Source organism: Danaus plexippus, chromosome 12 (assembly GCF_018135715.1).
Source record: "Danaus plexippus chromosome 12, MEX_DaPlex, whole genome shotgun sequence".
In the NCBI taxonomy this organism is placed as follows: Eukaryota; Metazoa; Arthropoda; class Insecta; order Lepidoptera; family Nymphalidae; genus Danaus; species Danaus plexippus.
In genome coordinates, this window is record NC_083545.1 from 2,364,431 (window position 1) to 2,508,609 (window position 144,179).

At 30.7% G+C, this 144,179-nt stretch overlaps 1 protein-coding gene and 2 long non-coding RNA genes across 9 annotated transcripts in view; 1 reads left to right on the top strand and 2 right to left on the bottom strand.

Annotated features, from left to right (window-relative positions):
• Positions 1–3,136: 3,136 nt before the first annotated feature.
• LOC116772535 (collagen alpha-1(XV) chain-like) lies at positions 3,137–37,765 on the bottom strand. 6 transcript variants are annotated; one of them, XM_061522215.1, is made up of 27 exons: positions 37,625–37,765; positions 18,965–19,005; positions 17,269–17,798; positions 11,095–11,163; positions 10,985–11,002; positions 10,605–10,634; positions 10,395–10,430; positions 10,179–10,227; positions 9,661–9,740; positions 9,499–9,588; positions 8,961–9,056; positions 8,759–8,872; positions 8,244–8,337; positions 7,767–7,856; positions 7,494–7,555; positions 6,079–6,267; positions 5,872–6,003; positions 5,716–5,793; positions 5,378–5,621; positions 5,235–5,299; positions 5,011–5,103; positions 4,767–4,892; positions 4,508–4,656; positions 4,243–4,422; positions 4,027–4,170; positions 3,771–3,857; positions 3,137–3,664 (listed from the first exon to the last, which is right to left on the bottom strand). In XM_061522215.1, the coding sequence occupies exons 1-27, from the start codon at positions 37,663–37,665 to the stop codon at positions 3,610–3,612; spliced, it is 2,982 nt and encodes a 993-aa protein (XP_061378199.1). In that variant the 5' UTR covers positions 37,666–37,765; the 3' UTR covers positions 3,137–3,609. The 6 variants fall into 6 exon arrangements, with proteins under 6 accessions (XP_061378199.1, XP_061378201.1, XP_061378202.1 ...); XM_061522217.1 differs by lacking the exon at positions 10,985–11,002; XM_061522218.1 differs by lacking the exon at positions 10,605–10,634.
• On the top strand, positions 26,813–95,223 carry LOC133319090 (uncharacterized). 2 transcript variants are annotated; one of them, XR_009752796.1, is made up of 3 exons: positions 26,822–26,838; positions 58,350–58,444; positions 95,179–95,223. It is a non-coding gene; the product is annotated as an uncharacterized LOC133319090 (long non-coding RNA). The 2 variants fall into 2 exon arrangements; XR_009752795.1 differs by lacking the exons at positions 58,350–58,444; positions 95,179–95,223 and adding an exon at positions 34,402–35,603 and having other exon boundaries at positions 26,813–26,838.
• A 47,677-nt stretch (positions 95,224–142,900) lies between these two features.
• LOC116772517 (uncharacterized) overlaps positions 142,901–144,179 on the bottom strand; it is a 2,175-nt gene continuing 896 nt past the window's right edge. Inside the window, exons 2-3 of the long non-coding RNA XR_009752810.1 lie at positions 143,782–143,897; positions 142,901–143,341 (exon numbers count right to left, since the gene is read on the bottom strand). This is a non-coding gene — a long non-coding RNA (uncharacterized LOC116772517). The remainder of the gene's footprint in view (positions 143,342–143,781; positions 143,898–144,179) is intronic.

Below are 144,179 nucleotides of genomic sequence, written 5' to 3' on the forward strand. Positions count from 1 at the left end.
AATATAAATTAATGCAACATTTCTTAAGGAACATGAAATTTAATACTAACTTTCCTCTCTTTGTTTTAGAAATTCAATCTTTATAATTATTTAAAATTATTGTCATTATATTGCTTTCTCTTAAAACTGAATTTCTTTCTTTTTTAAGCCACCATTATTCTTTGTGCTACTACATCTTTAAATTTAACTGTTATAAAATATATCTTACCATTAAGCTCACCTGTTGTGCAACATTCGTAAATAAACGTATGCAAGGAGCTAAATAAATAAATAATTCAAAAAGTTGCATCTATTTTTTTTTTATATTTGTAGCGGAATTATCTGTCACACTACACACACTAGCGAATTGGACATTTCCAATTAGTTAAATCTTAAAAAAATCTATGGGCTAAATTGAAAATAAGGAATTTTAAATTTAAAACTTTTTTTAGATAATTATAACGTCATTAAATAATTTAAGTATTCTTGTAGACGTTTACTTAGATTGAAAATGTTCATAATTATAATCAATCATATCAACTTATTTAATTATCGTGTTTTTCTCCACAGTTCGTCTCTCAACAAGCTTTTTATTTCAAATAAATCATGTAATCCCGTTAACAGTATATAGTATTTTTTTTTATTCTGAGTATTCACGCAAAACTTTTTTTAAAGTTTTTTTTCTTTTATTTTTTTTATATTCATACTTTTTAATAAAACATTAGTTGTAAAACATACATCAGCGAAAAATTTATTCCTTGCTTATCTTTTATTTCATATTTTACTTCAAATGATTATTTTGCTAATCTGTTCCTGACTCTGTTACTCGAGTCAAAATCTTTCAAATATTTTTTTATAACTTTTTTCTATGTAAATATATTAAAGACTTCATCACTTCTTTGGAATAATCAAACACATTCTGTATACCGATCGGGATAAGGTTTATTGTCATAAACTTTAATGCATATTACGTTTCTTTAATTATTAAACAATCATTAACTCTTATATTCACAGTAACTTGGAATTTATGTTCTTATATAGACTAAGGCTAACAATCTAAAAAAAAAAACGTTATTTTATTCAAAATTACAATTAATTAAAAGCGTATTTCAAATATTGAACTTTGATAATGACTTAGGTTTGAAAACGGTACGTCTGTTAAATACAAAATGTAGAACTTTTCGGTTCGGCCACAACCGTTGGTCGGTTTTAATGACGCTTTGTAAATTAAATTCAAAGACTCAAAGCGATTTTTCACTTGGTTTTCGAATGATAAAATATTAGCCATAATAAAGTTTAAGACACTTTGCGATAAATATAAAACTTTTTTAGGTTACTCCATTTGTTTTTCCTTGGGTCAAATTTTGTAATTAAAATTTCATTTCTTCCTGACTAGCAATTGATCTGAATCTTGGTATATGCCTTTGCTTCTAGTGTATAAAATACAGGGCAGCACTGTGGATCACGCAGTCGTATACTCAGGCTCGAAACTATTTGAGGAAGGTCAAGTCTACGTTGCTCTTAATAGAGGAGATCTTTGGTGGGATTACGTATCGAGAAGTTAGAATGTAATAAATTAACGATTGAGAAGCTGAAAAGAATTAAATAGAATAAGAAATAAAAACTTGACCATACAACACCGATAAATCTTGTTTTAAGTTTTAATCGCGGCGTGGCACATTATAAAACGAATATTTAATCAACTATCGTTCATATTTCACGTTCCCCCACAATTTTATTTTAGTCTAATCAATTTATATGTCTAAAATTTGTATATTTCAAAAATATAATCTTTTCATATAGTTGTTGCATTTTCAGGCATTCCTGTGAACATAGTTTTCACAAATTGAGTGAGTTATGAGTTAGTTTATTACAAAATTGTAACAATGTATTAACATTTGTAACCACGACTATATTTATTTCATACTTTGTAGCTTTCAAAACATTTATCATAGCCGTTAACAATAAAACCGCTTAATAAAAACAAATACTTTACTCTATTGTAAACATGTAAATGGATAAATTAAATAAATTAATATATTATTATTATTAAAGACTTTTACATTTTTTTGATGATGAAATTAAAAAGTTATGAAAAACTAAGAAGTGACGGTGTTTTAAATATTTTTTAAGGCAAAATGTTAAAAAGATTATATGTTTATACAACATTTTATATAATATACGTTGAAGCTGACTTTTATATTTGGTACAGTCTTACTTACCACCTGAATTTCTGAAAGGATTTTTCAAAACCAGCCATATTAAGATTCAGAACAAATTTTAAAAATCAATGCATAACTGTAACGAGAACTGGGAAAGCGGAAATCCACCCTTGCTAGAACTTCAACTGCACTCTACTTCACGTGATTTTTCAGAGCGATATTTACTTGAAAGCTATACGACAAGTTAAAAAGTACACTTGCTTTCTATTCAACACAAACTTTATTTAAATAAAATATTAATTATTATTTCTGAATTATACCTTATTACATGATTGGATTGCACTTCGACCTTTCATCTCAAAGTTATAAATTAAATGCAATAATTATTCAAAATATGATATACTTTCTAAGTTGATTGGGCCCGTGTAAGTAAATGTAAATATACTTATTATATGTAATTTAAATCAATGGCTATAAAAATAAAAAAATAAAATCAAATTAAAACCAACGGTTAATTTTATGCAATTTTAGTGTTGAAATAATTTATTATGAAATTAAAAATTATAGTGTATTTAATAAACAACAAATAGTCTTTGGCTTCTGGAGATTATATTAATTATTTTAAGTAGTAAATTACGTGCGAAAGGATTATTTGTTAAGCGATACACTCAATAAAAATAAATGTGGTCGAGTCCGTGGTTGGCTTGTACCCAAGTTTGTTAACTGTTCAGAATTTTATATTTTTTTGTTTTTTAAACATAATTAGTAGAATGGCAGATTGAAGTAATTCAGATATATCAAAGATTTGCAAAGCAATTAAATAAGGAATAAATCGATTGAAATTGATATTAAATAAACACACTTTTATATTATATTGTCAGAAATGTAATTTGTCACTGTCTTTTAAAATTATGTTTTTTAAGCAGAAATATCTTTTTGTTTTTAAAGTTTTATTTTGGTTGACATTAATTATTAGGTTATGAATGATACAAAAATTTTATTTCATTTATTTAAATTTAATAAAACTAAAAAGTCATGGCACCTAACATTTCTCTTTTACATTACAACAAAATCTTTACCTTAGTGAACACATCTTACATAAAAAAAAACAAATTACTTATGCGAAAGATTATTTTGCATAAATTTTACCAAATACTGTCTGTTAACTTTTTCGTTGAATTTATTTTTCTATGAAAACTTCATGTTCAACACAAAACACATAATTGTGCTCCACCACAATTCACGGTCCACGAAGACTAGTGAGACACCCACAAAACAATACGTTGCACAGTATTTACAAAATATGAATAAACTTAAGACGAAATCGTTATTTGTTACAAAAATAGGAATAAGTTAACTATACATTAATTAATTAAAAAAAAAAACATAAGTGTAACAATTGCATTTCTGGTTTAATGTAATACTCATTGACTCGTAAAAATAATGACTAATTTTTTTTAATATGACGTTACGACGTTGATATCCGATTATCGTAAGGTTTTTGGTGAATTCTGCCATGGGACCTGTCAATGACATGTATAATATAGCAAATTTTGTTTTTAAATAAATTTAACCTCAATAAAAAATATATTCTACAAAATAAATCCATTTGCGTAAAATTTTGCATACCTTGTACTGTGTGAATGTCTTCTAAGCTTGTATGAATTTGATGTAACTTCGACACAGAGTACAATTAGTTTTTTATCACAGGTATGTCTGAAATAAAATATATTGTGGGGCTTATTACAACAAGAAGCATTGAGAACTATTGATATTTATAAATGGATAACTTAAGTGACAACTCGAGGTTTTTTAATGCTATATAAATATTTTAAACTTCATTTATATTCATAAAGTTAAGACCGTAAATATTCCTTCCACTTACTGTTCTTCCTCTAATAGTCTATGGGTATATAGTAGGGAGGCCGCGCCAACGTTCAGCGGACTGTCACTCGTCCATTCATTGCAATTTGCTCTTGATAAAACTGTGCCAAAAGAGTTGCTGCCATGCCATACAGCTTTTAAAGGCCTGTGTGTTTGAAAGACAATGTTGAATAATTATTCCTTACTACTTCATATTTATATTGGCATCTTTACTTACCAAGTAGTATCAATCTGAACATTTTTTCCATTAAAGCTGTAAATACTTGATTTTGCAAACAGTGCTCCCGAACCATTAAACATGCTCGCCCAGGAATCGAAAAGAACTTGTCCGTACAAGTTGACTACCGGAACATATCTGTCTCGTTTTCTTTTTACAATAAATCTTAGATCTTCAACCCTGAATGCAAATAATAGTTTTATAAATAAAATATTATACTGACATTGTAGATTAATTAGTAAGATCTACAAATCATGAAATTTACCTAGTAGCTAGGAAGGCTGCAAAAGTGCTTTTAAAATTATGTATATAAGCTTGTCGGTAACATTCCTGGTCAGCAGCATTACGCCCAGTTCTATTGTTTGCCATAAGTATATTTCCTGCATATGCTTGGTTTAAGGCGACCAAACGTATCTGAAATTACGAAAAGTTTTACTGACAATTTGACGGTGAAAGAATTTATTTTAATAACTTTAAATATAAGCAAATATAATATTAAAATTGTTAGTTATTAGAATAGTTACGTAATTGTCTTCATTATTCTCTGTCGTTTCGTCTGAAGAGGGTGGACTTGATGGAGTTGATGAATAGTACGTTGGTCTGAATGTTGTGCTGGTATGTGATTCCCTTGTTTGCAAAAAAGAACCCATCTATGTAGAAAGTAAAAATAATAGTCTTGTCAGATAAATTATATCAATATCGTTTAAAAGTACCTTTATCTAAATTATGACTACTGCGAAATTATTTTTTAGTTAGATACAAACTCACCACAACGTATTGCCATCCATTTTCAACCCGCATTAATAATATTTTCTCTTGTAATATATATGCCAGCGTCCCCAGAGGGGTGTCAGTAGTTCTCTGAAATAAAATGTATCAATTAAATTTAGTAAATTACTTAAATTATTTTAAAAACATCTTAAATTTTGTATTTTACGAGAAAAACAATAAATTGATCAATAATAAAATGATATTTTAAGTTATTTCTTTACCTTAAGAAGACCGGTAGTTGTTTTGAAAATAACAGTCGCTGCTGTATAAAAATCATCGTCTTCATCTGTATTAAAATTTGAGTTATATTAGAAAATAATATTAAAATGACGTGGAATATTAAATTTTTATAACTTTTAGTTACCTGTGCTCTCATGATGAATGTCATTGAATGCAAAAAATGATTTCTTAGTTACTAATCCACCAGGTTCTCCTTTAGGACCGATGATAGAGACTCCAGGAGGACCTGATGGACCCGGAGGTCCCGGTGGTCCAGATGGGCCCGGGATTGATACGCGAACACATTCGCCACAAGTCCCCGGCAACCCAGGCTTTCCAGCTTCACCAGGTAAACCAATTTCACCTCTGTCACCTTTATGTCCTTTTAACTGCAAAAAATAATAAATAAAACAAATTATACCTCTAGTTGTGAAAATGTGATATAGTCAGATAATTAATACTATCAATTTTCTACTTCGTTACCCTCTCGATATCACTGGGCGACAACCCTTCACCTTTTTCTCCTCTAGGTCCAGTAGCACCCTTTTCCCCTTTGGGTCCCTATGAATATAAGCATAATGTATGGTATATTGAAGTAAATTTTACTGTGAATGTCCGTATATATCATACAAATATTACCATAGGACCTGGTTTTCCAGGCTGTCCCTTGTGGCTTTTACCCGGTGGTCCTATGGGGCCCACTTTTCCATGATGTCCCGTTGGTCCTCGAGGACCGGTCTGACCTGGTGGACCACGGTCACCTTTCGGTCCCTTTCAACAAAAAATTATAAAGCGAATGATAACTTATTATTATTATTATTATTAATATTAATTGTTGTTTCTTACTTTCATGAGACTTATTTGAGATGATGGCACAGTACCAGGAGGACCGGGTATTCCTGGTTCTCCTTTGTCACCCTTTGATCCATCTTTGCCAGTTTCTCCTTTATGTCCATGTTTTCCTGGGGGACCCTGAATACCATCTCTGCCAGTTTCACCTTGAGGACCAATTGCTCCTGTATCCCCTTTTTCACCCTAATGAAAGAGATATTTTCGTGAAAATTTGTTATGTTACTTATTTTTTTTTTAATCCTTGAAACCGGTTTTTTTTAATCCTTGAAACGAAACCTCTTAGCATTCAAAGGATTCACCGTGTGGGTGCCGGGTCCATCGCGTTGCAGGGAGAGGAGCTTCAACAGTGACTGGGACTTGCGACCCAGGTGTAGATTTAAGGGGCCCCTAACTAACGCGCGTTAAACGCTCACCTCCACTGTCCAAGCTCCTCTCCCTACCTAACCATATTTGAAAAGAACCTACTAGGGCTGCCTTCGAAGTACGTTCCAAGAATGAATTGATGTGAGTTCTGGACAGGCTCAAGTCTTTTAGTATGTTGTAGAGAGATTTAGCCATTATACCTCTCGCTCCAACTTCTACCGCGTATAAATCCCCGGCGAACCTATTTCGAGTGAGTTCGATAGTGAGCTCGTAATATTTGTTGACCTTGATGGTATGGTCTTTGGGGATGTTGGTTTCCCAAGGAACGGTAAGCTTTATCATCATAAAGCGCTTTAGAATTCGCGAATACATAGATATGTCTGGTCTGGAGGCCGACACACAAATATCCTCGGGGATTTTGTATTGTTTTTCACACGTATCCATCATTATAGTCCAATCCGTAGCCGCTTTAAGGATGGAGTAAGGCTTGACATTTGATTTTATAGTCCTAGTGTGCTCTCTCACAAAACCTACTGATCTCTCGTTTGCGGTTACTTCCCTTTGCGCTCTGGCTATCGAAAGACTAATCGCTTCACGTATGATTTCCAGAACCCTATTGTGACGACGCGAGTATTGACCGCTATCCAGGAGTACCCTACATCCCACTTACAAATGCCTAGCAGTTCCAATTGCCTTCCTACAGATATAGCAAGTTTTTTCTGTACCTTTACCCCATCTTACTAAATTACTCTGGATTAAATTATGGAATAAAAATCAGAACAGTCTAAAATTAAACAAATTAATATAAAAATTACCTCAAAAATATTTGAACTATATATTATTTATAAGAAATAATGAGAGCTAATGCAAAAACTACCGAAACGGTTTAGAGTCTATTTTTGATAATATTTTTGAAATAATTTCCCTAATCGAAGTCTACTTATTGTTCCATAATTCATAAAACAGATTAACTCTATATTCAACTACAAATACAGAAGCAAAACTTAAAATCAAGTAATTTATAAAAGGAAATAATATGTTAGTACCTTCGGTCCTTCAGGACCACTTGCCCCTTTATATCCTCTGAATTTTTCGACGATAGCCTTTTCTGTAATATATAATGTTTAGTTGTAGTGCTATATTATACGTAATTATTAATTTTAGTTTTGATATGAATGGTTTTAATAAAATTATGTTTTTCATTTGAATAAAATTAAAGTACATGTTAATAATCATCATTTTTTTGTTGTAAAACAGTGAAACATAAAAACATAGTTCTGATTCACGAGTACTTAAAATGTAGTAATTTACTTATGTACCTTCATTAGGATCGATGTCCTCGTCTAATATCGATGATAGTTTTGCAGGTAGTCCCATGAGACCCGGTTCACCTTTGTCTCCTTTTTCTCCTACATAAAGAAAAACTACTTATTAATTAGACAAAGCACAGAGTCTTTGTTGTTTTTTTAAAATTACTTATCATTTTCTTTTAAGTGATTGCTCTTGTCCCGTTTCGATTCCAGCAAAAATAATCATGCCTATTTGTTTGTCTATTGCAAATAGTATTTCAATTTTTTAGTTTTTGTATAGATGTCTATCTATCTCCTCCATATTTATATACATTTTCATGGAGAACAAATCAATTTTACAATATGGAGTCTTTGTGTTCATTTAGGTAAGTATATATTTTTGATTGCCAGGGTAAATCATGGCTAATGAGTCTTCTATGAAATGCATCCACATAAATATATATCGCATAAAGTCAGTTAGTATTTTTATACTTCAATTTATTGTACCTCTTAAGCCGTGTCTACCAGGAGTACCAGGTGGTCCAACGGGCCCTCTTTCTCCTTTTTCTCCAACAACTGGCACTTTTGTCTCTACTATTTCCTGTCAACATACGATCTGATACTCTATGCTTTAGGATACACAAAAATATCAAAGAATACTAGGTTTAAATTCATATAATACCAATACTTTTATGTAAATAAAATTATGTTCTTAGATTGTATTTCGCATGAGTATAGTAAAATTATTATTCTATCTCATCTGTTCGTGATCACGATTACTACTATCAAAATGTAGTTTAAAAGTAGAGTAATAAACGACACAAAGTATATCTGTAGATCATGCTTTTATTTCAATGAGGACTAACGAAAATCTTTTGATATCACCATTTTTCACATCTTTTTAAATATTTGAAACAAAAATTAAAAAAAAACACTAATATTTATTAGCTTGAGTAATTGTGAAATACATTTATCAAAAAATAACCTATAAAAACAATTCTAGACAAGTTTATCATTGTCACCTTACGAACAAGACCTGGTGTTCCAGGAGGACCTTGTATACCGGGATCGCCTTTATTACCATCTCTACCATCTTTTCCTGGTAATCCGCTATCTCCTTTCACCCCCTTTTCACCCTGTTTAAAAGTAAAAATGCAAATTATTACATTTCAAATATTTTGAAAAGAAAATTTTTATTCTATTATTATAATTTATTATACTTACTCTATCGCCTTTCAGCCCGTAGTCACCTGGAGGTCCTCTCATTTCTGGCATTTTTAGTAGTAAGTCTGACACAATAGCTTCTGAACATTTGCAGGACTAGAAAGAAATAAATATTTATAGGTGACAAAATTTCCCCATCTCATTTACGCAGCTTTTTATAGTTTTTGCCACATACTTTCCATGAGACGTGTGTACATAGTAGGATTCATTACTAAAACTAAGTAATATGTTTGTAGTTAAGAATTATATTTTATATATCAATAAATAAAAAAAGGAATTAAACGTAAATTAGTAAGATTTGTTACGTGAAATCTTTACAGAACTTTATTTAAGAATAGTGATAACTTGTTAAGGGTTTTATATACTAATATAAATTTAGGATTTTAAAAACTAACAATAATCAACTAATGTGAACTATAGTAAATAAAGCACTTTTAGGGGATTTTTTCATTATTACTTATCCTGTCAGCTGCAGTTGTTATGGTTAAAAAACTGATCGTTAATGCATAATATGTACTGAAGGATACTCAATACTTACGCCTTCTTTTCCCATCACACCCGGTGTTCCAGGAGCTCCATCAGGACCAATTGGGCCACGTTCACCCATGACAGATTCACCTCGTTCACCCTAAAAAAATGGTAACATTTTTATTAACGTAGAAAAAGAGTGTGGAAGACTAAAAAAATGTTAGCAAACAACCTTGTCTCCTCGATCGCCTTTCTCGCCCTTGTCCCCCTTATCACCTTTTTCTCCTTTAACAACAGTTTCTTCAGTGCTATCTGAATTAAAATATATATTTTGTTATTATTTACCATGTTTAATTCTTTTTAAATTTCATAGTTTTTATGTGTATATATATTTATTGGGAATACTAGCTAACTATATTAAAAATATCGGCAATGTTTAAATATGTATTTATGAAATAAATCTAATTAATTTCACAAGTATTATTATGGTATGTATTTGTCAATTTTGTGCCATAGCTGATAAAACAAAGGTCGTGGTCAGGTACGATCCATCCCTTGGGAAACAACGGTTTTACCTGTGTTCGGCAATTTAAGCAAACGCAGTACGGTACTAAAATTATTCGAACACACTTTACATAATATTTATAACCTTTTTATTTTTATTTTGATACTACATTAGAATATGTGTTTGTATATATTATTTATTCGTCCTTGTTTAAATATTTGTAATCTAAAAATAATATAACTTACCAAACAGGGAGTTGGTTGATATTTTTTCGCTTGAATCAAAATCAATAAACTGAAAATGGAATGGAAACTTTAATATATGAAATTCAATGCAATTCAAAAAATATTAGTATATTTAATGTTTAACATAAATCAAGCCAGCATGAAGCAATGGAAAATTTGAAAAAAAACAAATATGTTATGCAATCTTTTTAGTTAATGTTAAATGATCAGACATACCGTATTCACTTCGAGGTTTTCTGCCTTTGTGAAATCCTAAAACCGGGTTAATTGGTTAAAATATTTTAATACCCCAGAACAAATTAAATTGGTGATATTTCAAGCAAGTTATAGAAATGTGTTTAATATAATCAAAGATACATAATATTATGCTAATTGTTAGATATTAAAATTTAAACATTATTAATGAAAAATTGAAATACAACTTACATTACTTTCGGTGCTCGGGTTAGCTTTAATCTAGAGAAGAAATTTTACTATTAAAAATATAAGCACCCGCCCAAACATAAAATAAAACAAACAATATTTTTTTACCAAAGACATATATAGTTTTCTCGTTCAAAATAATTTATGTAATACATATAATATTATGAATAATGTATTATCTATAAAAACTTGTGGGGATACAGTGAAAATACAATATCAACAAATAAAAGTACAAAATATATATATAGTTTTATAAAAGAAAATAATACACATCATTCAATATAAATATTGCAAACAAATAGACCCACACATATTGATAAAACATTCAAAGGCAAATAAAGCATACATTGACAGATAGACATCGATTGGAAACTATAACTTACGCTAGCCGGCAATTTATCCTGCAATATAAGATATACATGCATATAATGTACATAATGATACAAACACACGATGAGTAATATTGTTTAAAATATTAAATAAAATCACTCACATCGGAACATATATATCTTCGTCCATTAATATCAGGCTTTGGATAAATCACAAGTGTCTGTATCGCAGCCTGGAATGGTAAATATTATTTATGTGCGTAATTATAAATTAAAAGAAAAATATAGAAAAAGAAAAGGATAGGTGCAGCAAAGTGATTAATATTAAATGTCGCCGAATAATATAGTTGTACTGTAATTTTGAAATCGATTAATTTTGATATAAATATCGAACATTTCACGGGTTATGATATTTTTAGTGGAATTAATTTAATCCTTAAAGATAAAAACTATAATGTATATATTTGTTTAACAATGTACTCCTCAGTTACTTTATTGTAATTCCTCACAGGGATCATGTAGTTTATTTAATTTATAAGTTACATATAACCATTAAAGTTTATAGAATTTAAACATAAACCCTTAACAGGTCGGAAAGGTAAACCCTTGAATAGGACAATAATTCCATCGCTTTCTAAACGTTATTTAATTCGTGAAATGAAGAAAATCATATAATTCTTAATTCAAATTATTTTAATGACTGCGCAAATAAAAAAGTAGAGTTTAGGTTGTACATTACTGATATATTACATTTTGATAAATTATTCCAAAAATATGTATCTTAATATTCTAAAATCCTTTAAGACACGTGACATTCTAAGATTAAGAAAGCTTAAGTTCTGCTATAGTCTGTCTTGTATAAAATATTTAAGCATTCACAATCACACCCAAGTTTTGAGACAAAGGACGTCCAACTTATAAAGTATATCCTTTCGAAAACTTTCTACTCCGAAATGAACGTAGAATGCAAGAAATTAAAATGGCAACACTTAAAGGTATTCAAACGTCACGCCCATGATGTATTTGCGGAAATTATGAGCGTACTTTTTGCGAAAGTTTCCAGAGCCGCGTGAAATTTACGAGTCTCATTCACAAATTAGGTCGTGCATTCGAAACACATATTTTTTTGACTGAGAACCTTCATGCTTGTATCCAGTGATTATTTGATATAATATTATTTATGTTTTGTTCAATCATCATCTTTTATTATAAAATAGATTACTAAGAGTATTGGACTTATACTATAAGATCAAACTAAGCTTCTATATGTCGACTAATACTAAGTGGTTACATCAACTCAGAAACATTTAATACAAACCGACAGCGTTGCAAAGAAATTGTTTCAGAAAGAATGTTATAATTATTTGTAGCTCGCTAAATATTTAAAAGCATGGGGTTCGCTTGAGATGAGTCAAAACTTTATTACAACCCTCATATTTTTTGCTCAATAAAAATACCTTGCAAATTTGAATAAGATCCCGTACATCCTCTTTGTGCTTTTTTCTCAGAATTCATCTGACAGTTGTTAAATTTTTTACATATTTATATGTTTTAGGCCCTTTTGTAGCCAGGTTTTGAATTTAGTGAGGCAAGCCATTTTCTTCTTTTGATTGATGATCGTTATTCTACACTCACGTGAGAATGTGTATATCGGGTTTTTCTTTTGAACGTTTTTTTATTAAAAAAATCTAAATTAAATAAAATAGTAAAGATTCCTAGTATTAAGTAGTAGTGAAAGAAAATTTGTTTACTTATTTTTATTAATATTCTTATTATTCTTATATATTCTTATTTCTTACGATATAGTTATCAAATAACTATATTTGTCTATATTATGAAAGGTTTAATCTCTCTATCACCCAATTAACACCCAAATTTAATCAAAGTTTTGGGATTCGGAGATGATAGATTTAGCAGTACGAACTATATGGTTACCTGCGAAACATCTTCAAATAGTTCCTCCAATAACAGATATAACTAGAAACAACCCCGTAAATTGAAAGTTCAGGTACAATTCAAACAAAATTCCGATAGACGATATTATTAACCATTGCAGTAGCTATAAACGAAGCAAAACCCATTTCTTTTTTTTGTTTATGTGGATGCATGACTCTTACTCAATATAATCTTGTAAATCACAAGCCACACCTGCTATGTGGCCGAGCCCTAAAGAGAAACTGGCACATCTTTTGATTTAATAAAAATTTCACCAAAATATATGTAACTAATTAACATTAATAATGAAAATTAACGTTCGCATTAGAAAGTTGGTCGTTATTATAAAGAATTTACTAGAGCTTTTTATGAAGAATCTAAAATAAGTGAACATTAAACAATCATATTAAAAATTTTCTAGATTTTTTATATAGATTACTCCTTTACTTTTATATTTCAATCTTCTTCCGTTGAAAATGTGTTAATCATGCGTTCATAATCTTACGTAACTTATAAAGAGTAATTGCTCCTGTCTGGGCTCACTTCTTATCGGCTTACTTATAAAAGAAAATTTCCTTATCTTGGTATGGATATTTTCTCATTTTACCTATACTATTTTTTGGAAACAAAATATCATTGAAAAAAATTATTAAAAAAGTTCAAGTCATAGAATTAAAGACCAGAAGTACAGTAGTTTTACCAAAAACATTTGAAGTAAATCGTATATATTTTGAAAAGGCATGCCAAGGCACGCTATCGTGTTATTTCGTGCGTAACGTTGGGCTTAAAAGCCGAAAGAGGTTCCATAAAGTCGGATGGAAGGTACATCCTGCTATATTCTTTAAAATCTTCACGTAATGCCAAGCATTTCAGAAATCTACTTAAGCAATGTGAGAGACTGCATATCACTGCGGTGTACGGCGTTATGATTTTCTTGAATTTCCAAATTATCTTATTTCCAGAAATTATACAAAGTATATTTTTTACTAAAAAGTTAATTTATAGGTATCGATCATAGTGTGATAAAGCTCTGTGATTTTATAGTAAGTAGTAAACATATCTAAATCCATGATTTTTAAACCAGACCTTAACGTTCACTATTTCATAGATATAATGCAAAAAATGCTTTTTCTTCGCTATAGCTGCCTTTATACAAAATATCTTTCAAAACAGTACCATCGATCAATACACGCATAACTAAAGCAAAACTTATTCGTATATATATGTTTAAATACGCCGGTCTTTCCATTAACAATATTAATAGGATATAAACAAGTTAATTTTAATAGTTTTGCTGTCACACACGATACATTATTTCCACTTTCAAGTATGAGTATATTGCATCACGTATAAGGTTCTTGAACGTTATATCCGTTATGTCATAACTCTGAAGTTTAGCATTTGCTTCCGTTTTCAACACGAATTTATCTGGTTTTGACACAGCCGTTGCCAACTGCTTCGAAAATGTATTCGAATATTTGACACTTTACAAATAATGCATTATTTATTATACAAGGAGTTTTATTTTTATTAAAAAAAAAACACGATTTGCAATTACTATATTTACAAATCAAAGAGAATTCTAACTTAAGTTAACCAAAACGCAATATAACCTAAATTAAAGTAAAAAAATAATCATAATATTTAAGTAGATCCTTTTATATACAAAAAAATATATTTTCCGTAATATAATATACGAATATACAATTTATAACTGTCGAAAGCACCTATGAATCTGTTTGATTCAGACTGCGGTGGAACTTTAGTAAGTTCGTCGCTAATGTATTTTGGTGTGTCGAGAGCAAATTCTGTTAATCACGCGAATGAACTGTAAAGCTTGTCGGTTTGCTTGAATATGCATTATTGTCAGTTGTGGCTTAAGTTATGTAACATTAAATTAGCAATTGCTTAATAAAATCAGTATATATATATATATATATATATATATATATATATATACTGTTTATGTATTTTTTTTGTTACACAGGATTTTTTCCTATTGAATACATAAACATTTTGAGGTTATAATACAAGTGAACATGGTATTTTTAAAAATGAATTATATTATATCAAATCTTATAATATAGTTTCTCTGTGATCTCCACGTTTTTTCTTCTTAATTTAATTTGATATTCAATAATTTTATGAAAGCATATAGTGGGTTGCAACTAACTCAGTGTGAAATATGAGGAACGTGGGAGATTATGATAAGGCCGTTAGCTCACTAAATCATCGGATTTTCCGGTTGAGAACTGAGGCGAATTTAAGGAGTATTCTAAGAGCGTCTGCATATTCGGACCCTTTTTTTACTATTATCATTTAAATGTGCCGAATTATACTATAATCATGGCAGTCTAAAACAGGTCTAACCGTAAACCGCATCTATTACTAAATATTTATGATACTAAAGGATATTTTTTTATGTGAGATATATTATTTTCGAGCGCTCGAAGGAAGGACGCCTAAATGAAGAATGTTTTGATTATCAAATTAGCAACGTAAATACAATATCTGATGCATTAATAAAAATCCTTAATACCTTAGAAGTATACAGTAATATATTGTAATTAAGATACGTATATTATAAATATAACTGAGATAGCCGTATTATTTATCTTTTTTTAATGTATTAGTTAGAAAAGTATAGAAACGAGATCAACAAACAACAATTTTGGTAACAAAACTTAACTCACTACATTTTCTTGTATTAAATTTTTTTATTAGAACTCATAATAATTTATGTAACAAGCTTTATTATTGGTGACTTATATATGTTTTGCTTTGTCCTTTATATAAGTGTTTAAAGCCAACACTTCTCTGGTAATTAATTAACGTTTGATTATCCCTATGATAACGTTCTGTCCCACTCAAAGTTTATCTTTTGACTAATCGTGTAAAGTTTTAAGTATACGCCACCATTCAAGAACTTTGATATTACGATCTCGGGGCGATGGTTTGTTTACTAAAAGGTTTGTGACGCACTGACGAAAGGATGGGACATTTATTCAAAATACATAATGGAAATAACTGTTAGTAATAAATAGCGAACGAATACAATAATATTATAATCGATTAATTAAATCGATTAATATAAAGAAAGTTAAAAATAAAAACAAAATTGTTTTATAATAAACATTTTGTCTCACTGTTTCTTGTTTAAATATATACATTTCTTTTTGTATATAATTTTTTAAGAGAAATGTCTATGAGATAAAATTCTATTGAATTTAAATAATATATTACTAGAATAATCGTTGCCGTACGTGTTCAATGAAAGAAAATAAAAAAAAAATGAATCTGAAATACAGAAAACTTAATATCAATATTAGTCACGTTATTTAATATTTACGTAAACAGATTCTAAATATTCCAATTCCAATACGTAAACAGATTCTAAAAATTCCAAAAAACAGATTCCAATGAAAGATTTAAACTCTAGAATTGAAACATTTTACCCTATTTCTTTCATAGCATTGATACAAAACGGCAGGTCTGGTTCGCAGGTGTATTTTTGCAAAGACTTAAGACTAGACTAGATTAATTAATCAACATGAGACCGTAACCTAAAATAGTTTCTAACCCAAATTTAGTGGATGAAGACTGGTAGTTGTGAGATGGGATTAACGATACAGTATCGTCACAGTTTATTTAAACGACTTATATTAACTTACAAATAAGAAATATATTCTATTTTTAATACGAGTATTTGGCGATCTATATATATTTCATATATATTTTACTCGTACTAAAACTACATACATGATTTAGGGTTCAATATATGATAGTAGAATATTAAGCAAATTTCGCAAAACATATATTTCGCATATATTTATCTAACATATATTTATTTCAACGAGTCACTAATAGCTGTTGGCTCATGTTTTAATGGTAATGACCTATAATAGACCAGTATTTAGTGAATATATAATAATACACTGCTATTTAACGTGTTTTAAGCCACGGCCCTATGTACCTATGTATTATATACTGTGTATTTTGTTGTTGGAATGTCATTTAACGGTTCAAATATTAATAAAATCTATTTAATTGCCATTAAAAGTCTTGTTATTCTTGCAATGTCCTTCATTTATCGAAATACATACGAATTGCATTTTCAATTATATGAAGAACTAATAAATATTAGGTTTGTTTAATTAAATTATTTTGTTCGAATAGAATAAAACATAGTGCTTCAGATAAGAAAATACGATAAAGCTATGACAAGAAAGTCTGAAATTGTATTCATGTGCTTAAATTTATGACAAAAAAAAAAATTCTAACAACATTTTATAATAAATACTAACAGCGAAAAATGTCTACATCTAATAGATATTAATTTCTTTCAGTTATATGAAACAAATAAAAATAGCTGACTTACTAAAGATAAGGACTTATGTACTTACCTCAAATAAATTACTTTCTTCGGTCAATTTGCCAAAATGTAGTATAGAATCTTTTTCGAGATTTATGCTTTCGATGGTGTAGTCGGAATCGAAATATTGGGTTTCAATTTTTTCACAGTTAGAGTAAAATTCCACATTTTTATCATTCACAGCTAAGATTATATTTACAAATGCATTATAATCTTCTATCAAGTAATGGAAAGATATTCCATTTTCTGGTAGATCGCTACCATTTAATGTAATTCTAATTAAATCTTCTCCTTCAGGTGTAAAACATAGACTGAGTTTGTTTTCTTTATTCGATATGATTTGAAACAAACATGACGTCACATCCACGTTCAACTTCACTAAGGCATATATTTCAAAAGGAGTTGCTAGATGGTTTATTGGATCTGGGAATTGATCCAGTTTAATAGTAATTAATTCGTTTTTTACAAGTTTAATGGCGCCATACACATCTGTGCCTTTGACTATATCTATAAAATCGGTCAAAACATTCGCACGGACTAGACTCAGGATATCGTAGTTGTCTGAAAAGAAAATTAATGAAACTTTTAAACTCAAGAAGAAATTTCCACAAAGACTTAAATTAAGGATCAAAATAAATAAGAAATAATTTGAATTTAATAATAAAAATTTCTTAGCTTTATTAAGATTGTGTTTATGAACTGACGGATATGAAGAATAATGCAATGGAATTTATGGATAAATATTCTGTAGCAGAAATAAGAGTGAATAATAGTGGACCAGAGATACTACTTAAATATACTATATAGTTAAAAAACCAGATATTTTGGAAGCCAGATTGTTATTTGTATTTGACTATCATTAATTTTAAATTATTTCGTTATTATACTGCTATATAAAAAATTATAATTTGATCACAATTTATAGGTATATATATACTGTGTATGTGTGTGTATGTGAGTGGGAAATACAAAGAAATATCTATTTCAGTAACATTTAGGAAAAAAATTACCCTTCTTATGAATTTCCGTATTTTAAGGTAAAGAGGTTTCATAAACAACTTAATGTGAACTATCTGTATTTGAAATACTAGTAAACGTTAACACGAACTTCTTATCTGAAGCTATTTGTCAAAGTGGTAGTAACTAAATTGCTGAATTAGTAACGTCCATCTGCTCCATAAATCTTTGTTATACTGGTTTATATATGGTTATATATTTAAGAAAAAAAAATGTGTTTCATTGCTGATTACGAATTTTTTTTAAGGAATCTTGAGATGTAATAAAATTCAAATACACACTACAAATTTAACAATTTTGTTTTGTCTATTATTTATTTATTTAAAGGGAAACAATCAGCTTATTTTCGTCATTGTGTTTGTACAGCAAAATTCAACCGTTTACTTTCAATCAAATATTTAAAATCATATAATTTTAAGGGAAGACAAAGTACGGAACGAGTATTATAAACGAATCTTTATTTTAAAGGAGCTATGTTAAATAATCTTGATCGAATAATAATGGCAACAGTCACGGTAGCTTAACACAAGTTCATTTTGTTGTTACAAATTATAGGAAAAACATAGGATGTTGGAAATGATTTAGTTTACTTGAACACTTGATGTTCTTAATACTATGGAAAGACTAATGATAACAATAAGAAAATATCACAAATGTATCAAGTAAGTAAAGTCATCAAGATATAAGAGATTATATTAAAATTAACAAACCTGGTTCAGCTATCACCATGGGGCTAAAGGCGCCAAGCCATCTGAAAAACAGGATCATTTATAAGTTAGTATGAAGCCTGTAATAAAAATTCAAGATAAAATTATATATTATATTATACTTTTCTATATTCTATAATAAATATCAGTGTTATAAATGACATAACAAAACGATGCAACATTAAATTTTTTGACTACAGGGAAAATAAGAAATAAATTGTTAAGGGTTTAATTTACACTTAGATATATATTTAATAAACAAATTAAGCTAACACAGCATATGAAAATATGTACGATCTTCATAGAGAAATATTTATAAAAATATTTAAATGAATACCTAAATGATAAAAAAAGTGCTAGGTGTCAAACGGATCAAGTGATAAAGTGAGTTTTAGCCTTTTGGTGGTTTTATTGATCTTTCTTTCTTTTTAATTGTCATAGAAAATAAATAAAATCAGGAATACTAAACAAGTTGCAAGTGTATTTTATTGTAAACACTTTTAGATGTGTTATTAAAATCTGTTAAATGTTCATGCATTAGATTATATAAAGCGTTTTGTTTGTAATAACTTATAATATCAGAGTTTATAAGGCAAATTATGAATAGTGACAAGTGAGTTTAACTTTTTTTCTCAGCCCATAACTCAATGCAACTTTACTATTACTGCTTTTCCGAGACATAGAGTCAGTTTAATATAGGTTAAAGAAAACTATGTGAAAATTAAAATAGAACAATAAAATATATAGGTTGTTCTAGTTAGTTACTTCGAAACTAAAAAAAAAAAACAAAAAAGGTCAATCAAAACTAAGGCAGAATTATTTTTTAGGAATATTTTAAGTAACGAAAAGGTTAAAATATGAATGCGCTAAGACAATTATTGATATAAAAAATGACATGTCTCATTTAAATATTTAAATAAAATGTCAGTTTAATTATGATGTTATTTACAAAGCTATAATCGTCGGTGTCGACAGGGCACGACTACGTCATTTACGAGCATTCTTGAAAGTCTTCTATTTTTTTTTTCATATAGTGCTGCTTAAAGAAACAACAAAGACGTATAATTAGTGTACCGACAACAAAACCCGGCTTGTACTATTGCAGATTCGGCAAATTTTGTTTTTTTTAATAGCAATTGCTTTAAACTTATGAATATTGTTAAAGTAATAAACTTCAGCATGTGTAATGCAACAGTTTATATATCTTATAAGGATCACAAATTATGACATTTAAATTAGATTACCAGTTTATGAAAGCCATTACATACTTGATCAGGTCTTGTACATAAACATTGCTTTGCATATAAATACTACTATTTTGCATGCATAACATTCTTAGTATTATTTGATACTATATTTTTTTGTTAAATTTGAATTGTCCTTGAGTAAAATTACATCTATTTTCAAATATTTCATTTTTGTACAAAAAATCTTTTATACATTGCTACATTTTCTGACGTATTGTAATCTTTTGTTAAGCTCCCCTCAAAGACATACCGTGTACAAAGTCACGTAGTGTTAAACGAGATTTGTTGAGTCAACCTTCGTTAATGCAAATATTGGAATGAATAACAAAATCAGTGCCATCTCAAATTACAGCTCCATTTAATTAAGACGTGTCTCGAATATTCGAGTTCTGTTTCAAACATCATTTATTAATCGGGCTTCATAAGCCAAGGTTTGCAGTTCACCAGTATCATCTTTACTATTTTTTTTACATAATATAAAGTTGTCAAATATTCATAATTCTTTTTTCGTAATTAAACTTCCATATTTTATGTTTTGAAAAAAAGGAATTTACATTTTTTTTACTTTGTTTGTGTTCTCGTAGATAACCAAAAAAATCCATTTTATGTTATGTGTATTTAGGCGTATGGGAACTTGGAAGTATAAGATGTATTTATGCTTGGAATTTCGGAAAAAGACCGAGCGAACTAAAGTAGTAATTTCTGCTTTACAATCTTTTGTAAGAGAGACACTAAACCGGTTGATCCAGCCTTAATTCCGAACTGTAGACCTTTGAATACAACTATCCCCTGCATAATCACACCATAGTATAAAATAAAATCGGTTCCCGATATCCACAGTAGGACGTATGTTTATTCTTGAAAACCTTACAACTAATTTGATGAAGTTTTTTTTCATAGCTGAAGTTGTTTGACACATAATTTTTAATACATTCATAATATAGTCGATAAGCACCTTTACCTTTAGTAATTTTAAATGCGATGTTATAAACCAAACCCTTCCTTGGCAATTGGCTGAATCATTAGAGATGTAACTAAATAATTTGATAATAATTGTGGAACTGTGTATCTTATATGGACTTTCAAAACATTTAAATTTACATATCTCTGGGTGTTATATCTCACTGTATCTTTTTAAATGTTATGTATCTTTGTAATGTTCGTTTGAGTACTTCATCAATATTTTTTCTCTTTACACTATGTAACTTAAATGAATACGCAATAAAATTAATTTTGTGACGACTTGATTTAAAAAGGCGACTCGCATTATCAACTAATATCAAATATGATAAAAATACATTTCGTCGGAGGGACACAGGCTATTTAATCATTACTAACCCAAGCGAAGAAGGGGCAAGTTCGTAGTGTAAAATATTATGAACATTTTATATTTTAAATTAAACAAACACATTGGCTTTCCTATACTCATAGCAAAAACATAAGCTTATCACAATTTTGTACCTTAAAATGTTTAACTGTTTCATTATGCAAAGTTTATAAATGCGGATTGTGTAACCATTTGCTCCAGAAGACATTTTAGTTGTACACGAAATTGCTTTCATGTAAAATTTAATTAGATATTTGTATGAGGTTCGATGAAGGCGTGTGTTTCATTAAAGTTTATATAAGTTCTTAGTGAGTGTGAGTGACATTGCGTACGTCATGATACTGCTGACTGGCAGCTAACCGTACTGGCGATTGTAATAACATGTCTAACACACACTTGGCAACGTGCTTTTCTAACTTGTAAATCATATTTTAACAGCTTAGTGGTTGGCCAGTGGACTAAATTAGGTCATAATTAAATTTTATTTTAACTTTAATTTATACTTTACCCGTATCATTAAGTCGACGGCAAAGTTTTGTAGCGTTATTTACTTTTATACAAAATAAAATCCGTTTTTCTGTTTAAATTTATTGTAATCGTAATAACTGTGCACAAACAATAACAGAAACATAAATGAAAATTAATACATGCTAATATTTTTGAGTTCCAGAGTTAAAACATAAAACGAGGTTTCTCTTTTACTTGAGAATGAGTAACAATAATCTTATTTGATATGATTAACGTTGATTCATAATTTGCATAGTTTTAGGGGATTAGAGCATAATGATCCGTCTATTTTTTCAAAGCTTATTTTCGTATGACTTACATAGAGTTCATACCATAACACTGAAGCAGCGTCATGCAGCTATGAGTAATAATATTAAGTATTTGCGACAATGATGAGTGATAAGAACAAATAATGTACTCATATATATAGAATGGAAATCCGTTGGTGGCCTGGTGCCAGTTTTGTATAGTGAAAAGTCTTTGCCAGCAGTTTCGCTACAATGTAATATTTTAAATTAATAAAATGTTATTAACAAACATTTTAATGTATTTATAATCACCACCTATTTTTTACCGTAACAGGAATTTTGACTTATTAATATATAAACGAATTAAATGTATGTGTGTTTTTTCATTTACTATATGAAAAACATTTAACCTAAATTCTTAGCCTAATCTAATAAATCAAAAATGTTGTATTAAAAACTTCTTAGTATCGTGTTATTTTTTTTATAATCTAATTCTTTGTTATAATGCTTTTAAAAGTGTAAGTGCAATCGTTGCTGTAATTGTAAAATGATATAGAAAATGTAGGGTACATTTCTTTTGCACTCATATTACACATTTCACTTTGCGAACATCACTTTGATGGTAGTAGGTAGGTCCTTCAGTTAAAAAGTTTTAGAGTACGCGAACTCGTAGAAAGATTGAAAAGAAAGCATAATGCTCTCTGGTACGACCGAAAGTGGTATGAATGAAAACGGAAATTGTACACCAATAAAAATCATTGCTATATTTATACAAAATTTAATTATACAAACATACAATATATGTATATATATATATATATATATTTGTGTTCAGAACCTCCCTTTTTTTTAATCGGTTAACAATTTTAATTGATTTGAGCTACTATTGCATGCAGACTAAAGTATCGTACAAGTTGTAAACAAAAGAAACATGCAATTATCATCCCACAAAGCGTGGGTATTGTTTTATTTAATATAGTCGTTTTAATTATCTCAAACATATATCATATCCCTATATATGCCCGGAGACTAGGCTAAGTCGTGCGCGTAGTCTCTGATTTACTGCAGCCATTAAAATTTGTTGTTCATAATATATTAAATTCGTTAGTCAAACTATTTGTACTTAAAATATTTCGAAGTTTTTCACAAGTAGTAAACATTTAAATAAAATTATATTTTCTATAGCTGTTTTGTTGTTTCGAGAGAATGAATGTCATCTTGTCGTTCCATTAACTCGGCTACTACGACATTATTAGCTCATAATAGAAATGATGACCAGTTTAATCTTACATTATATTTTTATCCTAAAATATTTGAATTCAATGACCTGCGTCCAAAGTTTCGTGCTATTGCGTCTCAAATAAAGAATTATAAGAGAAATGTTAAACAATGATTTGACCATCTCATCGTTAGAGGGACTAATTCTTATTCATTTCCCTTCGCCATTTTTCCTATTCTTTCTGGCTGATATACATTTTTTATCTATTAACTTTAAGAAACGGTTAGCAACAGTACTCAAAGCTCATAGAATCTGTCATATCGCTTTTTAACAGCATGTAAAGTTCTGGACATTTAAACAATTAATCGGAATATACAAAACTTAACAGTTCTCTTGTTTCCAGCACTTGCTGCGCCAAATAATTTGTTGCTAGGTCACTATTACTCACGGCAAGGAAACTTATAGCCAGCATTTTGCACTTTGTTAATAATAATAATGATGGCTGGTAACTGATAACATTATTTTTAAAATCAGCAGTATTGCATATTGCATCTATATTAAATGTTATTAACCTACAGCTTTTATTTTCTCACTGTAACTTTCTCGTGTCTCTCATATAAGTAATATATATTTTCCGTTAATTTCGTACCAAATAATATGGGAGCCGATCAGAAAATTGCGACGTAAATCAAGTTTCATCTTCCAATATAATGATTCTGTCACTACTGACATATAATTAAGTACAATAAGCGAATCTTGCTAGCACTTTTCATAAATATGAAGGCAATAACGGAATCCGGTTAATTTCATTACAAAATCCAGTACAAGCCATATTAGTACGTAACTTTGGAGGCATAAGTATTTAAATTCTTTGCAATATCACTTGAAATCGCTATTTGTTAAGGATGGCTTGCAAGCGAATATTTTATCAAGTTTACATTCATTGCACCGACTATCATTAGTTTTAAACCAGTACTGAGTTAACGAAAATGATTCTATACGAAGTATATAATTGACCATATAAAGATAATTTTTCACTTAAAAATTATTTTACTTTAAGAAATACTGTCCACGTGCAAATATTTATTTATAATTCATAATCCGTAGCCTTTATACGGGTTAAACATTAATTATAAATTTAAATAAATTATGATACGTCAATGTAGTTTGTTTGCAATGAGGAATAAATAGCATTGCGTGGGTGAATCATAGACCTAGTAGTGTCTCCACTTTATTTTATATCTTCCTCACCATAAAATTACCGCTTGCGTCGTTTATTACACTTTATCTTTAGCACAACTCGACGTATATATCAATATTTTATTTTGCAAAGAAATATAATTAAAAAGTACACCAATCTACGATGCACTATTCCTAAATGCTTGAATATTATTAAGTGGGTAAATATTTTACCTGATCTGCATATAAATAATTATAATATGATGACGTAAGACGCCGGAGCAGATGACAAATTTTATTTCTTACGTGTCTCCATTTCATACGTAATCTATATTTAATCTTGATTTCTTTTAAATAAATTGCGAGATCGACATAAACTTGTAAATTTTCGTTAATTAGTGAGTATTACTGTCACTAGGAACTATTATTGTGGATAAAAAACAGTCGATCAGAAAAAAGAGAGCGACACCGAGAAGCTAAATTTGCATTGCTTTATGATACAATAACAGGAACAGTATTTGTTTAGAAAAAGTTGGCTACTTTAAGCGGTTGTCATTTTACTTTATTTCAGTTTCAGTCCATATATTGAATTTCCTCATGTTATTTGCCAGAGTCTAACATTTTTTTGTTTTTGACCGCATTTTTGCAGTAAAAAGCCACTGATGTCTTATGATGAGTTAAGATTAATGGTCGTCTTTATTACTCGTATCATGAATTAAAACTGATGATTGTTTAATTAGTTTTAATGGGAGATTTACAAGGAATGTCAGTTACAGATTTGTTAAAAATGTTACGCCAATTATTATTACTCTCTTCACTGTCACAATAATTGCTATTTTAATTTAATGGTCACCTTTATTTCACCGAACAACATTTCCTATTTATATAAGAATAGTTTAGTTGCTATCTAAAATAAATCTTTTAATAGATTAACGTCGTCACGTCACATATTTACTCTTGATAGTTATTTATAAAAATAAAAGCTTCAACACAGAAACTAGAATTAGGGAAAAGAAAAACAATCAGCACAGAATTACCACATATAAATAATATATCTAAAGATTACATTTTCTTTTCTTTACTCTTACCCTTACCTGACCTTATCGTTAATACTCTGTGGTGATGGAATTCTGAAACGAAAACAGCTACTACTATTTAGCAACCGGCAAATAAAGTAAAGACTATTATATAATATATACAATTTAACACCGTTATCATATATGTACTTCCGGCAAGCTGATTTTATTTTTGGGTGATTTAATAGGTTACCCACAGTTTTTGCCATAATTAGTCTCGGCACATTGTTAAAGACTATTTTGTAGAGCGTTCCTACTTTGTATGCGATAAACCAACTTAATAGTTTATTCTATTGTGACACAAGTCATTACAGTTGTGTCATCTACACACTGGACTTACCATCTGATGACATTATCCAATTGAAACTCAACAATTTATATACAAACTTGTACATAACACTAAATTGTTATATAAAGAAAAACTGAATTAATAGCCAAGTATCTATTCAAGATTAAGTTATAACATATAGACTTAAATCATCACATAATTAAATTAACAAAATTGAAATAAGTGTTAAAGGTGAACTATAAATTAAATTGTTGTTTTTAAAATAGATCATTTCATGTATAAATTATCTGTATTCAATGATATAAATCTTTATATTATATTGCACAATATGTTTGTAGTAAACCACAGCATTATCTACTGAAATTAACTTCAATAGGCTTAGTAGTGAAGTGGTAAGCTTGGATTTACGGCCTGGGTGAGATATACGAGCTCCTTGCATTTCGGTTGAACAGCGCTGCATTTGAAAGCTTACCATACAAACGAATAACGGATTTTAAAAAATACATTATATATTAATAAATACACGTTAAAATACGGTCAAAAAAATGCATATAGTTAGTTTAATCCTTTTAGTTCATCGTATTTTATAATTTTCACATAATTATTGTTATCCAGATTATGATGTTGTTATTAAAATAATTCAATAAAACTTTATTTTATTTAATTAATAATTATTAATTAATTTTAACTTCGTACAAAGTAGTCACCCTACAATAATACAATGCCTATAATACGATAATTATCACATTCCACTTGAGGCTGTGGAGATGTTGATACGGTATACAGTGAGTAATTATTTTAATTGCATCATTATTAAAATTATATTGAATATTTTTTCATTTAACTAAGATTCAATTTAATTATATTTTTTTGAGGTTACATTCAGTTTAAATACAATTGTTTTGTAATAGTTAATTTAATTTGAATATACATAATTCATTAAAATAGATAAGTTTTCCTCTTTGTTACGTTTTGTTACGCATGACAATTTGCATGTCAATTTCTAGCATTATAGTTAAAATAAACTTAATATCTCATTTATAATATTTGTAAAGACGTCATGAAACCTGAATTCACAATCAATAATTGACAGTGTGATTGTTCTTATGAATTTGTAGTTGTTATTTTATTTAAAACTAATAGTTATTAAATATGCACAGGATGTATTTAGGTACGAGGAACCTTTTCTTTAAATGAAATTTTTATTTAAAAGTACTTAAAATTGTATCTATATGCTATATTTTCTTTAAAGATCCATATTTTTTTATTTGATTTAAATTTATTTAAATGGATGTAGCAGTGAATTTTATTGCAATTTGGAGGATGTGTGGAATTTTAAGTACAATTTTTTTTTATTGGTATACTGATGATCGGTTATGAAGAAACTTTTTATATTTTTCGAGGTAAAATGTTACTAGTGCTATAATTTACACTTGAACTTTATTTTTTTTAAACATGCTCTACTCATTTTATATAAGGAATTAAACCATTCTCAATATGAAATTTCAAATTCTGTCCTTATTTTCATAGTTACAGAATTCAAAACAGAAATTCCATTTTTTTTATTATTTTCAACTCAACAAAAATACGAAATCCAAAAATAAAATCGCATTATTTAGAACATTCATACCTGAGAGTAGGTTGTTCAGAGACGATTTTGGTTCTTATCTTGACAGTCGTAAAGTATAAAACTAAAGGTCATGTTTATTCCTTTTATTATCTCACAATAATTTAAGCGATCCATTTTATATAGGGTTTTCCATTAAGGGCGCTTGATCTTTGAAATGCAAAAAAAAATACATGTAGGAAAGATATTTGCGAAATTTTTTTTTTATTTGGAAGGTCTATCAACCCCATTATGTATGGAATATGACATCATTCAAATGACCGCCACGGCTTCGGTTGGTGGCGCGCACACGAAAGGTCCAATTTTCGATGACTCTGGCGCACAAATCGGGCTGTATTTGATCGATGGCGTGGCGTATGTTGACTTTGAGGGCATCGGTGGTTTGCGGCTTGTTGGCATAGACCTGCGACTTAAGAAAACCCCACAAGAAAAAGTCCAGCGGGGTCAAATCGCACGATCTCGGTGGCCAGTTCACGTCGCCTCCGCGCGAGATGACCATGTCCAGAAATTGCTCGTGCAGAACTTCCATCGTAGCGTAACTTCCATCACAGCACACTGTGTGGCACGTAGCTCCGTCCTGTTGAAACCACATGTTGTCCAGATCCATATTCTCGATTTCAGGCCAAAAGAAGTTGGTTATCATCGACCGGTATCGCTCACCATTGACGGTGACGGCCACACCATTATCGTTTTCGAAAAAATACGGACCAATCACGCCTCCGGCCCAAAATCCGCACCAAACAGTCACTTTCTGCGGGTGCATTGCCACTTGGTGAACCTCGTGTGGATTGGTCTCGTCCCAAATACGGCAATTTTGCTTGTTGACATAGCCATTCATCCAAAAATGCGCCTCGTCGCTGAAGATGATTTTTTTGCCAAAATCGGCGTCAACTTCCAACTGCTCTAATGCCCAGTCAGCGAACACACGGCGCTGTCTATGGTCATTAACCTTGAGCTCTTGGGTCAGCTGGATCTTGTACGGGTGCAGGCTCAAGTCACAACGCAAAATTCGCCAAGTTGTCGTCTGCGAAAGGCCGAGTTCCTGTGCGCGACGCGGAATTGACTGCCGCGGGTTTTCGAGGACACTGTCGCGCACAGCGGCGATATTCTCGGCAGATCTCGCGTTACGTTGACGCACGGGAACCGGCTGATTGTTAACTGACCCGGTTGACTCGAATTTGTCCACCAATCGACGGATAGTCGACTCGGCAGGACGATCATCGCGACCGTAAAACGGGCGAAGTGCGCGGAACGTTGCTCGAACTGAAGACCCATTTTCATAAAACAATTTTATGATTTGCACGTGCTGCTCGACACTGTAACCTGCCATGGTGGTTTGGAAGGACGGAATGAATATAACACACTGCATTTGACAGCTGTCACTCAAACAACATGGCCGCAATCAGCTGTCAAAGTTCAAGCGTCCCTATTGGAAAACCCTATACTTCTTTATTTTGACCAGGTATTATAGAAATTAATTTTTATATTATTTTTCTAACCCTTATTATTCTTAACGCACATATATATATGAGTAAAAAAAGTGGATCCTATTAAAATTGTTTGGAATGTATAAAATGTTGATGAGCTTTGCTATAGGATGCGGTGATTTAACTCTTGGAATATCAAAACTACTTTGATGTTGGAACATGCTAACTAAATATTACATTAATGAATCTTCCATTCATGTTGTTTCCTAGCAAACAGATTGAAATCAATATGCCGGCTCAGTTTCAACGAAACGGTAGCTTGGAATGTTACATAAATAAATATTTAAGACGTATGACATAATAGACCAGGGAATTCCGAATAAACCGTTTCTGATATCCGAGGCTTGAGTCAATGTTAATTTTGTATCAAAAACTATACCTCGTTTGACTTGTTATAATATTAAAACATATTATCTTTACTGACATAATAGATTTATTTTTTTATAATTAGTTAAATTGTTTGTAAAGTTTATCCATTTTGAATGTAAAATTTAATAATAACTTTAGTGATTCAATATTAGCAAGATTGACAGTATTATAATAAATATAATAGGTTTATGTACATGGCAGTAATAAAAAAAATGGATCTGTTTCAACTTGCAAATTTATAAACAACTTTACTAACTAAACTCAAACAAAATTATATTAAAATTTCTATGTTTGAATTCATTGTGATCTACATATCCGAAGCTATGGAGTTTCACTTTGATCTTGGCATCCTTAAGTCTAATGTATTAGATCTATAAGTGTCTACGGTAACAAAAATATCGGCGGCAAATCGGGGACATATCGAATAGATCTCTGGAATGTTGCCAGCAGTGGCGCTATCGGAAGCGTCTACAATCTGAGCCAACGAATGCGTGTAATGTTGAAGTCAAATAAGTATTCAATTGTGATTTAAATTTTTTTATGCATATTGTAAAATTCATAATAATAATGGTACAGGTTCTTACAACTTGTCAAAATTCAGTTTCATACTAAAGAACGATCTATCTGCGTACACTTAGTTAGACAAACCTTAGAAAGTATGACTGCAGTAGGTACATTAAAACACTAAAATAATAAATTGGGGATGCAAATTTTTTAAGACCTTTGAGTTTGATATCAATTATGAAATGAACATTTACATTAAAATAATTCGTAAAAAACGGGTTACTTTTATGATTAAAATTAAGTTTGAATGATAAAAAATAAAGTAATCCCATATAGAATTAGAATTTAAAATAAACCAGCAAATTTATTCTTCAGACTGCTAGTTCTATTAAATATCCATTATATGTTTTTATTTATCTTTGTGTTATTTATGAATGGATAATATTCGTTTATTTTATAATTAACTATTATCAATTTTGTGATCACGTATTCAATAATGTTAAATAAAGAATGGTACTAGCAGAGGTCCTTTTACAATTTTCTCGTATGGACGTCATTCAAAAGTGCTCAATATCGTAGGGATTGATGTAGAGCTTTTGATTGATGGAATAATAACTCAACTGGAAAGACTCGTTTCCCCAATTCTCTCACGGATTCCGGATATGACAGAAGTGACTTAACAAAACGCTCAATAGGGTTTTATTTTAATCAATACGATGGTATTCTGCTGGCTACTATCAGACTAACCAAACGTCATTTGTATATTTACCTAGTTTCGTATGTATCTAAGTGAAATGCAAAAAATTATATGTAGGACAGCATTGACCAAAATTTCGTTGAACCGAGAACTTTTTATGCATGCATTCACAGTACAGGTATAAACGTGACATTAATAACATATATTTACATATACTAACGTAAATATTGACCATCTGAGAACTTTTACGGATAAATAAAATAAAAAATACGAAAATTTTATCGAAAACAAATCAAAAGCTTAAAGTCGATAAACTCGTTATCGATTTTCAAACATTCTCAAATCTAGGTCAACTGTTTAGAAAGTGTCATTGGGATGGCGGCAAATTCCCTGAGAGTTCATGTCAATATTAGCTACATTCGGCTTCTGAAAAATGCAAAATTGAATTACACGTGGAGAAGCTCTTAATGCGTTATCATAAGGTTCAACAGATAAAAACTAAATACGAGAACCTGTTTGTAAGAATGAAGCAAGATTGATGGACTGTTCAGTCAATGAACTTTAAAAATGCAGGAAAATAAATCTTGTAAAGAACGCACGTCCATATTGTGGAATTTTTATATATATGTCTAAAATTAATGATTTCTTTAACTTAATATACACAGCCATGCGTATTTTTTTTTAAGGTTTTAATATTTTGAATAGGGAATATTAAAATATTTGCTATCTTTAATAACTAAATTGTCTATAACATTTTTTATGTCAATCATTTACAAACGTAATAACCTTTTAAAATAACCTAATCTACAACTGTATTATTTGTTCATACTTCATATACGATATTATCCTAAACACTACCATGTTATGTTTTACTTTAAACATTTGGAAAGGAATATTTAAATCTAAGTATTAGTAACTTGGATATCACGTTGGTAAGAATTGTCTTAGTGACATCATCAAACGGCATTATATTTGTACGCTAACACTGTTACGCGCAATTCTCAAGATTAGCAAGTTTGTATACCAGCATGACAACAAATTCAACAGAATAATTCAATACAACAACACCTCAAAACAAATCTTTGTTTTTCAGTGTAAATATTTATATGTTATTGAGATTAAATGCTTTATTCTGATAACAAAAAAAGTAATGGAAGTCTGAGTTTTAATTGGTAATAGAATCTTGTCTACTTAATTATACTATTATTTATTTTTCGTTCTACTAATATTATAAATGCGAAAGTTTGGTACAATGTATTGATGCATGGATTAAGCATATGTCAGAATAACATATAGGCTGTAACGTGCCCTAAATTCCGTTTAGTTTGCAGGTAAAATAAACATCACAAAACCGTTGTATGTATGTATTACGAAGTCACGTGACACAGACTATGGTTGTCGCTAATAGTTGGTTAAGATAAGTATCATAATATTAAGTAGACAGTATTAATTTCTCTCTGCAAACAATATCGAAGACAATATGAAGTCGGAGACGAACACTAGTATTGTATAAAAGATACTGGTTAGATTTAGTGACATAGTAATTTGTAGAAAATAAAACTGCTATAAATATTCCAAAAATATAATTACATAAATTTTAAATATGTATATTTATTGTGCCCGTATACGTGGAAAATACTCCGGAAGAGAAGCATATAAAATAATTATAGCATCATCTTTCAAATTGTTACACGTATGGCGGGGTAACCTAATTACAATCATGGATTAATAAAACACCTCGTCAGTTATTCTGCTTATTACCTTTGATTTTATATTTTAAATAAATAAAACGATTTCATAATGGTAAAGTTGAACGCGGTGAAATAAATACAAACTTAATATACTTAAAATTTTAATGATTATCAGATATAAGATTACAATGGAGCGAAAAATACTAAAGATTTTTTTCTTTTATAGATGTATGAAATATGTGAACTTCTAATTGGGTTTACCTTCTGTTACTAATCAGTAGCAGTCACGGCATGTAACGGTGAAGGTAATATTTTCTCTCTTATGACGTCGGAGCTCAATGACCTCGTCTGTTATCATGTTATAACTAATTATAAAATTTCGTAAGACCTACATCTGCTGATGGTATTTAAAACGGTTTAAGAAGTCTTTCTTATTTTCACAATACTTTTCCCTCGGTTTCGCTTACTTGAAATTCTTATAAAGTTTGCGTACATCGGTTCATAGTCAAATTAAATTGTTTAATTATTGTGTTAAATAACTTTCGAGAAAATTATTTTTTTTTTACAAAAATAGACCATATAAGTACAATGTTTTTTTTCACTATAATATAGTAATTGAAATAGGTTTTGTACTTGGGTGAACCAACAAAATATACCTTTTTTGAAACTCGGTGTGTGTAAATGTGAAGCTGTCTATTTGATGTAATTATACTTTTGGTATTATATTCATTTTATTTTTTTTATTTGTATTATTATAAAAAAAGTATCGTGTTTATGAAACTGGGTACAAAAAAAATTATAGGAAATATCGTATAATGACTAATTGCAGCATTTATATGTGACCGGAATAATAAGACTAATAGGATGTGGTAATCGTATTGCGTGGGAAGATTTTGATTTCACATTTTACTATTGTTTTCTTAAATACAATATAATGATACCCCTACAAAATGATTGATGGATTAATCCGAACATCTGCGGAACTTTGATCTTTTACAACATAGGTTTTCTGGCAGTATGAGACCTTAGATCTATTTATTTTATTAAATTTAACATATTATATGGATTTGAAATTGAATTGTGACTTTAAATATAATTCAGAAATTTACATATGTTTTACGATGAATGAATTACAATCGAGATCGTATGGAATAAAAAAACACGTACCAACATGTACTTTCCTCATAAATTTGGAAATTCAATTGTATACCCACCGCAGGCTTAATGATGAGGTTAAAATGCAAATTGTATCCGAGTGTTCTGTTAAGCTCTTAAGCTACTATTGATTGTGAGTTTTTAATTGTTCAGAATTGCGGGGATTTGTTTAAATTCAAAAATAATTCTATTAATTCGATTTTTTTTTTAAATTTTTTCGCGTACACATATATTATTTAAAATATACAAAAATATAAAAATAAATAGTTTTTTTGTTAGTAAATAATTTATTTTGTTGCTGGAAGATAAGCTATTTATAAAAATACACGAAGTATTAAGCGATAATAAGTTTAGGTACATAGCTACAGTTTGAATTTCTGGAACCAGATAATGACATATGTTTAGCGTTGTTTATAAACATATGTCTAAGAGTTTTCTATAAGATTTTATCGCTCTGAAGCTAAAGTATGTCACGGTTTCGTTTGGAGCTACGCTGTATGTCTCTGACATTTCCTCGTCTGTTATGGGACCATTGTTTTTGAACCATCGCATTTTGACAACTGTTTTAAAGACGTATAAAATAAACTGTTTCCAATATGATAATTTCACAGTGAATTTCTTCAGCTAGTACTTTAATTTAAACCTATAAACCATCCTTTCAAAACTTTTCAAAGCTCTAACTGTACATCTTTAGGTATAAAATATAATAAATAAATACATTTACTTCATAATATAAGAGTACTTTTGTGTAATATTTTTTAATTTTGTTTGCAAATTTTTAGAAGTTTTACATATTTATAAATCATATTCTATTTCAGATTGACGACGGTTGAATGGCCTTAGATAATGTAGTGATAGTGTTCAGAACTCTGGAAGTGCCCGTCAATAGTTATAAACGATTTTGTTTACGTTAAATCATTCAACATAAGCATTTGCATGTCAATTGCTGCTAGTCAAAAACCGAAGTAAATATCTGATGTGTATATATATGAGAAGATGTTTACATTTGGGACTTAGCTCTGCTGACGGAGAGGAATACATTAAGATTATCAAAATTATCATGAAATGGACTGATAACAAAATATTTTAAGTGCGCAACGTTACCGAGAAACAGATATTGAGATTTATTTTGTTTGATCTTCTAATTCGTTTTAAAATATTTAGCTTATTAAAATCATATCATTGAGATAGAGTTTTTGAACGCTTATGCTATTTATTTTATGTGCTCGAAATAATTCAATATCCAAATTAATTATTTAAATGCAACAAAAGTATATGGTTGTTATTTAAGATCTAATTGATGTAATATTGCTTCTCCTGTGACACTTATTTTTTTGTCTTTAAAGGCATAGAGTTCATACTAGTAAGAAAATTGCGTTATTAATTGCTTAATGACATAAAAAAAAGAAAATTGTAAAAAAAGTAACAAACGATTATTGGGAATGTATAAAAAATATATCAACTTCTTGGGAGACATTTTTATTATTGAATAATGTAACAAGAAGTATAATGTAATGATTTATTAGTAATGCTATTTACAATACAATAAAGGCGAATATGCATATACTGATTTAATTTTGATTACTGATGATGATTTATAAATTAACGGTTTTAATTTTGATACTTGACACGTGTAAACAAACAACGCAATAATAATAAAAAATAATTAAGAAACTTTAAGATGTTTCCGACACCAGTTCTGAGAAACGCTTTGTCCCTCCTACAAAATCAACAGCTGTGGACGAATAGTAAACATATAACTTACGCCTTTCTATTGCACTCTAGATTGTTGGCCTCTCTGATAAAAAAATTCAAACAAAGATCTTTCATTACACCACGTAAGTAATTAATATAACAAACGTTTTCAAAAGACTGATAAAACATTTTGTTTTTATATTTCTGTGAAACGATATTATAAGTGTAACTGTTTAAGCTCTCTCGTTTTATTATGTCTAGTAATTATTTAAAAGACTTATAAAAATACGTTTTCTCTAATTAATTAAAATAATATTATTTTGAAGTTTATTTTTTTTGTGTGTACACATTAAAATTAAAGTTTTTTGGATATTACGCGTTTCATTTAAATCTATACACACAAAAATCTTACATTTAATTATGTGAACTAGTACGGTCAGGACATCGCTAACGAAATACGCCGGTAAAGCATAGTATCCGAAAAAATCAGTTTCATTTAAAAGATTTCAGAAATTCATAAATATTTAGAAGAACATTTAATACGTATATGAAAAAAACTTCTAAGCTTGTCTTAGTTTGTAATATGGACTATGTGACTAGCATTTAAATTAATAGCATATAAGTATTACATACAATACTTTCTATTTTTATGACTTCACTTCATTTATCGATATTATATTTTAATACAATCAATATCTTAAGCAAATAATTAATATATTTTAAGGTGCCGTAACCGATAGTTTGTATATAAAATTTGTGCATACTCAAAAATAGCACGAGACAAGTTTGTTTACGATAATATATATCATAGTTTACTTTGGCCACCGATTGAAGCTTTAGTCACGTTCTTCCAGTAAAATAATATAATCAAAAAAATAAGCAATAGACGTATTTAAAATATTCTCATAATATTTACATTATTTTCTGCTATATCAATTGAAGAAAATACTATTTTGAAATCGATATTGAGAAATACCTCGCTCAAATTATGATTTCGAAGGTCGGTGGATGCAATGAAACCAAAATTTAAATGACTTAATTTAATTTTAAATCTAAATTACAATTAATTGATTCGACTATATTGTACGAAGGGTGAACAAATAGTGACACAATATTCTAAAATATTCGAAAAAGAAATATAAAACTAAAAATCTGTTCACATGGAACTGCGGAGTCAGACCCGTGTAGAATGAACAAGTAAACTTAGAAGCTTAGCGCGACCTGCGATTACACCGTAATTCTTTTAATGTCTAATTTAACTATCACTATGACACCGTCACGTAACACTCACGATAATATTTTTTTTAGAAATATTTTTTTTTTGTATTCACCAAGAAAGTTGTTTCAACTATCTATTTTCGACATCGATTTTCTAAGCACTTGATTCATATGTATTATTTTAGATCAGGAAAAGTTGTGAATAAATGTCATTTAAATTATAAAGTGTCAAAAGTAATCTTACTATTACGATGCGCAGTTTTATTGAATTCGTATAATTAAAAAAAAAATAAGGTCTTAGCTATTCCCAGTTCCATACAGGTTAGTAGGACATTCACTAATTTTATGATGAGAAAGCTCTCGCACGACTATTCTAACAACTAAAATCAATACATCTTTACCGAATAAAGCGTATCTACTTAATATTAAAGTTATTTTCTCAAAGGTTCTTTGATACAGAAAAAATTAAAAAGATTTTGCCGTCTGGACGTATGTCGGTTTTCTTTTTGCCTAAATAACTATGATCTCATTTCAGAAGCCATTAATATTTTAATCTCAGTTGACGGCTTATTTGTTTTAATTTACGTTTTTTATTAAATTTGTTGGATTCAAATTTTAAAAAGAGCAAAAAAATTTAATAACTTATATATGATGTATAAGAATTTGATAAGCAACTCTAAATTAGTTTGTCAATAATATTTTTTAAGCAAGAAGATAGACAAAAGAATAAGCTACCCAGCGGTAATATAATTTTGGGGGATATTAAATTTAAGTAAACATTCATATTATAAAAATATATTTATAGACATATTATGTTAGTCAACAAGAAATTATTAAATTTGCGGTTATATTAAATATTACTTACAAGACCATTTTTCTTTTTATTTTATTATAAAAAAAAAGGTACCGGCAAAATTTTTATACGTAAATCATTTGTAAGCATTTAGGGTTAGTATCAAAGTTAAAATTACTAAGTACGTGTTTATGTTTAGTTCATCAAATAACCTATTTCTACTATTGTTTTAACTTCGACTAATTACTGAAAAAATATTTAATATTATAAAAAATTGCTATTAAACGTACACTTGTATAAATGTAGTATATTTTAGAAATTAATTTTTTACTTACAATATAAATTGAAAAATTATGATGGTATTATAAATCTTCATTTTTATCACAACACTAATAACACACAGAAAACGAGTTTCGAATTTACATGTTTGTTCTGATCACCAGCGCGGGCGCATTGCGTGCTATCGCGCTCATGCCAATTCATTAACTGACAGTTGTGTATACAAGTTTTAAAAAGCTAAACTTTTGGATGACGCCATGTCCCTTGTATGTCACAGGTCAAAGAACAAAGCTCTGCGGCGTCGCAGCTTAACAAATTACATTTGCTAATAGAGTCTGTTGCCTTTTTTATTTTTATTATTATAATATTGTATAGCAATAGTGACTTGAAATGAAGATTATTTAAATAAATATTTGATGCACTTAGGAATAACGAAAGCTGTTCAATTTTATTATTTTATTTGAAAGTAATATATATTCTATTTATATACCTTCATTATAATTTTTTATTGGTATTATTATAAAGGTGGTTTGGTCCTTGGTTGTAGATTCGAGGTAAAATATTAGTAAAGATTTTTAAAAAAAGTTATATATCGGAAAACCTGCGAAATTTAATTTCTTGCGGAACCAAAATGTTATATGTGTTGATATCCAGGCGAAACCGAAACCAAGCAAGATGGACTAACCTATTTTGTCCTTTCCCCGAAATTGATCAGAAAAACCTAATTAACCGGAGGTATAACATTTATTCCCCAAAGAGAATTTAGCTCACAAAGAAACTAGTGGATTCCATCTTGAGTTTTCTGCTCTCTTTGGAACATAAAGCGCCTGTACTGATGATAGGTTGTCTGATTAACTATTGCTACTTATTTACGAGGCTCAAAATGGGTCAACGTTTTCCGGCGTGAAATGCGGTGATGTTTTATTTCAAGACGCAGACGTGATACGTCCAGTATACTGGATTTAAAAGATGCTGATAATGTAGAGTATGAATTCGTGTAATTCTATCCTTGGGTAATTTAATATTTCAGTATTGGACTTTAGAAAAAAATAATCGCATTAATGACGCGGAGACAGGTTATCGCACTGAGTAACAAAGAGCCTGTGTAATGCATATGTAGAGTCATAGAATTGTAAGTAGCACTTTAACTTAGAAACCTGCATCTTTAACCATTCACCTCAAGACGGACATATCGTAGATGTTAAATTTCAAATTTCATCAAGATTAAAATAGAATAAATTCAAATCACATAACCGATAGACATCACATTCGTGACCCAGTTAAAGTTCAATTTTTTTTTTTACTTTATTCTTATCACTAATTGATAACAGCTACTGCATAACCTGCTTAGCGAAGGTAATTGACCGATTGAATTATTAATAGACATAATATGAAGATAGTGATAATTTGAAAAAGACTTATAGGAATAAAAATATTATGTATTAAATCTCTTAATTTCTACTTTTGAACTTCCTTTCCTTATTTTTAATGAAAATTAGTTAAGAGACGGTTTCCGGTCCTAGGTTAAACGTCTTTAAATATACAAAATAACATTGAGATTTTTTTAAATTCATTACAATAAACAAGTACAAGTAATTTTTTTCATTATTATTTATAACGTGTTGTCAATTACTTTACTGTAAAGCCTTAAAGGTTTTTCTTTTTATTCTCATGATTAATTTATACCAAATAAGATATCCATAATTATTAATTTAATTAGTTCTATGAATTTTTTGGTATAACTAAATAAATTATATTATACTTATGTATTATTTTAAAGTTCCAGCCAAGAAATACATTAATTCATTTCTCTAACCTATTTGGTTTGATGCTGAAATAATTAAAATGTTACAATACTAAAAACCAGCTCAAGAAAATGCTGTTTAATGGATATTGTAAGTAAATTATAAATAAATAGAATATATAAATGAATTTCCGCTTCATTTAAGCTGAACTCTAGAAACTTTACAAGTTGGTTCGTTTTGAAGTTGTTTTGAGCAATTAGCTCAAGAATCTTGTCTTGTTTAACTTAGATGTTACGAGAAATGTGTTTATTCCAAAATTAAATGTAATGAGTTGAATTTACTTTCATTATAGTTTCATTGATCATATAAATAATAGATTTTTTTTAGTTTATATAATACACACATAGAAAATCACACCTCATTAATGAAATGAAAAAGAAAATTTTTATGTACTGTTTTATTTGCAACTCGCCATCTTTGGGTCGAATATTAAAATCTATTTTAAGAGACTGTTCTTAGAATTAATTTAACTCGAACATAAATGATACCGTTCTCGTAACGTAATCATAATTAAAATATTATAACAACACATCAAAGAATTGTAAAATCATACACGATTATTATTTCTCTTCTCGTAAGCTTGGAAAGTTTATGTTACTAACCAATATGATGTACATATTTGTTAAATTGTATGAAGGAATCACCACAAAAACGTGAAGATGAGAATCACAAATACAAATAGCATTTTGTCTACCATTATATATATATTTCAAAATGAACATGTTTTCGTATATTAAATTAATTAATTTAAGTAAGGCCATTGTTAACGTCGTATCAAAATTAAATGTAATTAATAACTCTGAAGTCCAGCGAACCGAAAGTTTAGGAACAATGGTGTAGGTATCTAGTTCTATACAACCCACATTTTATCTGGTGTAATGCCTGCTCATCTTATTGTAATCCAAATTTCAAAATCATTCACCCAGCTAGCTTTAAATCTAGCATGTGTTATATTCTATTGTGGAATTGGAAAAAATATAAATGTATAGATGAACGAATATATACTATTTTAAAAATCATCATATTTTTTAAAAAAGCGACAATATTTTTGACAAGCTTTGATTACGAAATATTATAGTGATAAAGTAAATAATTCGTTTTTTTATGAAAAAGTAAACGCAGTAGAGACCTCGTCTAACTAGGCGTAATGACGCGTATATCCGACGTTTGTCATTATGGAGTTTACCGCGTCATCGAATTGTACGTTGAGAGCGATAACGCTCTAGTAATTTGAATTCATGTCTATTGGGAAATGAAGCAATAATATCGAGACTAGTTTTAAGCTCTTTTTCAACACATTCTATCATAATATATTGTCTTAGTTAGCAACAATTTAAATCCAACAACAATATAGATTATGGCAATATAATTAGCGATAAGATCTCGGAGACATTTTCGAGAAAATAATATTTATCTTTATAATCAAACAGTTTTTTCAATACAATATTAATCTTTAAATTAATTATAATTTTTGATTTTTTTTATACAAATGATATTAACACTAAATTTATATTTTCTGTTTCTTAGGAAAATTTGTGGGAAGCAAAGTAAAATTAATTACTTCTAACAGTCGGTGGCATGGTTGTTCCAATTTCGTTTATTGAAATCTCCTTGACATAATTTTATTATTGACAGTGATAAGAAAATAGTTTCTACAAAAATTTATGAACTAATTTGATTTCCGCTCAGATGTAAAATTGGTTACATAATAAAATCTTACGTCCCGGGTGTATTTCGATCGTTTAGTTTTTTGTGTTTAAATAATATAGAAAAAAAATTAATTAAATATATATAGTTACTAACTTTATCTATATTTATACATAAATAGTGATAATAGTATTTTAACTATTTTCATCTACGACTGGAAATAAAAAATATATATATATGTTACGTAATACCATATTCAGTTCAGGAAAGGTTCAGTGTCAATCACGTCTCCATTCAATTTCAACAAACAATATATTGTCTTCAACAAGTTGAAGACTATACATAATTAGTGACTTATTTATAGGTTTTTACTATTCTGCTATCATCCATTACATCACAACAAATTCACTTAACTATTAGCAATGTATTGGATGATAAAGTTTTTATCAACACAGTAACAACTCGGTACAGTGAAACATTCATAAAATCAGATTAACGCTGTTGTTACCGTAGAAAAATACAAGTGAATATTGATTATTAGTCTGATATATATCATAAATAAACAAGTACGAGTCGGACTCGCAGATGAAGGGTTCCGTAGCAGCAAGTAGATGACATAATATAAAAGTTATTGTAGTGCGTTGTAACTTTGATCGATGTTTATAAAAAAAAACTTGGTTCCACATAGTGTTTCTATGAACGACAAAGTTGTATATGCGTTTTTTTGAAAATATATAATTTCTTGAAACTAATAGTGATATCTAGTTCAAACCAAGTTTCGTTGAAAGTGTCCATTGAAATCTACAGCATATATTTTTTTTGTTTTCTCACTCTTTTATTTTAAAAGTTAGAGGGTGAAGGACACTCCTTTTTCCACTTTAGAAGCGTCTCTCTTTCAAACAATTGCTTTTGACGAAAAATGGTTTGAGGAACATTAATATTTGTTTTAAAGCCCTATCCATAGACATCCATCACTTATAGGTTAGTTGAAAAAATTTTTTTTTAATCGGTTCAATGTATGGAGTGTCCCCTTTAATTTTTTAATTTATTAATTTTTATTCAAAATTCAAATAGCGATTACCAGAATACATCAACCTCCAAAGTTTCAACTGTGTAGGCCTAACAGTTTCGGAAATAAATGGCTGTTTCATACGGACGGAAAGACAGACATGACGAATTAATAAAGGTTCCAATTTTTTGTCATTTGGCTACGGAACCATAAAAAACTTGTCAGTCACGATTAAAAATTTCAGTCTGATCACACCAATTCAAAATTCTGGTAAAGATTTTAAAAGTATTTTTTATTAATTCTTGATTTTGTCACTTATAAAGTTAATCGACATTATATCATTAATTTTGAATTGAATTGGTTTATTACGGTTATAAAATATTACCAGCATAATAAATAACAAGATGTAATTCATTTACTGCTAACTTTTAATTACTTTAAGTTATTACTAAGTTTATTATCTATCCAAGGTTAGATGTGACTAATATTCAATGAATTCCCTTCTCATAAACAGTTCACGCGTCGCTTTAATACAACTAGTATTATTAATTTATTATCTGCTAAATTATTTAGCTATATTTGAACTTGTGACTATTTAATTTAAAAGTTTTGATAAGACATTGAATATTACCTGTTTTATACTAAACAATAATATGAGTCTTCTTCTTCCTGGCAATTATCCCAGCTTTAGCCAGGGTCTGCCTTCCTGCTCAAACTCCTCCACTTTTCACGGTCTTTGGCATCGTCGGTGGTAAGTCGATTGGCTCTCCTATTATGCTTCACGGTGTCCAGCCATCGCTTCCTTTGGCTTCCTTGGGGTCGTGCTCCAGGGACAGACATATCAAGGCAAATTTATCCGACGTAGTTCTCAGGCCGGCGTGCAACGTGGCCATACCATCTCAGGCGTCTCTTTTGACTCTCTTTAGTATTCTTGCCAAAGACTACGATTTAAAAATTCATAAAGTTAAAAACAATTAAGAAGAAAGAAGATTCTACAAGAAAAAATCGAAATATAAAAAAAACAGCAGTAAAACAAATCGAATAGTGTAACTTACTATAACTACTAAATAGTGTAACCAAAACAATAACGTAGTAATATTTATAAGTAATATTAATTTTACGGATCATTTCATTGGTCTTACGTAACATGTACTGCAGAACACAAATGTTTGTTTCATATGTATAGAATGAAAAAATTTTCACGGGTAAGTAATTCTATTATTAAATGCATGTTATTCTTGCAAATATCTAATTTTTAATTACTGTTGTTATACAAAATATAATTCAAATTGTAACAAAGACTAACTGTGAACATATGTGTCCACTGCCCATATGATGTAAGTTACAAAAATAGTCAACCGTTAAAATAATTCATATAATTAATTAAAACCGACAGTCCTTGGAAGCGATTCATGGTGGCATACTTTTAGTGGCGGTATGCTCTAATGACATTATTGTACCACGGAAAAATATTTATCATTCTAATGAACACGCATTTTATGTGATTAATAGTCGTGATACATTGTATTGGACACATGTTAATATAAATAAACGAGTCGTTAAGTTTCTTAACAATAGATCATCTAAAAAACGGCTGTGTGCTATGATTATAAAGTGATTGTCTAAATAACTTGGTACGTTCGCCAATTTACGTCTATCCTACCTTCAAGCCTGACATTTGCGTGACGGCGAAATGAAACGATAAGTAAACATAAAACAGTATGTTAATAGACTTTTTTCGAAAATTGAACGCGTAAAGTGGTTTTCTTTATTACCAACTCAATTGCTTCATTCTACTTCCATAATATGTTTACACATATTTATTTACTCGTTTTTAAATATCCATGAGTTTTTTTTATGACATTACTAATGACTCTGACAAGAAAAATACAATTATATCTTTTATAATAAACCAGGAGCTTAATAAAGTACTACCATATTATTATTAGAGTATATGGAATTAAGAGTAAAATTTTATACCATTTTATTTGCAAAATAAAGTAAAGATTGATAATTGATACTGAGGTATGATTGTAAAAGAAATATTAAAAGTAATATTAAGTTGCTTAAATCTCAGACAATTTTTATGAAAAAATATGTACCTATTAGTTAGAAAACCTAGCAACAAACACAAAGAAGTAGACATAAACAACAAAATCAACTAATAATATCGCCAGGTTTACGAATTCGTCATTGAAGAAGGACATCTGAAAAAGTTTGGATATTTTCTCTAATTTATGGAGGTTGCAAATACACAAAGAGACAATCTCAACAAGATCGACTTGAATCAGATTGTATATATATTCAAAATGATGTTTAGATCTTAGTTAATATCAATACCTACGTTACGTGCGGTTGTAGTCTTTTCATTATCATGATTATATTCGATAATATTTTCCCAGCAATTACCTGTATTTTTAACACTCAATGCACTCTTGTTGTTTTTCTACATTCAGGAAAGCACCTCAAGTTATACTACTGTCTAACAAACTGAATGCTTCTGATTTAAAAAATTAACGTCCGTTCTCCATACTTATACGTTCCTATACAAGGTACTCAAGTATCAATTCCGTGCTTAAGAACTGGTTTCAAAAGCTTGCTTACTTAGATTCTAAATCATTTTCTTCTTTAATTAACACTATCCCTTTAATTCGTTCTCTAACTATTTAAATTCCCAGCGTGGCCATAAAACTGATAAAACCTGTAAAGGTTTGGAAAGATCAATTAAAAAATAATAATTTAATAGCTTTGACAAATGTATAGATTTTCGAGTATATAAGTTTTAGTTTGCTAAATGTATAAGTGTTTTCTTCTCCATAATTGTCTAGAAGAGATCGTTATTAATTATAAGTCCGCTTATTGGACTTCTCGGTGATAATATCTTTTGGCTATAAATAAAAGTTGATAGTGTACAAGTGTAATGTGTAGTGTAGTGTAAGTATAGTGTATAAGTGTAATAAATAATAGTTTATAGTAAACAAAAATTTTAAATTGATAAACAATTTAATGAAATTTTTATAAGGATATTATATTGTTAAAACAGACAACAAAAAAAATTTACAATGCAATATATTAATACTAAATATTTTATTTATTATCAGTAGGTAGCAAGTTTTTTTTTTATTTATTAAAACCTAGTCGCTGATTATTTTCTTATACATTACTACACATATTAAGTATAGTAAGCACTAGCGTATAGATCTTTCAAACCCGTATTATTGAAATGTACAAATTTTTAATTTTATATATAACTGCTTCATCGTTAAAATTAAATACTGTCAATTCTGAGCTTTGCTTGCAACCGTCTGTGTTGGTAATTGAAACAAAAATAGTAATATAAATTTCCCCTTTCCTAGAATATTCCATTTGAATAATTTTATATTTCATATTGATTTGAATAATAATAATTCCCATTTGAATAATTTTAACAAATCAATTTTTCCTTTTAAAGTTTTCGATATTATTAATGATCATATATGAAAAACGAATATATTATAAGATTGATATTATTTATTTTTGCGTTATTTAAAAATGTTTTGCTGATCTTTTATGACAAGATCTTTTATGAGTTTTAATTTATACTTAAGTAATAAGCGTCCATATTTTAGTTGGGCCATGTTGTGACATTAAAATATAGGCGCCAGTGACTCATTGTAATGTTATGGTAAATTCCACTCGTGTTGTCATAGTATAAAGATATGTTGATATGCCATGTTCTAAATACAAATGACATATTATACTTTTTATGGTTTAAATCTTAAATTGGACACAAAAATGTTTTGGATTGTTTAATAGTAGTGAAGATTGGTCGTTAGTTAACTAATTATTTATTAATCACTTACGCCATACACAGTTTCTTGATTGCAAAGTTTTATAGTGTAGGTCAATACAAATAACCATCACGGCACATTGGATGGTAACGGGAAAATACTCTTCGAACACACAGAACTATGCAAGTATATCAAATTGGTATGATAAATGAAATGGATGTATGAATATTTGCATATCCAGTAACTTTACAGCTGTTCGTACTGAATGATTATTTATAAATAACTACCTTTTTGCGGTTGGAAATGTGACGCACTTTATAAATCTTATAAGAATTAAAAGACACAAAGTACAATAGTACAATTATAAGCGAAATTACTTGAAACGAATCCATGTTTTTTTTTTAATTTTAGTTCTTATAATTTTTACACACCGATTTGATATTTATTTTAAAGTTAAATGTTATGTGTTATTGCTCAGGATATCTATATTCTATGAGTTTGTTTTATTGAATGCCAATAAATATTATCATTGGCTCCGATTTCAGTTTTTGTATCCGGTTTGAAACTTTTATTTTGTATGAAATAATAAACTTGAATGTAATACATTTTTTTTTTATTAAATTAATAAAATAAACAACATCATTTCAAGAGCAAACAGTTTTCGGTCGTAGTTCGAGGTGGATATTACGTAAGTACTTAATATTGTGTCGGGACAAATTGAGGTCTTGGTAACACTTGCAGACGTCGGTGTTGCAATGTATCAATGTTGCGGAAATAAAGCTAAAACATAAAAATAAATTTATTTCTGATGTTATAAATACAAAAAAAAATATATAAATACCAAATTCTCTTTGTTATGGTGGTTATAGCATCTATTATATGAACTCTGAAATACAATATCAATCGCATAGCTGGCCGAGGTGTGAATTACAAAGACTTTATCACAAGATACATTAAAAATGTTGTCATTAAATACATCCGTACTTACCTATTAATTTATCTATAGTTGACTAATGTTGTAATTTATGCGAAAGTATTGAGTATTGTACCTTAATGTAAAAAAAAAACGAATGACAGTAATAAAAACTGTGAAATTTAAAAATAATGTACTAGATATCGGAAAAAAGCTGGTGTTCATTAAGAAAACGTATTAACGGAAAAGCTGTAGGATGTCATAAATAAGATCATAAAATTGGGAACTTATAAAATTATATTATTTATGACTTCCTAAATGTAAAAAAAAATATGAATAGTTTTTTATACTGAAAATTAAATAACCAACGCCCCGAAACATGTAGACTACGAATTCTTAATGCCCATGTATTGATCCTAGCATACCATTCTTTTCTTATACCGACATGATTGATCAAAACAAACGAGTGATTGTCACAATGTAACTTCAGATGATTTGCTCATGTCACATCTTCATTCCTCATTCCTCTCACTATTTACGTATTAAGGTCAAACATTAAAATCCTTACAAAAGATGTGATAGTAGAAAATTTTGAACTAGCAAAAACAACCGATACTTTGACTTAAAGGAATTCTTAGTGTCTACGAAATTCCTAAACAGTATGTTTCTGTTTAAAGTTATCAAATAAACAGCATTAATAATTTTAAACAATATTTTCCAAAAGTAAAGCATTAGCTGCAGAAGCACTTTGTTGGAAACTAAATACGTAAATTGAAGAAAATGTATTCGTAAATATCTGTGCATTACGAAAACATTGTTTAAATTGGTGATGAAATTAGGGATTATATCCGAACCTTTACACTTATGAGCCTTGGAACCATTGTTGATTTGGTCATGGTATAAAGGCTATCTAGACACTACGTAACTGTTATCTCGCAACTTAAATAGTTTTTATAAGATATTTACATGTTGAAGTGACTAGATTTATCTAGATAACATAGCTTACAATAATTATTCAAATAGTCATACTTTATGATCTCAAAAAGAATTACATTAAAATTAATATACTAAAAGATTTGTAAGGGAAAAGTTTTGGAATTTGACATCAAACAAATAGGAGTAGTGAGATATTTAAATAATCTAGCAGATTATGACACAGAGTATAAATTAGTTATAATTTGTAATTTTTATGGAATAATAATGTTTTTTTTTATCAATATAATTATGATTTTTTGCGCACGTATCAACACGCCTATATTTATTTAACATAACTGTCCTGTATTCGTTTAGCAGTTAATCTCGGATAAAAATATAATCTTATCTTGTTTTTTGTGGCACACTCTTTTACAATTATTAATTTTGCAAAAATGTAATTTCCACCAAAAAATGCTCTAGATGAATTTTTATTTTATTTTTATATTAATATCTTTATTTTATGTTTTAATAAATCTTTTGTCGTTTCTTTTGCTGATGCAATGACCGAAGCTAAACATTCGAGAATTGCTAGATGAACCCTGTACATTTCGTGTTAGTTGTAAAATGACCGATATTAAATTTTCAATTATAGTTTATGATTGATGACCGAGATATGACCTTGATTTTCAGTGATTTATTTAAGTAATTCCAAATGACAAAAAAAAACAATCAGAGTTTGACATTTGAATGGAAATAAACGTCAGTATAGGAAATAATTGTTTGTTCACTTTCGATAAAGATATGTTCTTTTTATGACGTATTTATCTTTTATAGCTTTTCTGAACAAAAAACGATCACATGTTTTTATAACTGATAAAACAAGATTGAAGTCGTCATTTTATGGAAATGGTTTTTATATACAAGAAAAGTTATACTGATTTCTAGTTTAATGTAAAAACTTTTCCTTTTTGCCATTACTAACATACTCTACGGTACTATTATAAAAAATCACTTAAGGATTACCATTTTATGCATTCCCGAAATGTTAAAAATGCTAAACCTTTTACGAACTTTATTTAGTAAATATTTGAGTAAAATTAAAGTAAAGAGCATTTCAAATTCAATTTCCTTTTATATTAACTTTATACTTCAAAGAAGAATAAAACCAAATATTTTTTAAATATGTTCTAGTTTTAAAATTAAAACGTACTATTTTTTTTAAATATATTTTCACTTTGAACGGAAATATTTAATAGTAGTTAAATTTTTCTTGGACAATTACGTGCAGTTTACAAATTGCTGTCTGTGTGTTAGAAAATTGTTATTTTGCAACATTTATTTTAAATGCAATTTATTAAAATAATTTATTACTTTAAAACCATAATAAAATATGAAATTCAAATAAGTGAATTTCTAAACACAAAACTTGCGTCGTTAATATCTCAAATACGTGTTTAGAATGCAATTTTATTAAAATCCGTTTTCAAATATGACTTGGTAAAACAATCGCCATGATTTTATGCATGAGATTTCTAAACACTGAAACTGAGACTCAAAAGTTTTGCATGTCCGCAAGTCTTATAGATCCCACGGAAGTGAAAAGTCTTGTTGCTAACTAGAGGTCATCCGTGCAACTCTCAGTCTCACTTGTTAGCAATTTGTTAACGTGCGAGAATGATGAGTGACATCGGTACGTTCCTAGGTTATGTCAAATAGCCGGCTTAAGTGACAACTCTCTTTTGTCTAAAGTCTAAACTACAACACATATTAAATCGACTTAGTTCGGTACATCGCACTTACACATCAGAAAGACACATATTTTTAATGCCAGAGTCCCTTTGATAACTCGAAATTTATTACGTAAAAATACACATACCCAATTTTGCGGAAGAGGGAGTGACTTAAGGACAACCGAAATATGATTATCAGAATGGCTGTATACTCTCTAAAACTTAACATATTATTATTCCAAAATTTTAGGGGAACTCTAAAGATGCGTTTTCAGTCGTCCTTTATTTTACTCCACTAATCATGCTAAGCTTTTACTATGGATATAACCTCCCGTGTGGACACAGAGTCAAAATTTACAGATATGAACATGAACAAAGATCCTGAAAACACTTCACTGGCCACACCAGGGTATTAGAGCAACGTTTCGAGGTTGTAGTCTGAGTTGTTTCGCTGCCTTCTGCATGTAGTATTCTCATCTATTTCGTTGCTGTTTGAAGGCCTCCTTCAGTCGTACGCATATACAAAAGGAAACGCCGCTGCTCTTTCTATCCAGGTGTCAACAGACTAGAGACCTATCATATGGGCAGAGACACAACTAATACTCATGGGAGTCAACATTGGCTGATAATGAGATCTAAGATTTTCGCGAGTTTTATTCATTTCAATAAAATTAGTATTTTTCGGATAAACTACGCGTATTTATTTTTGTAAAAAACTACATACTCCCGACGTTGCAGTTACTTTTCAGCAACCGTAATCACGGGCAGACGAGATGACATCTCGTAATACTAACTCAAAATACTAGTTTCATTTAAATGAAAATTGGCTGATCTTTGCAACCAGAACTATTCGTTCAGAAAGATTTTCCGCTAGAAATTCATCGTGTGTTGGGCAGACTTCTTCACTAAAGAATAGTGGTTGCTTTTTCCTTCTGAAACTTTTATGTCCGTTGATTATCTGTATTGATTTGCGAATGACAAAGACAAGGAGGATTGATTCTGACGGATTGTTTATAAACGAAACCTTGGGTTTCTTTTTGTGTCTGGTAAGCCCTCAATTTGCAACGGTTTAAATTAAACATAAGAATTCCACACACTTGCTTATCTTCTACTTGTGACCCGAAATAGAGTGTAAAAATTAATTATGGGTTAAAAAAAATGGGTCACAAAGTCCAACTTTTTGATGTGACCAAAACCGTTAGGAAATATAATTCTATATATATATATTAGAAATATAATTCGCTTCACATAATCCTTATGGTAATAAATCATTGTAAGAGCAGTGCCATGAGGAGGTGGAGTCAAGGGTTTAAGTACATTCACGTCAGACAAACCGAATCTGTGTTACCATTTTTTCAGATTTCAGTCATACAACAAAAAAGCCCTTATAAGTGTCCGTAGGAAGGAAGATACTTCGTAATATTTAAGGCTCCCGGTATTGTTTCCCTTACCGTCACGAAAACCAGTTATGGGAAAGCAGTGCACGTGGGAAAGCTCTCCGTACGATATATGGCTTTTGGACTTGAGCAGCTATACACAAAACTCGGCATCCTTTTATCTTCTAATTTAAAGAATATATAGTGACGTGCCCTAATTTCAGGCATTGTTCACACTAATGAGGTCATGGTCACAGTATGTCAACATGGACTATCAATACCAACATGGATCTGGACAGGTCGGCCGTTGTTATATTGTAACTTGCTCTTCGACTTATACTTCGGTTGGGAAACATTCACACTCTTTTATAAAGTCAGAAGCAACTCTGTGCGTTTGACGGATTTGTCTAGTTCTATATTATTATTATTTATTGGCTTTGCAACGGCCATTTAACATGAACGCACTTGACATTACTTGATGCGTTCTTAAAGTGTATGATGTTACTACAGATAAACATCTATTAGATTTTTCCCTTCACAACCCTCCTGCTCGATGGAGCTGGTGTATACTCAATTATAAAAGGCTCCAAATAATATAAGATTTAAAAAAGTGCTTCTTATTGCATTTTTTAATACGTATAAAAACGTAAACTTTAAAATACTATATAGTATCAGTTAACGGGAATATCCCATAATGTTAATGTTAACGGTTGGAGAGAACGCACATTAACATTTTTAACTACTTCACTAACAGAATAAATATAATATAAATAAAACAGTTAAAAACAATTCAGATTTTGCCTATGATAACAAAGACAGATTTACAGATATGGAACATAACAGTAACAAACGTTTCTTTGTGTCAGGATTTAAATAAAAAACAACTTTTTAAATACACTCAGTCAGGTATAATCTCATCTAGGTCACTGATTTTATTACGTGCGAGTACTGCGAGTAATTAATATATGTACATCCGTAAAGAACACAAAAATGTATTTTATTCGTATAGTTTTTATGAACCCTGAAATAAATATGATATGATAATAATATGAAGTTTTTGTATTACTGAATGACTTGTTTTTCATTGAAACTAATGATTGAGAGAGTTTTAATTACTTTTTACATAAACAAAAGTAATATTTGCTTTTTAGTTCCAGTTGTAAATGTTTTTATTTTAAAATAAATACGAGGATTATATGGATTAATGTTTATTTTTTTTTAATTTACACGTATGTACGTTAAAGATTAAAGCTTTATTTTACTCGTGAAGGACATATAATGAATTTTTTTTTAAATAAAAATGAAATGGAAAGCATAAGATAAGAGGAGCATTTTATTCAAGTTATTTGAGTATGTACTCATAAAATACATTATTTATTTCTTACTCACATTCGCAGATGACGTTATGATTTGTTTTGTTAAAATTGGTAAAAAATATTGTGCTTTTCCAGTAATTCATAATTTAATTTCTTTATATACGCCAAATACACCACTTTTTTGTTTTAATTTGAAATAAAACTACTGTGTGTTGCACAACTAATCTTGGTTAAGTAACTAAGGTCTTTCTTTGTTAAACCCTACCGAATCTCAGTTAAAGGATTTATTTATATGTAATTCTCACTGTTTATTTTTTGTTAAAACAGAATAAGTTAATAAGATCTAAGACTTTTGCGAGTATTCATTTAAATAAAATTAATATTTTACTGATTAAATTTCGCGTTTTTATTGTTTTAAAAAAGTGCACACTCTCGACGTTTCGGTTACTTTGCATCAACCGTGATCACGGGCAGACGAGATGAGATGACATATATGTAAAACAATGTAGTTTTTTGAAATAATAAAATACGCGTAGTATAATTAAGAAAATATTAGATTTATTTAAACAAAATAAGTTCTTGAATAGTTATCTGGTATATAATGTCCTTTATATTTAAAAAAAAAATTCAAATGTTTTTATGTCGTGGGAAAACGTTTTGCCCATTATAGAGTACATGTTGAACAAAACATTAAAAACGGGAGATAATAGCAGCTGTAGAACATAGTATCTGTTTTGTCACATGCGTTCAACAAGAGTTCATATTTTGTTATATTATATATAGAACCCTAACTAATTAATAGCTTATTATAGGAAATGTTAAAACATTCTGATATTTACAAATTTTCTTATATTAAAAGTGAAAACGTCGTAGAAGGGATAATTTGAAACTATCTCTTTTTGTGTAGCTACGTATGTAAAGTAATTACAACAAGAATAATTAATAATATGAATATTGTATTAGATCGGTTTAATTAGTACAATATTGAACCATTTTAGTCTATCCACACCCTACGTAAAAGAAAATAAAAATTAGAATTCAAAGATTATTTTGTTAACTAACATGGCATGACAAGTTTTATAAATTGATCAGCAATATCGCTGGCTGACGTAATTGGTATAGCAAACATAGTTTTAGCAAACGCAACTCAGTACAGCATTAATGGACCTTGCTATTAGCAACATAGTTTAGAAAGTCCACTATTCCATTTTAGTTTCAGTTCCAAGTTAATATTGTTCGTGAGCATAAACATTGAATGATCTGAAATATTTGTTATTTAAAAAAAGGAAACAAGTACGGCCACAGAACAAACTTCTTCTTTGCAGCCATTCAGGCCAAGTTGACCTTAATAATTAAATTGTCATCGATGAAAATGTTTTATTAATTAAAAATCATTCCTATAAATATTGATAATTTTAATGCATCTAAATAATAAAACGCAAATAAAAATTTTCGTTATGTTCGCTAATTAAAAAATATATATATATAAAAATATACTGAAGCAAAATATCTTAATTGAGTCCAAATACAGAAATGGAGATAGTGGATGGTGATTTATCATTGTGTCGCATAGATACATAAATCACGAATCTAATTCAACTGTATGTCAAATTAAATACAGAGATGTAAAGAACAATCGCGTATTTGTATATTATTAATGTTATTCTTGAGCATTCAATTGGAAACATAACTACGTGATATTTTGTGTATTTTTTTTTTGCTTTAAATATTTGATATGAATATGACCTTGAATTATAAGATTAATATTATTACAAAATTAAAGTGTTCAGATCTCTTGGAGTTCGTCTATAATATATATATATATAAGTTTATAACACATAATAATATATATATATATATATATATATATATATAAGTTTATAACAGATCGTTGAAAGTAACTTTTCTAGTCAAAATCTTGCTTCAATCACCTCTTTTTAAATACATAATAGATTTTTATCCTTATTAAAAACAGCTAACCGTAAACAGTGCCATAATTTTGAGTCAAAAATTAAGTTTAATAACAATTTGGGATTGAGTTTTCAATATACCTTTGGATTAAAACATAAAACAACAAGCCCTGTGATTTTTGTTATTTTACACCTTTCAATTTTATTAATATCAGCCTTTATGACGGTTTTATTTCCACGTGATTGATTAATTTGATTGATTTTTTATCATGGAAGCCTTGCTAGAAGTACAAGAGACTTGGTATATTTTCTTAAATTTTTATGTCAGTTCAAATTCACAATCAAAAAACAGATTAATTAAAAGGAGACGTTAATTTTTACGAAGAGAGTCGTTAATTTTCATAAACAAACATAATATTTTAAAAATTGTAATCAATCAGCGGCTAGTTTGTAACTTTATATTCAGTCCTATATATTGAGATATGTTGTTTGGTAATTTTTATATTGTGTTATATAAGTTACATTTATTGGGAATTCATCTCAAGACAATACAAACCGAGTAATCTGGAAAATGGTTACAAATAAGTTGGCAGAGAAAATATTGGAGAAGATAAGACATTACATCATGTTTGATTAAACCTTCTTGCTTTTTGTTGATTGAATTACGTCCGTTATATGTTCTTTCTAACTATTACTTTCTGTGTATAACGTATAAATATTTATCATTCATTTATTATTGTTTGCAGTAAGATGTAAGCTCATTAGTTTTTTCTTGAGATATTCTCATAAATTATACATTTTAGAATAATTTTCCGAGTGTCCATTAAATTTTTTTTCAGAATTAGGTCTGTCATTTACATAATATTTCGCACATTATTGTTTTTAACGAATACATTTAAATTTTTCTTTATCTTGACATCAGTATGTGTTTTTATGTTAATATATAAGAAGATATTTAAAAACAGTTTTAAAAATCTATTTTTTTTAATAACTCAATAAATTGTTTCGGGAGTAGGTTACGAAATTGATAAATAACAGAAAATTAAATAATGACACTCAAATTGCTGTAATTCTGTCCATAAAGTCATGATATCTAATAGAAGTAGGCAATTATTTTTTGTTTCTTAATTGAGTTCCGTATCAAAACTGTTATCCCCATATATATGTTGGTAAAGATCTTGTTTCCAACTCATGAGAACTAAGCTTTAATTATAATTTAATTTAAAAAGAAAATTTCAGTTTTCTCATTTAATTGTGAAATTATTTTTATTTATAATTAAAGACAGTAATTAAAGTTCCTCATAATTTTGATTACTTGTCTGATTTCTTCTCTTTAACAAAAATTTTAAATCCCTTACTTCTATATCGAACTGCCTAGTTTAATGTTTAAGATTCTTGAAATGATCTAATGAGATATTGTTATGGTAAATGAGTTTAGAAAAGTCAACCTGAATTTTTTTTTTAAAGATATAAATATGTAATTTTTGTATAAGAGAAATTGTTAGAACTTATAAGTACAGCCTACATGGATCATGATCAAAATATTTCGACTGATTTAACAATAGTGAGTTAACAAAACGCGATATTGTTTTTTAATAAAATAAAAAAAAAAAACACTTTGCGCACAGAAGGTTCATTACTTATATTTTACATATTAATAAACTGAAATGATTAACTACGTGCATTGATGGGTTTCATTGTCATGTATTTAAAACAAATGAAGAATAAAACCCAAAAAAAAAAAATCTTTAATTTTATAAATATTTAACATAAAAACATCGAAATAAAAGTATAAATGAAAATATAATTTCAATTTAAGTGCCGTATACATTTCCAAGTAGCTACCTATTAATATTCGTAGAATCCTCTTCAGAATAAAATTGAAAATATTTATATATTTGTAAAACATTAAACGTTTCCAACAATCTGTCCTATAAAGATTTGAGTGTAATTAAAAAATAAGGATTTTATATAATATCAACATAAAAACGTATAGTAATTATAATATTTGGTTTAGTACCTAACACATACTAGTTATAAGCACAGTGATTTTATTTCTCATATAATTTATACCATCTTTTTAAAGTAATTGATACCTTTTAATAAATAATTGTGCTTGAAAAAAGACTAACAGTCTTTTAAATATGGTTTACTTTTTTGATTTGGTATATATTGTTACCAAATTCGTTTTGTTATGAGTTGTCATAATAACTAGTGATAATGTTTTATTTTATTTTATAGATTTAAATTCTACACAATTATTCTTGGTCATAACATTAAAGCCCTTTTGTAATCGTTTCAGGTCATCTTAAGATTACTTTATAATTTTTGTGTTTTTTCCAGGATAGTTTAAATGATTTCATAATCCTCATAAAATATTCCCTGACTCGATTAAACTTATGTTTTTTAAAATTCTTCTGCCCATATGTACAGAATAGGGAAAAAATCAGAGTTATGGTATTTGGAGAGATAAGTAACAACAAAAAACTCCTCACTGAAGTTTTTAACATGTTGCAAGTTTAAAATAAAAAGATACTATTTGTTTCTCGGGGGAATATAAGATTTTTTTTAAAGTTTTCTGTTAGTATTTTACATTACATTATTCGGAGATGGTAAGAAGAGGTAGCAGAGAGTAGGGAGGTATAAAAATTTTACATCTGCTACTAAAAATTTCGGTGTGATAGGACTCTATAGCCCAGAGGACCTCTTTGTTTTATGAAGTTGCTAGAAGTAATTATATTTTATTGTATGTTTTTCTTGCAAGGCTTATGGAATTCAAAAAGAGGATACCGTCATCTCTGTAATCTCTTTTGTGATTTGAGAAAGAGTATGAGTTTTTTTTTTGTTCTGCCGATTCCTTTCCAGATAATATGCTTGTCTATGTCTTATTTTTACATAATATGCGGCAATACTTTACAACCTGATGTGACAGAATCGCTGCAAGTAGTTCTATATGGCGTTGTAACCTTTGGACATTTTCGGCACTTGCAAGGACAGATGACTTTATCACTTTTCATTTTTAGGGCCCTGAATGACTTCTTTATATTTTTAAGGGAATCAGTATTTTCTCCTTGTTTAAATAAAATTCCCAAAATATTTAATGATAAAGTGGATCTATGGTCCCCGTTTTGATCCTGCCACTAACCCAAAAGCCTTCTATCACTAGCGTAAAGATTCCTAGTCCTCCTTTTTAAGTGTTACTGATACCTACAAAAATATCACTTTCTATGAATTATCGAAAAACTAATGACTCACTTCTGGAAAGAGATGAACGCTGTATCCAACCATAGATTCTACCTTAGAGGCGTCTAGGATCCCGCAATAGATCCCTCCTCGCATTTATGTTGTAATACGATCAGCATAGATAGATTTGTACAAGAGATTCTGAGGATATATTAGCACAAGAAACTCTCATGCTATACTGAAAAATAATGTTACAATGTTTCGCAAATCCAATCATTTCAATGAACAGTAAAATCACTCAACATTTAAAATTTTGATCTTATCGTCGTATAATTAAGATTTATTGAATAGATAAGATTAATATCAGCTGTAAAACATTTTTAACAATTTTTTTATTGTTTTTACTATAGCTTTAAAAATGTATAAGATAGGTTTCTATTAAAATTCAATTAATAAAAATTGAATAATTTTGATTTTTCGCTTGTTTAGTCGAAAGTAATAATAATCTTGATGAAGATAAACAGTAAAAAACGATAGAACAGTTATATTGTTTCCAATATAACTGTTTTATATATCTCTCTAATAACTCATTTGAAGTTATTAGTAAATATTTGAGGTTATTCTTTCGGTTGAGATTAATATGCAAATAAAGTTAATTTGCAGTCATTAGTGTTTTAATTTCTTATTAATTGTGTACTGTTTCTTTTTTTTTAACACACATGTTGAGCACAGTATAAAATCAATAACATCCTTTTCCTGTTTAACGTAACACCTCGTTTGATAATTTAAGTAAGTCTTGAAAAAGTTTTAATAAGAATAAAGTAAAAAATATTTACCAGCTTCGATAGATAATTTAATGGGTACTATTCAAAAGAAATTGGTGCGTAACAAGAATAAATAAGAAATAGTGACTTTATGTATACATTAAACATTTTTTTTATTTATAAAATAAATATATAAAACGTAAATAACAAATTTAATAATACGTATAATTATTAAAAAGTTGAAAATTGCAAAAAAGGGTCTCACACTTAAATCTATTAACGTGTTGATAAAAAAAATTCATTTTCAATTTATTATAGTAATATTTACTAAAGATAATTTTAAACTATTCTAGAGAAAAATGTTTTTTTTATTAAATGTAGGTTGTGCTATTTTCGTTTTATTACCAGAAATCTCATGTCTATATTACTTCGTTTCCTAACAGCTCCATCTCGTACAAAGACATACTCAAAGCTATAAGACACTGCTATTCCTCGTGTCAAATGCTACGTTAAACCCAGTCATTACTATGGAATGCTGGTATGTGAATTATTCAAAATAGTTGTACTGTTACTGCGTATCATAGTTATATACACATAGAAAGATTTCTTAATAATAAATAGAGCTAAAGAAAAATATAATAAGTCATAATAAAACTTTGTATTCGTTTTTTAAAACACGCTGTATTTTAAAAGTCGCAAAATTTAAAATAGAAATAGTTAATTAAAAAAAGGTTATATGTCACATATAAAATAATAGTTTTGTGTGAAACCCAATTTTAATTAACGCATTTTTAAAAGTTCTATCACTAATCAGAAAGAGGAGGAAAAGTTTCAGTTTTCTTGCCATAATTTCAAAGGGAATAATGTAACGGCAAGTAAATGCAAGAATAAATTTAATATTGAAATAAAACCGTGAATGTGGTCTTAAATATGATACAGAAAAAGTAAAAAAATAAATAAAATTCAATTCAATTACTTGGTATTGAAATTTTATAAAAATTAACTCTTTTTAAAATTAAATCTTAATTTAGTCTGTGACATTATATACACACTTTAACTGTTTAACCAAGAAAAATAGACGTAAAAATCTTAGTGAATTAATTAAAGTTATGACATGACGTAACTAGTATTGCAAACCTATGACTAATTTAATTCTCAAACACAGTTTTAGCAAACGGAACTCAGTACGGAAGTGATATAGCATTAATGGCGCTCGCTATTAGCAACAGTTGAGAAACTCCACTATTCCATTCTCTGTTCCAGTTCTAGCTTAATATTGTACAACTTTATGGATAGGTGAATAGATGTATTCCAAAAATTATTATGTTATAAAATATTAATAAACACGATTTATTAAAATGTTAAGAGAAATAAGATATAAATTTTTTTTTGATGTTCCCTAATAAATAAATAAAATTAATATCAAATTAAGCGTACATAAAGAAATGTTGTCAAACTGTTATCCGTATCGTTATAAGCTATTTATTAAAACAAAAATTCGGAAGAATACTCTAACGAAAAAACATCGTAATTGGGATCACACGATGAAACGCCTTGATCAACTTTGTGAATGCTTATTTATCACCAAGTCACAAAGACACAAGTCTCAATCTAATTCAACTAGTTGAGTTTGTTTCTTTACATGAAACCAACATCCAAATTTGTAATTACACAAATGTTGTAAATGTAAATTAGGTTCTTATACATGTAATCATTCTTAATAATGTGAGAATAAATTATAAATATTGTAATTAACGGATATCAGAAATTTATTATTAGACAGAATATTTTAATTTATATTTTCTGTAATATAAAAAATGTTTTCAAAATGAATCTATGTTTTTCTGATATGAAAACGCGTTTTTTATTAATTTATTTTTTTACGTTTCGATTACTTTATAGCAACTTTTTCGATAACGGGTATCCGGACGCACGGTTCAATTTTAAATATACGCCTGTGAAAATATGAAATATCGTTAAAGGTCAATTATTAAAATTATTGACTCGAGATAAAGTATCTAGTAATATTTCTATCATAAAAAAAGTGAGATAAAAAACATTAGCTGCAAAACAATCAATTAAATATAAATTATTTAACATCAAATACACTAATATTTTTCAGTCTTTATAACATTAACACTACATCTTCGTAGCTGGTCATAATTAATTAATTATGACCAGCTTTATTTTTAAATTCTTCTCACAATAAAACTGGTCATTAGAACAAGAATCTTTGAAACCTTTGATTGTTCGTTCTGACAATGAAATAAATTGGCGTGTGCTGGCTGTGTAGCAGATGTTCTGGTAATTTATCATAGCCTTTGTGTTAATTTTTTCACTTTCTAAATTATTAATAATTTTACTATAGACAAAATAAGTTTGTGAAATTAGAATTACGGTATCCATACAAAATAGTAATATCAAAAACGTATTAACAAACTCAAAAAAAAAATTTTTGGACGTTTTTAAAATTCAGAATAATGAAATAATACGTATTGAATTGATTATATATGATTTAGTCCTAAGTAGTCTTAGGATTTTTTTTATTTTCTTTAAAAAAAATTTCACCTCTGTATAATTTAAATACTTACATTTAAATTTTAAATGTGTCACAATAAGTAAGTTGTAAGTAAAAAAAGTTCAAAACATTTTCATTCTCATGTCACCAGGAAAAATAAAATATGTGTAGATAATCACTGCCTTATTTAAACAAAAGTAGGACATTTTTAATATATAGCACAATTTTCCTTAAAACACGATCTTTTCTTATCTAATAATTTTTCATGAATTAACATTTAAGTTACTACTTAACAATTAACCATATGTAAATGCAAAGGTATGTACTATGTATACAAAATAAGACAAACGAAGAATAAAATACAAGAAAAATTGACATAACAATGGACAATACAAAACAATAAACAATAATTTATTTTACTTTTATTTTAGATAAGAAAATACCAGAATTGAGACCAGTGCGACTGCAGTCAGATACTGACAATTTACAGTTCAATTTATGTTGTCAGTTGAAAATAAGGACCCATTAGAGAAAGTAGCGTCGCGTATTTGAATTTAGCGGCCTGTGCTATCGTTTCGTTTTTATATCCATCTTTCGTGTTAAGTAATGCAAAGCAATTTAATTATTTACTATGTTTTGCTCCCAGTTCCGACTGTGCGACTGCATTTAATGCGGTTCTATCTTAACCAGGTATTTCTAAAATAGGTTTAGCAGTGCGGCTGTGAGAGTGTTATAAACAGATACCTACTTGACCTATGAGTTAACTATTTTATGTACTTGAGCTCGTAATTTGGATGAAATTCCAATATTTAATTTGAGTGTTGGCAAGTAACGAAATTAATAAAAAATTTGTAAGTTTAAAAGTTTGCAACAAGAGATTATTTATTTCTATTTTTGAGTTAGAAGATATTAACATTAATTTTATGGAAAACGTATGGACACCATTGCAAATACTAATTAACAAAAAAGATAAATCGGAATAAAGTAAAATTGTGATAAAATTAAAAATAACATGAATGAAAATATCCACAATTATATACACATTTTATTTAATCTGACTTAAACTTTTGTATTCGTTGTATTTATGTAATTAGAGTGAGGATTTAATTATTTTTATATCTTTTCGTTGCACCTTAAAATATACAGAATGCTCTATAATTACAAAAATAAAAAACTACTTACTAAGCGCTATATGTCCTTTAAAAGAATATTAGATTAATGCATAGAAAATATAAAATTTATTACAACTTCAAGACATTTATTAAAAAAAAACCGTCCAAACCTACGATATAACAAAAGCAATTGTAAGAATCAATCAATATTATAATATTTTTTTTAAAAAGCATTTTTAAATATTCATAAAGTTACTACCAAGAAAGAGACAGGAGCCATTTCAATATTGCAAAATGTTTACTTTCGAAGAGTGTGTCTCCATACATTAATCATAAAATTTTAAGATACTAAATAACAATCCCTACAACTCTGTTGCAGACAAAGGAAGCTCTTGCATTCAGAACTGCCAATAAAATAATATTATTTATTTGAAAGCGCTATCTATAAAAAATACTTATGAAATGTTAAATATTTTGTTTGGTAGTTGAAGCTTACGATTCGTTCAAGTCGAACTTGTATAATGAGGGCTTCATACTGAATAAGCAGTGTTTATTCTGTCGGCACACAGTTTGAACTCGATGCTTACTTCTTAATTGGATATCCATTATTTAACTCTTTCTATACAATTATTGATATAAAAACAATTATTATTCAAATTACAACGACGTTCCTCGATAAATGATGCTGTCACCCGTACTAAACATATATACATAAGATTCAAATTCAATTTATAGAGTAATTTTTTTAAAACAAGATCATTCTTTTTAAAATGACTTAACCATGATACACCTTTTTTCACGTAAAATATAAATAATAACTGATAAGTAATAAGGGAGTTTTTAGCTAGAATGGCTTCCCATAAACAATATCGCTAGAAGTGGGTAACCCCTTCGTTATCTATAGTTCGACTACGCATTTACTCCTTTGATAAAATATAACGTTTTTTATAAACTCATTATCAATATAAAGTTACATTGAAACGTACGGTAAATGGTAATGTTTATAAGTAAGTAGCTTAGCCTTCTATTTTTACTTTTCCATATGTAATACAGTAACTTAATTGATATATATGTCGGAGGGCCGAGCCCATTAGGGTCTTGTGACCCACTCATATTGCAATCCAATGATTAAAACTGCAATACACTTTGCAATAACTTTATTTCACTTGTCACTATTTGATTAACACCACGAAAGTAATTTACTATTATAGAATAGCAATTATGAATTTGAGCCACGTGGATTGGCGAGTGTGCGTCCAACACCGTGTCCAAGTGAACACTGCCCTTACAATGCGACTGCTCCCATTTATATACCTTGGTGACTGCTACGAAGTTGGCGCCACTAGCAACCCCACTCGACAATCTAACTGACGTTAGCGTCGGCTCTTAGCAAAATTAAAATAAATTGAGTGTCTTTTTAAAATTACATTTGTAATATTTATCAACTAAATATAATCACATAAATAAACGAACACATTTAAATATAAACAAAAGAAATATAATCAAATAATTTTCTTAAAATGAGGTAGTTATATGATATTTTCTTGATACGCCGTCATATATATATTTAAATATAGTCAAATAGAGCTGAGATGAGTTGTCTTGATATAAGAAGCATCACAACAACTTTATATTAAAAAATCTATTGATTCATTTATTTATAATTTATATATAAGATATTTAAAAATATTCAAAAGAATGTATACTAAAAATAATTCCATTACGCTGGGCTAATTTTTATCATTATCTCATTTCTTTTAGATACAACTTTTAAAATGGCTCTCGCTATTGTTACATAAATCAACATAATATATATTTAATAATATATATTTTTAGAATGTATTTATAGTACCCACCCCATGACAACTTAATCCACCCTTCGAGTGAGTTAGTTGTGAGCTGCGTGTTTAAGACGCTCAAAGATCAGTCAGAGTTCGTCAGGCTTCAATAGTTGATCGGATTAATGGTTCTGAGATGTAATATTGTAAAACTGCATTCGTTACTAAGTGATATTTAGCAAAATTAAAATATTTATATTGATGTGGAATAAAACGATTAATAAGGAGAAAGTATTTTATTTACACCCTTATACTATTAACACTTAAAATTTATAGAAATTGGGCATTTATTTATTATTTGGTCGCTAACGTACCAATAAATTGTTTACTGTCATCTTGAAACCGTTTAAATTTAATTAAATGTTTCCCACTACCTGTTATACAATATATATTATCTACTAAGCCAAACTAAGTATCGCACTTAAGACAAGTATCACAAAATTTATGGTTCAAATTAGCCCAGTGTAGGCTGCAATAAATTTACATATGAATCTTATAACTTAAGGCATGAACCTATATTTAATTACTAAGAATAACTTCAAAGGTATAATAAACATGGTGATAATAAAGAATTAACTGTTTTTAAATCATATATACATATATAACAAACGAATGGAATATTGAAGACGTGTTTAAATATTAATATTTTCAACAAAAATATTACGAAACAGAAAATTCGTTACGTAAGTAATTTTTTTTTTAAATGCAGTTCGATTAGAATGGTGGAGGTTCTAAATGAATAGAAGAAGGCATTAAAAAAAATCGGGTTTCTGGTAACACAATCAATTTGTAAGCTTGTTAAATTATTAATAGTATTTTTCTTTTTAAAGGTGTTTTTGATACTGTGTAGCTTGCTTGCACGTGCTGATGAATGTCCAAATATATCTCCAAAATGGCTCAACCCAGGCCTTAACTGCCTGCCGCGATACTCCGGGGCATTGCGGTGCTATCCCGAGGGTACATAGCGACCAAGAGGCAATTTAAAAAAGATTTAAACATTTTAGGCTTTACTTTTAAACCTTGCAGAATTCTTTGGATAAAGTTATTTGCACTTAGTACAAGAAATTTTGCAATTGTAAGTAGTATATAATTTGGATAAAATTATTTTAATAGAAGAAATTTGCAATTAATTTTTTTAAGTAGTATATAAAATACAAACCTATTATATAAATAGTAGAATAATGCATTGTACATAATATTGTGAAGGACATAAAGATATCGAACGCTCTGTTATATTCTAGGTCATTACAAACTGTAGACGACGTATAAAGTTGAAGAGAATAATTACTTCCAGTATGGTCGCGAATTATTGTTCGTTCAAATGGAAAGAACGATTTAAAAATACCCCCTCAACTTAATTTTGTTTTTCTGGTATTTCGAGTAGTTTCTTAATTTTTTTAAGCATTCATTATCTTTTAATATTAAATTTTGCTAGATATTTTTTTTTATAATTTAAATAAGCGCTGCATATAATTATATCATCTGCAAATAATATCAAAAGAATAAATGGGACTCAACCTTTAAAAAAATTTATTAAACTTACTTAAGAAAACAAAAATTCCGTTATTGCTGCAGAATCGAGGATTTTTTCTTATTATATTTTCAATGACATTGATTAAAATTTTAATAAAATATTTTTTTTGAGCCAGGACTTTGTGTGTTGTCTCTTATAAAATATTAAACATTGTTTATTCACTTATATTCTGCCACCATGGAACCATTGCAGTCTAGCTTCTTTGCAGACTTTATGTCCAATCTGTTTTTATCTTATGAAAAGAATTTCATAATACGAAACTTAACAGTTGAAATCGGAAAAAATATATTTATATTTTGTTTTTTGTATAGAGAAAGGCCCGAGAGTTATTTTTTAAAATGTAATTCTGAAAAGCTGAATACAGCAACGTTATAAGGCTGGTTCTAGTCTTTGAATTTTACGATAAAATTTAATCATTTAAATTCGACAATAGATTGCTGGTCTTTTTGAAAATAAAGTCTATTTAGGAGATCACGTAGTAATTGCTATGGCCATCTATGGATAAAAGTATGTTTCAATTTTTTATTTAATTAATTAAGATTTTTCCTTTAATTAAGGCGTGTAATGTTTAAGGTAACTCAAATCATCCTGCTCAACTTGACTTCAGGTCAAGTCAAAACTTATCTTTTCTGTATGACTTAGACAAACCAACTCCGTCTATCCAAGATATTACTATTACACTATCTCTACAATTAAACATTCATTCAAATGTTTAAACAGCATAACTGCTGCATGATTTCTGAAAGCTTAGTTTTAAGCTCGATATCTCAGCTCTTCCATTCACCCATAAAAGTATCGCCAGATTAACTTCAAATTGAACTTTTGTTTAATAAGCAATTCATGCAAATTCAAGAGAAAAATTTGTACTTGAAAGAAAGCAGGGAACATTTTGTTTAAATTCTTGAAAAGGTAACAAATGTTATTACCATATCTAATTAAGAAAGTTCTTTTTTATTATCTCTGGCCATTGTTCACTGTGAAGTAAATTTTAGTATTCCCCCATCACGACAATTATAAAAGTTTTAATTGTTCTTACTTTGATAATTAGACAAAAAAGGACTCATGAGTATAAAAGAAGTCGAGAAACTCGTCTACATGATTTTTATAAATATGTCATATAAATAGATAATAAAGTTGTTGCAGTTTCAATGATAGTAGTTTGTTCATAAAAAAGTATTCAAAACCAATTCATTTGACTTCATTTGAGGCTTGTTTTAAAGCAAGTATTTTTAAATATTTTCTTAAAACAGAATTTTAATTGATATTTCAAATTCTAAATTTTACTAATACTTCATAATTAATAAGAAATAAAGAAAATCTTGAACGGTTGATAAATATCGTCGAGAAAAGAATGGATACTTATTTTCAATAGATAAAAAAAAATTAGCTTTACTACTACACACAGAATTTTACATGAAACAAGAGGTAATATTTCATCTTTTCGTACACCTTCTTTTTCAATATTTCATCTTTTGAAATGATTTTCTAAACACTGCCATTTGTACCCATGTCTAATGGAAAATTTACTAATGAAAAACAACTACCCCCTCTCTGTCACAATTCATTATAATTTTTTATACTCTACCGATGGTTACTGTTCACAGAAAATAAAAATTTTTGATTTTAATAATTCTGATTTATGTCATAATTACGGTTTATAACTGTTAATACATAATTAAAGAAATAGTAAATTATTTTCTTAAAGCTTTACATCAGAGTGGAGTTTCATGTTCAAACCGGATTTTACATCCCTGAATCTAAGGGATGTAGTCATGTGTTCTAATAAACCATGTTTGAATAAAGCACTACATAAATAAAACGTATCAAGTTTTCCTATCCGTAAAAGCAGAAAAAAATTATCATTACACGAAAAAGCTCTGCAAAAGTGGAGATAGAGGAGATAGAATATTAAAAGGTAGGGATCATGAATGCTTCTGTAGCTTTTTTAGATGCATCATAACGAAGAGCCAAATCTTTCACCTAAAACCTTAAAATCGATACCTTCCTTCATTTACCGTCCTTAGCATTTTTAGAATTTAAGAGCAAAAAATAACATAACTGGATAGAAATCTCTTATAAACTTATATTTAATGGGCATTGTTTTTGATTTGTCACTTCTGATTCTTTTATAATTGTATTGCAAAGAAATTATTTGCAATTTAAAATAGGATTATTATTGAGACTCATAATCATCATCTATATTGTTTTCTAAATCCTAAATTTTTATCGTAGTTCATTAATATTCTAACAATTGTTCCAGAATATAATTACAATACATTTGATGCTAAACCACTGAATCAACTTTAATTGATTTGACAAAATAATCTGTATACGTTTAACGAATATAATGAAAAAAACCTACACCCCAATGTTTTCAACCTAACAACTGTATTTGATACAAAAATTGCCTGCGATACGAATAAACAAAAATTTTAACGTAAATTTATTTTATCGCTAGTAAATAAATACCTTAGAGGAAATGCCGTAGAGGAGTTAAATTTATTTAGTGGTCTGTGTCATCGTCCGCCGTTCTGTCGCTTTATTTGTTTTTAGTAATGGGCCGCTCGCCAACTTAATTGTCACTGTTGTTTTATCATTTACCACATTTTGTCCTTCGGTGCGAAATTACGATTTTGATTACTTTGAGACTATTAATCGAATCGCTTTATTGTGTTTGTGAAGATACCAAATACGTGTGAGCAAATTTATAATTTTAGAGAAGAAAACTTTTTATAGTTCAGTTCATAAACATATAATAATATGATAATACTATATTAAGTCTCAGCACGACTTATTTTTTGAACCTGTGGCAAGCATAAACCCAAAACACTATTAACTATGTTATACACAAATTACGGTAGTATTTTTTTCTTTTTCTGTCATTCGTTGTGGGTTTTGACTGACATAAGTTTTCCAAAAAACTCATTTATGTGGCACATAACATGAAAAATTAAGTCATTAATAAATAATGAGTGAAAATTATAAATGTTAATATAATATGTTAAAATATTTATATTAATTTACGGATAATATAAAACTTATAAAGTCCAAATTTGCACAATCCATAATATATTTTTTTTAACTTTAATAAGCATACAAGAGTATAGTAAACTGAAACAAGGGAATTTCCACATCGTGTTATATTTAATAAAATGGGTTTATTTAAAGCATAATGATATTTAAACAAATAAAAAAGTGTAAATTAACATGTTATTGGACTATTTTAATTCGTTTATTTTTTTTTAAATTATTTTCACTGTATCGGATATTTTATTTTGGGAACAAAAAGCTGAAATTGCTATTCTGTGAGGAAAATGGTCTAGCGTCTAGCTTCATCCTAGTGGACATGATTCAATAATGTCAGTTCATAATTTAAAATATATTGCAGAAATCTTGTTATAAGTTAAAATATTTAATATTTGTTTTATATTGAAAAGTAGAATTTGAAAAATCTATCGAACTAAATAACAATATAAACATTTTGGTTATTTTTGGGATCTATAGGATTGATATAAACTGGATTTATAGCAATCGTCGCCTAATCTTAATATTTTGACTAGTTTGCTTGCCCGTACAAGAAAGTTGCACTACCCCTTGTAGAGCCTCTTGAGCCAAGTAAGTTAAGTAAAGTAGGCGCACTGCCAAGAAAACATATATGAAAAGACAAAGTTTTCAAACTTTAATGTACTTTCGAATTATTAAAATCTTGCTTATTATTGCAAACACTATGTAAATGATTTATTTATCTAACATACAGTTTATCAAAATACAACATGGAACATAGACACGTATTATTTTTAATGCAAACAAATATTGTTTATAGTTCAAAAATATTTTAATAAATATAAACGGTATCGCTATCACATATATAATGTTATTTAAGGCAAACACACTACAACTAAACTAGTAGTAGAAGATGTGCGATCTCAAGCTTTATTTAATAGTGCCGCTGGAAGTTATTACTGCATTGCACCATTTTCTTTTCAAATTATTCAACTGAAAACAAATTCATGTGAAACATTTTCTTCTTTACATCACTGGATGGAAACGTAGCCATACTCGTAAACATAACTGTTTGTACAACGTCCTTTATGCGACACATAATTTTCATACATAATATGCAGATATTAAACATAATTCTTGGGATTCGATACTCTTTTACTCATTTTTGTATATTTATTGAGGCTCAGGTATATTTTAAATATAATTTTAAACATTTATGTATTTTGACAGATATTTTAAAATTCTTTTTAGACATTAAGTGAAAGCTTTACAGCACGATTTCTTTAGTTTTAAAACTTTACTTTGTTTTTCAATTATAATATACCTTTTCGCTTGCAAATATAAAGAATTTCTTTTGTCAAAGAACACGAAGAAGTCTTTTTAAGTGAACTTTTCCTTGTTATTTTATTTTATTAAATTTTTCTACCCAAGACATTTCTTTAATTTCTAAATATTTTTTATGAAATATAAATGTTAGTCGTCTTAATGAATTCCCACGTAATATTTGTGCATATATTCATCATAGGCACTTTTACCTTAATTAGGTGAAGACAATTATATAATCGCATGATAACTTTATGATATTTTGTATTACTGTCCAAGGTGAAAATAATTAAAGAAAAAATAGTTAAAAGTATTTCACTGAATCTCTAACAAAAATTCTACCAAAAGAAATTTTATTAATTTCCAATCTATTACATATATTTTTTTGATTTATAAATAAGATAGACTTGTTAAGAAAGCAAACTGTTATATTAGACTTAAATTATATGCTGGAAAAATAATGTGTTATTTTGTTACTGTGGTATTATAAGTATAAAATTAAATGGGTTCCTAATTTCCTAAGAACATGAAGGTTTGTTAATACAATGTCTATTTCTGAGTAAAGACGAACTAAGGGTAGTGATCGAACTTACCTAAAAATAATAAACAGCCCTCATGTTTTGTAATAATATTATTTTAACATCGTTATATATCTGTATTTCGTACAATAAAAAGAATTTCAATATGACCAACATAGTGACTAACAATCCAAGTTCCGTCTGTTCATGACTTGAAGCTACAATCAATTAAATTGTTAAAATTCCAAATGGAATGCCTTTTATGGAATGCTATAAATTAATCAGTCCTTGTTAAGGCAAACATTCAAGGAGTGATTGAAAAATTGAAATTTATAAAAGACGATAGAAAATGTTTTTACAGGTTTAGGTGTCTATAAAAATATCTGTAATAATTTAAATAGCATATTCCACTAAAAGTAAGTATTGTTTTTATTTTCATCATGTTTTTACTTATAATTTTGTGTGTGTGTGTGTGTGTGTGTGTGTTTGTGGGTCTATGGCATTGTATTTCTAACAGGAATCAAACGATTTCCATGTGATTGTCAATTGAAAACCAGTTAACTTGCGACGGTTCTTCGATATTTAAGATTAATACGAGTATATGCGGTGTAAGAATATCGGCTCCGGCTCCAAAATGATATAAGGAAATTTTTGGGCTTTAATGATATTTTAGGTACCTTAAGCGTGTCAATATATTGTTTGTATGCAAAATTGATAAATGGGGTGTTTTCTTAAATATAATAATATTTTCAGTTATTCGTATTATAAACAGTAAGCTTATATTTGAAAAACTATGTGAGAATAATCTAAATACAAAATTCATAACTATCTCAGCATTTCCTCCATCACTGATTAGTCAACCGAAATAGTTTAAATTTAACTGTGGTACAATTTTCTCAATGCATTTTCCTAGTTTTCACCAGGTATACTTTTTAATTTAACATATTGTTAAATTTACTCGAGATTATTATTGGAAAACTTTTATACAATAAATATTTTATCATATAAGTATTTGTTCTACATAATTTATTAGTTTATAAAACAGACAGAATGATTGACTATTTCTCTTTCGTTTTTACACGAGAATTTCAAATAAAATATTATAATAATACATTTAAAAAGTAAATAATAGAGTTTGAATATTATACATTTAATGATTTTGTTTTAATTTTAATGATTGTTATGTGTTAAAATTTACTAATAAATAAATTATATTTTACTTTTATTATTATTCATTGGAAAACATAAATACCTAACAGTGACAAAAATTTTCAAATTGTTTCAGTAGTTTTAGAGGTTATTTAATGCAAAGAAACATTCACATCTTCCTCTTCAAAATATTACATTAGAAAATTCAGGTCTTAATTTAATAAGCTTTTCTATATTGTTAAAAGCGGTTTTTTCAACAGATTATATTTTAAATAAGTAATAGTTAATGTCATTTTCGATATCCATGTAATTTTAGCTAAGTAACGTAAGTGCTCCAGAGGTTTCTAAAGATGGTTTAGTAATTTTTCGTGATTTGCAGGTTTAGATATCAAATTAAGAATTTTTTTAGAAGAGTAACATGTGATTTTATTGTCACTTTACTTATTAATAAATAATATTCAGGATTTTTTTCTGAAACGTATTCCGAGTAACTTTCTTCTTGCAATACAATGTGGTTATTGAAAGAAACTTTGTATCTGAAAGATACTATTATATATCCATACCGATTTGCAGTTACATTTTTCTGTAACAAACTGACACTGAAAATCCCTATTAAATATAACATAAAACTCTTTTTTCCGTTTTGGTAGGAACTTATTAGGAATATGCACCTTTTTTGTAATAAAATAGAACTCACCAGTTATATTAATAATTGTATAATATTTTTAAGATACCATAATTTGTTTTAGATAGATTCAGAAGATTACATATTTTACTTTACGTATTTTTAAAAATGAAAGGTAAAACAAGAGAAGAAACGGTTGCAACTCATTTAACGAAATGCCTCTACTATAGACAAATAACTCGGTGGCGATGGGAACTCACATAAATTGTTTAATAAATTTAGCTGGACTACTACACTATTTCTTTCAGATAGTTCTCGTGATAAAAACATTGATGTATGTGTATGAACTGGCGTCTTTTAACTATAAATACAAAAGATGTTTTTTTTTTCAAAGCAAGATTGTTGCTTTTTTCTATTCATGTTTGCATTTACTAAATAAGTAGACGTGTGTATAAGTATATAAATAATATAAATGCATATAAATAGTAAATACATAAATAATAAAAAACAAAAAGAAGCCTAAAATAGGTGGTGAATTTAAGATATAACATGTAATTATAAAACCTCCTGCACAGATATATAATAAATTGATAATGATCACTTATGATTTTAAAAATTTCAATATTTTCTCTTGGATTCGAAGCCAGAAGTATTGGATACATTTAGAAAAATTACAATATTATTAAAATATTGAGTTGGACTCCCCGGTTGATAGTCATTGTAATTAATATTATCTTTGTAATAATATTAAATATAGATGTATCTGTGATTGGGTCAATGAATTTCTTTTAAACATTTTATATTAGTTGTTTATATTTTATATCTACACAATCTCATTAAGAAAAAAGGAACCAAAAATCTATGTTTACTGAAAATCCCGAGTTCATATTTCTTTATTGTATTTATGCATATCTTGGCTACTATGAAACAAATGAAAATATTTGTATGTAAGCACGTGCTTGCGTGTATGCTTTGTCTTTACTTCTGCATGTATGTGTATTTAGTAGGAGTAAAGTCAAATATATTGAGATAAATGTAAAAAGCACAATCCCAAAAAATACTGAAGCAATTTCGATAACATTTTGAAAATAGTTATACCGTTGTAATGCTTTTCTTTATTCCAGAAATAAAGTGACTCTGCTAGTGAAAGCTAATGCTCTATAAGAAAAAAATTGAGTAAAAATACTTGATCTTTGATGATGATCTTTACAATAATCTTTCACATAAAAGACAATTTAATTAGCAAAGAAATTAAGGTATAAACAAGTTAAACTTTTTATTATCGCTTGATTAAGATTTGAGAGATGTGACGTGAAAATTTAATAATCAATGGACATAAAATTCAAAAGAAGGCAATGATATTCACCTGTTAAAAACATTTAGATGCAAACCGCTTGGTATTATGAGTTTTGTTTGGATATTTTTTCTACAAGGAACTGTGAAGATAATAGTGCGGGTCCTAGAGTTAGTACAGGTAATAACACTATAATTACAAGCCATTTACAATAATACTCAATGTACAGGCAAGAAAGAAAATGATCCATCTTGCAAAACAGGAAATTTAAACAATGATTTAATATATATATTTGGAAAACTAAAAAAATCATGTAGTCTTCTATAGCAAAATAATATATTTATTTACGGTAATGTGTGACATGGCGGAATGGAATTGAATAGCACAGTAACGTGTTAATTAGTATTACAGGAACCTTTCTTTGATTTTAAGTGTTGTAAGAAATTGCACATATGTAAAACAGAATACATCTTTGTATTATCTGTTTTTGATTTAAGAAAAAAAATCTAGGTTGTAATGAATTTTGTTGTCATTAAAAAAGAATTACTTTAAAGTTAATGTACGTTATATTATATTATGTTATACGTTCGTGAGGACATATAAAGTATTTTTAGACCTGAGGATAAATTACATAAAATGGATTAATTCGAGGCTTATTTGCTAATGGGGTATTATATTTTTTTTATATTAAAGCCCTACATTCTCTGGTATCCATATATGAAAATGAAATACGTAAAGGACTGTGTTAGAAACAACATTAAAAATTACTTTATTTTCTGGAAAAATTACATAACTTCAATATATGTATTGTTGAATTAAACATACATTATTTCTTAAGTACATTCAAACCTACAAAACTTTTGACAGCGACTCGATAGCCCAGATGGATGAGATTTTAATGGTATTACTTGTAATCCACTAACGCGTTTAGTTTCTGGTCCTACTGCTAATGGATTAGCGACGTGTATCACCATCAGATATTGGATTAGAATATTTGGGCTTAGATTGATATGTTTTGTAACAATATGTTGATTTGAATTAATTGTTGTTTCCACGTGTAACTAACTTTATATCAAAGAGTAATATATAGTTCTAAATATTAATTCCACCTAAAATGCCATCAATTTTGTTACGGAATTGTGATAAATTGAAATAAAATATATATGTGTTGTGCAAATTTTCAATTAATAAAGAGGATAGCATACGGGTATGTTTTCAAAAGTTCAAATAGTGATGTTTTAGAAGTAAACATTTCAATAAAACTATGATTTTCGCAGTTATTTTGTATTTTTAACAATTGTAAATTTTAATTCACATTTCAATTCTTTCGCAGTAACCAATTATTTGTTGGTAACCAATTACACGTGTGCAAAATTATTTGAATTGTATGGGTAAGAAACGTAAACCAGATATTTCTTTCCGTTTTATAGTGAAACAGATTGATTCATATCCATATAAACTAGTCAAACTTATTATCAGGATATTATCACCAGGGACGTACAAAATCAGTATGTACTATGGAATATACTGTTTATTGGAAACCCACTTATGTATATAGAATGGTATTTCAATGAAACATCACTACCAACCTAGCCATTTAGCTACCCTTCTCCAATCTTTGTTTCAGAAAACTTTTGCAAACTTGAACATCTAGATTCTAGAAGTTCAGCTATAGTATACAGACATTCCGTCTCTTTCGTAAATCAACCCGTGCTTCGTAAGCTCCGCAAAAACCATCTAAAGCCACACATACTGAGCGATAACCTTCCATGTTACGACATGGGAAGGTAGTTTTTAACAGAATAAATCATATCTTATACATGTCAATTGAAACAATATATAAACCATCTAAAGAATAGTAATCCTTTACAAGAAGTGGGTGCATTAAAACATGAATGTGAATAGTCACAATTCATAGAAATTGTCATATATTTAACAACGAAGAAAAGCGTCGGCGAAAGGCTACAATAATATATGTCTGACATTAAATCAGACGGGCGTGGAGGTCAGCAGTGTGTAAACTTACAGCCAAGCCATTTCAGTTGGTTTCGAAAAATTAGATGATGAAGACAGATTAATCTGTGAGGCTATTATAATTTAAAAATGTCCTGATTTAAAAGGAGATGATTTCTGGCAATTATACAAAATTTTGGCTCCACTAATGAAAAATATAAATAGCGTGTCTGTGACCACACAACCACATCTCAAACCCTAGTAAGCGGATTCTGCGTACATCATAGGTAGTACCAGTTAGAAATCTTTGGCTGTTAATTGTTAAAGAACAAGGATACTTGACAGATACTTTTGTCACATTTTCTCGTGATCATGGTTATTGCCGATTACACGAGAATTTTTTTAATATGAAAAACGCGAATTGATCCCTAAAAAGAAAATAATATTTAGATGTTACTAAAAGGTACCCTAAATGGCAACGTTATGATAGAGCAATTAATGATTTGTTGTGGAATATTTCTTATTATCCGGGAGAGCATTTCGCACATCTGCGACGCTGGTATACTCCGAGTTCGGCCGTTACCATCCAGCCGTTAAGTGTACTGGTAGTCGCAGTCGTAAGACGTCGGTACGCGAGGTTCCAAAGAAGAAGATGCCGTTGTCCCTTTACAGCGACGGCAGAACAGGAAGATGCGGAACTATACAACCGCTATAGAGAGGCGAAGAAAGCCCTCCAGCTAACCATTGTCTAGGCAAAGACCCAGGCCAATGAAGTGCGGCTGGAGACTCTGGATCGAGAGCCTTGGGGACGACCCTACCTTATGGTACTGAGCAAGTTACGTCGATGGGCTCCCCCATTGTCCCGGAGTCTCCAAACACAGTTTCTGGAGGAGGGTATTTGTGTGTTGTTTCCGTCGAGACCGGAACACACACCACCGGTTGTGGTTCCACCTCACAATTTGCCCTAGGCGGAAGATGCCATTGAACATGACATGCCCGAAGTGACCCGGGTAGATTTGAGAGTGGCGGTAACTCGGAGCAAGAACGCCGCCCCAGGACCCGATGGCATTTCCGGCCGGGCTTGGGTCCTAGCCATGAAGGCTCTCGGGCCCCGACTAGCGAGGCTCTTAAGCGCATGTTTGGAGCGGGGCCAGTTTCCAAGCCGGTGGAAGACAGGAAAGCTAGTCCTACTTAAAAAGAGGGGCGCCCCGCAGACTCACCATCTGCGTATACGCCAATCGTGTTGCTGGATGAAGTCCAGCGTCACTGCGCTGCGAAGGCCGCAGCGCGTGATGGTTATTAGGGTCGTAAGAGGGTACCGTACAACCTCCTTTGAGGCAGTGAGCCTCCTAGCCGGATCCCCCCCCCTGGGACCTCGAAGCTTCTCACGTCGCTCTATTGGTGGCCTGTGGAGGCGGTCGAGCGAGGTGAATGCCTGATGCTCAACAGATTGAAGCAGGGACGGCGGAGCTCCGCCAGGTCCTAGTGGCAGAGTGGTAGACGTGCTTAGCGCAACCTACGGCGGGCACGCGGCTGTAGCGGCGGTAAGGCCCGTTTTAGAGGAGTGGCCATTACCGGACATGGGTGTTTCGGGATGATAGATTTCTGGAAGCAGACGTCCCAGTGCCAACATTGTGGTGACGGCCGCAACGATACGGCGCTGCATACGTTGGCCGAGTGCCCAGCTTGGGCCGAGCAGCACCGTGACTTGGTCGCGGCCGTAGGTGATGCGGGAAAACTCTCGCTTCCGGCTGTAGTGTGAGCTATGGTAGGGTCGCCACCCTTTGCGAGGCTGTGATGCTCGCAAAGAAGGTGGCGGAAAGGGAAAGAGAGGCTGCCTTATATTTTCCCTCCCGCAGCATACGCATTGGGTGCCGAAGGGTGGCCGAATTACGGCCACCGAAGAGCTCGGCCTCTGGACGGCAGATTCGGGGCATCATGTCGTCCGAAAACAGCTGCAGGGTTCGAGGCGGCGGTGTGTGTTTCGCGCGCGCCTCATTGTTGAGTCCTGTGGCCGGATGACGGCCGCAGAGTGGGTGACAGGGCCCACCTGACCATCTGGTGGGTCAATACCTGTCGGGGGTTGGCGACGAATGCTTCGGCGATACCGGCCCCACTGACACATGGCTACATGAAGAACACAGGTTGGTTTTTAGTCAGTAAGAGTCTGACAGTCCCCTTCGCCCTTCTCCGAGGGCGGCGGAGCTCCATGAGAATTTTCCAACCGGACAACAAACAAAAAATTCTTATTAACCTTCTATATGTTTACGAAAGTTGTAAAATATAATATATGTTTTTAAGCTATTCTATACTTCATAAGTGTTAATAAATTTTACAAATTCTTTACATAAATGTCCTGATTTTTAGATGCTTTCAATAATTTATCTGCTCATGAGCCTTTTAGATATAATTATGAAAGTACGAGTGATTAAAACTTTTCTAAGCGTCGACATCTCGAGCAGAATGTTAAATAAGTTATATCCTTTATATGTTTTGCGGTTGGGTATGGTATGATAATACTTTATACAAAATATCTATAGCAATTGACTTATAACTTTTTAATTTCAGTTATATTTTATTACAAAGAAGACGAAGTTAGTTATTTTTAATAAATCTGTCAAATTGTGTTATTGTCAAGACAAAGGAGATGAAATATTGTTACATCTAACATTGAATAAGCTATATGAAGAGTGAGTAAAACGAAATAAATCTTTTATAAAAATCTTTTCGTTTTATAAAGGAAAAGATTTTTATAAAAAGCTCTTTTTAAATGACATTGTTATATGAAATATATTAATAATAGATTCAAAATGAACAAAATGATCGGATTATGGAACTATTGTGTGCATGACGAGTTTTTTGGTGGGTTAGTCCGTGGTCTTTAGCTAACGGACAGATTAAAAGTCTTAGACTCTCGCTTTCATTTTGTATATTGAAAATTATGAGATCCATTATTTAGATTGAAGTATGGCAACAATTTGAGTTTGTTATAAAAGTTTAATAATTTGATTTTATAAATCATAGCAGATGCACATGGTCAACGACTATTAATAGATACTATTTACGAATAAAATTGTTCAATGTTGATATTGAAGTCGGATGTTATAGACAAATAAAAGAAAGAAATACAAGCAAATGGCGAAATATTTTAAAATATTTTTGTAAAGAGATATACGACCCATCTCTATCTGTTCCATTTGTTCTCACCGTATAACGTAATAGCACCCGTATCATACAACCGCTGATATACTTGCGTCCTTTGAAGGTGATGAAGTAATTAATTAAACTTGTTTTTCTAGATTTTGAGTGTTTTTTTGATGCAGAAATTACCTAACTAGAATTATAAAATTATTAGAACAATTTTATTTGCACACTGAACAGTTTCAAGCTACTCTACGACGTCTTATTTAAAGTCAGCTATAGCAGTTGAATCTGTGAAGAAGCCAGCAATACAGAATCAGACTCTCATTAACCATGAGTTGTGATATAAAGTTCCATCCACATAAAAATTTTATAGTATAAGAGACTTCCTGGACGATCTCAAGAAGTCATAATAAAAAAATTTCTACTAAAATCGAATATTTTTATTTTCTGGAAAAAGAATGTATAAATTTGATTAATTATGATCCGGCGTCATTTTTGTAATAATTAATTTCATCGAAATCACCATAATTTCCTCGGTTTTGTTAAGTATTTATAATTAAAAAAGATTAAATGCTTTTTTTTATTGATGATTTTAATTTGGTAATTGCAATTATAAATAAAATATATATGATATTGTAAACATATTTTAATCCTCATTATACAGCTTATGGAACAGATTTGAGCACCGAAAATATAAATATTGTTTTTACTTATTTTCTACTAGATATAAATATATTACTTATGTACTCGCGAAAATTTTTAATACATGTTAATGTATTTTTTATACCTTTTATCTCTTTTATGATATATATAGCTTATTTCTCATGAATATATTGAAAATGTCAAACTCAACTCAACTTCCATTGTCTTTATGTTTGATGAGCAAAACAAAAACAGTTTCTAAAAGTTTGAACATCTAATTAATATGACGAGGAGTAACTTAATAGGTACTAGCACGGTAAAACTTTCTTTGTCTAAAACATCCTTTATATAATATGATATACAACTCCTGAAGTTTCTTAATTTAAATATAGCAATAATAAGGGATTTATTATTAAAATGACAGTAACAAATTTTTTAGGCTCGCACTCAGCACCTTATTATGTAAGATTTAACGACGAAGCCTCTCCTAATTGGCTATATGGTAGACATCCACCTCTTTTTTGCTAGATTTGAGACAATTGACGAAAAACAAAACCCCTTTTACTTTATTTTCATTTACTTTTACTGCATATTACAAAATTTACATTAAAAAGTTATTTTATGGCGCAAATCGTTAAGTAATTTTTTCTGTTTGTATGTTTGTGTTTGTGCATATTTAAACTAAATATAATATTTAGTTGCTTTTTTACTTTCTTTTTACAAAAAAAATCGTGCTGATTGCAGTATAGAGGATTCTTTATAATTATTTTATAAATTGTTTCATATGTTTTGAATACATAAAAAACAACCTGTATTGGAAGTATTTATTTTGAATCATACAACTTCATTTTGCATGACATATCTTAAATTGATTATCTGTTATTTATGATATTTATACACCTTTAAAATTAGTATTAACAAAAAAACATTACTTATTTTAAACGAAACTTTTAATGGATATATTTTCTAACAATATAACATAATAATTATGTACAGTTTATATCTGTAAGGATGGGAATTCTTGAAATGCTTCACGCAAGAAAGGCACTAACCAAGAGTGAGAAAATTTAAATAAGTTTATTTGTGCTTTAAAACGCTTAACGAGGTTTGATTCATAATACGCGGATTTAATTCTCGACTTAACTGTTTTCACTAATTCAAAAGTTTGAACGTTTCCGAACGTGACGGATTCGAATTTTGTAACTTCCCTTTAGTAATTCTGATGCTCATGAGTTCTTTCTCGTCTAATTACCAAAGTACAAACAATTAAAACTTTTATAATTGTCGGGATGGGGGAATACTAAAATATACTTCACAATGAACAATGACCAAAGACAATATTAAAGAACTTTCTCAATTAGGTGTGGTAATAACATTTGTTACTTTTGTAAAAGTTAAAGCGGATCTTTTTTGTTTCATTGCATTTTTAAATAGATATTTTATATAAGATAAATTAAACTTACTGTATGCTTTACAATATTGTAGTCTTATTTAGTACATATTACCCTAATGGACTTCTTTAAAAGAGGATTTTATTGTCTCTTTTTTTTAAAGGGGATGTTAGGGAAAATGTATACTTTAATACTAGACTGCAATAATGCTAATGCAATTTATAAAGCAATCATAAATAGAGGCAAATTTATAACACTGTAAAATAGAATGAATTTAATAAATCTCGTCGCATTGATCTTCCAAAAGACTGCTCTAATGGTTATTTTTCCGTTCCATTCTCATTTACCTTCTTGATTTATGTGAGATATCTCACAATTTTATTTTACTGAGTGAATTTAATGCTTTAATAAATCGAGAGATGAGGCACTTAGAATATTTGTAAATGTATATTAATTGTTTTGTTCATCTCGTTCCGCGATATAAGCTTAAAAACTGAAATAATTAGATTTGATTCTTTTCAAATTTCGTTTAAACAATTTTAATTTACCAAGAGACTCGTTTCTCTCAGTTTGTTAAAATTCAACTATGAAATACTGTACAGTATTCAAAAATATTTAATTAGAAGTATATTAATATTCACTAGAATGTAAATAAAATAAATATGAATATTATAGAAAATCTTGTTAGAAACTTTTAATTTGAAAAAGTACATTTTGCTTAACTTGTCCCAGTTTTAAAAATTTCCATTCACTTTGACAAGTCTGACCTAGATTGTTTTATTAATTAGACATCTATTTTTCCATTGTTTGAACAAAATCTTTTCAAAGCTTAAATTGTAATAGCTTTAGTATATTTTGAAGTATTAAAATTTAAAGATTATGCAATATGCACTGAGTTTTCCATTATAGTATGGAAGAACCAACTCGTCTGTGCGGCTAAGTTACTGGAACTAACTTTGTAAGTCGTCTTTTAAAAGCGTAGGCCAGCGTCGAAATACGGATAATTACTTGCCAAGAAGCCGCCACCAGCTGCTGCGACTTTAAAGCTTTCATACTCCAGGGAATTGTTCAGTTATAATAAACTTATTTGTTATATTTGTGGTTATTTATTAATTTAGTTTCGTATTACCTCATATTGTTTATATACTTAAATTCAAGTATTCGGACGTATATGTAAATGTCTAATTATAAGATTTAGCCTAATGACATAATTACATTTAGAACAATCCTTCTATCATGAATTAGTTGTAAACTACTCAGAGATATAACAAGCACTCAAACATTAGTAATTAGTAAAGTCAAATTACGCATTCAAACTCATCTCAATATTGTTTTTAGTTTGTAAAAAGTAATCCTCATTTTATTTTCTAAGATGAATACGCAGTGTAACCCTAAACCTTGTAATTTAATAATGGTTTGGTATGTTTTTTGATTATTACAATATTATCTATTAAGTCACACGTTCTATTAAGTTTTTATTCTTTTAAGTCACACGTTAATGGACAGTCAAAGCATCTTTAAATACTTGCTGGGATGTCATAAGTTACTTGGCTGAAAAGTAATAGTCATCTTGGATTTGTCTTTTCTAGCAGTATCAAGATATTCATTATTTTTAAATATCAATCGTAATTTAAATCTTGAAAGTTAGGAAAGATTTTTTGGGTTAACGCCCTTGTTATGGAGAGAACTCTTTAACTGTTTAATTTTAAGTTTTTCTATTGTTTTCTTTTAAAGAAAACCATGTTTTATCTAGTAGGTATTTATATAAGATAAATCAGATGTAGATCACAGTAAAATACAATATTTAGATTATAGGTATTTATTAAGTTTCGATTAACATAAGTCGTAGTCTAGTATGAGAACTAGACCGAAACAAGTACACAGTGAAAATAGTATAAAATATCTTTTTAAGAACCAGTTTTTGGTTATTCTACATATCAAACATTAATCTTTATAATTAAGACTTTATATATTTTTGATTGAGACGAAACCTCTTAGCATTCAATGGATTTCGTGCGGGTGCCGGGTCCATCGCGTTGCAGGAGAGGAGCTTCAACAGTGCCTGAGACTTGCGACCCAGTTGTAGGTTTAAGGAGCCTTTACCTAAGGCGTGTTAAACGCTCACCACTACTGTCCAAGCTCCTCTCCCTACCTAACCAAATTAGAAAAGAACCTACTAGGGCTGATTTCGAAGTACGTTCCAAGAATGAATTGATGTGAGTTCTGGACAGGCCCAAGTCTTTTAATAGGTTGTAGAGAAATTTAGCCGTTATACCTCTCGCTCCCACTTCTACCGCGTATAAATGCACGATGAACCTATGTCAAGTGAGTTCGTTAGTGAGCTCGTAATATTTGTTGACCTTGATGGCGTGGTCTTTGGCGATGTTGGTTTCCCAAAGAACCGTAAGCTCTATCATCACAGCGCGCTTTAAAATTCGCGAATATATAAAGATGTCTGGTCTGGAGGCCGAGGCCGTTTTTCATACGTATCCATCATTATAGCCCTAGTGCCCTCTCTCACAAAACCTACTGATCGCTTGTTTGTGGTTATTCCGTTCTGCACTCTGGCTACCGAAAGACTAACCGTTTCACGTATGATTTCCAGAACCCTATGGTGACGACGCGAGTATTGACCGCTATCCAGGAGTACCTTACATGCCACTAACAAATGCCTAGCAGTTCCAACTGCCTTCCCATAGATATAGCAAGTCTTTTCGTTACTATTTTATTTTTTTATTAGAATTAAATAACCCCACGTACATCACGTACATATGTGTAGCCTTCTAAATTTAAAAAAATACTAACCGAATCGTTATTGTTTTATTTTTTAAATCCATGACGTTAAAAAAAAGTTTGACTAGAACGTGACATGCTATATATATATTTAGTATATTCCTTTTAACAATTTACAGTTTCTCTTGTGGAAGCAAAATTATTGCGGTATTATCCGTTTCGATTCTTCAAAAATGGGTAGCCGTGGCGTGTAAAATCCTGTTGTTTAATTAGGTTCAATATTCAAGTAATATTCAAATAAACAATGAACACATGATCAATACTAAAGAAACCATCAAGGAAATACATCAGTAAAATAAATGGAAAGTGGAAAGAACACCATTTAAGCATGAAATTAGTTCCAAGTGAATACTTTACGATCAAACATATAAATTGTTGAAGATGTTTATTTTGGAATTTTGAAACTGAAGTTTAATTAAGATTAAAGCAACAATTTTTATAATGAGGTCTAAGACTTTCGCTAGTATTCATTTAAATGATACTAATATTTTTCGGATCACTACGCGTATTTTATTATTTTAATAACTACATACTGCCGAAGTTTCAGTTACTTTGCAGCAACCGTGTTCACAGGCAGACGAGATGTGATTTTCACATTACCCGAAAATATTAATAAACTAATCAGAAAAAAGAGCTTTTAACTTAAAATCCGCAAATGAGGACGTAGAAATATAAGAAATACAGCTGGTATTTATAGGTACTTGGTTAAATACTGCGATGGTCAAAATTGCATACGATAATGTAAACGACCCTTTAAACATTGCATATACTTTCGGAAGTATAAATTTTATTATTAAACATTTTTTTATATTATGCTCAAACACCAGACCAATCATAACCAAGCACTTTACTAATTTAATCCTTGAATTTTTATGGAGTAAATTGGTTCAGTAACGAAACAATTGTGACGCACAGCCAGACAAATGGAATAAAAACGTTAAACTGAGAAATAGCGCGAACAAAAAATTACTGTTCGAAAAAATCCTTTACATTCGCAACTTCATTTTTGTTTAAAAATATCTCTGGAAATAAAATCTAAATATTTTATCTGAACATTTAATTAATAAATATTATTACCAGGTTTGTTTATCGGAAATTATAATTTAGGTTATTTAAATAATACAGAACAGATTTATGACATTTAACTAATCTAAATATCTATTAAGAAAAAAATATATAATATATATTTTAAATATATTAAGTAAAATGAAAACAGATTGTTGACAAAGAATCGCCGACTCGTTTTATTAAATATAACTAATTTTTACTCATGGTTTTACGAATGTGACTGGAGTTCAATGTCCCTATAAAGTAACTGGAGGCATAATCTATTTCTACTAATAGAGACATTAAAAAATTAAAAAATATCGCATATAGTAATTATGTGTACATTGAAATTCACGAAACTTGTGGTTGAAAACATTCTTGGCCCACCAAGAGTCTCAGAACATATTTTTAAGCTATTTTAGTATCTTGTTGCTTCATTACTTAAATTATATTATTATAATTTTTTATGTGAAAGGTGGCAAACGAGCATACGGCCTACTTGATGGGCAGTATTGATCGTCGCCCATGGATATCCGCATCATAGATGTTGCGGATGCGTTGCCAACCATGATTGTTGAGGAAAAGGGAGGGAATAAGGAAATGGCAGGAAAGGGTGGGAACACGGAAAGGACAACCGGCTCTCCCACTCATCGGACGAAACGCAGCCACTAAAAGCCACTTCACACCAATCTTCTGTGAGGGGTGGTACTTCTCCGGTCGAGCCAGCCCTTGTTCGAGCTGTCGCAACTTGACCACAGATAGGCTCTACCACCTAAAATTATATAGAAAAATTAATGTAAGTTGTCTTTTGATATTCTTATAATGTATAAAAACTGAAAAATTAAATATTCATAAATATAAAAAAAGTTTGGATTTCTCTTTAGCAACTTAAATTATACACTTTTAATTTTAAATCTTATAAATACTTTGTACTAATAAACAATGTTAGGTAGAATGATGACAAGAACGTAGGAAAATTTAAAAGCAAGTCAACTCAACTAAAATGAAGATTGGATGTACGACAATATAAAAAGAACAATAATAATTTTAATCAAAAACAATGAGATTGCTCGCGACATAAATTGGTCTTTTTTGCCATTAACATAACGATGAAGGGCAGTGACGCCTGAGAGGATAATGTTTTAGAGAACGTCATGTCTTATTGCAGGATATCATTCTGTAGAGCTCTTTATAGATGTAAATTATAAGAGTCCTTAATAGACTTTCTAATTTTGATCGGCATTCTAATAATTATAGTATATCATTACTTTAAAAATTACATACGTGAAGTTAAGAATGTATAAACGACACTATGCAAATATGGTAGAGGAAGCAAATAATAAGTTAATGAAATATTATCGATTAAATTTCATAGCCATAATTATCAACTAAATATAGGAGGTGCATAATAACGCTGCCAACGTCAATATTAAAAAAAAATCTTTTAATGAATAATAAAATTCAAAGACCATATCCACTGCTAGGAGCATATGCAAACCTAGTCTACCATAATCTCTGAAATTTAAACATATCATGAGAAAATTTTAGTAAACACTGCAGATCTATAATCAGATTCATGTTTTTATTAAGGTAAGGAGTGCTTGATAAGTGAAAGAGTTAAAGAAGTTTCTTTCGTCTGTCTTTCCTTCTAACAACATCATTAAGTTCTTAGAAAAACAATACAGCATGACCGACATTTCAGTGGATAATCTTTTATAATTAGTTAAACTTATTTATCACGAAAGAGCATAAATACTCAGAGTTTCTATTTCAGACATACACAGTTATAATGCAGGTTTCTTCATATTTTAATAAAAATTATGTTAAATACACCAGCGTTGTTTTAATATATGAATAAAACAAATCTTCTATTACATGTAGGTATACATAAGGTTACAATATCCTGTTAAATGTTAAATTTCTGTACTAGCCAATATCTTCCAAGTTTCACTTAACCCTACTTCAGCGATTTCGATACAAAATTACTTCCAACGCCTTCCGAATCTAAAAGGGTCAATAAGTTTCTTATAAAGCGTAAACGAAAAAAACTCAGAAAGAGGAACGGGTCGTGTTGGAATCCTTTTGTAAGTTTATTTCGCCCTTGCACGTTTCGATAAAACAAAAATGGTATATTATAATAAAATAATTTTGAAATTATTTACTAAATGTATTATAAATAAATTCGTAAAATAAAAACAAACATACAAAAAACCAAGACTTTATTTTAATGTAATTTATCAGATGTACCCATTAAAATAGATTTGAGAATTCCAAATATTTGAATGTAACAGTTTTTCGCTTTTTCCATTAACATTCCAAGTGTAACGGTCCATTCAGTTTGTCCGTTTATGCGTTATTGTTTCGTTATTTTCACTTCCATTTCACTATTTGCGAAGAATTCAATTAAAATTGTTAATAAAATAAACAGGAAATTTTCAAAGTCATTGTCTAACTTGGTATTATATAACTAGCTAGTTAGTGTGGTGTGCCAGTTACTGTATTAGTTCATTGTGGATACTAGTTTCATTATTTCATATCATAACATTTGAACTTAACTATATTTAAAAAGAGTAGGCCGAAAATTATACGTGGAAACTAAAAAGATTGTTGATATTATAATTTAATTTTTGTTCTTTGTCTTAGAATGAAAAAAATAAATACATTTGGCATGTACTTAATATAATTATATAGTTGGTCATAGATATTTTTAGGTAATTAGCCTAAAACGATGGGATTAAATAAGGTGAACAAGGTAGTAGAAGGATTTTTCCTTTATCCTTTAAGCTTTTGCTTATTCAGGTTATTCGACGACTTATCTTCATCAATTGAAAATATTATCAATTTTTTGATTTTCTATGAAAGGAGGAACGTTGTTAGATCTAATTTGTAGGAACAACGAGTCAAAGTATCAGTCGCACTTGATTTTAAAGCTATGGACTTTGAAATTCTGCATGCTATTTAAAATTCTCTTACTATATTTCATGCGGTTACAAATTGATTTCATTGTCATATATAGACGCTGGCAGAGGGTTACTACAAAAAACTACTCATCTCATTGTTCAACGATTACTGCTAGATTTCCAGCGGCGTTGTTTTAATATGTCTTACCGTCTTATCGTCTTTACTATTTTCATTGTTCATAAATGTGATGAATGAAAAAAATATCCTCTTTCTTCCTTCTTATTTTACCATTTGTATGTAGACAATCTCCATATTTACACTCTCGTCCCCTTAAGGGATCTTAAATTAATTCAGACTTTCTAGATGTAAGCAATTGGAGGGACTTTTACTGTTCTGGCCACAAATCCGCTTTTAATATAAGAAATTATTTATGGGATCACACCACTGAAATGCTTCTATTGCTGTGCATTAGTGGTGGTTACTATTAATAAAATCAGATCCTGTACACAGCGCCAGTGACCCAGTAAAAACATTGGTTTCACATTTGATCAATATCTTCACCGTAGCTTTATGTCATCTAAGTAACTGAGAAGTCTTTGTTGCAAATTCGTAACTTTCTTGCAATCCCTTTTATAGTTGCAATTGAACAAACTTTTCTCTTACGAATTCTTGAAAACGCTAATATTTATATAAAGGATTCATATCAAGACAGCAAGGAACGGTTTTTAAATAAACTTTTGTATCCGTTTCATATTTGGCCGTCGCAAACACGAGCAAGTGTCTCAGTTTCAAGCACTATTTACTTCAGATGGCATTCAATTCGCCTTTGAAAGTATGTATCAAACGAGTCTTTTATTCAATATTATGTATTTCGTCCTGTTGATTCCTGATACCCTCTCTTAGTTTTACACTTCTTCACTTCTCAGTAAACTCATTAACGAAATACACTTTATCCTACAAACATCAGACTTGTATTAAGTGTGGAGAGATGTTTATAGCACGGTCAGCAGCCCAGGTTACGAAAAGCTATATATTTATTTTTGAATTGTAAAATAATGATACATGGTGAATAATTTTTATAAGTGTGGACGGTGAACGAAGCATTTTGACTTCAATATATACGACTTGGATACGGTAACACTGGAAATTACACGAGTTAATTACATTATTTTTCAACAATAATTTACTTTTAAACTAAGACAAATCAATTTGTACTAAATAAATTACTACTTTATTTTTCATCTAAGAAAAATATGAAATTCTCATCAGACTACAAAGTTTAAATGGACCCTTAATTCGTTGGGTTTGTACAAGAATTCGCTAATGTTAAACGAAATCTGAACAATCTGACTGCTTCAATAAGTTTCGGGCAATTCCCTTTCATGCTTTAATGCCGTCAAATTCAAGATAAGCCTTAAAAAAGATTTTTAATAGATTTTTATATTTTTCTAAATTACAGTTTCCATGTGGAGCAATAACTTAATTTTCATAAAGTTTACATTTTAATAAAGCTATGTACTACATTTTATAGAACTATATTATTCTAAAAATATTTCCTCCGAGGATTTATAAACAACTCCAGTGTTAGAAACTTTGTTAAGAAAATGTTTTAAGGAAATTGGTTTAATAATTATTTCTTACTTTACTTCAAATACAAACCCAAATCTTTATAGCTGATTTGTTGGAAATTACGACATTTTAAGTTAGTTAGTTAATTCATTAAATAAGTAGTATTATCAAATACCTTTTAAAAGTATCTCATTAATATTTCTATACATAGCGGTTGTAATCGCTTAAAATAATTATAATTACAAATCGTATGATATGTTGCCTAATGTAAATATTAATTAAAAACCTTAGGAATTTAAAATTGATGAACATAATCGTTTCGCTAAAAATAAACAATAGTTTTAGAAACATTGCGGTTGTCAAATTTCAATTTAAATATCCTCCTTTAAATCATTATATCAACATATAAAAAAACAATAAAAATATCATTCATTTGATATAACATGGGACCAAATTTTTCGCCAAATTCAAAAAGCACAGTGTCATGAAGAGAAATAATTTATTACTACGACCGAATGGATGCTGGAGGGTATTTCAGAACAAATAGGGGGTCATATATTGCGGAAAACTCTCCGGAGACTTGTTCAGCTCAGTGGAGTTGTCTTTTACTTTGTCACCAAGTTACAGCCTGTGAGATTTTAATTATTTTATTACCGATATTAATATTAAAACTGATTTCCGTCATAAAACTTATATTGTGAATTAGTTTGATTACAATTTATTTTTATATACTAGTCTATTTATAATAAATAATGCGATATTTGAATGAGACTCGCATGTATTATTTGTCATTTTTATTTTAGCCAGATTTTTCAATTACTTTGCAACAGCAATGTTCATGGAGAAGTTGGCAATTGACAAGCAGAGTTAATATTTGAAAATCTTATGAAACGTTACATGAATATTACCCCTGCTATAGATTTTTGTATCGGGCTTATAAGTTGACTGTACGTCGGAGTACTGTGAACAATTAAAAATAGTTCATGAAAACGAAAAAAGGTTCATGAACTGCGAAATCAAACATAAATGTCACGGATAGCGCAGTTCATGAACCTTTTTTCGTCCTTTCACGTCAAGAAGATCAGTGATCGATTACTATTATAATGGTGAAATACGTATGTACATTCAAGGATCCTGTCGATTAATTTTAATTATTATATTTTCTATTTTTAAGCTTTAACAGTAAAACTGAAACATGTAGTGATATAAGTTAGTTAAGTGCGTCCAAATGAACAATACTCTGTTACCTAATTTAAATAATGTACGTAAGTGAAATAATGAGTTGTTAGGACGTAGTGCATATATTTGTTCTGAATGCTGGCGTAATTTGTAGGGCCCGTTATGGCATTAGTGGAACGGGAAATGCTATAGCAGAAAAATGTTTGTGACTTCAACAGTTGTTACTCGGTACTTACACTTTCTTCATTTCTTTGATAAGCAAAAGTATTGTGAATTCATAATCCAGTTTACCTTAGTGTAGTATATGGTAGTTTTTAATAACTTCGTCAAGAAGATTGTTGAGCAGGACGTTATTTCTATAATACAATTGTTTTTACGTCGTTATTCTCTTTGGTATATTTATTAGGATATTTGGGTTTTAACTAAATATTTATGAATTTGGTTTTTAAACACTATTTCTTGGTGTTCCGAATTAAGAATTGAGATCTTTAGCTGATCGTATATTTTCTTCTAAGCTGAGTGTTTTTGCAAAGTTTGATCTCAAAATTCAAACAAACCACCATCAAAGAAAACAATGTATTAAAATATATGTTAATACAAATAAACTTTTCAAAAAGCCTTCCGTTAAATAAATTGCGTCAGTTTAAAGTTATTTATACAAAGTTTGATTCAATATTATATAACGTGTGGGTTCACTGAATAAAGAAAATATAATATATATTTTTTTTAAATAGTCGTTACAATACCATTCCCACATACATCGTAGGATTAAAATAATAGGATAAAGATTTTTGTAAATGTTTCCCTCTTATGAATACGGAAACCAATTTTTTTTTTATCGCAGTGTTCATCCTGTATCCCGGGCAAAAGAAACATAAAACGTAACCAGCAACGTAATGATATCGGTACAATTACTGCATAATAAATCCAAGTAGCATCTTACAAGCTTACACTAGAACAGTTCGAAGTCAGTGCGCGTCCCACTAAACGCTTCGAGTAGTTTATTGGAAGACGTGATGTGAATTTTACTTACAGAAAATACTCATAGCAATTAACAGTGGTAGTATAGTGAAATGGTAATGTAATTAGAATCGAATGGCAGAGATATCACTGTTATCTGAAACATTGATATTGTTGATACGTTTTATTAATTGTATGTAATATATTGTGTTATTTAATTCGAGCAAGTAGTATAAACAGTAGTATTAAAATGTAAAAAGCATTCGTTTTAAAAATATACTTTGACAAATGTTTATCAACATATACTCAAGAGAATTCCCACGATTCAGAGCAGCGTCCGATGCCTCAGTTTCAGACTAAGGTCTGTAACGTAATTACTGTGATGTAACCGCAGAGGGCCATAAACGTACACACAATTAACTTCACGTACTTAAGGCTAGAACTAAATGAAACGTACACTGTTATATATACAATTTTGGGGCAAAGAGGGTAGTTGAAAAAATAATCATAAATATCTTGTTCTCAATTAAATGTATTTTATAGGTCAAACATTTTAATTAAAAAATAACGAGTAAAGGACCAAGACCAACAATTTGTTCCAGTGTAGGTTTGATGCCTATAGGAATAAATAAATACGAAATCTATTTTGTTACCACTGTCTAAATATATTTATACGAGTATATTGCTCAATACAATAAGAAAATATAATTTTATTTTCCATCCGAAGCAAAATAAATTAATTTTGCTTACATAGGTCACTCGTGTTTGTTTTGAGGATTGTTAATCAGACAGTTCCAGAAATGTTACTGTGTTGTAGTTTGTGTTAAATCTTTACCATTTCGTTTAATTGCTAAAACACACTCGTGTAATTAATTGTAGTATTTGAAGTAGTAATATTTTAAATATATGCATGATGGTACGGAAAGAAGGATTTTGAATATTTTTCCCTCCTTATACTCTTACATTGATATTTAATGGCTATAAGATATCATTTAAAATGATCAAGGCTATGAATTTTATTAATTGGTAGGAAAAAAATTCTTTACATTGAAAAGAACTCCACACATTTCTAAAAATAAATTCACTAATTGAAATAATTCAAGTTTGAAAAAAAATGTGTTTTTATATAACTTAAACTATATATTAAAAAAATATAATAACGCAACACTATTTAATATATAATTAATGTATAAATAACGAATCAAACAATTTCTGTATATAATAATCTTTTGTAAGCCTAGAAATTGTATATAATTGCTAAAAACTTAATAACTTCTACTTAAATGTTTAAATGATGGACCAGTGAATTCATTGTTCCTACAAAGTTCCTGCAGGACCGTTTATCTAATTATGCAAAACAAGCGGGAGTTTGTCCGCAGTTTACAGTGTACCCGTGAAATAATACACTGAAATCCCTGAGTGAAAATTTTAAGATCAAAATCAATGAATATTAATGCGTTTGAAATTTATTTAAAGCGCCCTCGAACAAAGTTAACATAAACGACTAAGTGTTTCGAGGAATTTCTCGTGAACATGAACTTCTGTGATCTTTATTTATATAATAAATATGTATGTTGTTTAAAAATTATATATCTTGCCTCAAATTATTCACAATGCGATGTAATAAAATAACTGAAACTTGAAAAAGCTTGAACTTAAATTTAATAACAAACACAATTGAACATGAAAACTTGAGCGAACTGTAATTGGACAAATCCCTGACTACTAACCTATAAATTGTTTTACAATTGTCAACTGGGATATGGAGTCAATTTAAACTGCACTCAAGAGAAAACAATCCTCATCCCTCAGTAATAAGAGTGAAAATCTTTTGCTATAAAATGTTTTACAAAAATATTTTTTAAAATGTTACAAATGTTAGATACCGTTCCAAGATCGTAGGACGCCTTCTTGTTATTTTGTATAATAGTGTAGTCTGAAGTGATTTAAATTTCTTTTTTCAAAATTATTTACAAAGTTTAGTATTTTAATAAAATGGCTTTTGACAAGAATATATTTAATAAAACTTTCATGACACTTTCGCTATAGAAATAAAATACTATTTTTGGTATCATTAAAGAGATTCATACTCTATTCAATGTGATTATAAATATTTTTATATATATTATTTTATATACAAATTAAATAAAAAAAAAAATAATAAAAAATTTAAAGTTGTTCCTTCCTTCTCATTAATTTTCTAATTATTTTTGGTGTTTTATATCTAATATAGTTTTAGATTTAAGACTTACTGACGGTTAAAAAACTGGATTTCAGATGTATACCCCTGATAATGATAAATATATGCACTGATATGCAAGAAATAAAAACAGATTAATTTTATATTACAAATAATGACACAATTATATTTATTTGTATGGATTATTAAATTTTCTGACAAGAGATATTATTTCCAAATTATAAATAAAGGAAAAATAAATTTATTTCCTAATAATAAATATACAAACGTAAGTCTGATAATAATTCAGAATTAACTGAATCTCAAAATTATTTAACAAAACTAAATTCCTTGTCTTAGAAGTTACTTACTTTCAAATTAAAACATCAACAATTTAAAAGTAAATGTAATACAAAGCTGGCTTTTATATGAAACTAATAAAAAACTTACAAAACCATAAAGCTAACATAAATAATATCTATTAAGTAATATTCACTGAACCCTACAAACCCTTAAGTATCTTTATAATAAAATGATTGTATCCGATATCTACAATCCATAAAAATTGACCCAACCCGTATTAAGCCTGATACACATCTATAACAAAACGATTTTACGAGTCAAAAGCATGTACAGATACTATAAAGATAAGGACGCACGGTCTCTGGGAAAACGTAATTTTGTTAGCTTTCATTCAAATATAACTGGTTCATATTAAGGTTTACGGAACACAATAAATAATATGAATGTAACGGTATTGCGTAACACTCTATCGCTGTTTGAATAATTTTCTATTTTACGTTTACTATATTTTGTCACAGAGACAAAATCTTCAAACTACAGTTTTTTAATCTCGCAATAGACTCTATGCTCGGCTTCTCCTTAATAAAATTGTGAGTAATTCCTACAGTTGTTTTTTATTCTAGCACCTGGCGTATTTCTGTTTTATTTATATTGATTATTTATAACATGCAGAGCTTAATATGTTTAGTCAATTTTTTTTTAACAGACCAGATTAAAACATGGCGTAATTCCTTTTACCTAGTTTTTTTTTTTATATCTATAATAATGTATAGTGTTTGCATTATTTTCTTAGATGATTCATAATATTTGAAAAAAGTTCCTTTACTTATATTATAATAAACAAATTAAAATCAGTCGATGAAAACTTGAGTCGTATCTGATCTGTTTATATCTGATGTTGTTAATCCATTAGTCCTGGGTTTCTAAGCTGGCGACGTTAGTGTAATTACAAGTAATTCCATTAAAATCCCATTCATGTGTATCGAATGTGCGCCGAAAATTTTATGTTTGAATATACTTTACAGGCAACTGAACAAATAATATGAGATAAAGCAAAAGATGGAGGAAGAAGACGAATATAATGTTTTATAAGCTATCAGGTAATATTCTGGTCTTTTTAGGAATCATATTAATATACTAAACATATAAAAAATATAATCATATGTTAGTGTGTCCCTGTGGCTGTGTTTTGATGGTGATTTTGTATTTAGTGATTAATGTTGGTAGAATGATACACTTTATTTGTCTTTTTAATAATTCCAAATGCTTAAAATAAAAAGTAAACTTTAAACACGCGAGCGAAGCAAAGAAAAAAAAAACAAAGTAGAATAAGTTATAACAGATGGATTATGTAAGAACTTTAAGAGGAAGGCTTTATAAGAGAAATAAATTTACGTTTAAAATAATATTTTTATCAACGAATCGATCAAAAATCTATAAAATATTCACAAGTAACCATTAATTTTAATATAATGAAATAGTGTCAAATGATATCATAATAACTAGCTGTGAAAGAAATAAGCATATCTAAAACTTTAACAAATGTCACAGTAATAGAGACAGGGTAAGGGCATAACCTATCTGTTTGTAACAGTACCAACTTTTAATTGTTTTGGCCGTGCATATTATAAGTTTTTAAAGACTTTATCTTCTTATAAAATTAATGGTCTAAAAATTATTTAGTTCTTCCAGTATTTTAGTAAGAAACTGACAGTTTTATTTCGTATACTTACGACTTTAATTTATTAAAATATCAAGTTTAATATTGTATATAAGATTGTAGCGACCTGTTTATATACACAGAACGTGAGAAAAGCGTTTGACCATCCGATTTCTGTCGCAACAGCTGCTGTAAGCCAGTCTTATCTCGACAAGGCTTTATGCTTTTCAATAGACATTGCGCAGTATATTTTTCATAAACAATTTTTATTAAATTTTTTACTGTTCCTTTGTTGTAAAGAGTAAATGTTTTTCTTTTACAAGTTCCTTGCATATGTTTAAAACGAGTTATTAGATACAATTGTGTATGAAAAGAAAAATATGAGCAGGAAACATGATTATACATTAATTTTTAATGTTCTTTTCAAAGTTTATTTTGAATTGAAACAATACTCGTACTCGTGTTACAGATACGGTTGTAAATAATGTAACAAAATGTAAAGTTGCTGAACTTTAACCTATATGAATACCGCGGAGTCAAATTGATTATATCCGTATAATTCTCTCTGGTCTGTAAAAATAAGAAAAAAATTTATGTGCGTGACCAACCATAAATATTAATTTTATTGTATTTCTAGGACATGTTAGAGCGGCATCATCTGTGAAAACTACAACTGTCTAACAATACCGGCTTATGAGATACAACGTGGTGACTCACAGATATACGAACAGCGAAGTATTAAACGGTGAAGTCCTAATAAGTACTTTTACTATTTGTATGTAAGTGAGATTTAATATTATATTAAATATTATACATTCAAATTATAAGACTGAAATCGCCAAACCGTCTTGAGCAAGCATGGCGATTAATGCTCTAACCTTCTCCATGCAAGAAAGAGGCCTTGCTCAGAAGTGGGCTCCGATAGGCTGAAGATGATGATTATATTAAGAAAAATACATAATATATTGAAGTAATTTGAAATGAACGTATATAGGATATTTTAAGACAGATTTAAGAGAAAGTAAAACTAAAATTCTTTTTTATACAAATTACATACTTGTTATATAAAATTGTTTGTTTTTTATGATAAATTCTATTCTTGTTACGAAGCAAATATTTGGAAATTGTTTTATGAAATAATAATAATAATCAGACAGAGATTTCAAATTGTTTCTAAAATTATAATTGTTGGATGACTCCAAAAAGCACAATAGCTTTGTTAGCTATACTATTGTATCTATGTTCACGTTAAGTATAAATTTTGTAATAATGAGTTTATTTGTTTGATAACATATAAGGTTTCAAACTGTTCAAAGTTTCAAGATACTGAGTACGTCATATTCTAATTAAGGAACTCTGTTTCTCTTCTTTATCTTAAACTTTTATGTGATGTTTAACTTCAAGATATTTTTTTATATAACGTAATAGCACTGAAACTTTTCAGCTGTACCCAGTGGTAACAAACGTATATTAGTAAATTTGATGCTCTTTTAAAAACTAAAATATTTTTCTATAAAAAGATATAATATAAAATTCTTTTATTTAATTTTTATTGTTATGTAAAAAAAGGTTTCACTTACACTTAAACTCATTGAACAGTTATGCCGTTTAGACTTCTTTAGATTTGATAAAGTTAAATTTTTTCCGACTTTTATATTTTTGGGCCAATGTCCTGTTCACTCATCCTGTTCTGTCCAGAAAGATAAACTAACTCTCTGTTACTGAAAAGGTTTTTAAATTTAAATATATATACATAAATACACGTATACGTTCATTGTACATATGTATCTATTGTGTAACAAATTTATTTAATTTGTGGAGTTGTTCAAAGTCAATGTTTCATGTATAAGCGTAATCGGATATAGACTTTCTTTCGGTTAAAATTATTCTTGAAAATCTTTTTGCATTACCCAGTTACTTATTTCATCTAGACAAATCAAGCGATTGCAGCAATTAGCTTTAAGCTAAATACTATCTCAGTTTACACTGTCGAATACAGTACAGGTATTAATCCAGTCTTAGGTGATAATTAAAGGTAGTTCCCAGCATAGCAAAGTTTTTTAGAAACTTGATCTATTAAACAATGTTTAAATTTATGTTTCACAAAAATAGGTGTTCATTTACATAGTCCTCGTAACTCTAATGTTACGTTAAAGGAGATGTCTCAGATTTTTTTTTGCATCGTCATTACCGATCATTCCAGAAGGTAATCCATAGTACACTTAGCCATTTTTTAATAGTATGTTGCTCATGTTGATGTGTGTTTCTATAATCTTGACGAAGCAAATCTCAATAAAAATAATACTTTACCAACAACACACGCTTTAAAATTATTTTTCGAACTACGCTAAGTTGATTACATATCCAATCAGAGACGCTAATTAAAATGGCAACAAGTACGCAACAGCAGAAATGCCAGAATCCTAGTCTATTCAATCCTTGTATTTATACATTTTAAAAATGGAAATCTTATTTTTTGTTCGACTGGCCTTACGGACAGCTTCGTTTTTGGAGAAGTTTATTACTTCATACATTTTTCGAACTGGATTTCTGTTTGACTCAAATATTGTGACAGCCATACAGCTTTGAAATCATGTGAATGAGTCCATAGCAAAAAACAAATAAATCTTAATCTTTACCATTCTCTCTTTTTTAACTTTTATGTACATTATCCTACATATATTTATAAATATAATTTTAGTTAACAAAAAAACCATACCTTTTTTTATTCTACATCCCCTAGTGTAGTTGGTAGTGAATATATCTTAGCTTTAAGTTCTTCGCAGTTTATTTGTCCATACCATAAAGTATCCATATATATATGGATAACTGACTCAAAATTTCATAATTTTATAAGGTTTTTCAAACTTTTAACCTAATTCCCCTCATTAAACAATGGGATACTCTTAACCAAGTTACGCCTTATCTTTGTTGGCATAGCACGTGTAAGTTTCACTGTTTGCGGTTGTTAGCGGCCAGTGTCTTAGCCCGACTTTGTAAGTTTTAAGAAGCAGCTCAGTTGGGATAAAAGTTGGTCTTGGATTTTTTTACCTTTCTTAAAGTACGTGATTTAATTAAAAATATTATAAAATAAATGCAGTATCTTCAAATAACATAAATCTCTATAAGAAATATATCTGCATAAATATATAAAATATTAGTAGAACATAAACCGAGGTAGGAAATTGTGGTGACGGCCGCAATGATACGGCGCTGCATACGTTGGCGGAGTGCCCAGCTTGGGCCGAGCAGCGCCGTGACTTGGTCGCGGCTATAGGTGATGCGGGAAATCTCTCGCTTCCGACTGTAGTGTCTGCTATGGTAGGGAGCGAGTCAGGGTGGTCTGCCGTCGCCACCTTTTGCGAGGCTGTGATGCTCGCAAAGGAAGCGGCGGAAAGAGAGAGAGAGGCTGCCTTCTCTCTCCCCTCCCGCAGCAGACGCATTGGGCGCCGAAGGGTGGCCGAATTCCGGCCACCGTAGAGCGCGGCCTGTGGACGACAGATTCGGGGCATCGTGTCGTCCGAACAGTTGCAGGCTTCGAGGCGGCGGCGTGTGTCCCGCGCGCGCCTCATAGTTGAGTCCTGTGGCCGGGTGACGGCCGCAGAGCGGCTGGCGGGGCCCACCTGACCATCTGGTGGGTCAATACTTGTCGGGGGGGTGGCGACGAATGCTTTGGCGATACCCGCCCCTTTGACATACGGGTACATGAGGAACACGGGTTGGTTTTTAGTCAGTAAGAGTCTGACAGTCCCCTTCGCCCTTCCCCGAGGGCGACGGGGCTCCATGAGGATTTTCCAACCCGAAACCAAAAAAAAAAAAAAAAACAAAAAAAAAAAAAAAAAAAAAAAAAAAAAAAAACCGAGGTAGGAAACAAAAAATTAAAAACTCAAATAACTAACGAATAAGGACCAATTTTGTTTAATGGACTTTTTAATGGTCATTTTATTATTTGTTACAGAAATAAATCTAAATAATATGCTCCAGTCATTTAATAATGATAATAATATATTGTAATTAATATTATAAAACTAAACTCAAAAAATTGTTTTTCTCTAAAACTGCAATGAAATTTACACTATTTCAATGGAAAATACGATTTCCTTATCGTCTTAAAAATGCTGTTTCACATTTATATTATTTGTACTTCATTGAAACAAAGAGTCTCGCACGTGCTCTGCTTACAGCGTCTATGTAAATCTTATTCAAAAAGGATCTTACTCTTTGTCTAAACTTTAACTTTAAATCAAAACCATAAAAGGAATAACCTCGGTGCAAATAAAACTGCTGTGTATTGGCCCTTTTGTTAAAGAAATATTTTCCGTTGCAAAAAGGCATAAAGGGATTCAGTGAGTATCAACAAGTCTTCAATTCGATTCTTTACCTACATTATTGCAGAAAAATTTAAATACCTTATTAAATTATAATATTTTTTCTGACATCTTATAAATTATTATATTTTTATTGGTGTAGCTAAATTACTTAGACATGAAAACTCAAAGTACTACAAGAAGTTGCATTCTGAACGTGTATCGAAATAAAGTACCTTTTAAAGTCAATAGTTAGAAATAAAAAAATATGTAGTTGTATGAAAGCAAAATGTAAATGTTTTCATATCGAATTCAAATGAAAATTTAAAATTAATTAATTTAAACATTTATTTGGGCATAAACATAATAAATCTAGAACTCCCTCTGTGTATTCTGTCATCTATACATCGGGTAATATCCTCAAGGTTTGTTTAATATAGTTTAATCGTCACTACTGTACTATCTCCCTACTCGCCGTAAGGTCGGATTTTATCTACATCACCCAGATGTATTTAGTTGCAAGACTGTACGAGCGTCGCGGTTATTTTATCCACTCACGTGCAGGATGTAGAATGATCTTCCGCTTGAGGTTTTCCCAGAGAGCTACAATATGCGGTCTTTCCAACATCAAGTGCTCAGGTTAGTCCACAAACGAAGATGGCAACGCATCTACAACACCTCTTATGTTGCAAATGACCAGGAGTGACGGTGACTACTTTCCATCAGGTAGACCGTCTGTCCGTTTGCGCCTTTGGGTCATAAAAAATCTAATCTTTTATGTATTTTAATGTAAGGAATTTAATTCTGGGTATTATTTCATTTAGAATTGTTAATGTGAAATTGCATCGATACCATTCTGACTTATCTCCGTCAAAATTAGTGCATAAATTATAAGATACATATTTTATTAATAACTTGCTAATAAACGTTAATGGATTTCCTGCTTTGAGTTAACTAGTGCTAATAAACCTTTATCACTTCCGAGTAAAGTTCTGTTTACTGCAACCGTCAGACAAATATCAGTCTTATGGTTTCTACACGACATGGTAATAGTTTGTGACCTCGTTGTGTTGTTGTTTATAATTTAAAGATATACAAAAATCCGTTAATATTATGAAAAAGTAGCAAAGATAAACTTAGTGCGTATTTACATACATACATATGTCAATAAATAATGGTATTTGGTCTTATTATGAACTCGTCATTATTGTTATAGTACCTTACATAAAAAATGAAAAAATTGGCATGTTTAAGTTTGTTTGGATCTGTAAAGCTGTCGTAAGATAAGGAGGATTAAAATGTTTTCAACAATTAGTTGGAGATTTATACATGATGAGCCGTGAAGGTTATAAGAATTTTATTTATTCTTTTAAAATGCAACAAAGTTTAGGTCCTATAAAATCAATATTTAGCACTTGAACGTAATCTTGGGTACCTTGACTTTGATACTACCCTATGATATACAAACACAGAGTGAGAGATATGAGTGCTTAATATAATATTTATATTAGGGGTATGTCTAATGTAGTATGGTTAGTATCCACGTTTATTGTTAAACCACCACCACCATTTATATTGCTAAATATTTGGTAGTGTTGTTTTACGTAACCATTCTACCAACTTAAGTGGTCTTGAAGAGATTGCCATTTTGCAATAAGACCGGATTTCACATTTCACAGTAATTGTTTTTCTATGAGGTTAAAAACTTTTTAGATTCTGTAGTGTTGAATTAAGTGTGTAAATAAATAAATACCTTATTTCTAAATATCAGACATATTATCACCGTAGCGGGAAGCAGTAGATGTGATAATTGCCTCTTGTCGATAATATGGTAATGGAGAAGTAGGGTGAATATCTTTTACATAGAATAACTAATTCTGTTATCAACTATATCCAATTTTATAAAAGATACACAGTTATGTTAATATATTGAACACAAAAATAATTCTAATAAAAAAAATGTAAAAGATTTGAAATAATAAATTTTTTCATAGTTCTTTTTCCACTGTGATATTTTGTAATAAAGATTAATTATTATTTTTTTTATAATTTGTTGTAATGTTTTAAGTTGTTATTGTCTTAAATCAAGTGAAAAATTAGTTTTTTCGAAATCCTAGTTTTAGTTCATGGTCAGATGGTAATCCTTCAAATGCGGCGCTATTCAACCGAAATGGAAAGAGCTCATATATCTCAGCCGAGCCGTAAATCCAAGCTTACCACTTCACTCCTAAGCCTGTTGAAGTTAATTTCGGTGCATAATGCTGTGGTTAACATAATACAGTTACTCTTTGTGTCAAGGTCTCCTGTGGCGAAAAATATATCTTATATAGGTTAATTGCCTATTAATTATTTCGCTATTTATATTATTTTAATTAATACTCGGGTTTTAAAGGAATTCGAATGTGGAAGGGTAGCAATGTAACAATTATTGTTTTAGAGTCGACACACATCATATTCTTTCTTTTAACATAAACGGTTCACTAAAGTTCTAGGCATAGAATCAATATACCGCACTGCATTGGGTAGACTGTTCCATTGTCATATCTCCTTCCATTCAAGACTAATGTTTTTCCAATATCCGTACTTTAAAATGCATTTCAATTCCCAATATAAAGGATATAAATTTTAATAGCATTTTTATTGCTCTACGGCTGTCATGACTATTATAAGCGTATATATAAATTGGTGATGTTTCCGTTTTGTTTCATAGATTTTTTATTCCATAAACGGTTTCAATAAAATTTGTTTGAAGCAAAAAGAGTAAAAAAAATTACATTTAATATTAATATAAAAAACTTCTAAATACCTAAATATTTCCGCTATAGAAAACTTTAGGTTATATTAAGCTAAAATATACGTTTTAGCTCCAGCAATTAAAATTCAAGACTTTATAGTAGGATACCATGTTTATTAAGATTTTTATATTCCTTTTTTGGTACTAACACCCAATATTATATTAACCTAAAACAACAGTAAAATATTACAATAGACCTAAATTACTGAAATTTAACATATTCCTCGTCCGTTAAAACATTTAAAATATCTTTATAGGTTTCTTATTTTTTAGCATCGACAGATTTCTATTTTAAGTAATACTAAGTAATATACCAAAATATAGTTTTGCTTAACGACCCCCGACCCTGTCTCTTTAGCAACCCGGTTTGGATAACTCAGGCGCAACAACTTCCACAGAAAGTCAGGTCACCTCTGGCACATGCGCAGCATCTAACAGATTCTTTTAAGAAACAATATTCTTACTTAATAATAGTTAATAAATGTATACATACCTGGACCTCATTAGGGGGTGCAATATTTATTATATTGGGCTTTAAAAGCCATTCAAAGCATTTTGCGATAGAAATATGAAAAGTGTTTATGATTAACGGCGTCTTTGAATATCGAATACTGTAATAGATTATGTTATTTACCAATGGGAAATCGATTTAATACTATCCTCCGAGTCAAGTATTGAAATACGACTCTCTGGGATAATCCCAGGACTAAATACTGAACCCCTACCCTTATCCCAATAGCTTCAAGAAGAGCGACAAGGTCGCTTGCCCATTGGACATTGATACTCTGGTAAGACTTTGCACTGCCGTTAAATGTCATTCAAGTAACGTTAGCACTCTTGTGATGTAAATCTATGTGAAACGAGAAGGTATTCCCATTTTCTCTCTTACCTCAACTCTACAGACTAGCTACATGTTCGGCGCACATAATTCCGCGCTTGTATACCGGATCTCCTCCCACGAGGTGGAATAGAAGAGGCAGTATCACTAATCATATCCGCGGCATCCTTCGCGGATTTTTTTATAGAAAGTAGGCATGGCAAACAGACAGTTCCGCTCTCAACGATCTTTGGTGTGATATTCAACAACGAGAGTGTGCTGCCAACCATGGTCGCCAACCCATCACGCCGACAGTCCTATGCAACACACTACTCAAAAGTTGCGACAAACCGAATCCTCAAGGAGAATGCCGTCTGCCTATCTACAATTTGAGACGTAAACGAAATGCACACACAATATACATCCGCGGTTGGAGAGCCCAGTTCGTATTTTCACAAATAAATTGAGGCTAATCCGTACAGATTTCCCATCAGGACGAGCCTCTTGCCAATTAGTTAGGAGCATAGCTCCCAGGTATTTGATAACGATGACAAACTGCACAAATATCAAAGAAATTATAACATATACATTTGTCACATTTCAGAAAACATAATTTAAAAATGTTATATGACATAAAAGATGTTGGTCTTCATATGTTCATCTCTTTTTATTTATTTACCTGTAAACATAACATTTTAAATTTCTAAAAAAATCATAATATTATAATACCAATTGGCGTAAGTTCAATTTAAAAAGCGATGAAATAGTTAAAAGCGCATTCAACTTTTAAACAGAATATTGTTGTAAATAATAAATAGGTGACATAAAATCGATTAAACACTGATAAGTCAGTACAAATTTAAAATTAAAGTTACTATCAAGGCGACCACAAACATCGTTTATTTGAAATTTCAAATAACTAGATCGTATTTCTATGTTGCATTACTAAATACCATTCATCAGACATTCCTTCATCCGGTCAGCTTTACTTTGTCGAAAATAAAACAAAAAGTGAAATTCATTCATTCGTTCAAAGTCGTTTGTACTTCTAGCTCTGACAGAGGGATTCTAGGTCGTGAACAAAACTGACCTAGATACAAATTATCTGGCACCAGAAAAATGTGTTGTATTCAATATTGCAATGAATTGCCAAAGCTTTTGGCCAAGAGGTAACTGTCAATGTGTAAAAAAAATGGTAACAAAATATTTGCTCGTTCTTTTATTCCTCGTAAAACAACATATACATAATGTTTTAATAGTCAAATAATGTTACAGTAGGGTAAGGAACAGACCCCAACTATTTGTGTTTAGAAAAAATAATTGTTTCAGTAAAGAGAAAACTATAAACGTAACTTTTAAAGTACACAATGACATAAAACAGGATAGTTAAAATAAATATATATCTCTCGCCACAAAATAATAGGTATCTTAATTTAGTTTTTCAGGAATAATAAATATTTTTTGAAATATCACTATGCACACAAAATATTTTTTTATTAAATATCAGATATTCAGTGGTATATAATAGTTTTTATCAAGAAAAATGGACAGATACTAGAAACCACGACGGTAAGACCGTTGAGAAATTTCCGAATTATGGACCAATTTTTCCCCTTAATTTATCTAAAATGCGATTCAGGTCCTGGTTCCCTTTTCATGGGACAATGCTCGGATATCCTCCTTTGGATGTTAAAAATCTCAATTAACTATCAATATTTTGTGTAAAAGTTTTTTTATAACTTAATCCGTATTCCGGCCGCATACGAACGTTTCTCTCATGTCAATTAATTAAGAATACACAATTATAAATCCACGCTTTGTGGACTGTTTGTTATGTTTACTGGGTAACTACTTACATATGTATATCTTTTCATATATAATAAGTAACTCTTACCAAAATAAAGCATTTCTGTAAGTTGGAATAGTCAAAATGAGATTAAATATGGCTCAGCATTTTACAAACACTAACGGTCCAGTTTGGAACGACTTTTTAGAATTTCAATTACTCGTGCTTTACATCAAACAAAAAAAAAAATGTTTCATAAATAAAATATAGTCCATATGTTAAAGAAATAATTATTCATCAAATTTCTGATATTTTGTCTCACGTTTGTGACCGCAAGACGTCGACACACTGCAGGCATCCAGAGCGGTACGCCAGAAAATTAAGAAATCGTTGGCGGTAGATAACAAATAACAAGATCAACTGACAGACAGGTCCCTATGGTGACAATGATCCCCGAAAAATTACTTCAGGCGTCAGTGTAACCATTCACAAATAAAAAATACACCTCGATAATTGTCGTCCTTTTTAGACATTAAAAACCATAGAATTATTAAAAGTAGAACGTGTAGAGTGCAACTTTTTGGCATATATTTCATTATAGTCAGAGCTTACTATATCTCCATTTTATGTATTTAGTATTTATAAAACAAGTGAAAATTATCGGATGTTTTAAGAAAACTCTCATTCAAACACGTTGTAATTAAATTACTCAATGATTTGAGATGGCGCTGATTTTGTCATTCATTTCAATATCTGCATTAACGAAAGTTGGCTCAACGAATCTCATTTAACACTACGTGATTTCGAAAATTTGTATTTATTCAACCGCTATTCATAAACTCAAAATATATTAAAACTTGTAAAATATCCGACACAAATATGTTTACTAAAGTAAAAATAACTACCAGAAAATCATTACAATTTTTGTTTTCTATATAAATACTTTACATATTTCTATCATCCAGCGTATAGTCAGTGAAATTTATGGCAACCGATATTTTTGACATGTTTTTTCATTCAATTCACACCACATTCAATGCTCAATACAATTGTAATAACACACATGTAAATGCAAAGCTTCCTTAATTTGTATTTTCTATGTAAATCAAAAGTTAAATATATGTAAATAATCTAAATGTTCTGATCATAATCATTAACATTCTATTTGAAAACGTTCGAACATATCAGCAACGTCAAACATGACCACAATAAACAAAACAAACGATGGAGATTAAATGGAAATGTTTATTTTGTACAGCAGTAAATTACTCTCAAATGTAATGTTTAAAATTACTCAGTTTTATGATTTTAGGTTGTTGATTTTTAATAACATACTTACAAAACAGTAAGCTTCAAAATATATTTCTTTAACAGACACAAAGTTGATAAAATTATTACTTTGAAAATTTATTATTTTAAAATTATTATTTAACAGTATGTAACCATGTTATGCATTACAAAGCCTTCCTCTTCTTCGACTTTTGGAGGTCAGTTAACAACGTAATATACTGCATATTTTTTATATTCATATAAGCTTGGTCCGTGAAGACTTTCTTCTTAAGAATGTGTGGAAGTAATTTATTAAAACTAACTGTCCATAAGTCCAATGGGTTTTGAAGTATTGTTATTATAAAAATTTAGATTTTAACTGCAATTATTTTATTTTGTTCAAATTTAAAAAATCCCATCTGTATTCTCGATATTTATTAGTAGATAATCTGCTTGATGCTTTAATATCTCCCAGCAGAGAAATAAATTTATATTGTATAACTTGCTTTTATTTTGCAACTTGAAACTTGCTTCTCTTCTCAACTTATCGATAGAAGTAGAGTATTATACAAGCCATTTTTCATGTTCTTTAATTTATTTATTTCCGAATATATCATAGGACATTTGGAATATTTTTAACTACAAGAGAAAGTTTATTTCATAACATTTACTTCATACTCTCTTTAACTTTTCAGTAGATCGCATGGGTAGGCTCGTTTATAAAGGTGAATGTGAAAAAAAATCAAATCTCGTCTGCCCGTGATCAGGGTTTCTACGAAGTAACCGAAACGTCTGGAGTATGTAGTTTTTATGAAATAATAAAATACGCGTAGTATAATCCGAAAAATATTAGTTTCATTTAAATGAATACTCGCGAAAGTCTTGCATCTCATGAATCAAGTTTAATTTAAATATTTGACGTGTTGCTGTTCTGTTCACATATTCTTTAGGAATATATACTATCTTCAAGGCTTGACCTTTTAATTTATCATTAAAATTTGAGGTGGTAAAATCAGTTGTTTGTATGAAAAAGCTGTAGGGAGTAACAGCGAAAAAGCTTCCTTGTAGCATTTCATCCGCTTGACCGCTATAAACTTATGCCCCGGTTACGCTTGCGTAACAAACTTCAAAATAATTCATCACTATTTTCTAAAAGACCAAACTTAAAAAGTTGCTTATGGAACAAAAATACTCAAAAGTATAAAACTAAAACCAGAAATTATTTCGAAATTAATGTAGACTAGGTTGAATAACTAAAAAATTTAAAAGAATTCCGAAGTAAAATGAACAGAATGAATGAGAACTTTAAGTCAGCAAAATATAATTATGAAATCTCTCATGAACAAAAGACAAAATTTTCTATTTCAAATTATAGCTAAGTTGCGGTTTTGAAGAACTATTTTTAGTAGAAAAGCACTTGAGCTCTCGTGCAGTCCTGACACGTTGCGATAAATATTATGACTTTTATAAAACACCGAAAATGCAGTTTCATATTTTCCTCTCCTTACGTTATATTTACTTACAGTTGCTCATTAACTTTGTAATGTTATAAATGAATCTTTTTTTTTTTTATTTAATATAATATGAATTATTTTTTTAAGGAATTTTTAAATCTTTTGATGTTAAATAGGTAAAAATACTCGTACAATAGAACAGTATTTTTGTTAAGTCAACTTAATAACTTTATTTCAATATTTAAAAAAAAATAAAATCATGTTAATTTCTTACGTCACTAAAACTATTCAATCTATAAAAAAGTGGAAATTTTTAAGAATAATGCACTTAGTACTATAGTACTAAATTTAATTTTAATAACTGTGTTTTATTAATCTATTAGGAAAACAGACTATCTCATGTTAAAAATAAGAATTAAACAGTTATAAAATTTTCTGTAAACCCGATTAATTATCCTAAAAGTAAAAGTTATTGATACTTTATTAAGATCAAAGATATTAGTTATTTTCTTTTTTTCAGATTATAAAGAACTTTTATTTTTGTGTGCTTCCTTTCGAAATCCTTAAATATATTTAAGGTGAGGTGAGGTGTTGATGACCATAAAATTATTTCTCAGAACTAAAATGAATATTATTTTTTTTAAATTTGTTTCAAGATTAGACTTAAACTTAACTCGATTTTAGCATTGTTAATTTAAAAAATATATTATTTACCTAAAAGGCTGTGGTGACACTTTAGAGAGTCGTTTTAAGAAATACTGTCATGAAAGAAATTTTCTTACAAGGAAATAGATCTGAACCAGTTTTTTTTTAATTTTACCTAATCGACACGAAATAAGAGAGTTCCAAGTCTTACAAGAAAATAATATTTTAGAACTAAATAAAAGAAATTCAATTAATGGGAAATAAGATCAAAATTTTAAAACCAAATGAGTTGAAACAAATATTTCAATGAAGATTATTTGTTATATTATTTTAATGACATGGTAACTCATTGAAGTTGAAAAGCGATTTTTCCATTCCATAAATCTATAATGGTGACACAAAATGAGGTCACGCCGACTATGATAGCGAGGAATGCTAATGGTCTCTCGATCAACATAGTAATGGGATTGTGGTTGTATTTGTTATGTAGAAAAATATATGGTTAGGAAAATTTGAACTGAGAAAGTGAAAAGTAAATTATAAGAACATATACTTTCCAAAAATGATAGTAGCTCAAGCTTACAGTTTTTACACGAAGAACTCTTAGTTATATTAATAATATAAAGAAATGAAGTGTTCAACTCAGTAGACTTTACAAAAAAAAAAGATTAAAAAATAAATAAATAAAAGGCTCTCCTACTGCAATCACTTAATGAAGTCATTATGGCAACTCTTCGTCCCTTGGCGGTCCTTGCACTTTTAATAGACGATCAAAAAAAGACTACATTTTAAACTGCGCTTTCTTTTGAGCGAAAGCGCCAAAATCCACAAAATTCTGGAACTCTCTGCTAAAAGTTTTGTTATATCATATAATTGTAAAAACAATGTCCAGAAACAAATCTACTTCTAGTCTACTTCTTTACTATTTAGTATAAGTTAGATTGCAAGTTGTACTTTTAAGCGAATAATATTAATCAATCGAGTAGCAACCAAGGTACGCGAAAGCCAGATTTTATCAATCACTCAAAAATTCAAAGATGACAAGAGTGAATAGGTGATCGAGAGATTTTTCCAACAATCAAACTGTATTTCAAAAGTGTATCTTCTGAAATCAAAATTCACAAGTTTTATATTATATCGTCCTTTTCTAAGCCCGACCGCAAATAGGAAAAGCATCGGGAAAAATCTTGAATAAAAATTTCTTTACTCCCAAAAAAATTAAACCAATATAATTTAATAAAAAATCATATTCTTTCTTTTGATAACAATATTTAGCTTTTGAAGGAAAATATTATATACAATTAATATTATATCTCTGGGACTTTGGTTGCATTTTTGAAATTTAATACCACTAGCTGCCTTCATTTTAAGATATAAATAACAGGAAGTTTTGTAGCTCCTATGTTTGAAATTTCATCCGAATTGTTTGTCAGTTTTCATCGGTCTGAGAAAGTGTGTTTTTTTGTGTTATTCATAAGTTTAAACATTTATCGATTATAATAGTTTAAGTTCATTTAAATATAATAGTAATGAAACAAGTATACAACATGTGGCGTGCAATGTTGAGAAAAATATCAGTAGTAGTTTTCATTGAATGCATCTCACCTTATTTGCGAAACAGTTAAAACTGTACTAATGTTACCGGCACTAAATCAGGCATTATTACTTCATAATACTATACCGTTCCGCTTTGTAACACGTGCTGAGAAAATTATGGTTTAAACAAATTCGGCAGCATTCGGTCCAATTTATGGTCGTTTTACCAACGAGTTCGTAATGGGTGTTTAAGTTAAGCATATGTGGGCATTCCTTTCATTGTTATTGTGTTTTTAAGCCATTTAAAAAAGATTTCATAAATATTAAGTAAGTTTATAATTTATTTATATCAATAAAAGTGAGGTTAATTATATGCAAGGAATTATTTTCTTAACTTATATTATCGCGAATAAAATAATACATTTTCATTATTAAATATCATTTTAATATGAAAACTCTTACTGCGTATTATTTTGTTCACTATATATGAATGGGCTGTCTATTGCTAATTTTATTTGATGAGATCTAAGATTTTCGCGAGTTTTATTCATTTAAATGAATTTTATTTGATCTTCCATATATCATGATACTTACTTTATTATTTAGTATATTCGAAAAACATTTTACATTTATATTTTGCATTTCATTTTAGGGTTATCACTCCATTTTTGTACTATAACTTATATTTATTTTAAATTTTAACTTTAAAATTAATTACAATAACCCACAGGACTTGGTTGGAAGAAAAACCAAATTTTAATTTCGATTAATATATTTGGAAGCCGACCTGCTACTTTTTTGTTCCAAAACCAAGGTACATATGCATTTTAAGATTTTTTTTTTCAAATTACATAGTTAAGTTTGGCATTCTATCCCAAAATAAGTATGCTCACAGACTGTTGCTCTTTTGAAAGCTTAAGAGTGCGTTTAACACGTATAGTGCACTAAATTGACGATTGGTTTGACGCTGGGGCGAAATGATCCCTGTTTGCAATTTTTTATTCATTGTTACATATTGGAACTTTGTGTTTTCCTGGTAGAACAACTACGACGAAATGTAGTATGCTACTTAGAATTCTCAATAATATATTGTTTTTTTTTTTTCAATAGGTGCTCTCGCAGGAGTTACTTGGAAAATAATATTGCAACTATTTCCTTTTATAGCTCTAGAGTCTCAGATGTTTATTATTTTATATTGATCAATTTTATTTACTTAGCTATTTATCACTTAACTTTCAGCTTACTTTTTCTGTTTCCGTCACTAGCAGCTTGTTTGCGGCGTCCACGATATGTACAGTCGTAAGTACTTATTTCGCTTTCTAACTGGTGATTTACCTTTTGTAAAATATGATTTACGTCAATAAAGCAAACCTGTAGTTAAAGATATTTTATAAAAAGAAATACATTTTTTATTTATTGCTTTCTGGCGAATAAAAGTTGCTTCATTCAAAATGCTTTCATTCCAGGAAGTAAGAGTTAACTGAAAATCAATGGATTTAATTATTTATTACTTGGATTATTTCATTTATTTGTTTTATTTTTCAATTGTTTATACTATTTAAGCCACCAGTATTTTAGACAACTTTTCAGCTCAAATGCTACAGATAAAGGATTTACTAAAAGATATAAATGTTTCATTTGGAACAGACCAACATTTTAGAATAATATAAAAAAAATACACGGACACTTTTGCATGCATAAGCACACGTACGTGTGCATGCAAATAAGCGAAATTATACGTTCTTTTGTGTCATAAAATAATATATGAAAACAATTAACAATACATGCAATAAATAGTTGTTTAACTTATGCTTTAATTTATATGTTTTACAATATCATCCGCTTAAAACCTTCACATTATGCAGTTTGGTAGCAGTTATGAACAGCTGTGATAAAACCAGAAATGTTTGAATTTCCTAAATTCATGTTGAAAGTAGCAGAATATTTTACACTTCAAAGTCGTAGTTATATTTAAGTAAAATAATTACTATGCCGCACCACTTTTAGTATGAAGTTTGCTTCAATACAATAATTATTTTGTATTTAATAAATTATAATTGCTAATTCTATTTCATTATTTAATTCACAAAACCAAAATAGATTTAGTATTTTTCTCTCATCGCTGATTTAAATTAAATGTTAGTTTAGAAAACGGATTTTTTTATGCATTTAAAATAAATTTTGAATATTGAAAACTTATTGAATGTATCTACTTACGTCACTGGATCATAAAACTGACGAGTTTGAGAAGAATATTTACAAATATAAAATGTCTTTCACAACATATATCTAAAATTGTGGTCTATTTACTATATAATCCTCTTTCAACTCTAAATTGTACTATATTCATTTCTGCAGGTGACATGAATGCAGAATAAATTTTAATTCAAATTCAAGAGATGAATTTAATATAGCCTAGTATTATAAAACTGCAAAAGTTAGTTTGTTTGGAAGTACTAATCTTAGAAAGCACTGGATGTGAAAAAATATTTAAGTGTTGGGTAATCTATTTATAGTAAAAGGCTACAGGTGTTATATTATTTTCAAAAAGTTAGAGATCTGTAGAATAATTGCTATTTTGTAACCTATGATATAAAATCGAAAACCTATTTTTGCGTGCGCCACAAACACTATTAACAAACCAACTGGATAGTGCACTTCAACTTTGTATGTCCATTAAGATCTAGAAAAATGTTCTCGTGAGCATATATCTATCATAGTTTACTCAAAATACCCGCTTTTGTGTTAAAAAAATATTAAATCGTCTCTAGAAACAACGTTAAACGTGTATCGTAATATTAATCCTTATTCAATTTAAGCATTATGTTATCAAGGGCATTTATGTGGAAGTAAAATATTTTTTGTTTCATCATAATCAGATATATCGTTAAGAAGTTATCACGATACCTAATAATGAATTATTTGCCAAAGAGTTTTATCAATATAATGTACCTAATATTAATCTTTAGTATATCATTGTGAACAAAACTGTGATTGAAATCATCAAATGACTTAATTTCAATTATATATGTCGAAACGAAAGAATAGATTATTTGACACCTTATAGGAGCTAATAATTATCTACAACTATTTCGATTGAAATCACTTAAATTGAAAATTACTTATTAATTAATCAATATTAAACTAGAAGTTTTTCATTCTACGCCTTATAAAGTTTACAATTTCACAAGACAGCATATAGCAACAATAAGCATGTCATTTAAGATGAATACTGGGTTGTGGCGCCACTTAAAGAGAAGTAAGACATGAATGCTTTCAAAATTTATAGAGATGGTTGTTTTGATGCAAAATAGAGTCTTGATGTTGATGAGAAAATAGTGGATAACTTTTATTTTGTGATACAACTCTCTGGTATTTATTTACTTAATAAAACGATTATGTCAAGTCATGATTATGTTAAGTCGTGGTGGCGTGGAGGTTAAAAGGCCCGCCTCTCATACATGAGGACGCGGGTTCGAAACCTGGCATTTGCCAGGTTTACCAATGTGATTTTTCCTAGTCATATGTGCTTTCTAAGAGTATTTAGACACCACTGACAGACGGTGTCACCGAACAGTGGCGGGATAACCACAAGCCCGGCCGGGAAACTCACTGGAAGAAGCTACAGAGCAAGTCTTGGGGTCTTAATATCCCCAAAAATGCTGCTACAGAAAGCAAGGGGAAACCACTGCAAAAATCTTCCCAAGAAAGTCATCATGTATACGGATCATTGATACGTGATGACCAAGACGAGTCTGCAAAGACTCTTGCGACGATGATGATGTTGACGATTATGTACAAACAACACCAAACCCAGCAATTAACATAGAGACGAAGAAACAAAAAGTGCGAATGTTAAGGTAACGTAAATTATTAAAAATACACGTAACATTTTTTTACTACAAAAAAACAAATCTTGAAAAAAAATTTCAAGTTATAATCAAATTCTCATAAGTGCGAAAGTTATCAAAGACGTAGAGTTGTCATGAGATTATTAAAGTAGATCTAAAGTGAATAAATATGTACTGTATTCCATTAAAATAATGACCTCTGAATTTTTTATGATTATGTTTCAGTTTATAAATATTTCATACAGATATGAAGCCGAGTAATAAATTTTATGCTCTTAAAGTATTATCTTAATAGTGGAATCCCCTACGTGGAACTGAGAATATGACAACTTCTTGTTATTGACATTACTATATTATTAATAAATAATATTTGTAAATAGCAAAAAATTTTGCGGATATCAACTGTCATTTAATTTAATTAAGTATTAATATTTAACCTGCGAACATACGTAAAGGGGTATAATAATAACAAGAAACATTAATAATTTGTTTAATTTTTTAGAACAATTTAACCTTTCGTTTTTGTTGGCATGACTGAAGAAGTTGGTCACAGACATAATATGGAGATTATGATCGTATCTTTAAAAGAGTACGGTACGCAAACAACTTTCGCATTCTTGAATTTTTTTTTATATTTTGTTATATTTTATTACCCTGATTGTTTTCTTTAAGTCAACATAAAAAAGAAAAGAAAAGTAAATTTAAAATCTTCTACTTTGTATTCTAGAAAAAATTATCGATTTAACTGATTTCTACATTATTTTGTAAACAATATATATATATATATAAATATATATATATATGTATTATATAAGGCAATCAATGAATTAACAGATTTATTTTGCTAGAAATTACCAATAGATATGTGTTTGTTACTTGAATTTAGTGTTGCGCTAATGACCGCACTAAACAAAAAACACTAGACTTGAAGTAGTTAACAGAGTTGGAAGCAAGCCAACCACAAGTTCTGTTGGTACTAAGCTTGAGTGTACACGAATAACCACGGCACACGTATTGTGGCTAGATGTATGAAACATATTTAAATAAAGCTTTTTTGACCTTGACATTTGATTTTACTATATTTTTATTCATTAATATACTGTTCTTTATAAGCATGAACGAAAGCCACAATGAACTGAAGTATGGTGTATTCTTATAATTTCATAGCCGGTTAAAGAATATGTTTTTGTATAGTAGACTATCTCATTATTAATTTCCGTTGTAGGCTTAATAAATGTAGACCAAAATGCAAGCCAAAATGGTCAACTAGTGATTAAATTAAGTAGTTTTCACTAACTATGCCATCAAACCCAACTTCAACATCTATCACTTGTTTTTATGTTACAGGACGTATTATCGTAAATACTTTATCATGACAATAGCTCATCTCTGATCATGTTGTGTTGTCACTCCTTGTAGAGTATATAGAGATTTAAGAGAAATTAAATAAACGACGACATGATAAGAAAGGGAGACTTAGTTAACCTTCCTATATATTCAAAGCTTCGGAAACGATGACAAGAAGCAAATACACGCTAATTGCTAAATACTCGTTAAAATTTTAAACATTCTCTTAAAATAAATTCTTGCCTTCTTTCTTTCTTCTTGTCTTTAAGCCAAAATTTTAAATGTTTCGTGTGGCAATATGGGTATGTAATTTGGACACGTAAAATAGGATTTTTTTTGTTTATTTTTTTGTGAGACCTATCATAGTATAAATCTAACACATACTTAATACAAACTACATATACTTAAGCACGTAAATGGCTTTTTTATTAATAACTTTTTCTAGAATATTTTGAATTGAATTTCACAAAAATCAATAATTTATTTTATTGTCACACTTATTTTAATCATAAAAGTCATTGCCATTAAAGTGCATAAGTTATTAAAATATATTTCTTCTCCTTATGCATAATTTCAGCGTTCTCAAAAAATTAAAAGCAAACAATAATAACCAGCGAAGTAAATAAAATTTTCTTTGACATTGAAATGGCTGAACCGAAAGTAATTTCTTTATAAATTTTTAAGCGAAATGAAGAATTAGGTAATATAATAAAAAAACGTTAAATTCTTTACGTGACATTTTTTTCTTTTCTTAATTGGGAAAAAACAATCTGGACAGGTCCGAACAATTTAATATTTTATATGTTTTTAAGACAAGAAAATGAAGCGTTTATTTTAATTAAGTTTAAAAATTAATAAACTGTGAGATTTTTAAAATACATCTTGAGTTTCTCTTCTATTATTTTTGATTATATATTTTTTGTAACATTAAATGCACTTTAAATGTTTTGTTTTTAAGTTAGTAATTTAATTTAAGCAACATTTAAAAAAATAGTTTCCATAGTGTAGAACAAAAAAAAAATTGAAATTAATTTAAAATGTATACTAATTAAGTCTTTACATACAAAAAAAAATAATTTTTTTAATAATATATTATTCTTACTATTCAAAAACATCAATTTCATCATTCGATTTATCAACCATGTTAATTCTTTATGTTTATACATGAAAATATACTTTTAATTACTTTTATTATTATATGTCTAAAATATACAACACTTTTGTAACCTTAATAAAAATTTTTTCCTAGATATTTCATCTAAAAATATAATTAATATTATAAAAGTAAAATCTGCGAGCATAAAATATGTTGCTTTTTATTGAAAAAGTGATGTAAGCAATTTAATAACATTTTATATTTATTATTCATATATTAAGTTTCAAAACTATTTTATAAATTAGCCAAAAATAAGTATAACCCGTTTAAAATATAAACGGAGATAAGGTTCGAATTTAGAATTTAATATTATATTAATTTTATGAAAAGGTATGTGGACGTTCAAAGTTTTACAGTTAAGTCTGATCTAAGTATTCTGTACAAGAAATCGATTGCTCTTTTTATATACAAAGACACCTCTTCCTTTTTTCTTAATGAGTTATAATCACGACTCACGAGTAAAATCAAGTCAATCGTTTCAAATAACTTCAAAATCTTCAATTTCGAGTTCAATTCCTAGAGAGTACCTGTAAGTTATCTGTCCTTTATAATTTTGAAGAACCGCAATGGAAATTAGCTGGCTTCGATTGAACCAAAACTTTATTAATATATCCAACGTCGTCCGAATTCCACTTTCCATCCCTACCAAAGCTTTTTACATTTTCCTTTTGCAGTTTTCTGTCATCATAGATGTTTTACATTTAATTTTATTCCGATTCTTTATTCCAAAGTTGGATTTTTATTAAAATACTTTATAACGGTAGACATAACTAAAAATTTATGCTAGCAGGGTATTGAATTTTAATGCTATCAGAATAAAGAAAATTTTGAATTGTTTTAATACAATTGTAAATTTTTCTACATTTCAAGATTTTTGAGATCTTAATGGTTGAATTCTTTTTTAAATCATACATTAAATTGGATTTTTTCTTACTGAAGTGATAATTGTAACCTGAATTTAGTACTTTTAGTGATTAAAAAAATATGAATTATGTTTTGTTTTCAAAATTATAATAAACATTGTGTTGTCGGATGTCTGAACAAATTGTCAACTAGTAAACTATAAAAATGATTTCTCACTTTTCAAAGACACTTTTCCTTCAACAGGCGACCAGTCAACATGTTTTTGATTTTTTTGCTTCATTACAAATAGTTGCCCGAATCCGATTTGTAATTTTGAATAACATGATGTAAACTTGAATATTTATGCAGACTACACAAGTATATGATTAAAAAAGGGATATAAAAAATATTCAAAGGGGACACGCAATCTCACATTATAACTATAAAAAATCCAAATATCTAACTCCCTATCCGTTAGGAATGCAGACACAAAGCTTTAAAATTTCACGTGCTCTTTTATTAAAGTTTTACATCTAATTATATTCCTTAGTGCTCTTCCTAAATGCAAAAAATTTCATTATACCGCTTATTACTTGGTCAGTCTGACCTCACATGCAATTATATCGCTTGTAGGAGTATTTTGTTTTATGAAAAATTTGGTTTTAACAAAAAATTTAAGCAAAAACAATTATATAAAAATGTGCACAATTTTTTTTGTTCGTCAATTTTAAAAGGTAGAGTGTTCACTTTAATAAATTATTATTTTATATAAATTAAGTATTATTATTGTTTATTATTACTTACATTTTTTCGTCATTAATGTGGTTTTTGCTGAATAATGAACCGACTGTGATTGAGCCGAAAACTTTTTTAATATATTCAAATATGAAGCGTTCCCAATTTCATTTCTATCGACGACGCTTTTACAAATTTTTGTATGCGAATTAAAACTCACCTTTTTAACAGCAGGGGTGAGTTTAAATTTTTATTGAATTAAAATCTTTTATGTTCATTGATATTTTACTTTTTAAAAGTATATTATGTCTTATTTACAGCACTTCTCATTTAAATATTTTCGTATTAAATAGAATAAAAATGATACTATGTAGAAAGGTTAAAAAATATGAACCTTAAAAATATAGAAGCAATATTAAATAGAACTACCAAAGGCAAGGAAGCTAAAAGGGGCAAGCAAAACATTTTTTTCATTTTTAATTACTTGCTCATTTCTAAGTAATTAACTTTAAGATTCCTTTTTACCTCAGTACAAGCCGCGTTAATTTGGTCGACGCTATTTTTAATTTACTTTATCTTAGTATTCACAATAACTTTCTAGTTTGAGTCCAATCATTAAAAGAATACAGGTGGTAGATTAACAATTATTTACTGCCATGCAATACATTGAGGGTGGTCTAAGCTTTCTTTCATGTTGGGTTCTGTTTGACGTTTGAAGACCATTATAACAGTATTTTATTCCTTTCCGCAATCGCTTAAAGTTGTTGTTTCCCATTATAATATGATAGAACCACTTCTCTCTTCGCGTTCTAAACTATATAAACTACTACTTGAGCCAAGAGTCATCTTTATCTTATTTTATAATTGTTTAGGTCGGAACTAATACCTAATACCGATACATGAAGATCTTTTACTGGACTTCAGACGTCTATAAAATAATAATAAATTGATTTAAAGATAAAATTTGTGTACAATAAGTTCCGTTTGACGTTTGAAATCGTTTAAGAGAGACCTGTTTGTTTAGCCGTCTTGACTTGATTTATTAAAAAAAGCAACACTAGGATCAATTGAGAAATATTCGGTAGACAACTAAAAGCATAATTTATATGATGATCTCATGATCAAAATATAAACGAACATTATTGATAGCTCAATAATAAAATAGATTTGTTAACACCTTCAATCTAAGAACGATTTTACAGAAATTCTAAAATCGTTAACACCATTTATTTTTTGCAATGGAATTTTCTGAAAGAAATCTTATTTTGTTTAAAATTTTGTCAGAATGTAATTTACAGAATACTTTTAACCATTACACCATATGATATAACACTGTAACTTTCTGCTTTTAGATTTCTCTCACCAATACAAGCTTCTAATCATAGTAAGCGTATAGGAAAGAGTAGGACCTCTAGTTTAATTTTGACAGATGGTCTACAATACTCGGAATGATTTTTTAAATGTTTAGCTAAAAAATTCGGTTTTCATTATGATTAGGTGAAAAAGGCTATACCCAGTCCGACGTCTGGTAAGATATCGTATCCGTGTTCGAACAAAACAGGCGTCGCAAAGCTATTCTATCTGAGTTGCATTGAAATTTGGCGTTTAGGATTAGTAAAATTATTTAAAAAGTAATGACAACTCGAATATCCTATATTGATATTTAAAGTGATGTAGGCTTGCCAATGGCAATAACTTTATTAATATCTTTTTTTGAATAGCTAGAAGATATTTAATTTTGAAAAAAATTTTTGAAATGGAAGATATAAGTGCCTTACATACAATGATTTTGACCAACAAATGTAAATGTGTCAAATTGACATTTGAAATAACATTAAAGGAATTAATTTTAAGTAGTTCAAATAATCCAGCATTCAATAAATTAATGGCTTAATCTTAAAATTAAGACATTTCTTAAAGATATGACAAGAATGCACAGAAAACTGTAAGCAAATTAAACTTCAATATGATTTCTTATACATTGGAATTAACTATAATTCAAATAAAATTTGTGTTATGAGAATACACTTTTTTAATTTATCTATAAAACCGCATTTGATTGCAAATAATCTTTGATATGTTTGTTAAGAATTTATAAGGCACCAAGAGAACTTGTCAAAGAAAGATAAGAATAATGTCAAAGAATATTTGATTCATTACACAATAGCTAATTTTTTAAAAAGGCATTACTTCTTGAATTTCATTTTTATTACCGTTACTATTTAATGTTTTAGCAAGAATGTTTAACTTACCTTTTACCAAAAACTCATTCAATTCCCATCTGGAAATATAAATTTTTACAAAACTTGTTGTTGCATAGTGAGTTTAAATTTTCTTCCAGATATGGCACAAAAGTTTTATAATGTCTCATAGCTATGAGGTAATCCATATACGACCACTTTAAAAATTTACCCTAGTAGGTATAAAATTTAAATTCTAATGAAAGGGTAATTCAATAAAATATTTTAGGTGAATATGTCTTATCAATATGAAAATTTAATAATATTAATATACATACTTATTTTCTCAAGATAAGCACTTATTGTTTCAGATGTGTAAGTTGAAACGTTTCTTCTCTTTAAACGAGTGTATATCTTGCAACGAAGTTCGTGGAATTATGGCTTATTTCTAAATCCCGCTTACTGCAGTCGAACTTGTTACAAGGCTGGCAGGAATGTAACAAACATATATGTATATGAACATTTTATGTATGTTTATGTCGTAAAATAATTAATTTAATTTAATACCAGTATAAAATAATCTTAAAATTTTACTTACATTGTTGATCTCATCAATGAAATATAAGTTTTGAATTAATATTTGTACATTATCAATTTAAAATAAAAATGTTTTTCACTTTACTTTTAAAAATATATTTTAAATGTTTCTTAAAAACTCTGTGTTGCTGATACCGCAATGCAGCAGTAGGAGACTAATAGTGTTTCCTTTTTTCAATTAACAATCAAAATTTTTTATCTCTGCATGGATACACAAAAAATTTTTGAAACTGTATTTTTTTATATAATACCTAAACTAAATGATTCGTAAGAAGTGGAACAATTTATTTTCTTTTCTCGAGCTTAACATTAAGTTAATAAATAAAAAGGATAAAATATTTCATTATCAATTGCTACACATATATCATTATTTTGTAGTCCTTAAACCAACCGAAAACACATTTAACAAAGGTTAAAGCTAAAAGCAGGAAGAAAGGTGTACAGTAAAATGAATGAAAAAATACAGCATAATGTACAAAGCGTGATATGTCTAAAAAATAGACAGTGCAATTGAGCGTTCTATATCAACTGGTGCGGGGAAAGGGCTGTTTTGAATGTTTGCAGTCCACCTCCAACAACATTACTGTCCTTTAGTACAAATTGTATTGTGTACATATTACATGTATGTTACGGGATTGTTATCCCGTTTTCTGGTACTTTCTATCCTCCTTTATGGTGTAGGGGATTTATAGATGATCCCTTAATGTAAATAAAATAAATTAACAAAATTATAAGTAAAAACTAACATGTAACCTCCTTATCATAACTCATTATTAATTGATTGGTTTAGCATAAGATATTATTAATTTCAAGACATTCTTAGGCTATCTCATAGTAGGTATCATAATTTTATCACTTGTCAAATTGTTGGAATTGCAAATATTATAATGTGTAGGTATGTATATATTATATGTTGAATTAATACAATTTCAGATATATTTCTATTTTTAACAGAACATATAAAATACCTTTTACGAAAGAAATATTTAGTAATGTCATTGAATTGTGGGAAATTTAAATAGGAACTCTAAAGACATTTATCTCTTTTTGACAAGGGATAGCGAGGTTAGATAATTTAATTTGCTTATGTCTTTTCTGGATCTATCTATTCTATGAAAAAGATTGTGTCGGTCATACGAGGGTGTTTACTATTAAGTTCCTTGACGATGTGCTCTACTCTCACTACATAGTGACATTTGTTTAGTCTAAGCTTTCTCCATTATCTCCGTCATCGAAGGCGGGTCATTGGTTTGGTCATGTATCCTAGACTAGTTACAGATTGTTATATATAGCCTATTTTGCTTTTTAATATAAATTTATACATTTTTCAACAAATAGACAGTTGACAGAAAATATTGTTTTTTTATTTTCGACTATTAGTTTTTTTTTATACACTTTATTCCAAAAATAAAAGTATTCATATTAGAGAATTGCAGGAATAGCTATGGTCGTACTGAAATGACTGCGGCTGAATCAACTTTTTTAACAAAACTTTTTTAATATATCTAGACGCGATGTAATTCCACTTGAAATTCTAGATCTACTTTTACAACCTCAACATTATTAGTTAAAGAAGCATACAATTACATTTATTCATGGTGGAGTGCTTTTAAAATATCTATAAAAATTAAAATTGAACTACATTAAATAAGATAGGAAGAAAACAATAGGACGTGTCCAAAATCATAGGTTCAGTAAAAGTAAAAGTAAAAATTAGAGTTTCATTTAAGTGAGCTAGGAGCTCATTTAAATGAAACTAATATTTTTCGGATAAACTACGCGTGATTTATTTTTGTAAAAAAACTACATACTCCAGACGTTTCGGTTACTTTTCAGCATCTGCGATCACGGGCAGACGAGATGTGATTTCATTTAAATGAATTTAACTCGCTAAAATCTTAGATCTCAAAGGTCCTAGCTGTTTACTATCTTTGTGACTTCTTATAATACGTGTTTAGGTGGTAACTAGGATACATATATGTTTTTGTTGATATCAAGATATTATTGACTTAGATACTTTATGAATAATATCGATGTATGATTATCTTAGTGATATCATTCTAAATATTATTTGCATGCTAAGACGGCATACTAGGATGTAAGTTTAACTACCTGACACTTAAAACATCAAAACAGTAAATCAATGAATTGCTATTTAGAAGCCTTATGTTTGGATTTCTCTTTTTGATTCACAAGTGTAACGTAATCAGGCACAACCACACAAAGTTAAATGAAAGCTCATAAAACTTATAATTCAAAAACTCCAACATACCCACGTAACCTACATTTGCGCCGTTATATTGCTTTTGAAAATGTTAGTACTAAAACCGTGAATATTTCAAGTTGCTAGAAGAAAGTACTTATAATTCCGATGTGAAATTGAACCAAACATCAGATATCTGTTATTGTGTTTGGATTTTTTTTTTCTTCAAATCAAAGGAAAGCGCAATGAGGATTACGTGTAAAAGTATGTAACTATGTAGAATAATATTTAAATATGAGATGAATTTGATTAGAAACATTAATATTAAGGTTTCGATACATGACCAAAATAGTTTCTGCTTTAACTTGTTGTTTACAATATCGCTTAGTTTTGAAAAGTTTTTTTTTTAATGGATTTAATTTTTGGTGTGAAGAAATAAATAAATCTGTTTGATAAAGAGTGTTACGAAATAAACCTCGAATTGTACTCTTTCAGCGAGCCCACTTTTAGTGGAGATATAAAAGAAGATCCGGACCTATGAACTCTGTTCCTTTGACAGTCTTTGGTATGAGTTAAATTCCTAACTTTGTCTAGTAGATAGCTTTTCCGCTTTTATTTTAGCAAGAGGCAACTTGACAATTACAATTGTTATACCGCCTTGAATTTACTTATAAGCTCGTCGTCGAGGCTGGTGCAAACGGGTGTTTGATGTGGGCTAGTAGGCTAGCGTCTGTCGTGGTCCCTTGTGACTATACTTCATAAACTTTTTTGGTAAATGCGGCGAAATCGAAATCTCTAGAGGACCATGGTGGAACCTCTTTAAAATATGGAGTGTCGTGGTTTGCGGGATTTTGCAATGTTGTATTCAAAAACTACATTAGTTAGTAATTTGATGCCCTCGTATTTCAATATCATTTTTTTTAAATAAAGCAATAAAATATAGTGTCAAAAACTATTACTGATTCTTATTGTTTTTTCAGTATTTACATCTGAATATTCTTAAAACTTAAAGAATATTCCAAATACTTAGCACCAGATGTTTTTGATATTTCAAATAAACTGTTAACGTTAAACAGACTCTTTTGTTTATTGTACCTTTTCCTCAAAAGATAACCATTTAATTAATTTTTATGTAACAATCTTACGATAAAAGAGAAATATCTTAAATCTAATTATTAAAAAAAAATTCTCAAAGGAATCTTTTTACATGTTTAATATATGAACATAATTGTATGTTTTGTAAAAGGCTTTCTTCCGTTACATGATGATTAATTTTTAACATTAAATATCTACTATTTTAAATGTTAGACAAAAGTTTTAAATATTTATCAAGAACTGTGACATATTCCGATTCAAAAACATCTCAAGTACTGTTCAGTAAAGCTATTTCTCGGCGGATATTACTTCATCCTTCAATGCCTCGCCATATTCCTGAAGTACGACTTCTTATGTTCTGTGGAGTTGGTTATTCTAACATCAATTACGTCTCAAGGATAACTTCTATAGAAATTTTAAAATATGCTCAAAGATATTAGATGTTTCCAGACCAATTTTAGTATAAAAGAAATACTTTAATTACCTCACAAAACAATCAATAAAACTTAAATTCAAAGTATTATACAATTTCTTTATTTTGTAATTTACTGGAGGTCTTATAAGGAAAACATATTAGAAACTCCTATTATTTAACAAAAAACCCGCCAATTTTTAAATGAAACTTTCGAGCCGCATAACTTGTTGTCGCAGGTAGCGGCCATAAAATGAATCTCGCTCGGCAGGCCAGCCAAGGCAAATAAAAGTTTGTGCCAATAGCTTGTATTACCTGACACAATAGAATTTATATTCTCGCTCATTTGTGCAAGTGCTTTACGGTATTTGTGTGCTTTGATCGTAGATTTCAATAAATATTGAGCAGTGCTTTGAATATGCATCCATTATTTGAATAATTGAATTCATTATTTATTTTGTATTCTATAATAGGATTGTAATTTACATTGATCTTTGAACATCTTCTCTGTAATCGGTTTTCCATCATTTCTAATATTTCGAGAATCAAAAAAAATATGTAATGACATAAAATTCATTGTTTCTGGAGAATTGTCTTAGATAGGTGGGTACATGTGTTAAAAAGTATTAATAATGAAAAAAGACTTACTAAATATATTTAACTAGCTTTTGTTCAAGACTCCGTTAGTGGGAACATAGGAGTTGTTCTCAAAGAGAAATGTTTAAAGTGTGTGAAATACAATACATAAAGTGGATTTCGTTCCAGCCTCTTAATTTTAAATAACTCAGATATCGACTGTAGCGCCATCTGTGACATCATCAAAAATCATCTGTGACGCATCCAAGTGCATGCAAAAAAATCATTCCAATCGGTACAGCCTTACAAAAAGAGGAAGTGTAGTGACATAAACACGTACAGTAGAATTACATATAGAATCTATTTACATAATAATAAATAGTTCAATAATACTGAAAGCCCTTTGAATCATATTTCAAAGTTTCACGTATTATTAAATAATTAAACAGTTGGAGAGTTTCAAAGATGCTAGGAAAAGTGAGAAGAAAATTACAGTCTGTTGAATAGACTCAAAGAACGCGTTCGGGTCGACAAAATGAATTAATGCTATTCGCGCTCAGATGATACAACTTCCCAACCCTAGTAAGAGATATGATCGCGTCGTATTACTAAAAATTAAAGTTTTCTATAATAACTAAAGAAGGCCCTTCAAAAACTTTGAGTTACAATGTAGGATTATTTTAAGGTTGTTGTTTTTCTCCAATAGTATTTAATATTGAAATTAATATCTTACTAGATAAACTAATCAGCAATGAGAAAAATAGGGGTATCGGTTCAAGTTCAATAAAAAATACACAGAATCCATTTTAACCTTCGCTAACGATCTCGCAATACTGACAAGTAACCCTAAACACTGTTAGATACTATTAGATGAAGTGGATAAATTCTATAAGTGGAAGGATGGATTCAGGACAAAACCAAGTAAATGTCACTGTCTGTGTCTCAATAGGCGGAATACAAGATATACCTCACACAATGCGGGATTATCGTTAGGCGGTCAATGCGTTTCTAAGGTTACGGAAAATGCACTATTTAAATTTTTCGGTCGTAAGATTGATAATATTTGTCGTACTCCATCTTTAGAAGGAATAATAGATAGCTTTTTAAATGATCTTAATAAGGTAGCTAGCCAACAGATCAGTAACGTTAAAAAAGCTTGAATCTAAGACAATTACTTCACGTTTAAATTGGCCTTTTCTCGCCTATGATTTAAATTAAACCCTTTAGTCAAAATTAGATGCAGGCATCATAAATATGTTGAAATTTTGGCTCAGGCTCGCGGTAACGGCTGATTCATCAGCTTTATTCAGGGATTGCAATAATTTTGGGATGAGTCTAAAAAGGTCATTGGAGCTCTATAAACACCCAAGAGTTTCCAAGAGAAATATCCCATGATGAAGTCGTTACATCGCCCCCAAAAGACAAAGATGCCCCAAAGTTAGAGTCAAGACTTCAATTCCATAAGCAGTTTAAGATAGGAGCACAAAGAAACAGAGTAGTGTTAGGATCAAGTAAGAAGTTCCAAGAAACGGATATATTGAAGTCTTATATGCGGCAAGACGAGAATGATAAATAGAAGATCCATGCAATGAGTTTAGAGATGCAGAACGAGTGTTTACGCATAGGAGATTTTTTGCATCCCATTAGCACTAAAATGGCGCATCTTAATTCACGATCGGTCGCAAGCATTTAGATTGAGTAATTTGCTTGCTGGTGGGAAGTAACATACTCCTAGATAGCGGTCAATACTCGCGTCGTCACGATAGGGTTCTAGAAATCATACGTGAAGCGATTAGATTTTCGGTCGCCACAACGCAAAGGGAATTAACCACAAACAAGCGGCTTGGGTCGCAAGTCCCAGGCACTGTTGAAGATTCTCTCCCTACAACGCGATGGACCCGGCAACCGCATGGTGAATCCATTGAATGCTAAGAGGTTTCGTCCCTACAAAATCTAATTATATACTGAAATTGTTAAAAGTAACCAAACAAATTGTTTTTTGTCTAAAAATTATTTTAATAAAATTATTCGCTGAGCACAACCATTCTGTAAGGTGCTTGATATGTCATTGAAGCTACGTCCTTCGCCTTATTTCGCTGCAACACTTATAAGTATAAAACATCGCGGTATCTTTTGAATGAAACTTTCTAAATTCAATAAATAAAAACAGAACTTCTGCTGTTCTCATCATTTGCTGAGATTAGCGCATTCAAACAAACAAATAAACTCTTCGGTTTTGTGATACCTAGGTAACACTGAAAGTGTTTCGAAAATTAAAAACGGTTTATTGTAGAAAGTTGCAAATACTTTCTTTGTTTTTTGAAGTAATCTCCGTTCCTCTCTACATATCGTCGCATTTGATGGAACTACTGAGAAAAGCAGCGAGCCCATTTTTCCTTAGGGGTGACTTCTATGGCATTTCCGTATGCTGTCACCGCATCTTTAGTTCTCCTAAAGGAAATACCTCGAATTTTATTTTTAGTTTTTGGGAATAAAAGTCGCAGGGCGCCAGATCAGAACTGTATGGCGGATTACTCATTATCTCGACACCTGCCATAGTGAAATATTCAACAGTCCGTTTTGTGGAGTGCGCTGAAACATTATCGTAGTTAAGGAGAATCTTGCTTCAAAAGCGCTGCTGTCGAATTTTTCCACGACAACAGGCAAACAGCGATTGAAATACCAATCTATAATTACTGACTGTACTGACTATATAGAACTACCTGAAAGAATTTCAATGATTTTGTAATCATAATCTCTCGTATCCATTATAACGGTTTTGTTGCATTTATCTGCATGGAGAACTATCAGGTCTTCATTCTTGCGAAAGTGTTTGAGTACAACTGATTCTTGACGAGAGATGTTTTGTCGAGGCATTTTGCTCCGGCGCAAAACATACGATACATTCTGCCGGATTGCTTTAGACTCTTCTTTCTTGACCCGATTCTTATGAAGACATTCCTCAATATTACAGATAATGTCTTCGAATGGTAATTTTGATGGCAGATTTCAATATAACAACATTCAACCTTTGACATATTAATCTCGACACAACGGTTTTATAAATCTTACCCTTATTATTCTATAATTATTCTATTTGTACTTAAAGATAGTTTATGTGTTTAAATACAATAAAAAATATTGCGGGGATTCCCTCTGCAAGGCAGCAGTGAGCCTTTGTAATGAGGAAAACAAATAGGAAGAGGTATAAATCAATGTTTAGTGAACTCAATTTTTTTCTTTAAGAAAAACTATTAACTTTGCTTACAATTCACAATTGACCTCTCCCATTTCCATTCCCATTCACATTTACTCTCCCTCCATCTCTCTCTATTCCCCTTCTTTAGGAGTGTTTGATGTTTAATGCAACCTTGTTCAAAGTCTCATTAGAAGTTTCACTTCAAAATAGTGAATTATTTTGATAAATATAATTCAAACATCTATTAGAACTTTTGATTTTAGGTTACAGAGAATATAAAAGTAAACCTGTTGTGACTGTTATTAATATCTTACAAAATATCATTAATGTTAAATTTTACAGAAACACTTGTTCCAAGTTCGGCGGCAAGAACGTTTTTACGTTACGCCTCTTTCATGTCCAACTATGCACTTACTACATAATAAATCACAGACGAACTCATTGATAACATTTTTGTTATGAAATTAATTATTTAGCAACAAAAGCAATTTTTTTAGGTAGGTAGGCACCTTTTAGTTAAATAAATTGGCCTTCATTTCCACTTTACAACCATAATGCCTGAATTTATCACCATTTTTGCCATTCTGGCGAAAATTTCGGTTTCGCAGAAAGGTTCTACTAGTTGGTTAGAAATTTGATTTCGAAATTAAACTATAATTTTGCCTATTGTTTTGTTTCATGCCCAAATAATTGGTAGTACTCCAATGTCAGGAGTCAGTAGATTTCTTTAGGTCTTCAGAATCTTGTGTAGTATTGTCAATGTTTTTGTCCTTTTCTGTAGTGATAGAAATTCAGACGCACTTCGAGTGTCATATCTTTTCGGTATTATAATAACAATTTGTGCTATTGCTTTGGTTCAAGGTAGCTTATATTATATGCTACTGCCAATATCTGCAATGCGTAAGCAAATTTTTTTTTCTACATAATTTAATACACATTCCTAAGCACCCTTTCTGCAAGCTGCGTAAAAATTACTGAATCATATTGAATGTTTATGTACCGAGTTTATCAGTTTCAGATAAAAACATATAATATAGCATTCAAAATTTTTGATACTTATGAACCAATTATATATTAATTATTACGAAGACTATTTTATTTTCGTTGTAATAAGAAAAATAATACCAATTTCGATGGAGCCTTTACTCGACTCAATGCAATGTACTAGCTGGGTTTATATTTTACCTTTGATATTAGTATACTGACTCTAACTTTTAGAGTATCTTGCGAACATTATACACATTCTAGCAACAATGAAACATTTATGCCATAACAATGTACAAATATTTTTATTGTTTCAACATATTTTTGCCAATAAAAATTTATTTTCCGTTGAGTGAATTCAATTTAATTAAATTTAAATACACAAAAGGCACTATGTGTATATAGTTAGGTCGTGGGCACAGTTTTCCTTTTTTTTTTCAGTAAAATATTATAAATATTTACAACGTATTTTTTAAAGTATCTATTAAATATAAGAGATATTGGTTTTAAAAAACCAATCAAACCTGATCAAACTTAATTTAAAAAATCTATTACCTTTATTATTAAAAAAATTATTGCCAGACTTGAAGCGCAATACCAAATATGATCATTAAATTCTCCTCTACGACAAATAAAATTTAACAGCGACCCGCCAAAATATATTAACACATACATATAGCTTCTTAAGGATATTCTATAAACTACGTTTTTATAAAATATTCGTCAAATGATAAAATCAATTGTGACCACTTAAATCGAAATTGTAAGTAACTAAACTTTTACATGAACTCTTCTAAAAGGTTTAAAAATGTCTGGTCTTTAAATTACGATAGCGATAAAGACTATCTTAAGTGTATGTGATGTGACCTCTAGTCACATTTGTTCCAACTTTAAGCCTGACAATATTTGCTGCTTTCATTTAATCATTGTCCAAACAAAGCCTCAGCAGCATTTGCTTTAAATCAAGTTAATTAGACTATATTTCGTAAATAAATCTTCATCACATTATTTAAATTTATTAATATCAACTTGCTTCGAGATAAAATAAAATATTCACTTTTAATTGACACTGTTTTCTGGAGATAATATGACATGGCTTACGGTATTAAACTTGTGGGTCAACCATACAATAAGCTTATTTTCGCATTGAATTTCGGAGCATATCGTTTTTCATGGTCTCTGAATATCGCCAGCTATGGACAGGCCAATTGATCTTTCATAACCATTATAATTGGTATGTTAAGTTTATATGTTATATGTAGGTACGATAATTGATTCCCCAGTACCACATACCTAGTTTTTTTTGTATCTGTGGCCATAAAGTTTAAATATATTATTTACATCTGTAGGAACTTTCTTTGATTAAGTAGCCCAAGAATTAATTTACTTATTATTGTATGCAATACAAACAGGTTTAACATAGAATTACATATTTAAAAAAAAAACAGTTTAATTTAGGGACAAGTTTATTGAATGGATCGAATTATTTCTTAGTTATAAACAGAAGTTATTAATTAAATCAAATATTACAACTTATTTCTCTTGCTTTGCATATTAGATATAGTGCCTTAATTCGATTTGATGACTAGAGTATGGCAGTTAAACAGCACGTTGGCAAGAATGGCGGTCAAACAGCATAAAGGTAAGAAAATATGTTTTTTTCCATCGTACAGAAAAATTTTAGTTCTAGATTTTTAAAATTTTGGTTTCAGCCATTTTATCAACAATAACATTTTCTCATGGTATCGATTAGAAACTTTATTGTATTTGTCTGATGACAGGCTTTATGAACAAGCTGATGTGTCAGCCTATTAATGATAGTAATAAGTGAAGATTCAGCGATATCCTATACCATACTCTTTATAGAACTTGAAGCAGCTTCTGATAACGAAATTAAAAATTTTAGATGAAAGAAAGTAAAAATTAATTTGATTATGTGTTTACTAATATTCCAATCCAAATGTATAAGCTCTTGCCTATCATTTTACCTGATGGTAGGTGAGTAGGAGTCCAAAGGTAACAAAATGCAATATCCCAATTTCAGCCTATGTACCCTTTCCTAGAAGACGTACAAATTGTAAGTGATAGGAAACACAAGCGCAGGCTAACAGGTCAAATCCCTCGATGGGCGAAATTTATAGGGATGCATGCAAAACATTTAATTTTCCTGCTGTTTTTATATTGATATGTTCTATTGCAAAAATATCTTTTTATTAATTTATAAAATTATGGACGAAATTAAAAGTTCAAACTTATAACTGATATTAGTATCTTTAATAATAAAAAAGTAATAAATTTAGTTAAAAATATATGACTACATTGTCACTCATGCTTTTATAAAATATTTCTGTCGCTAAATTACACTAGGAACGTTTACAATTAGAATAAGATATGAAATCTATGACTGTAATTTTTCTTTGATCAACATAGAACAGTAAATTAAAAAAAATATTACTCATTTGTCACCCGACATTCATCGAGAAAGCGGTGTGGTGAACTGAGTTTTCAAACTTGTAAAGAACCTTGCTTTTTGATGTGCCTAGTGCTTTAATAATACAACCTTTCTGTCATATTATGTTTAAGAAGCATAACACAGATTGTCTCCCATTTATTAGGTCAGGTGAGACCTTATATCGTTTGCGAGAATTCAGACGCTGATTGATATGGGTACCTATTGGTGACAACTTGATATAGTGTAATATATTTAAACGTCAAAGGCATTGTTAGCCAAACAAGAAATACATGTAGACAATATTATAATATTTGATAATATAACAGAAATATTTTAAAAATAAAAGAAATATCAAATCCATATAATTGACTTGAATTTTTTGTTAACACATTGCTAGGCATTTGCTGGTGGGATGTAAAGTACTCCTGGATAGTGGTTAATAATCGAGTCGTCACGATAGTGTTCTGGAAATCATATGTGAAGCGGTAAGTCTTTCAGTAGCCAGAGTGCAAAGGGAAATAACCACAAACGAACGATCAGTAGGTTTTGTGAGAGAAGGCAGTGGGGCTATAAAATCAAATGTCAAGCTTTACTTTATCCTTAAAATGGCTTCGGATTGGACTATAATAATGGATACGAATGAGAAACAAAAACAAATCCCAGAGGATAGTTGTGCGTCAACCACCAGACCAGACATATTTATATATTCGCGTATTTTACAGCGCGTTGTGATAACACAGTTTACGGTTCCTTGGAAAACCAATATCCCCAAGGACTATACCATCAAGGTCAATATATGTATATTACGAGCTCACTAACGAATTCTTGGGCCTATCCCAGGTACTGTTGAAGCTCTTTTCCCTGCAACGCGATGGACTCAGCACCAGCACGGTGAACCCATTGAATACTAAGAGGTTTCGTTAGAGGTTTCACTCTTCACAACCTTTGGTATAGTTTATTAATTTTTAAAATTATAAAGTACTAATAAACCTACACCTATAGCAGTGATGTGTTATAGGTGTAGTTAAATTTGTTTTGCACCTTTTTTTTTTTTTTTTTTTTTTTTCGGGGAGAAATCCTCTTCCAGACTGCTCACTGCCCTGGCTCGACAGTGAGTTTTGTGTGGGGGTCGCCCAGCGCCTGATGGTATTGGCACTGGGAATACCCACTAAAACTCCCCGGCTTCCCTTCCTGCCCGTATTTAGGGTGATTTGGGACCTGCTGTAGCAATTCACCAATTCACCCCCGGGCCGCCCGGCTACTGTGCCGGACTACCGCGCCGATGGGGAACTACCCGGGAAAGCCAAGATAATCCCCAAACGTGGTGACCAGGTGCAATGCCTGCGTCAGTGCCATTTGACGCAGGCTGGTCGAACCTCCAGGTCGTCGAAGAAAGGCGTTTACGGGTTCACTCGTCTCCTCCGACCCGTACGTCTACGCCGGATGGAAGCGGCTAGAGCATTTACCTCCCGCTCCCTCTCCGCGGCTTCCTTCGCCGACATTACTGCTTCGGCGAAGCAAGCGGCAGCCTCCCAAGCCTCATCGCTACCAATCATGGCCTCGACCAAACTTGGAAGCGAGAGAATCCTCCCGCCGAGCGCCGAAGTGAGTGCACGGCGCTCATTTTGCCACGCCGGACACACTACCATAGTGTGGTCGGCAGTGTCGTCGGGATCGCCGCAGTGGTGACACTGTGGCGTTTCTTCCCTTCTGGCGACCCGGTGCAGGTAGTGGCCGAAACAACCATGTCCTGTTATAATCTGCACCAGGCGGAAGGTGAGGTTGCCCCGATGGTGCCTCACCCACTCCTCTAACACCGGACGAAACGCGGCAATCGTCCGGTGACCTGCGATAGGGTTGGCAAGTGCCTCCTTCCAACGGTGTAGAGCCTCAATCCGCGCTTCGGTTCGGGCCTGCTCTATGTCTTCTAAAGCAGGCTCTTCACCCCGCTGCCTCGCCTCGACTCTGTGCCGATACACCTCCGCAAGCACAAGTGCATCGATGTCAAAAGGAGGCGTGGCCGCTAGTACGCAGGCCGCCCCGTGGCTAACCGTGCGATATGCCCGCACGGCTCTGGTTGCGATTATCCTTTGCGGCCTGCGCAAAAGGGCTTGCGTGCAGGGTGTGAGGCACTCAGCCCACACCGGTGCTCCGTATAGTGCCATCGACCGTATCACCCCGTGAAACAACCGACGGCACTTTGCACCAGGCCCTCCCACGTTGGGGAGGAGCCGTCCGAGGCCGGCTGCGGCTGCGCACAGCCGTGGAGCGAGGAGCTTAAAATGCTCCTTGAAGCTCCACCGGGAGTCCAAAGTAAGGCCGAGGTACTTCGCATGCACCTCGACTGGAATTTGGACGCCCTCTACCATCACTTTAAGCTCCAGATGGGCTCTGCGGCGAGGGGCATGGAAGGAGATGGCTCTCGTCTTATTTAGTGCCACTTCCAGACCCAGGAGGCGGATTCGCCGAACTACCAGGGAGGTGCCGAACGACGCAAGGTGTACCGCTTCGTCCCAATCTTTCGCTGCCGCCACGACCATCGTGTCATCCGCAAAGCAGATGATATCCATGCGCGGCGGCATCACTCCCCGCAGAATCCAATTGTATCCCAGGTTCCATAATAGAGGGCCTAATACGGAACCTTGGGGTACTCCTGCCGCCACTCTCCACGACTCGACCCGGCCCTCCGCGCTCTCATAGAGAATCATCCTGTCCTGCAGGTAGTTCCCGACAATGGCGCGAAGGTACGAAGGCACTCGGTGATACTTGAGTGCCTCCGTGATACACTCATGAGGGATAGTGTTGAACGCGTTCGCGATGTCCAGGGACACCGCGATCACCACCTCCCTTCTGTCGATAGCCGCATCAGTCCACCTTTTGAGGTGCTTCACCGCGTCGATCGTGGACCGTCCAGTGCGGAAACCGTACTGGCATTCCGCCAGATCTGGCCCACTGCCTTCTAGATGCTGAATGATGCGGGAGGCGAGGATCTTCTCGAAAGTCTTGCCCGCCTCATCCAGCAACACCACAGGCCGGTAGCCCTCTGGGGCATCCGCCGGACGGTTCTCCTTACGGAGTAGACAGAGCCGCCCTACTCTCCATCGCCTGGGGAAGTGGGCCGCCGCAATGCAGGTGTTGAGCACTGCGCGGTACCGGTCCTCCAGGGGCCCTAAGGCGATAGCCAATACCTTGGAGTGGGCCCCATCCGGCCCCGGCGCCTTGCGTTTGCACCGGAGCCTCAAACGGATCGTGCTGAATTCAGTATCCGACACGGGAGGGCCGTCGACCCGCTCCCCTTGAGCGAGATCTGCAGTAGTCATGCGCGGAGGTGCGAACGGTCCAGGATCAGGGAACAACGTCCCAAGTACCCTCCGCAGCAACCCAGGCTCCATACAGGAGGTAGGAGAAGCTGGAGTAGAGAATTTCCCCCTAATCGTCCTGTAGGGCCTACCCCAGGGGTCGTTATTGAGTATGCCCAGGAACTGGTCCCAGGCATCCTCTTTGGCCTTGCGAATGGCCGTCCGCAATGCCTTGTTGGCATCCTGGTAGGCCCGGTATAGACTTTCTTCTACACCGAGCGTTCCTCGGGCGCGCCTACGGTAACGCTGGTAGGCGCGCCTAGCCCCCATACTGGCGGTACGTAGGCTGGACAGTTCCTGCGTCCACCAGTATACCTGCCCTCTGTTTCGGGGGCAGGCCTGCGTCCTCGGCATAGCGGCATCGCAGACAACCTTAATGTCGTCTGCGAAAAGGTCCGCCATGCAGTCGGCATCCCCAGCCATGGTGTCGGGCACTGCGGCCCATGCTCTCACCATCGCTGCCTCCTCAGCCACATCGGGCTGGAGGCGAACGAGTGACCACCTTAGGAAAGGTGGTCTGCCACCCAGCTGGATAGGGGTCCCGGGGAATGCTGGGGAGATATCATATCGAACGTACCGATGGTCCGATAGGGTCACCACTTCCTCCATCACCCGCCAGTCGCTGATGCGAGCCGCAAGTGATGGGGTGGCAAAGGTCACGTCCACTATGGATGTGCCTTGCCACCGGACGCAGGTTGGAGTGTTGCCTCTATTGAGAATCTGGAGTCCCAATGACAGAACCCAGGACTCCAGGACACGACCGCGGGCGTTAGGTCTGGTAGAGCCCCAAGCGCGAGACCACGCATTGAGGTCCCCAGCCACCAGCACCGGACTGGGGGCCACCCGAAGGATGACTCCTTCAACCGTAGCCAGGAACGACTCAAAGTCGGCCCGGCTGCGGTTGGGGAGAAGTATGTAGAGACCACCACTACTTCTCCCCATCGAGCTGCCACAAAGCCCACTCCTCTCTCCACAACGGAGTGAGTGCAGGCCACGCCGGGAAAGAAAATAGCCGCGGAACCATCCACGGACCCGGCCCATTTATGGGTTCGGGGAATAGAGTATGGCTCCGCAACGATAGCTACATTTATGTTCCACTCGGCCACAGTCTGGTACAAGAGGTCCTGTGCTGCGACCGCGTGGTTTAAGTTCCCCTGAAGAACTTTACCTATGGGCCTAACTGGCATTGTTGATTTCCATAGGCATCTCTACAGGGGCAGCCGACGTGGCCGGAGAGTGGAGGGCTGATCCCCATTGTAGGGAGCGGCCTTTGACCGGAGGGGGGTTACAGTGGGCTCCCCCCATTCGGTGACCCGATGCCAGGCCCCGGTCTTTGCACACCGCGCAGCAAAGTGGGGCTGAACAGTCTTTAGATATATGCCCCTCTTCTCCGCAGCGGAAACATAATCCGCTGCGGTCCTTGTTAGAGGGGCATAGTTGCTGCGGGTGTCCAATACCGTAGCACCTGTGACACCTCATTGGACGCTGCTCCAGAACCCTGATGGAGGCAGCGCTCCAACCCACACAGAGTCGACCCGCTTCCGCCAACTTAGGAACGGTTTCAATGGGGCAGGCAGTTATAGTAGAGCCTATCCCAGTGTACCCGTGGGTAATTAGCCCTACCTTAAAGTCGTCCGGGGAGACTCCAGTTTTTTCCGCCAGGGCCTTGCGGATTTCCTCCGGGGTCACCGAGTCGTCCAGGCCAGAAATTCGGACGTTGGCTATTTTCCTGGGGCGTGTCACCTTGGCGGCATCCCCTAAAGCTTGGCCAATCCTGGACGCAAGGCTGTCCGCCTGGGCGGCAGAGACCTCCTTAGGGAGCTCGATAATTCGAGCCCCTGTTATCCCCGTCCGGAATTTGGTCGAGCCAATTCCCAGCTCTTCCAAGTTGACGGACTCTTTGGCCTTAGCAATGGCATCCTTGTACGTGATGCCCTCAGCCACGGCCTCTGGCTTAAGGGTCATGACCACCGCTAGGGTTTTCGGCTGCTTCGGTAGAGAAGGCTTCTTCTTTGGTGCCTTAGGGGCAGCGGGGGCTGGCGCGGACTTCTTGGATTTTGTCCGCTTCACCACTGTCGTCCAGCCTTCCAAAACCACAGGTGGTTCCTGTTGGGAGGGACCCGCCGCCTGCTCTGCATCTCGTCCTGAGTCCGTTGCCACGGCCTTCGTTTTAGCCCCCTTTTTGGCTCTCGCCTCCTTAGGCATGTTCGCCGGTGGAGCAAGAGTGGTGGGCTTATCTACTTGCTTGTGGCTCCTTTTCTGGGTCTCAGATGCCAATGCTGGACGGTGTGAGACGGCTGGAAGGAGTCGGCCATCCACCTCGAGCCCCTCCAAGCGGGCACTTAGGATGCGCCCGAATTGCTCGCTCAGCTCTCGCTGGAAGCGCTCCATTATGCTGGCCAGCTCCGTCCTAGTGATGCCTTCACTAGGCTTGCTGACCTGCGTCTCTTCTGCGGTGTCTTCCCCCCCGGCCGAAAGGCTCTTCCTTTGATTGCCGCGCTCAGCAAATGCTCGCCTAAGCGCGACCACCTCGCCCTCTAGTGCGGACAGCTGGCCCTTTAGGCGCTTGTTGTCTGCCAGCACCCTCTTGAGCTCCTCGCTTGTGGACCTTCCCGCAATTGCCTGGACCATCTAGGACATGGCCATAGAGGTGTCCATGATCTCCTTCTTTACAGTTCCTTTTAGGTTTTTGGACATGGACGCCAGCTTACAAATCCTTTCGGAACTCTCCTTGGTTTTGTTTAATAAGTCGTCTATTGAGGTGTCTGGCGACCTCCTACCCTGCTCCTTTCTGGGGGAACGCATCTGGTCCGTCTCCACTTCGGTCACGGTAGAATCGGAGTCGGTGGCCACCATCACTGCTTCCCTCCTCTCACGCTTGGCTTGGGACGAACCAGCATTGTGGTAGGTCCCTCTGCCGTTCAAACTTCTGAGGACTTTCGGAAGGACAACGTTCGGGAACTTAAAAGCGAAGTCCGACTGAGAGTCCGAGTCCTTCCTCTTCCTCGGGTTAGCTTCGGAATCCAAACCGCTCGAAATAGTAGCCGCCCTGCTTCTGGTATGCCGAGGGACTGGGGAGACTTTCCGAGGAGCCTCCCCTCTCCTGTCCGACGACTCTGAGTTCTCAGACATTGTCCAGTCAAGGGCCCTGCCCAAGACTGATTCTGTTGGGGAAAAAATGTTTTCCCCAAACAGATTAAATGAAACAAACAAACAACACAAACAAATAAAAGAACTAACACACAATTCAACAGATCCACACCACAATAGCTACAAAGTCCAGTAGGCAAGCCAAGTCAGTAAGGGATCGAATACAGAAAACAGTTAATACGGAGAGCCGCGCAATAGTCACCTCCCACTGGCCACTGCGTTACCGCGCACCAAGTGGAGAGGGTCAAATAGCAGAGAGAGCAGAACAAAAGTGTAAGCTCTGACAGCAAAAAAACGCAACGAAAGCACTCCTAAAAGCCACAAGTAATGATATCCAGATTTGGTCACCCAACCTGCCACTCCGTTACGGTGGTCAGGAAGGGGTCCAGGGCACACGACGGGGACGTAGAGGATATCACTTGGGGCGTGCCCCAAATTTGTTTTGCACCTAAAATTAAAGTTATATGTACAATATATACTTAAGTGGCTTAAAAACTGTGGTACACTTACATATGTCCTAGGTGATCAATATCTACTCTTCTAATAATTGATTTAACTAGATGTAATTCATATCAACTGACCTGAATACAAAAATCAAAATATACCTTAATAGTATAGTAGGCGTGGTAGCCTGGAGATTAAACGCCCACCTCTCATATGTAAGGGTGCGGGTTCAAAACCTGGCATTGTGGTCTTTTCCGAGTCATATGTACTTTCAAATAGTATTAAGACAACACTGACAGACGGTGAAGGAAAACATCATGAAGAAACCTGGAATTATAATTTCAAATTACAAGTTTAAAATTGCCAATCAATGAGCAAGCGTGATGACTAAAGCTCTAACCTTTGCCTTGGCCTTGGCTCAGCAGTGGGCTCCGATAGGCTGATGATGACCTTAATGTCATACTAAAAATTTTAATTCTAAATTAATTATTTGGTTTTAATAGGCGCAGACCTTTAATAAATTATGTACAGGATTTTAAAGAGCTTAATTTCACCATATTAAATAAAAATTTTGATTTCATTCTCGGCTTCTTGACAAATAAATCCATAAGATCAAAATATGTTTAACCTCACTGTAATTCCTTTAACTAATAATCAGCTGTAGTTTTTTAGGAATAAAAAATTCTATTGCCTACATAGAAATCCTTTATATTTTATCAATTAATTGATTTTGATACATAATATTGATGAAAGGAAAAATTTAGCAAGAAATAATATTATATGGTGACATTCACGACATTTAAACCCGAGTTAATTTTTAATATAAGATCAATATCCGACTAAGCTAAATAATTATCCTAGTCACCGCTATTTTGAACTTGGATTTACTTAAGCAATATAGTAAATTGTCTAGAGTTGCAAATCTTAAGTTGTTGGAATAGAGTCAGAGTAAGCAATGTAATTATTAGCTTGGAGAGGTAAATGCGAGTATTAGACACTACTGAAACCTCCACGGTGTTTTGATAAATTAATAATTCCTCATGATTTCAATATTCCAGTACCCAGTATAACTTGCTGATATAAATTTTTAGACTAAGAAATTATTTTGACGATATCAGAAGATTGTGTCGCTACACACATATGACTCTCAAACGAGTTGTTAAAATAATTGAAATTGATGAAATAAGACAATATTTAAATTAATATGATTATGATTAAACAACAAGAATATATTGTATGTATATTTCAGATATATTTTAGGTATTTGTGTTAATAAGTACGGCAGAAGATAACTCATTCATATTTTGGTTTTAACAGAAATAAATATAATATTACTTTAAGACTGTATTATGAATAGACAAAAATTTGCTCATCGAAATTGGAAGGCTTATATTTCTTGTTTTCTTTTTTTATCATACTTTATATTATATAAAATGGTTGTGTTATGATTTTTTCATATCAAATTAAAAAATATATCTTATTAATCACCGTCAGAATTGTTGGGTTGATGTAAGGTCTCGCCGGGTCCAAAAAAGTGGGGACAATCCTTCGAAAAGTCTAAAGAAATTAGGCATTTTTTTTTTCTATATCCAAAATTTTTATATGTCCAAAAGTGGCCTTCGACCATGGACAGCTGCAATATAAGGGGTATTGTAGATGCGTTGCCGGCCTTGTTTGTGAAGGAGGCCCTGAAACTCGTGCCAATGGAATACGTTCAACACCTCAAAGACGGACTTAGGTTAACGCAGGACAGAAGGTCATTTGTAAATATCAACAACCAGGCAGAGGAAAGGGTGGGAAAAGGGAAAGTTCAACCGGATCTCTCACTCATCGAACGAAACACAGTCTTTAAAGACTACTTCACGCCGATCTTCTGTGAAGGGAGAGGGTGGTACTTCCCCGGTCGAGCCAGCTCTTTTTCGATCTGTAGTGACTCATCACAGCTAGGCTCTACCACCAAAAAACATCAAAAAAATTGCTTTATACTGCTGTTATAAAATTTAATAAATATATTCTGATATTTATTTTTAAAATTCATTAATATAATCTCGTTCTGAGTTGATAGATTATATTAATCAATTTTATTTTATGTTGAACTCAGTGGAGCAGATGAATTTCCTTGCGAAAGCTATCTCAATGACATTTAGGTTCAATAGTTAAGTACTTTTATATTATTGATCTATTATTTATAAGAGGAGTATATTCGAAATTTATGCACTTATAGATACGAGTAAAACAAATACATTTTTATCATAGTTATGTACATAAGTTTCAGACAGTCAATATTTGTTTATAGTTACATAATATTTTTTTATGTAAATAGAAGGTCCACTTTATGGTGAGTACTGCTCAAGATGATTGTTTCCTTAGAGACTACAAATATGAGAAAGACAATTATTATAGATACTTATCTTAGTGCCCTTGCACTAAAATTCACCACACAAAAGTGCTACCTCAGTTGGGGTAACCCCTTTACAAGCAGCGGCCCAATTTGAAGGTCCTACTTTGATTAACTATAATGATTATTTGTTCAAAATGCATGATTATTTAAAAATCTTTTATGAGGTTTAATACATTTTACTATTTTTTATTTAATTTATAATGGACAGATAAAAGAAATAAACAAAAATTCAAAGAGACGGAATAAATACAAAACATAGAAAGTCTTGTCTAGGTTAATGTGCCACAAAATTGGAATGTGTAAAGTTTTCAAACGAATTTTTACCAAGGAATAGTGCTTATTTTTTTATTTTGCCCTACAAACTTCTACCTTACATCATTGACGAGCTTCAGTACGTTTACGATTACTACTAGGTTAATTATAAATTCACATACGGTATAGTTGATACATGAAGTTTTCCACTTAAATGTAGGTTCATATATTCAAAATGGTTGCAATACATTTTGTGCAGAAAAAAAAAACAATTGCAAAGTCTAAATTGAATGCTATATACTTTCAGAGAAAGTGATGTTAAAAGAACTGTCATGTCAATTCTTCGAAAGTTGCTGGTATTGACTGGGTCATATAGTGATATCATTTTAGTTCCCGACTACTCCTGAACTAAAATCGTTCTATTTCTGCCTCTTGTTTTCTTGACTACAAATTTGTTCTGTTATAAATCTATGCACAAATTGTCAACTTTCACTTTAAACGATCTTACTTCGGTTTCCTTTTATCTTTCCTCTCCAAATTTCTTTTTGGAAAATGATTTATAAACAATTATAAACTTCTTATTAACCAAAATTATACCTTCCTTTTTATCCGTTCATATAAAGCTCACGGCAACGATGGCACAGCAATTTCACCAATGACATTCAATTAGCAATAGATAATAATCTAGTTGCTTATCAACCATTTCCCGTACTAAATTTGTTCCTAAAATATATCTCCGTTTGGGGTAGACCGAATTCAGAGAAATTACGTTATTCGACGTCGACGCATCCTAGCTAATAACACATTTTTATTATGGTGAAATATCACGCCACATGGTTTATATCATAGATACCTTGGAGTGGTATTGTTAAATTACTTTTCGCATTATAAATTAATTCTAGATTTCTTTTCTTCTCTCTGCCATATGAATTGGTATAAAAGTAATGTTTTTAAATGTTATCCAGAAAAAGTTTGGAGTTATTGTAATAGCACTCTCTTTATAACGGTAAGAATTGACAAATGAAATCATCTGTCGATTGCTTGTAATAATGTAAAAATAGAGCTCTGGTCTGTTAAAGATCAAGATCTTTTACCACACAATTATACTATCTTCTTGTCAATATAGTTGCAGAATAACTGTTAAAAACCTTTTTTGGTTTTGAGTTTTTTACGACGTCTAAGATATTTTCCTTTCAATTTCAGCCTAAATTATGGTAGAAAATTAGCTTACCTTATAATTTTGCTAATTCGCCTGTAGCAAACATATTAAAATGTATGTACTATCTAAATTTAAAAGATATATGACAAAAATTATTAAGAGATTCATATCACCGAATTTCGTCAGAATGTCAGAATGTCAAAACAGTTGTTTAACATACATTGTCGCCGTTATTTACTTATTCTTTCATACCATTACGGTAATATTTCGTCTGAACACAACCCTTTACCTAAAGGATAAATTTGAATTTCCGAGAGTGCCAAGTATGTTGATATTATCACAAAACCTAATTCTATTAACTATTTTATCTATTCATCTTATTCTCCTTGTATTTTGTCACAACACCATGTCCAAGCTCTTAAGTTGATAACGCTCTCCTTGTATTTATAAACAAATTAATATATTTAGCTTACTTTATAAGATCTGTAAAATATTTTTATTTATCTAAATATAACCAAGAAGTGTTATATTTATGCCTTAGTTAACATTATCAATTCATTACAGGTACTTATTTATTAGTTTGTAAAAAGTATGTTCACTTATAAGACATTGTTACAAAATTTGTAATTTAAGAATTTACTATGACCTCAAATTCTGACCGTTTTTTTTTCTTTAATACTAAGGTTATCAGAAAGGTATTGCCGACGGCGATAAGATTGCTTCATCCTACTTGTTGCTTTTTTATAATTGTTTTCTGTTATTTTTATAAATTCAGATATGAAAAATAAATGATATTTATTATATTATAGAATTAAAAAAATTAACTAAAAACAAAGACGGTTCTGAAAATAGGCTTTTGTTTAGGTGGATAAAAATATGTTTTCCGGTTTTAATTCGAAAATACTAAACAGAAAATCAAAGATATTTACACATTAATAATGTGATAAATCAGCTTAAGGTATTTAATTATTGCAACATCGTTGGGTCATCGTAATTAGAAGTCATCAATTCTATACACATTTATTCGGCCCTAATCTGTCAGACCCTGTCCATCGATCTACCATAATGTAATTATACGTGTTAGCAATACACTAATATACTCTTAGACCATTAATTTTTTTGTGTTTTACTTCTTTTATTAATTATCGCAGTACATAATATTTTGTAATAAAAGTTAATTTGGCTCATAATTTGTAATTGATGACATTTTCTTGAAATTAATCCTTTATCATTTTACTACTATAAAAATCGAAATAAAAAAAAAATGTTTTCAAAACCATACGTAATTTTAATAAAGTCAAAAGTGCCTGCTAGGCACTTAGCAATTCAGATTACATAAGATCACTAATAGGTTTATTTGCAACAGGGTTTAAATTTTTTGTTATATGATTGTTTTTAATTTAAAACTATTTTATTGCAAAAACTTTTTTAATGGAAACCGTTTAATATATTTTGTAACGTCATATTAATATGAATGTTATAATAATTACTTATATTACTATCTGTAAAAAAAATATTCAATTATTACCCGAGTTAATTATATTAATTTGCTATAATGATAACAATACATGTTCATTTATGGGTATAAAACAAGTTTATTTTCGTTTCAAATATAATATATCTATCAAAGCGTTCCAAATGACTCTCCCAGCTCAGAATATTTTAGTAAGATGGGGTAGAGGTACCGAAAAAACTTGCTATATCTTTGGGAAGGCAATTGGAACTGCTAAGCATTTGCCGGTGGGATGTAAGATACTCCTTGATAGCGGTCAAAACTCGCATCGTCATGATAGGGTTCTGAAAATCATAAGTGAAGCCGTTGGTCTTTTGGTAGCCAGAGCGCAAAGGGAAATAATCACAAACGAGCGATCAATAGGTTTTGTGAGAGAAGGCACTAGGGCTATAAAATCAAACGTCAAGCCTTAATCTATCCGTAAAGCGGCTTCGGGTTGGACTATAATAATGGATACGTATGAGAAACAATACAAAATCCCAGAGGATATTTGTGCGTCGGCCAGACCAGACAGACATATTTATATATTCGCGAATTTTAAAGCGCTTTGCAATAATAGAGCTTACGGTTCCTTGGGAAACCAACATCCCCAAAGACCATACCATCAAGGTCAATAAATATTACGAGCTCACTAACAAACTCACTAGAAATAGGTTTGTCGTGGATTTGTACGCAGTAGAAGTGGAAGTAAGAGGTACAACGGCTAAATCTCTCTACAACTTACTAAACGACTTAGGCCTGTTCCAGGTACTATTGAAGCTCCTGTCCCTGCAACGCGAAGGACCCGGCACCCCCACGGTGAATCCATTGAATGCTAAGAGGATTCGTCTCTTGTCTCTACTGCAAATTTTGTTGAAAATTTTAAGTACCTTTATTTTTGCATAGCATCATTTTTTGTTTTAATTTTTAATTTCATACTGTTAATGATATACGTAGATATGTTTAGTATATAATATTTTTCGCCACGTTTTATTTACAACATAAACATACATATATATTGTTAGCGAAACTCAATTAATATAGCGTTCAGTATTAAACTGTTAATATATTTTTGTATTAATGATAAGAACCTACATCCAAAGGACATTAAAGATTTCTTCGTGGGAGGTACTTTAAATTGTA

Excerpts from the sequence above, each read along its gene's own strand:
- LOC116772535 (XM_061522215.1), bottom strand. The coding sequence starts at position 37,665 with ATGAAGATTTATAATACCATCATAATTTTTCAATTTATATT. Across the intron at positions 19,006-37,624 it reads ATAATTTTTCAATTTATATT|ATGGCTTGGCGCCTTTAGCC; the intron begins GTAAGTAAAAAA and ends CCTGTTTTTCAG. Across the intron at positions 6,268-7,493 it reads GTGGTCCTGAAGGACCGAAG|GGTGAAAAAGGGGATACAGG; the intron begins GTACTAACATAT and ends CTCTTTCATTAG.